Below are 111,310 nucleotides of genomic sequence, written 5' to 3'. Positions count from 1 at the left end.
CTTAGAGGTTTTGCTACAATCAAGTGGTATATGTATTTTGTTAAATAAATAAATAAAATAAACATGCTAACGCCCGGATCAGAGGCAGATGCTTTGGAACCACAAGCAAGATATAAAATTAACAATTTATATACCACTCAATTACAATAGTCTATAAGCAGTGTACAAGAAACTAAGTACACTGCAAAATAGTGTGCTCAGCTCCTGCTTGCAGACTTCCCATCAGCATCTGGTTGGCCACTGTGAGAACGGGATGCTGGACTAGATGGGCCACTGGCCTGATCCGGCAGCCAGGCCCTTTTGATGTCCCCACAGGCAGCATGGAAATGCAGCAGACATTTCTCTCTGACCCTCTGTTGGCAGCACCTGGCAGGCTAGTAAAGTGGCTTTTTTAAAAGGCCGGTAAATCTTTGGAAAGAGCTTATTTACAAGATTCCGTAAACCATGGCTAAGTTAAGTTATTCTAGCTGAACACATTATTCCCTCCAAACAACAGAAAAAGACCTGTGCACACCCTATCCCAAGCGGTCCCAAACTTGGGAGTTAGAACTTGCTTTCACCCACCACAACTCCAACTCGCTCCCCTCCCTTTTTTAAAATGAAAATACTAAACAGGACAGGGGGCGACAGGGAGATACTTCCTCTACCTGCCACTCCACAGCTTGCCTGATAAAACAGGCAAAAAACAGCCCATGTTCAGAACATCTTGTGCAAGAAGGTACATTTTAATAAAATCAAGTAGTCTGAACTGCACAGCAGCCAATATGAGCCCAGAGAAGTGAAATGGAGATTTCATACACATACATGGGGACAAACAAACTTGCCGTCCCATTAGAGTCTGGAAATGGAGCCTCTGCTGCACAACATCTAATTCTGGCCACGTAAGCCCCTCAGGCCCAAACAATCATCTTGGGGCTGGCATGAGGTCATAAGACCTCCCGTGGCAAAACTGTCCTACAGAGCAGCAGAGGGCAGCTCAGAATCACCCTGCGTCTCTTCCCCATTGATTATCCAAGGCCTTTGCTCATGACAAACTCATGTCTGAGTCTAGATCCCGGAGCTTTGGCACCTGCCGCCTCTGTTATCAAAAAGGTACAGGCCATCTCCCTGGCACCCCCCTCCCCAAGGTATCAGGATTCAGCTTTTTTAATCTTCTTATGCTTTTTGAGGGCTTTGTCCTTTCGGGGTGCCTCACTCCCCACGTTGGAGCATGGCTGTGCTTCCGCTTTCCGCTTGGTGGCCACCACTTCCATGGAGGCCCAGATCTCATCTTCATCCTCTTCCTCCTTCACGTCACTCTGGACGTCAGCTGAAGGGTCGAGGCCTTCCTCCTGGAGAAAACAGATCAAGCACGCATTTGGACCTTAATACAGTCTTCCCAATAAACGCTCAACACATGAGTAACATTGCGTTTCATTCTTAGACCACCCCCAGCCTTAAAACTGCAAAATGAAATGGCCTGCCTTCAAGCAGATCCAGACTTATGGCTACCCTATGAACAGGGTCTTCATAGTAAGTGGTATTCAGAGGGGTTTTCCCATAGCCTCCCTCTGAGGCTAGTCGTCCCCAGCTGGCCAGGACCTGCTCAGCTTGCCACAGCTGCACAAGCCAGCCCCTTCCTCATCTGCAAGTGCCAGCTGGGGGCAACCGGGCTCCTTGGGACTATGCAGCTTGCCCACGGCTGCACAGGTGGTAGGGCACGTAACCCCTGAGCCACTCCCTGTGGGGTGATCTTTAGCTGGTCCTTGACACCCAGGAGACACGAACAGGGTTTGAACTCACAGACTCTGGACTCCCAGCCAGGCTCTCCTCCCCACTGTGCTATACCAGCTGTTCTAAAATTGCAAAGGCAAGTTAAAAACAACAAGAAGAAGCATCTCTTCCGCCTTAAATGGCTCAAACTAGGGATGAGGAAACTTTCACCCTGAGGGCCACATTCCTATCTGGGCAGCCTCCCGGGGCCACATGCTGGCGGTGGGGGAGGCCAGAGGCAAAAGTAGGTGGAGCAATGAATATAAATGTTGCCTTTCTACAGCAGGCTAGGGTCTATACACTCCCCTCCTCTCCACCCTCCGTTCAGACAAGCAAGAGGCATTGTCGGCGTTCCAGGATAATTCCAGCCTGGCCAAAACACGCAAGGAGGCTGCAAACGGGGATGGGAGAGTTCTCAGGGCCAGAAAGAGAAGCCTGGAGGGCTCCATTCAGCCCCCTGGCGTGAAGTTTCACACCCTTGGCTGAAACATGCTCCAAAACGCCAAGTTACACACCAGTTCTGGAGAGGGAGCCTCATCGCAACCAGGAATGGTAATGATACCTCCTCTGCAGTCCTTGTTAGTTTTGACTCACCTCCCATTTCTCTCTGCTGGTCAGCAACAGGCAGTTCAATCGAGATTTCAGATACACCTGTAACCAAAGAACATTCTTTTTTCAGTTAAGAAGTAGGGTGGGACAAAATACCTACGTCAGCCTTCTTGATGCCCTCCAAGTGTGTTGCATTTGAGCTTCCATCGGGCCAGCACAGCCAACAGAGTTGAGAGTTGTAGTCCAGTGACATCTGGAGGGCACCCGGTTACAGGAGACTGATCTTTTCAGAACAGGGACTTCTGAAGTTTTTGGCTTAACCCCCCCCCCCTGCAGTTAATGATAAGGTCAATTAACATATGGCCATGTTCTCCCTCCACTGTCTGAGGTCGTCTGCCTCTGCATGACAGTTGCTGGAAATTGCAGGTGCGGAGAGTTGCTGTTGCCCTCAGATCTTTGCTTTTGGGCTTCCCAGAGACATCTGGTTAGCCGCTCAGGACAAGATGCTGGACTAGATGGGCTTTTGGCCTGACCCAGCAGGGTTTTCCTTATGTCATGGCTCTAATTAACAGAATAATTATTCAGTCCTCATGAACCTAAGGGGACGTGATCAGCAGGAAACACCTTGGTACTCCTAGGAGCTGCCCAGTTGGGGATGACCCATGATAGGGCCTTCTCAGTGGTGGTTCCATTCATAGAATGCCCTCCCTGGTGAAGTGCATCTGTCTCCCTCATTACTGAATTTCAGGAGGAATTTAAAAATATTCGTGTTTACCTCCAGGCATTGGATGGCAGAAAGACACTGCTCCTTTCAACCCTGAGATCGCTGGGTGAATGTTTTTAAAATGTTTAAATTGTTTAAAAAAATTTTTTTTAAAAAAAGATTTAGCATTAATGCGTCTGCCAGTGGGCTACTTTAGGAAGAAGGGCAGGATACAAATCATCAACATCACCACCACCACCACCACCCACCAAAAAATCCATCAAGGACTGAACAGGATTGTGCCATGCATTCCAGAGTGTCAATTGGAAAATAAATTTGAAAAACATTGAAGGGGAGGTGGAGAGAGTAAGAGATGCCTGACTTGAGCCCCTTATGGTTCACAACATCCTGGAAGAATTCATGACTGGCTGGCTGGCTGGCTGCCAGGCTGGAACCCTGAACAGGAGCATCCTACAGGGAGGCGAGTATACACTTCAACACAGGGCCCACTTTAGGGGTAGCGAACCTGATGGACTGCAGCTTATTACATTTATATTCCACCCTTCCTCCCAGGAGGAGCCCAGGGCAGCAAACAAACAACAAAACACACAAAAATATTTAAAACATCTTAACAAAACATCTTAAAAAGCAATTCCAACAAAGACGCAGACTGGGGTAAGGTCTCTCCTTAAAAGGCTTGTTGAAAGAGGAAGGTCTTCAGTAAGTGCAGAAAAGATAACAGAGGTGGTGCCGGTCTATTATTTAAGGGGAAGGGAATTCCAGAAGGTCGGTGCCACCACATTAGAGGCCCGATTCCTATGTTGTGTGGAACAGACTTCCTGATGAGAGTGTACCTGCAAGAGGCCCTTCACCTGCAAAGCGCAGCAATTGACTGGGTAGATAAGGGGTGAGATGATTTTGCTACTGACCATTGGCCATTCTGGGGGGGGGGCAGATGGGAGTTGACCAACATCTGGGAGGGGCCACAAGTTCCCCTGCCTTAATCTGTGCGCAGCAACCAACAGCGTCCTGGCTCCTCCTCACCTTATGCTCCAGGCGCTTGTGCTGGAGGCTGTGCACGCGAAGGAAACGGTCCAGCCCGCATGAGGCCACCAGCGGAAGCATAGGGTGGCACTGGATGGCACGCACGCTGCCAGCAAAGCCCTTGAGGCACTGCACCAACCGCCCTGCTACAAGACAACAACAATTGCTGGGTTATGAGAGCAGCCTGAATTCTGCTGTTGCATCGCTGAAGAGCAGGATTTGGGATGCAGATCCCCCAGAAGTCCAGCTTTTAAAATACACACCCACAGACCGAGCAAGTTCCTACAACTGCTTGGTCAAACGCCAGTCTGCTTGCTTGAAGAACCTTCCCCACCTAGCCAACAAGCTGCCTCTCTAGCTACATGTCAAGGCCTTTTTCTGTCCTCCTCCTTTTGCCCACCTTGTTCCCCCAGACACCTCTGCAACTCTCCTTCCAGATTCTCTTCGGAGCGAAAGCCCTCTTCCCACCCACCCCGCTTCCTCCTGACCTTACTTACCTTGCCGAAGATCGATGACTGCCACATCCCCTCGTGAGCTGCCCACGACAACAGCGCTGCAAGTGTGGGGTGGGGAAGGAGGAAATAAGACTTTTTTTTAAGTGTTCCCCATTTTGCAAAGGAACACCATCCCTGCAGGCCGCGCTCTGCTGCCAGCAGCCAAGGACACTCCTGGTTTGGGGATGTATCCTCGAGCAGGAAAGTGGCCCTACATGAGCGTAGGGATCCGTACATATCCACCTTTCCCGCCCGCAAAGAGAGAAGCTTTGGAAGAGAAGGGAGACTCACTTTGCATCCGGAGTCAGCGAGAGGGCAGTGAGTGGGTACTCGCTGAAAGTGGCCTCCAACACAGGGCGCCGCTGCGGGGAGCTGGGATCATAGAGCCGGACCTGGAGGCAGAAGATAGTGAGGGGTGGGAGGCTGCACTGGCAAAAATAAAAACAAACAGTCTCCCAAAAGTTACAATCCTTTTTCAACCTGAGTGCCATATTCCTTTCTGGGCAACGTTCCAGGTGCCATATGCCGGTGGTGGGCAGAACCAGAGGCCAAAGTGCATAGAACAATGGATGCGAATTCTAACTTTGTACAGTAGGCTAGTACCTTCAGACTAATTCAACCCCTCTCTATCCTGCATCCACCCAAGGAGGAGGCATTATTAGACTTCCATTCCAGCCAGCCAAAAACACTGAAGAGTGTGTGTGGGCAGGTTGTGGAAAGTCCCGAGGGCCAGACAGAACGGCCTGGAGAGTTACATTTGATTCCCAGGCCTGAAGTTCCCCATTCCTTCTGTAAGCGGATGAAACAATGAAGTTCAAGTCAGGATAAAGCTTACCCAGCTGAGTTAACTTATTTTGGCTGTACATCCAATGCTTGTCCGAGTCAGAGTACACTCATTATAACTAATGGACATGACTAACTTGGGTCTCTTAATCGCAGTGGGTCTACTCCAAGTAGAACTGAGCTGACTACAATCCACAGTGCTTTGCACAATAGTTTGCTAGAGAACAGAAGGTTCAAAACTAGTGGGAATTTTTATTTATTTAAAAACATGGGTCCCCTTGCTTTCCCATCTGCTGATCAGCAATATAAAAACAGAACATTTAGAAACCTAAGAGAACAGCAACATCCTAAATACAACGAGCAGCAAAACACATCCCAAAGCCAGATAATACACAGGGGAAACTCGAAACTCCCAAATGCACTCTGTAACAACAGACTCTTAACTGGCAGGCCACATACAAATAACAAGAGAGCCTGGAGAGCCTCTCTTGGGGAAGGGGTTCCCACAGAGACAGTTCCTAGAGGGGCCCTTTTCAGCAATGGCTCCTCTGGTTATGCAACTTTCAACCTAGAGAGACTCGCCAGATACCTACGTTAACATCTTTTCAGTACCTGGCCTTTTAACATCATTTTAATTTTTAAAAAACATCTGCCATTGATTTTTAAACATTGATATTGTTATTAGTCTCACTTTTGATAACGGCTGGCTTTTTTAAAGCCCTTACAAAGTTGTTTTAGCTCTCTTTACACACCAACCAAGCAAGTCAGTATTGCTTTTACGCTTTACTCTCCTAGATTTGTATGTAAAAATTGCCTGTATTATTTTTTTATATTTTAATTTTGTTTTAAAATTTAGTTATTGTATGTCACCTAGAGATATTGTGAGGTGACCAACAAATAAATAAAGTTGCACATCTATATTTATACATTTACAATAAATGTAGATGCCAACACTGAGAAGGCTCTGCCTTGTATTACCACTCACCATATATCAGACAGCAGGGAAATACAAAACACACTTGCAGTTCCCAAACCCTTTTTGAAAGCAGCCCCACAAAAAGTGCATCAGAGTTGTCTGGTCTGGATGTTACTATGGTGAAGCAAGGGTGGTCACATACAAACTGCTTCAGAGCAGGGCAGCATAAATGCCATCCTCAGTCACAAACTGACACAGCCTTGTAGCTTATGTTGCTTGGGAACAAAAAAAAAAATCAGTGCAGTCTTGATATCGCTGGTTAAAATTGGTGCAGTTTTGAAATGTTCGGTCTGTCATCTTGATTCCAAATGGTGTCCAATGGTATTCAAACACAGACAAAACATCTGCTCCTTGATCTCAGGGGCCATCATCCAAAATTTGGCTGTGATATCTTAAGAGCTGTCCAAATGAACAGCAAACAAACCACTTTCAAAAAATATATAGTTGATTTCCCCCTGCTTCTACCTGGTGGTGTCCAGTGCAGGTAACAATTTTCTCTGATCCAGGTAAGAACTGCACGTCCCGGACCCAGACAGGCACTCTCAGGTCAAGCCAATCGTTCCGCACCTGTTGACAGGAGAGCAAGGGGTGGTGTGAACACAGTAGGTGCCCTTCTCTCAGAAATTGCACACAAAAGGACAGGTTCTGCATCCTGCAGGATGTGAAAAAAATCTGTCCATCTTGAATTGGAAGATTCGGGACAGACAAGATAAAGTGCTTCTTCACACAGCACATGGTTAAACTGTGGAACTCACTCCCACAACGGTAGTGGTGACCACCAATTTGGCTGGCTTTAGAAGAGGATTAGATAAATGCACAGAGGATGAGGCTATCAATGGCTATTAGCTAGGATGGCTGTGTTATCCCTTCCACTGTCGGAGACAGGATGCCCCTGAATACCACCTACTGGAAACTGCAGGAGGGGAGCATTGCTGTTGCGCTCAGGTCCTGCTTGCAGGCTTCCCAGAGGCATCTGGCTGGCCACTGTGAACACCGGAGGCTGGACTGGATGGGCCGTATGTTCTTACCCATGCATCAATCTAGGAGAAAGGATCCCAAGTGGTTTATGCTAAACTCACATTTTTGGCTCGGAAAATGGGTTCCTGCGGCTGGTGTAGGTCCCACACCTTGAGACAGTTCTCCTTCCCACCTGTGGCCATGCGGTGAGGCTGTTCTGGGTTCTGGCGCATGCGGCACACACCGGAGCCCACCTGGATCTCCACCTGCCATGTGGGAGATAGAGGTGACAGTAGGGGTGTACAAAGCCATAAAAATGCATATGCTGGTGGACAGACTGCCTCCAAGAGTCAGGTTCAACAACCTCAGCTAGGCAAATACATCGGGCCGCAGACTAATCACTCTCATTCTCAGTCCCTCCCCAATATGTAACAATATTAAGAGTGTGTGTGTGTGTGTGTGTGTGTGAGAGAGACGATCCACCTTTTCTGAAGGGATGGCTACAGCAACAATTGTATAAAGCAGGTGGTGGGGAACCTTTGGCCTTCCAAAAGTTGCTGAACGACAACTCCCATCATCCCTGGCCATTGGCCATGCTTGCCAGGGCTGATGGGAGTTGCAGTTCAGCAACATCTGGAGATCCAAAGTTTCCCCACCTGTGATATAAAGCACTGTTGTTTTTTTCAAAAAGGCTGTTTTCATTTTACAGCAGGCCTGTGCTAAAGGTGAAATTCTACAGGACAATAAGAGAGCCATAGAATTTAACTTCCTGAAAAAAAGTCAGCTCTTTTAACAAAGAAACCCCATCAGGTTTCTAGCCCTTAGGACTGTAAAGATATTTTTTAAAAATTGAAATCACGCAAGAAAGAATCTTTTGTCTCTTTAAAAGGCTAACTTTTTGTGGACTGGACCCATTCCTTACACTCCCTATCTCCCAGATTACACACACACACAAACACAGGGCTCACGTTTTCAGAGGAAGCATCCCGCCAGACCTTCAGCAAGCCGGACTGTACACACGTGACAAGGGAGCTGTAGAAATTGGTTGAACCGTGGAGCAGGAAGAGAGGCAAGGGATTGTGGGGCAGGGGAGAGAAAAGGTAGAGAGAAACAAATTTGTCATAAATGCAGAGAAGGCACATAAGCGCCAATGGCAATCCTTTCCAAGTAAGGAAAAAAGCCAACAAAGGCTTACCTGCTAACGCTGAATAATATAGCACATGATATGCATGCAGAAGGTGCTAAGTCAAGGCCAGGGGAAGGGGAGTATGGCTCACCCACAAGCATCAAGGCTACTCACTGTCCAAGGCAGAACACTGGATCTTTGGGCATGATCCAGGAAGGCAATTCTTACATCGCCTCCAACACACTAATCAATGCACACACTTCCGCTGCAAGTCACTGTATTCAGAGACACCATCACACACATGGATCTGTGCATGAGCCCTGGGAATATTAGGGGTCATCGAATTTTTAAAAGGCGTGTCTCTAATTATTGATAGAACATTCTAGGGAGAATGGATAAAGAGAAGCCAAGAAGGCTACAACTTCTAGGATGTTGATTAGGGCTGGAGAACAGAAAGATGCATCATAGTATTGCCCCCAAGGCAAAAAAACACTTTAGGATCACCCCTGTTGAATCCTGAGGGTCACATCAAGGAATGTGGAGATGATATGGTGTCAGTGGCTAAGAAGATGCCTATTCTTTTCTGCTGGGGTAGGTGATGGCTACAGAGGATTTGAAGGAATACAATCTTACTTGTCAAGCACAGCCAAGCCACAAAAGGGCCCCTCGCCTCCTAGACAGTCTCGGGACTCAGTAAACTTGCCCTTCTCAGTGCTGAACAATCTGACCGATCCATCAAGGCATCCCACAAAGATCTGTGAGGAACACGGGGAAAGAGAACGGAAACGATGAAGGAATAATAATTGGCACCTCCCTTGCTGCTCTCTTTTAGGGAAGCGACTGTAGCTGAATGGTAAAGCACATCACTTGCATGCAAAACAGTATTTTAAGGGGGTTAATATAAAGGTATCGAGAAGTATGCAAATCAGCCCTCCTGGAAAAATTAACTCAAGAGTGGTTCATGACGTTTTAAAGAGATATATATTTGCTTCTGTCTGGTGGAGATTGATAGAATTTGTTTATATAATGGTTCATGGCTACACTCCACCAACAGCCCAAGCCTGTCTCTGGATGAATTAATTTTTTTCTTTCTTTCCCCTCTTTTTTGTCTTTTGAATCCATGGTTGTATAGAATATACATGATATTTACTGGAAATTTAAATTATTATTTCAGGGTTTTGAGGCTGGATTTTCGTTTTTGTAATGCTGGCTCTGTATGTCTTTTGACTGCTGTATCTGATGAAAAATGTAATGTCACCAGTGGGGTAAGTTTTGAATGTTTAGGAAGTAATATTATTTGTGGGGAAAACTTAATAGAAAGATTAAAATAAAATAAAAAGTCCCAGGTTCACATCTCTGGCATCTCTAGTTAAAATGCCCTCAAGTAGGGGGCCCAGAAAAGGCCTCTAATGAAGTCTTTGCAGAGCCGCTGCCAGTTGAAAATCATGCTAGGCTCGATGTCCTGCGGGTTTGACTCCGTAAAGCAGAGCTGGGGAACCTTTGGCCCTCCGGATGTTGTTAGACTCCAACTCCCATCAGCCCCAGCCACCATGGCCAACAAATAGGAATGACAGGAACTGTAGGTCAGCAACATCTGGAAGCCCAAAGGTTCCCCAGCCCTGCTGTAAAACCAGCTTTACACATTCAAGTCCTTGTCAATGAACTCAGTGCCTCTGCACATTTTGCCCATAACCTAGGAACTGGTTTCACTTCTTGGGGATGGGCTGTAGGTCACCTCAGTGGCAGAGCAGGTTTGATCTCCAGGGAAAGACCTCGGTCTACAAAAGATCTTGGAGAGCTGTAGACAAAACTGAGCAAGATCGTCTGACCCAGCAGTTTCCTCAATTATATATTATCTTGTCATTGCACATTTTCTTTCCCTAGCATCCAGTCCTCTAAACCCTGCCAGCTCCCTTGGGGGGTGGGGGGTGGTCCCATCACCTCGGACTCATAGGGATCCCCCCAACACATGGAAGTAACAGCTTCATGTCGACTGAGCACCGCATCCCCCGACTTATAGTTTGTGGCCTGTTTCTTCTGTAGGTTGATCCCTAAAAGGAGACAAGGGAAATAAAAGGAATGTTGTTTGGAAAGGGAGGGGGAGAAACAGGCTGATGGTAAACTCTTTCTGTGCAACTCATCCCCAGGAAAAAGGAAGGTGTGGGACTGATGGACCTCGGCTTGCCCCTTACAGCTCACTAATCTAGCTCATTCCTGTCAAGTCTATAATGCAGGCTTGTCAATCGCTCCTGGTGCTGTGGCCTTTAACATGGGCTTGATCTACACCAGGGGTGACAAACCTGTGGCCCTCCAGACGTTGCCCCAGCCAGCATGGTCAATCACCTGGGATGATCTACAACAGGTGTGGGGAACCTTTGCTCCTCCAGATGTTGCTGAACTACAAATCCAGTCATCTCCGGCCATTGGCCACGCTTGGCCAAAACACAATACAAGAAATAAAAGCAGCAATAAGAATATAATTAAAATCATACAATCTCTAGCACAGTGCATTACAATTGGCACAACAGGCAGACCTTCAGCAGTTTTCAAGTGTTCCATAGGGAGCTAATTTTAGGAACCGTTAGACTAAACAGAAACTTATTTCTGTAAATAGCATCATATGAATAATAAAAAGACATTCCCTTTTTCCTCATCTACTCCTATTGCAACGCCCCGCTATTTCCTTCACTCAACATGTGCCTCAAAAACAAAAGTACTCTACACATGCTCAGAAGCCAAAGCAGCAGAATTTCCTTTTAGAAAACGGGCAACCTCACCACCGGCCTGCCGCCAGCAACAGCACTCCCGCTTTCTCCTCAGTCATTCCCCCTACCAACCACGAAATCCTATCCGTTACCCCCAACATCGCTAAACAAAAGTCATACAAGCCCCCGGCAGGACGAGCCCCCCATTACCTTTCAGGATACCCGTCTCAGATCCCACCCACACGTGGTTGCCCCTCGCCGGAGACGCCATTTCTACCCTCGCTCCGCCTCTAACCCTCCCACGCTGACCCAGTCCTGCGGGAGGGAGGAATTAAATTGAGCCGGACGTTTTAGTCAGATACCGGAAGGAGGTTTTTAAAAAGCCCCTCGCGGAAGTAGCAGCCGATTCGCCAGCGCAGCTTCCTCGGTGTTACACTCATATTATTCCCACTAGCATTCCTTTCCCCTTTCCTAGTGGTCCCTTTTATTGCCGGATGGCGGGATTTGAACTTGCAGCTGTTTTAGGGATCTTCCTGCCTAGATACCCCCCCCCGAGCTAATGCCAACTAGAGAAAGAAGGAGAATTTGCAGGCATTTAACCCTGGAGCTGCAAAGGAATCGCAAGCCCACCGCTTTCCAGTTTGCGTGGCAGTGAACACGATGCTGAGCTTGCCTAATAGTGCCATCTTAAGCATGTCTCCTTAGAAAAAGCTTCCATCCAATTCAATGGGATTTACTCTCAGGCAGGCGGCTGTACTTACCTGGAAATGTCCTACTGAGCTCCAGGGGGAGCTGCTTCTGAGGACACTGCTAAATTAGTATTGTTGAATAATATTTCAGTAACCATACCAGTTCCCCCTAATAACAAATAGGAAGCCCTGGAAAGTGGTGTTCTCAGCTGGTGCTTTTCATAACTGATGCTGCTAGCCCGTTAATCTCTGGGCTCTCCAAAAGTATCAGCAGGCAATGAGAAAGCCCTCTCGCTGCCTAAGATCCTAGAGAGATGCCGCCAGGATGAGTAGACACTTGGCTAGACAGAAAAATGGTTTTTACTTTATTTACACAAAATCAAAAGATGAAACTTTTGCCAATAAAGAAATGTGGCGATCAGGAAGGCTACATACAGCAACCATAAGTGAATTCTAGGGTGCCCAGTTCTTGGCTTGTTTTCAGTAACCATAGTTTTAATAAACCACACTTCCCTGAGTTCTGACATCATGAGGAACTGTGGTTAGTTTCAAATTGAAAGTGGAAGCATTTGAACTGCTGGCAGGCATGAAAAAGGAGGGGAAGGGAAAACTTACATGTCTATTAACTGAGCCTTAATGTTTCTGCACATGCATTTTATGCCCCCTTGTCTACAGCCAAGACACATCTGACTCTCACTCAGGGATCTAACATCAAAGGGGAGAAAGCTCGAACATGAATTGTTTTTATCATTATTTATTAGATTTATAACCCGCCTTTCAGTTCAAAAGTTCCCAGGATGGTAAACTACAATCCATTAAAATACATCAATACAATATAAAAATCACAAACCAAGAACGTTATTAAACAAATCCAACAGCAAAAAATACTGCTCTTCACATCAGCCCCTTCCACAGGCCTGAAGAAAAAGATACTTCTTAATCTGACATCTAAAAACATTAAGATGTGGGACAGCCATCTAGAGGGAAGGAACTCCACTTCCGGGGTGCCACATGAGAAGACCTGCTTCACGCTGTCACACCACAGGAACACAGGATGCTGCCTTATACTGAGTTAGATCATTGGTCCATCTAGCTCAATATCATCTACACTGACTGGCAGCAGCTCTCCAGGATTTCAGGCAGGGGACATTCCCAGCCCTACCTAGAGATGCCAGGGCTTGAATCTGGGACCTTCTGCATGCAAAGCAGATGCTTTGCCACTGAGCTACGTGGCCCTTCCCCTAAACTACAGCTGCTGATGGAACTACAGGTTGGCAGAGACAGTCTTTCAAATACATGGATCCCAAGCGGGGTAAGGTAGACACTTATCACTCACCCAGATCTTTGGTGAGACACTCCAGGTTAACCACCTCATCCACAATTCAATTATCAGTGATGGAGGTCTCATTATGGAGTGAACTGACGTTAAGCAACATTATTACCAGGCCAGCAGGTCTGTTGTGTACAGCTGGAAAATGTTAAGAAGCCATCCTCCAAATTTTTGCCCAGAGGCAGAAACTTGAAACAATGATTCACCAGGACAGCTACCCCCAAACTGTGACTTTCCCTGGTAAATAGTTGGTGAATATAGGTCACATCTACACCATACATTTAAAGCTCATTACTTGCCCCAAAGAATCCTGGGAACTGTCATTTGTTAAGGGTGCTGGGGTCTGCATGAGGGGTAAACTACAGCCCCAGAATCCTCTGGGGGAAGCCATGTGCTTTCAGTGTATGGTGTGATGTGGTCTCTGATAGTTTATTATGTAAATATGTAGCTAAGCCTGCCTCTAGGTTTTGGGGGGCCCTGGACAAGCCTCAGTGAGCCCCCCTCCCACACTTCTGCCTCATGCCAGCCTCGCCCTATTAGCATGGTCTAATTATGGGTATAATTTAGGTAAGAGTGTCAGCAAGTTAAGGCATGCCATGTGGGCCAGGAGCTCTGCTTCGGGCCATTGCTAGACCAGTTTGTCCCCCCAATGCTCCACAATGGTAGCTGCAGCCTGGGAGTAGTGGCAGCCTGCACGGATTTACAACCTCTAGGGATACACATACTATGGACGTGTTGTCCCCCCTTCTTGGTTCACACCAATGGTCAGCAACCATTTTAAGCCCATGAACACATTTTTTGGATTTTGGGGTGAATGCCACAGGCACCCCCCCGTCACTTACCCCCCAACAGAAACATAAGAGAGCGCACAGGGACATACTTTGCTTTTCCAAGGTATCTGGGGGAAAGTCAGATCCAGTAGTATTCATCTGAGTTTTGAACAGCACATAGAGTTGACAGAAGTGGGAAAGAGCCTCACTCTTCCAACTTCCTCCTTCAGCTCTTTGTACTTTTCAAGGGAGAAAGAAGGAACCGCGTTCACTGCCTCATGACCAAGGGGGCAGCAAGAGAAGGAGTATGTGGGCTTAGAGGCTTCGTAGGCATCAGGAGAAGACATCACCGGGGTCCAGTGTGTCCACAGGCACCACGTTGGCAACTCTTGGTTTCCTCTTTTAGTCCTTCCTCTTTTGCCTTACTGTACACTACATATATATGTATATATATTAAGATACACTTCTATGGTTTGATGTTAATGTTGACATTACCAAGTAAAAACTATCACTGGAGTAAAGACTGTTATGAGACTCCCTCCGGCGTGCCAATCACAGGACCGGAGCATGTATGTATGTGTAAATCCATGTGCCCTTTGAACCCTTTTCCCCGCAACCCTTGACCCCCAACAGTTGCTAAGCGCCACCTTCTTGTCGTAGAGAGAGCCTCTCCCCCTTTCCGTTGTCTAGCTGTCCGGCCGGGGCAGACTGCGCCACAATGTGGCCAAGAAGGGCGGGCAGCGCAGGCTCAGCCGCAAGGCCCCGCAGCCCCCTTCCTCTGGACAGACCGCCTCGACGCACATCTTGGCCTCCTGGCCTCCCCTGGCACTGCGGAAGGGCTCTGTCACGTCAAAGCGGATGCCGCAGGCTTGCCTACTCAAGAGCCTTGTGCCACGGTTTCCGTGGTGGCCCCGCAAATACTGCCGTGGGGAGGGAGGGGTGGTGGCGGTGGTGGTGAGGAGAAGCCGGTAGGGAGGAGGCTGGCCTCCGTCCGGGGGCTGTTCTAGGTTCAGCAGGACAAAGGCTTTGGTGAGTCTCTCTCCCTTCTCACAGCGGAGGTGGAGCATCCAGCAGAACTCCTGCTCCTTGCCTGCAAGAGGAGAAAGGGAAGCCTCTGTCAGCTGCAACTGAAACCCACCTAGGAAACTCCCTCTCAACATCCACCAGCTGCTCGGCCGAAGGAGAGGCAGCGACAGAGAGGTGCTTCTGGGATCAAGGAGCCTGGCTGCTGGATCAAACCCATGGTCCACCTGGTCCAGGATCCTGTTCTCACAGTGGCTAGCTAGATGTCCCAATGGGAAGCCAGCAAGCGGGACCTGAGTGCAACAGCAATTCTCCCCATTGGTGACTCTGAGCAACTGGGATTCAGAGGCACTCTGATCAACTGACCAACGCTCCTCTCCTCCCAGGCCAGAGTCCATCAGGGCCCCGTCCCCTCAATGGCAGGCAGACGGAGAGACAGGATAGCAGAGCCTTTCTAAGACAGTCCTGCAAAACGCTGTGACCTCAGTGGCTGGGAGTGCCTTTTACCAGCTTTGGCTGGTAAGACAGCTGCGGCTTTTCTGGACTGGGATAGCTTGACTACAGTTGTCCATGCACTTGTAACCTCCAGGTTGGATTACTGTAATGCTTTCCACGTGGGGCTGCCTTTGAGGTTCGGTCTGGAAGCTGCAGCTGGTGCAAAATTATTATTATTATTAAATTAAATTTCTATACTGTCCCATAGCCGAAGCTCTCTGGGTGGTTTACGACATAAAAATCAATATCATCAGCTCCCACTGGTAGTGCATGCACTGGTCACCTCTCGACTGGACTACTGCAATGCGCTCTACGTGGGGCTACCCTTGAAAACGACCCGGAAACTACAGCTGGTACAAAATGCGGCGGCCCGTTTACTTACAAATAGCCGCCGCCGTGATCACATTACGTCGGTGTTAGTTCATCTACACTGGCTTCCAGTTGCTTTCCGGGCCCAATTCAAGGTGTTGGTATTAACCTTTAAAGCCCTATACGGTCTCGGCCCAGTTTACCTGAAGGAGCACCTCCAGTACCACCAACTTAGCCACCTGACTAGATCAGCCACGCAGGGCCTTCTCTCAGTACCACCAACGAAAACAGCTAGGTTGGTGGGAACTAGGGAGAGGGCATTTTTAGTGGCGGCCCCCACTCTCTGGAACTCCCTCCCATTCGATCTTCGACATGCCCCTTCCCTGGATGCATTTCGCCGAGCATTAAAAACTTGGCTTTTTGAGCAGGCCTTCGGGACCTCAGGGGTGGGCTAAGCTTTTATCACTATTACTGAACGCCCGTTGTTTACATACTGTTTTATGCTGTAATTTAATCCTTTATTGTCGACTGTATTGTATTGCTGTGTATTTTAAATTGTATTTTAAATTGTATTTTACTGGAATTTAATTGTGTACGTCGCCTAGAGTGGCCTTGGCCAGATAGGCGACACAAAAATTAAATTATTATTATTATAATATACAATATATAATATACAATTCATATTTGGTATAATTAAAAGGAAAAACAATACATCACAATTTAAATAAACATAACTAAACAATGAATCTCAACAATGTACATAACAGAATAAATAAAACAAAACATACTTATAAAAATATCTAAAAATATTCTCCAATGTCCCTTTGTGCTTCTCCCACCTAACCCCATCTTCTACAACCAATAGCACTATAAACATTTCTTCCTTTGTCAAAATGTGGTGGCACGACTGCTCACTGGGGCAGGGTATCGCCAACGTGTCACCCCACTGCTCAAAGAACTGCACTGGAATCCCCTCCCCTTAAATATTAGAGAGGCGCCATCTCTGCTATCTGTTCAGTGCCTACTGAAGACCTTCCCCTTTTGACAAACCTTTCCAGTAGAGAACTTATCCGTTACAACAGTTTGGGAATTGCTTTTTAAGATGTTTTCAATGATTTTTTACCGAAGATGTTTTATTTTTAAATTCTGTGTAAGATGTTTTGTTTTTGAGATGTTTATGATGTTTTTAGTGTTTTGTTCTTTGTTTGCCGCCCTGGGCTCCTTCTGGGAGGAAGAGGGGAATAGAAGTTTAAATAAACAGTAGACCCACAAACCAAGCATAGTTCACTGGGCATGTAGCGTGGCCTTCGACCTTTGCAGTCCCTCCATTTTTACAATCCAAGGAAGGAAGCACAAGAGCACACAGGAAACCACCTTACATCAGGTCAGACTGTTTACGGGTCAGTTGCCTACTCTGGCTAGCAGCGGCTCCCCAGGGTCTTTAAAAGCTGCTAAGAAACGTTTCTTGTAGTTTTGTTAAGTTTTTCAACATTGAAAAAAGAGACCGTCAATGCAAATACACTACCTTCTCCCCAGGTTGCAGGTTGGAAAGGGGCTGTGGTCGGGACTGAATGGCTTAGGACGTCCCTGCAGTGCAGTTCACGGGAAGGCAGATGGGGATTTAAAAAATTGCACAACAAGAAAACTGACTATAGCAGCATCTTTTAAGAACATTCAAAGCACTCCATCTATCTCTGCAATCCTGTCAGAAAGGCGAATATTATTGTCCTCATATTTCAGCACCAAAAGAAATGCTGTTTTGTACCTCTGGCTAGGCTAAACAGTAACATTTAGCTTGTTAGGTTAGTACACTTCAAGCATTCAAAATGTGCCACATACAGTACTTCTGTTATCCTTACAACAACCCTGTAATATTGGCCGATATTAGCCCCATATTGCACGGAGGGGCAAAGCTTGTCTATGGCCACCTAAAGGGTTGATGGTAGGGTTACATTTGGGTTGACAACCCCTCACCTTCCTGCTTAAGGTGGCCTACTTGACAGAACACAGTTCTGTGTTTTGGAGGAGGCCTCCACTTCAAGGACTGCCTGGATAAAATGGGGTTCAAAGTAAATAATTTTTAAGAAGGACCTTGAAGTTGCTTATCAACATTTAGTACTTGGATAGCAGACTGAGCAGGCACACAGATTGGTCATGATCTTCCGCGCTACAATGAGAATTCTCAATTTGCATTTCTACATATAGATATATTTGCAAATTGTATGCAAATCTGCATTCTCTTTTTTTGGTAATGCGTAAGCGGCCGCCCTTACCTCCCTCCCCCCACTCCCCAGCCCCTAGACGACTCCAGCTGAATGCTGCTTCCTTTAAGGAGCCCTGGGAACTAAGGCCTTCAAAGCTCCTGTGACGCCCAAGCTGCTGCCTCAGAGGCCACACAGGGGCGGAGCCTGTGGTTCCCTCCCTGCTGCCACTCGATTGGCTACCCAGCCAGGATTCCCAGGCAGTGATGAGTTTCACTTCCAGTGACCCTCCACCTCGCTCACCTTCCCTGCCTTCGTTGAGCTTCAAGGAGACCGTGGCCTTGGCACCAACCATTCCGAGCATGGCTTGGGCAGCACATTGCAGCATGCATGTGCTGAATCTGGGCATCATGTGCTGCTCCTCTTCTTGTAGACTTTCTCCCTGTGGGCAGGGTGCAGCAGGGACCTCTGACTCAGGCATGCCGCCTCCTCTGCAGCTGGGAGCAGCGGCTGCCGCTAGAGTAAACACCAGGCCTAGCCATCGGCAACCCATCCCAAGCCCTGGGGATCGATGCTGCTGTGGGTGGGTGCCAGGGGCAAAGTTTCTGCTGCTGAGCGAAGGAGTGAAAGGGAGCAGGGTAATGGGGGTGTGCTGGATCCAGTGGCCACAACACGCCTGGACTTGCTGCCGGAGCCTGTGCGGATTCCTTTGCCCTGCTGAGCTGCTGGGTGGGTGCCCAGAACAACAACTGCAAAGGGATGCTTTTAGTCAAGGAATGCCAGGCCGCAGGGGCGAGGCCTGGACTTGCCGCCGAAGCCTCTGCAGTTTCCTCTGTCCTGCTAAGCTGTTGGGCCGGTGCCCAGAAAAACTACTCAGAAGGGCTGATTATGGAGGAGGCCTTAGAAGCCAAGCACCATAAGAGGGAAATGCTGCAGCAGCTCTGTGGAGCACCATCTGCTGTTGCACGCAGCAGGTCCCAGGTTAAATCCGTGGCATCGCCAGGTAGGGCTGGGAATGTCCCATCTCAAAGCCTGGAGAGGGCCACAGCTCAGTGGTAGAGCGTCTGGTCCCAGGTTGCCTAATCCACCTCCTCCTGTCTCTCTGGGCAAATATTAGGCCCCACCAAAATACTGCAGAATACTGTTTTACAAGCTTTTCAGATCTCCCGAACTCTTCTGTAGTGGTAAACTTAAAGTCCAACCCCCTGCTCAATGCAGGAATCCAAATCAAAGCATTCTCTGTGTGGCAACCTTTCAAGTACCATCATATCTCCCCTCAGTCTTCTCTTCTCTGGGCTAAACATACCCAGTTCTTTCAGTCTCTCCTCACAGGGCTTTGTTTCTAGTCCCCTGATCATCCTTGTTGCCCTCCTCTGAACCTGTTCGTTTGTCTGCATCCTTCTTGAAGTGCGGAGAAATTTAATCCTTCTGCCGGCAGGATCCTAAACTGGAGGAAGAGGAATTTACACCACTCTAAGACGGGGCTTTACTCTCTTAGAGAAAATTCCCTCTTAACCCAGTTTGGTTTCTATTGAATTTTTAAAAATACCTTGCATACCACATAAAATTAGTTTCTAGCTTTGCTAACAAATACTGCCTAGTTTCTCTTGAATTTCTGTTTCCCACCTTCCAGGAATCCTGCCTGTTTTGCTTAAGGGCGGAAGCCTAAATGGGATTTAGTCAGTTCTTTGTCTTTTTAGAGATGGGGGAGGGTGGTTTCAACATTTCCACTACTAGCAGGCCTTGGTGAAACCCGATACCTGCATAGCATCCCAAAGGGCATTTGAATGCATTTCCCCCCCTTCCATCTTAAGACTGATCAGCTGCAGACTTCATAGCTTATAAACATCAGTCAGCAATTCCCCACCCCAAAATGCTCTACTGGGGTAAACCTCACAACTCAAACACGTGGATAGTATTGAGGGGCCAAACAAGAGATGGATTGATTCCATAAAGGAAGCTGCAGACCTGAACTTACAAGATCTGAACAGGGTGGTTCATGACAGATGCTTTTGGAGGTTGCAGATTCAGAGGGTCGCCATAAGTCGTAGTCAACTTGAAGGCACATAACAACCACCTTTATCAAACTACTTCCCAGGATTCTTTGGTGGAAAATCCTGACTATTTAAAGGTGGAATAACAATACTTTTAAATGTATGGTGTAAATGTGGCCGAGGACACCCACATAGGGAGTTTAAATTTCATATGGTTCAGAAGCTAAGCATGGACTTTAGTTGGATCCAGTAATACTCAGAGCATACCAGGGCTGTGGAATCGGTACGCCAGACCTTCGACTCCAACTCCGACTCCTTCATAAATGGCAAATGTGTATTAACTAGTAATAACAAATTTACTGTAGTAAAATGGTAGCACAAGGCATTTCATCACCACCACGTGAATGCAGAGCTTGGAAAAGTTACTTTTTTAAACTACAACTCCCATCAGCCCCAGGGATTGGGCTCTGGATTCATGTGGTGGTGATGAAATGCCTTGTGCTACCATTTTACTACAGTAAATTTGTTATTACTAGTTAATACACATTTGCCATTTATGAAGGAGTTGGAGTTGGTACATTTCTACCGACTCCGACTCCACAGCCCTGGAGCATACCCCTCAAAATTAATGAGCATAAGTTCACCACGTCAATGTTCTTTTTTATTGGGTCTACTCCATGTATGATTACCATAAGACACAACCCATAGTTTAAACCAACTCTTCTCAATCTGAGTCTCCAGATGTTGCTGGACTACATATCCCATCAGCCCCATCCAGCATGGCCAAAGGTCAGCAGTGATGGGAACTGCAGTCCAGCAACATCTGGAGACCCAAGGGATGGGAAAGGCTGATTTAAACCTCTCCACTGGATACAATTAAAGGTAATCTGTACATTGCAAAATGAAAAGACTTCACTGTCAGACAGCAAACACACAAAAAAGTGCTTAAATAGTCCATAATGTATTCCTATGTAATTTTATTCATTTAAACAGAACTTTCCTGGAAAGCAAAGCTGCTTACAAATTCAATCAACTTGTATAAAAAACATACACAATAAAATGTTTTGAACATTTGTAACACACACAGAAATTTCCTTCAAATTAAATCCCCACACAGCCATGAAGCTTCCTGGGTGACCTTGGGCCAGTCACTGCCTCTCAGCCTCAGAGGGAGGCCATGGGAAACCCCCTCTGAATACCACTTACCATGAAAACCCTATTTGTAGGGATGCCGTAAGTTGGAATGGACTTGAAGGCAGTACATCATCATCATCATCATCATCAATAACAATCCAGCATAACTAATTCTGAGCCAGACCACAGCATTGTTTCTACATCTCAAGTAAGCTGTACATAACCTTATGCAATGAATACCCTGCATGCTCGTTACATGTCCATGAAAAGATATGAGGGGGAAAAACACACAGCTCAGCCACAGAGCATCGCTGTGCATGCACAAGGCCCCACTATCAATCCCTGGCATCCCGAGGTAGGCCTGGGAGAGATCCTCATTGGAAATCCTGCAGAGCCACTGCCAGTCAGTGTAGGCAATACTAAGCTAGTTGGACCAATGCACTGATTCAGTATGAGGCAGCTTCGCACGCAGGACATTTATTGCGTGCCCTGCTCATCGCCTTCTTCTTTACTCTGGTCTGGGCTCAAATGGACATTGACTCTCTTTTCCCAGTGCTAAAGCAGTTGAGAATGTTGACCGCATGTTGCAGCGTTTTGAGAATACACTTCAGTGACTGCACACCGGTGAATGGATTTTTTTGGGGGGGAAGAGAAAGAAGAGTCCAAAGATGAGTTGCTCAAGAAAAGTAATGACATGACACCCATCCAGCTGGTCTTCCCAGTCCCATCAGACAGCTCCTTCGGGAGCAGCATTTCATCTTTTCCCTCTGCTGGCTCCAGTGGGTTCAACCTTTGCAGGTTCTGGAGCCAGGGCAGAGAGTAAGACACGGCCATACTTCCTCATCAGGACTCCCTCCACTGCTGTCCCAAAACTAATGCAAGACTCCCCTGCCAAGGAATGGGGAATCAGGTCACATCTTGAGCTGCCCCTAAACCGTGGGACTGATGAGAGTTGGAGTCCAGCAATATCCAGAGGGCCACAGGTTCTCCCGCCCCATCGCATGCACTCTCTTGCGGCAGTGTGCGGGTGTGTTTTAACCCTTTTACCTGCTGGGAGGCAGAAGCAACGCTTTGGTGGTCTGGGCGCAGTACTGATCCCGGTGAAGTGGGCTGGAAGGAATCAGTGCAGCAGCATGGCAGGTTAGCAGCATCTGGAGGTCAGCAGGAGCCCCCCGTTAGCCCATCTGAGCTTTTATGATGGAAAAAAAGAGCACGGGATGTTAAATATAGCAAAGAGAAAGAGCAATTGTGATGTCTCATCCCCAAGCAACCAGCCTCTGGATCCATATCCCACCCTTCCTCCTGAAGGAGCCAGCTGTCAAAAGACATTGAGAAAGCAACTAGAAAAACATCACAGCCGTGCTCCTAGACTCAGAAGGAACCTCTCCGTCCCAGGAATCAGACTGGGGCGGTAACATTCTCATCACTGGAGCAAGATGGGGAAAGGAGCCCTTACCCAGAGATCTAGTCTAACTCACCTCTTTGCAGCTGCTTTGCAGGCAGACGGTCCAATGCCTGGCATCTCCAGGTAACGCTGGCTAGTTTAGGATTCCAGGAGCTTCAGGATGCCATCTGCAAAGAAGGTGGGGTAAGCAAACAAAGAGACACAGTATCACAGCAAATCATCTTTCATAGCCAGGGTCACAGAACTGGGCTTACTCTACCTGGCTTGGTTCTCTGCAGTTTTTCAGCTGTTCAAACATTTTCATGGCTTTACGCACGATCAAAGTGAGCTAGTTAGACTCATCATCAAAACTGCAGGAAACTACCCCCTCTCCCAGCTTCCAGAGGGAGTCTCCCAAGGAAACAGTTCAAGGTACAAGCTACCTCCTTCTGCTACAGATGGGAGGAAACCTTTGGCCCTCCAGACACTGCTGAACTGCGACTCCCACTGGCACCATTAACCATAGCCAATGGCCAGGAGCGATGGGAGTTGTAGTTCAGCAACATCTGGAGGGCCAAAGGTTCCCTACACTTGCTCTATTAAGGGTCCTCTCTGTTGCACATCCTGAGGGCTAACTTCCAAGTAAACACAGGCAAGCTGGGGCTTTAAGCCTCCCACATGCAATCCACGTGCCCTGACACCCCAACCCTCTCCCAAAATCCTTACCTGCTAGTCCCCTTCACGAAGGGAGGTTCTCTAATCTAGGTTCACCATCCTGCAGGAAAGAAGGTTTGACCATTCAGAAAAAAAATACTCAGAACACAATGAAATTGTCAAGCACTACCCTATTCCAAAGGGATCTTGTCAGAGGAGGCCCTTCAAAATTTAAATACAGGCACTTTATATTTATTATTATGTTTATATCCCACCTTTCCTACAAGGAGCTCAAGGTGGCGTACAAATGTGGTTCTCTCCCTCCTGATTTTATCCTCACAACAACCTTGCGAGGTAGGTTAGGCTGAAAGACAGTGACTGGCCAAAGGTCACCCAGGGAGCTTGATGACCAAGCAGGGATTTGAACCCTGGTCTCTCAGGTCCCAATCCAACACTCTAACCACTGCACCACCACTGACTCTCCAAGGATGTTTAGACAATTCCTAAGTTTAGAACATACTCCAGCCTACCCGTTTCATGCACGTTTTTGCGCCCAAGGCAATTTGTAAAGATCTCAACAGGCTTAAAAACTGGAGCAAAGCAGCACACACAAAAACGAAACAAAACTATTAAAGCTGGGACAGTTATTTGGCCAGTATGCGGCACATCAAGGACCACCACCTGCAGTTTAGGTAAGCTCCCAACTGATGCTCAGATTCCATTTCTCAACAGCAACATTCAGCCGAACGAGATTCCAAAAGAGAGATCATCATGTCAGTGGGGAACAAGGGGGAAATTGGAGGTCCGAGCAGATAAATAAACAAGGGCAGTTACATCTCTACGTAAACCGACTTTTCTCCTTTGGAGACAGAAGAACAAGCAGTCCAGTCCCACTCTCTGTATATGTCCTCCATTCTGACGGTGGCCACCTTCAGGAGACCAGATGCTTCACAAACTGGTTGAATGAAAGACCAAAATATAGGCTGGATTACTGCACTGCACTCTACACAGGGCTTCCCTCATGCCTGATCTGGAATGCTGCTGGTAATTCAGAATTTTGCACCAGAGATCTGCACTGGCTACCAATGTGCTACCGGACTAAGTTCAAAGTGTTACTGTTAGTATAAAAAGCCCTTAACAGCTTGAGGCTAGTTTACTTGTGGGATTGCCTCAACCCACATAGACCCACTTGAGCACTTTCATCTGCAAAACCAGTACTTTCACAAGTGCCACGCCGTGTCTGTTCTGCACATGTAAGGAATTGATCTTTTAGTGTGGCAGCACCTACACTTTGGAATTCCCTGCCTATTGACCTTTGCTGTGCTTTCCCCCTCACCTGGTTAAATCATATTTGTTAAACAAGCCTAAACGGTTTTTCATTTATTGCTAATTTTAATTAGTTTTTGAATGTTTTCAAACATGTTTTGTAGCGGTCTTTTATTGACAACTTTACTGCAGTCTTCCCTAACCCTACCTAGAAATGCCAGGGGCTGAATTCAAGACCTTTTGCATGGAGAACATGCACATGCAAACACTGAGCCCTTCCTTATCAGACTTAAGTCCCATCAGACAGTTCCTTCTGGAGCTGAGTCTCCTCCTTTCCCTCTGCCAGCCCCAGTGGGTTCAACCTTTGCAGGTTCTGGCGCTGGGACAGATGGTAAGACGCAACGGGATTTCCTCATGGGGACCAGAAGTGATGCTCTAGGCTTCAGATACCGGACTCTATTTTTCTGCTAATGCAGAGCCATTCCGTTTTGAGCAAAACGTACCAGTTGGAAGCTCAGCCTTTTAAGTCAACTGCTTTGGCCTACTCTCTGAAGCCAAACACTCAGTCCTGAAAAAGAAGAGAAAATGGAAGTCAAGATTGATGATGATGATGATAATAATATCCTGACCTTTCTCATGAAGGAGCCCAGGGCAGCAAAACATAAACTAAACAATTTAACAAGGAAAAGAAAAGAAAAATACTAAAAACAATTTAAAAAACATTCTAAAACACAGCTTAAAGACCTTCTTTCATTAGTGATCTTCAGGTTACAAAGAACAGTTCCCTTCAGCCACCAAATGCCTGGGTAAAAAGGAATGTTTTCAAATTCCTACTGAAAGTTAACAGCCATGGAGACCACCCATCCCCACCCCAAGTCCTGCGGAGCTCTGACGTCTCAGAGGGACCATTCAGTCACAAGAAATCAGACTGGGGCGGTAAAACTCTCATCACTGTAGAGACACAACAGGCATGAGTGGGGTGGGGACCCTGAAAATGCTATAGCACCTCTAGGCAAGCAAAAGCCTCAACACAGCCAACCAGTGATGTTAAACCGGTTAAACTCCTACAGCAAAAGAACTATACTTGTTTTCTTGTTTGGAAAAAGCGTATCAAAATAAATTTCAATTTCAGCAGTACCTCCAACGCCATTTTTGGTTAGGGTCCTTCCACCTGTGTGGGAAATAAGAATTTGATCTGTAAAAGCACATTTGCGACAGGAGAGGCTCGCTACGTGGAGGAACGGCAGTTTGATCAGGGCTTTGGTAACTATTGCCATGAGACTAAGCGTCGTCCAACAACAAAGGTCATCACTTCAAACTAGGCAGCCGAGTATTACGGGTCAGCACTCCCAAGTTATGGGAAGAAAATCCTCCCAACCTCCAAGAGGCTGGCCATTGCACGATGGCCTCACCTCTCCTTCACTCACAGAGGTCCTCAAACTTACCTCTTAAGGGTTTCCCAAAGAATCGCTCCTTGTTCAGGAACAAACACCCTGCAATGAAGAAAATCAGAACAAGAAGTTTTTATTTCTCCGCTCATTCATGCCTCCCTCCCCTTCAAAGAGGAAGGGGTCTTGTGTTCTCAGACAGAAAGCGGACATCACTAGACATCAGATATATGCTTGTCGATTTTGTACATCACTGAACACGAGCAAGCGGTGGAAACACCCCCTTTCCCACTGCCCATCAGCAAACACTAATACTTTTCTGACTTCACAAAAAAAAAAAAATTAACAAAAATTATACAAGCTTGATTGTAGGAAACCTCTAAGCTGTTGACTGGCTTGTTGTTGTTGTGTGCCTTCAAGTCGATTACGATTTATGGCGACCGTATGAATCAGTGACCTCCAAGAGCATCTGTCATGAACCAGCCTGTTCAGATCTTGCAAGAGGAGATCGGCCGCCCAGACATTGTTTCAATGTTGCTGGTTTTAGGTATGTTTGTGACCAACACTTACTTGCAATACAGACCCATCGCCAAGGGCTCTTGCACCTGCATAACGGCACAGAGAAAGATATATATATATATTACCACACTGCTTTCAGCCACTAAGGAGGCCATGCAACCCTCTACATATTGGGGGAGATTTCTCAGCAATCTGACGGTACAGCCTTTGTGCTTCCACTGTGCAAGTCTATTATTTTGTCACGGCACTATGGCAAAAGCGACTTCCATCTCCCGGACTGATGCCAAGGGCTAGTGCTACTCAGAATCTGGTAAAGGTTTTCTCCACTGAAGCCTCAGAAAGAGAGAGTTCATGGATATCATCCCTGTAGCACTTGATATACTAATGGCCAGAAAGAGAACTAAAGAAAGTGTTGCCCTTAACAGCTTGCTTGACATTTCCTGAGCTATAATTTACGACGATGCCTGCACATGACAGACTGAGATTACCTTCTAAACCATGGAATTCAAAACACACCTCAAATGATATTTTAAAGTTATGGGTTTGCAGGTTTGTGCTAACCCTACTTTCCCAAATGTGAATGCAATGGTAAACTGTGGTTAGAGGAAATCAGGAAACAGACCTTCAACTGATGTGCTAGCACACAAAAAGAAGAGAATATGCAAGCCCGTGATATGTTCCTAATCTTCCAAACCACTGCAGGATTATCTCCAATGACCCTATATTTATCAGAGGCAACTTCTGTTAGTTACTGATCTACTATGCTTTTCACAACAGCACAAACCAAGCAGTGGCCACTCTCAGGCTGCAAAAACAGGGAAGGAACTTGCTGCACATTTGAGGGCCAGAGAAATCCTCATTTTCTTGGACAAGAAACTTGCCATTTCAGCAGCCAAAGTAAAGAGCAGTCAGAAGCTTTTTAAACACCTCCTTTCTTTAAGCAGTTTTTACCACCAAGGGAAAGTGATTATACTGTTTTAAGAGGATGGATTTTTTTTTTTAAAAAAGGAGCCTCTAATTCTGTTACATTGACTGTTAAAAATATTTGCTTTGGGCTACCAGACACAACTTGTAATCTTTATGAGATTGTCGTGGAATTTACAACTGAGTTCTTTTTGAGGAGACTTAATAATGAAGCCAAAGCCTGTTTTAAGGTTGTTTATTTAGCTAAGCGCTTAGCCAGAGTAGAGTACAGGACTCAACTCTCTTCCTCAAAATGGTGGTTAGTTACAGACAGTTATATACCTTTACCTCCGTCACAATCATGGCAACAGTTACATTGCTTTACTCTATGTTACAATGCTACAATGATGCTCTGCCCCCTGTTCCATCCGTCCTCCCTTCATTCCTGCAGTATCAGTGTCCTTGGCACATTTTCACTACAACAGCACTATTCTCTATTGTCTATGTGACCCCCTGTCTAGGGAAAATGGCAGTCAGACTTGTTCAGTATTGATCGAAATCCACCTCACTATTTTAACATATGGAAGTTAAAGAAGCACAAAGTTTTTTAAGGTATGTAATGAAATAACAGCTTAGAGACACAGGCCAGATTTCCACCTCACCTGGAATGCAGAACTGTGCAATCTTGCAAATTCAGATCTGGAAGGGGGAAAATAGGCTATAAGTTAACGCAAATTCAAGTTAAATAGCCTTATGCAGCAACAACTACACGAGGCCGGAGTCTGTTCTCAGAAACAAAAGGGCATCCTCACAGAACTTTTCAGAACAGGTCTGTGTAAAGTTTCATCACAGAAAGACTGCATCAAAAATTACAAAAGGCAGAAGCTGGTACTAGCAAGGGCACCCTTAGGGCTAGAGTATTAAAGACAAACTGTACGTATAGGAGAAAGGGTGGCGGGCTTTCCTTACTGAAAGCCTTTAAGGAAAGGTGGAAAAGCCATCTATTAGGGATGCCTTATCTCCAGATTTCATACAAGTCAGGTGTGGCCCTCCAAGTGTAGCTGAACTGCAGCTCCTATCAGCCCCAGCCAGCATGGCCAGAGACAATGGGAGTTATAGTTCAGCAACATCTGGAGGGCCAAAGGTGCCCCACACCTGTTATCAAACAGATATAGTAGCCCAATTCAGACACAAGGGGAAAATGTGGGCTCCTTTTGGTGGGGAAGGGTGGGATATAAATTACATAAACATTAACAAGCTGTGATCTCAGGTCACCATGCTCCACCCTTTCACATCCACAAAGAAGAGATCAGACGCTCTGATTTCTAAACAAACCAGAGTTCCCTGTGAGGTCCTGATTGTGGTCAATGAGACCAGGCCAGGATCAAATTCTAGGACATTGAAGAACCCTATGAGAGCCCATGTGACAAAAACTACTATATAAGTTTAGGGTTGTACCCAACTTACCCCTACTCAGAGGAGACCCCCTGAAATCAATGGACTATACTAAGTCATGCCCATTGATTTCAATGGGTCTGCTCCAGGTGCCATTAACATGGGACACAACTTGTAATCAGGCAGCTCCTGGCTTTTCTCCAACGTTTCTAAGATGTTCAAAGTCAGGCAAGGAGTCAAGCAAACTGCACATTAACAGCATTAAGGAAGAATGCACCTCAAATGCATTTAAGCTACTGATTTCTGGCAACCATCTTCAGTCGCAGAAATCCAAAGTGTATGCTCAAAGTCAGGGAGGAAAACTCCAAGACTAAGCCCATGCATGATTTCTCATAAGTAAATTGCTCCAGTTTCAAGATTTTTTTCTGATTAAGAGTGCACAGGATCCCACCACCGAACGTGTTACTTAAGCTGAACCATCACCCATAACAGTAATTACTATAGCTCACTTCTAAAAAACAGTGCATAGGATCACACCACTGTTGGTGTTTACCCATGCTGCATCATAAGCACATTATTATACTTAACATAGTTACTATTAAAATACACGAAGCTGTAGTAAAACATCAACGTATCTATGCTTTATGGTCTGTCCATTAGGTAATTTTATACAGACAAATTTGGCACCCTGGGAGAGCCTTTCAGGTTGAAGGACGTAATACTACATTATTAAATGCGTTAAAAATCTCTCTATTGGGGATAATAACGCAAAAATGTTTCATGGGCAACAGTATATCCCACAATCCTCTTTTCTACATTTTATTTTTCTTAGGTACCCAGCTTGGCAGGGCTTTTTAAATGCATCCACACACGAAATTTCATTTCAGGCATCTGGAACTTGTGCAAATTATGGGAAGCGATTAATAAACAGAACCAAATAAATAGAATCAAATAAATTTCAGACAAATGTTCGTTTATGGTCAACCAACCATGAAGAATAGAATATGATCAGATTTGGGCTGTTGCAGGCTTGCAGAATCCACAGAACCCCATCGCCCGCATGCAAAGGTCTCGCCATTGCCATTCCGAAAAAGACCGCTTCCTTTCCCAATTGAAGAGCTCAAGAGTCAGCCAATAATCACACGGAAAGGCAAGGGCAACGGTACAGAAGGGCCTCAAGAGGACTTGCAGGGCTGCGAGCCTCCGCACGCCGCGGATGGCACCGGATTGAAGAAAACGCCTTCCACCCCTCCTTACCTCCTCAACTTCAGGATAGAGAAATTTTGGCTCGCTCGCCAAAGGGTTAAATACTGGGTAGCCGCGGAGCATGCCGGGAAGTACTCCCCCTCCCCTTCTCCCTCCCCAATGGCCCCCGCTTTCTCCAGAACTCGCGGGTTTAGCATTCGCGTTGAGGCGTCGCGACGCATGCGCTCACCTTCACAAGCGGTGGAGGTTGAACATAGAGATAGCAAATGGTAAATCCCCTCCATCCCTACGCTAATATGTAATGGAATATACTTTTCATAGCCTTTTCCGGGCAGCCTGCATGTTAGAGTCACACGCAACCGTTGGAGTTGAGAATAGGGGGCTTTCACCGTAGAGATGCCAAGGGAAGGAACGACGTTACTACACCCATTGAAACGGGCGGCCATATTTGTATCCCACTGACAGCGTCATGAACACCGAAGCTTAAAGTGTGTATGTCACTCCATTTTTAAAATGGACCCCTCTTTTAATACCTCTACGACAGATTGTGAATCCATACGTATATTGCGTTTGGAAGAGAATACTGTAGCGCGGGAACAGTGTTGCGCAAGCGCAATAGAATGGCGCCCAAACAAGAGTTAGCAACGGCGCCAAGCGCGCGTAGTAGGAACGACGCAGAAGTTGGGCATGCGCACTGATGTTGGTGGGCGCGCTGTCACATCACTCGAAAATGCTTGGAAGTTGTTTAAAAACACTCTATTAGAAGCTCAACTGGAGTGCATACCGCAGATCAGAAAAGGTACCGCCAGGGCCAAGAAGATGCCAGCATGGTTAACGAGCAAAGTCAAGGAAGCTCTTAGAGGCAAAAAGTCTTCCTTCAGAAAATGGAAGTCTTGTCCGAATGAAGAAAATAAAAAAGAACACAAACTCTGGCAAAAGAAATGCAAGAAGACAATAAGGGATGCTAAAAAAGAATTTGAGGAGCACATTGCTAAGAACATAAAAACCAACAACAAAAAATTCTATAAATACATTCAAAGCAGGAGACCATCTAGGGAGACGATTGGACCCTTGGATGATAAGGGAGTCAAAGGTGTACTAAAGAACGATAAGGAGATTGCAGAGAAGCTAAATGAATTCTTTGCATCTGTCTTCACAGTGGAAGATATAGGGCAGATCCCTGAACCTGAACTAACATTTGCAGGAAGGGATTCTGAGGAACTGAGACAAATAGTGGTAACGAGAGAGGAAGTTCTAAGCTTAATGGACAATATAAAAACTGACAAATCACCGGGCCCGGATGGCATCCACCCGAGAGTTCTCAAAGAACTCAAAGGTGAAATTGCTGATCTGCTAACTAAAATATGTAACTTGTCCCTTGGGTCCTCCTCCGTGCCTGAGGACTGGAAAGTGGCAAATGTAACGCCAATCTTCAAAAAGGGATCCAGAGGGGATCCCGGAAATTACAGGCCAGTTAGCTTAACTTCTGTCCCTGGAAAACTGGTAGAAAGTATTATTAAAGCTAGATTAACTAAGCACATAGAAGAACAAGCCTTGCTGAAGCAGAGCCAGCATGGCTTCTGCAAGGAAAAGTCCTGTCTCAGTAACCTATTAGAATTCTTTGAGAGTGTCAACAACCATATAGATAGAGGTGATCCAGTGGACATAGTGTACTTAGACTTTCAAAAAGCGTTTGACAAGGTACCTCACCAAAGGCTTCTGAGGAAGCTTAGCAGTCATGGAATAAGAGGAGAGGTCCTCTTGTGGATAAGAAATTGGTTAAGAAGCAGAAAGCAGAGAGTAGGAATAAACGGACAGTTCTCCCAATGGAGGGCTGTAGAGTCCCTCAAGGATCGGTATTGGGACCTGTACTTTTCAACTTGTTCATTAATGACCTAGAATTAGGAGTGAGCAGTGAAGTGGCCAAGTTTGCTGATGACACTAAATTGTTCAGGGTTGTTAAAACAAAAAGGGATTGCGAAGAGCTCCAAAAAGACCTCTCCAAACTGAGTGAATGGGCGGAAAAATGGCAAATGCAATTCAATATAAACAAGTGTAAAATTATGCATATTGGAGCAAAAAATCTGAATTTCACATATACGCTCATGGGGTCTGAACTGGCGGTGACCGACCAGGAGAGAGACCTCGGGGTTGTAGTGGACAGCACGATGAAAATGTCGACCCAGTGTGCGGCAGCTGTGAAAAAGGCAAATTCCATGCTAGCGATAATTAGGAAAGGTATTGAAAATAAAACAGCCGATATCATAATGCCATTGTATAAATCTATGGTGCGGCCGCATTTGGAATACTGTGTACAGTTCTGGTCGCCTCATCTCAAAAAGGATATTATAGAGTTGGAAAAGGTTCAGAAGAGGGCAACCAGAATGATCAAGGGGATGGAGCGACTCCCTTACGAGGAAAGGTTGCAGCATTTGGGGCTTTTTAGTTTAGAGAAAAGGCGGGTCAGAGGAGACATGATAGAAGTGTATAAAATTATGCATGGCATTGAGAAAGTGGATAGAGAAAAGTTCTTCTCCCTCTCTCATAATACTAGAACTCGTGGACATTCAAAGAAGCTGAATGTTGGAAGATTCAGGACAGACAAAAGGAAGTACTTCTTTACTCAGCGCATAGTTAAACTATGGAATTTGCTCCCACAAGATGCAGTAATGGCCACCAGCTTAGACGGCTTTAAAAGAAGATTAGACAAATTCATGGAGGACAGGGCTATCAATGGCTACTAGCCATGATGGCTGTGCTGTGCCACCCTAGTCAGAGGCAGCATGCTTCTGAAAACCAGTTGCCGGAAGCCTCAGGAGGGGAGAGTGTTCTTGCACTCGGGTCCTGCTTGCGGGCTTCCCCCAGGCACCTGGTTGGCCACTGTGAGAACAGGATGCTGGACTAGATGGGCCACTGGCCTGATCCAGCAGGCTCTTCTTATGGAAAGACGTGAAAGAATGTAATTTTTTCCTCTTTCAGCCAATTTCAGTGCCGTGGCGGAGGTCGTCATTACAACAGTTGTCCGCCTGTTGTACATAAGTCCTTGCCCTGTTACCAGTGGCCAGGTGTGAACCATGTGTCGTGCTATTAAAAATGGCAGTGCCCCTGACCATGTGCAGAGTTCTCCTGTTCTTCTCTTTGCCCCTCCCCCCGCAGCCGCTCAACACGGGTACAAGAGTTTCCCAAACATACCAAATGTTTATATCAAATACCGCATCTCTTTTCGCTGGACCCGCAGGCGATCCAAAAACAGATTAAAATAACTGGACTCTCCAACAAAGCGTTCCACTCTGGAACTCGTCTTTTTGGAGTCCTACCCATCCAGGTTTTTCTGAAAAACTATTTCTTATTTCTCTTTCCAGTTTTCCAATACACACAAGACTATTCAGTGGTACTGTACTGTTTTGAATGGGGTCCTCTTTGTGGAGACCCTTCCCCACTCCCCAAAGCTTTCTTTGTACTTTTGCAAACCTTGAGGTTCTCCTGAGCCTGCAAAGGTAGCTCAGGATCTACTTAGATAATTGGGTGACTTGCAGGGAGTATATCGGCTGCTGCTACACAGTCCTTCCTCGATAAATATGAAAATGGAGTTTTGGAATTGGGAGATGAAACATTCCATTGCGTGCATCTCACTGGAATTGCAGTACCTCCAGAAACAGCGCCCCTTCCCCTCTGGAGGAAGCACATTTCTGGTTCAAAAAACATAAACAAAAGAGAACATTGTTCTCTTTGGACTTCTGGCAACCTAAATATTGATTGCAGCCACAAGCAAGCACGGCCTGAGCGGAACAGCTACTCTCCCTGCTAGCAACTGGGATTCAGAGGCATATGGCTGCCGCCACCGGCAGACAGCGCACAGCTCGTGCATCAGAGCACACCAGATGCATGCAACCGAGATGGGGTGCCCATCTGCCATAGCCTTGCTTATAACTATATTTAGCACAGTAGTTCCTGAGCACCCGCTTCTTTTATTGTAAGCAATTTAATACATATCAAATAAGATATAAAAATAAAAGGAGCAATTAATATATTCCTTTTTTATTCAAACTGTAATACAAAACAATAAAAGCAGCACATTAAAATGCAATCAAGAACCAACAGCAGTGCTTAATGCAATGAATGTGCTGCCTCCAAGCACCAATCCAGAGACACGCTGTGCTCCAGTGGTGGGCCACAGGCGACCGTTTGGGAACCCCTGACTTAGCAGATTTGCCACTAGCAACACCTCCTCCAGGTTTTCTTTTTTGAGTGACAGGAATCTAACCAACAGGGAGCAAGTCTGAGTGTGAATGAGTGCTATTACTGAGAATCACAAGGCAGCTTTCTTAATAAAAGAGCTCACTGGCAGAAAAGGGACCCTTTTACAACTACCTGTTGCATTTCTATGCTAGATATGGGCCAGGGGAGGGGGGGAAATGACTTACCTCCTCTAGCATCCGTCTTGGATTTTATGCTTGATAGAGCAGAGGGAAGGGACATCCCATCCCTCCTCTGGCAGCCCGAGTCATTCGCCTGCGTGCAATTCCTGCTCGCCTACAGCTACCAGGCTTAAAAAGGATGACATGAGAAAGCGGGGAAGAAGCAATGCACCGATGCAGGGGCAGGGGAAGCATGCGCCCCTTCCATAGTTGCATGAAAGGCAGGAGAGGAATGAATGAAATAAATATAAGGTACGATAAATAATTCTTGCCATCTGCTTTTATATTCTTGTTGGCAGTAAGAAAAATAGAGATATTTACACACAAAAATCTTTAGCTGTCCATTAAAATGTAGCTTGATATCCTCTCCTAGGGGAGGGTTTCCTGTTATGTGTGTGGGGAATCAGGCACTGTTAGCCAGGTGCTGCTCCACCATTCGGGGCAAAAACCCTTGTAGGAAGTGGAAGAACTCTTGGAAGGCAGCCGACGGCTCAGAGGCCGGCGCAAAGCTCAGACTGATGTGTGTATCCTGTTCATCGGAAGCACCGGTGCTGGCAAACTGGGCACAAACTGTGAACTGCAAGAGGGGGCCTGCAGGCCCTGCTTCCCCTTCCTGCTGAGCAATGACATCAGATACTTTAGCTTCCAGCTCCAGAGAGCCGGCTTTTTGCTGTTGCTGGGAGTCAGGCTCTGGCCCATGGAGCTGGCGTCGCACACGGCGCCGGCCCAGCCACACGCGGTGCCATGCAGCACAGTTCCACGTTGTTCTTTCCCCTCCGGGGAGCAAAGCATCAGCTCTCAGTCTCTTAGCAGGTGGAGAAACGGTGTCTTCTTCCTCATTTATGGGATGCTTGGCCCCTGCCACCATGTGTTCAGACTTTGCTTCTAGCCCCTCCTCTTTCTGTTTAGTCCCAGAGGCTTCCTGTTCCTCCCCAAGCCCCTGCCATGTCTCCACACAGCTACATTTGAGCACATCCCTTAAGACAAAGGCTACACCGGTGCAGACCTTCTGGAACCAGAGGTGGGAGAGGTCACCAACCTGGCCCAGCTGCTCATGGAATTTGGGAAGGTAGATGACAAGGCCCTCGGCCATCGGTGCCTCAGCCTCGGAGGCACCTGGCTGGAACAGGCGAACGAGTCCCCAGATCTTGCCCTTACTGGACTTGCGCTGATACTGCAAGCTCCGGCAGTACTTAGCGGCAGCACGGCAGCACCGCTGGAACCGCAGCGCCATCTTCTCATTGACGTTGGCAGCCACATTGTGGCTCTGCTCAAAAGGGTCCTGGAGGTTGAAGGGTCCCAACTTGAGCCGGCCAGCCATGTCGCAGGAGGACAGGAAGCCGGGCAGAGGCAGCTGACGGCCCTCCCGGAGTGAGATTACACAGCCCGCAAAGTTATAGTCCTCGAAGAGGCGGAAGAACTCTGACAGGAGGGAGCCTGGGAATTAAGAGGCAGACAGGCCAACAGCCAGCGAGTCAGTCAGAATCAAGCAGATGCAAAGGAGATGTTGTGCAATTTTGGAACAATCTGTCAATTTAGGTTCTCTCCATTTTTCTGATTTTAAATTTGGTTCTCAACATTTCTGCAGCAATTTGCATTTTTAAAAAAACTCACGAATTTCTCCTAATACATTTTGTATGCCGTTCTGACTAACGTACACATTTTTTGCAAGCAAGTTATCCTAATGTAATGCATTTTGTATGTTATTTTCACCAATATATTAATCTGTGCAGACTTTCCCCAACAGATGCATTTTTTAAAAAACATGGCTAGGCTGGAGAACGGCATCACAAAATTCAGATAAGCGTGAGTTACAAAGGGTGACCGTGTTTTGGTTCCCATACTGTTTTGGAAATGTGAATTTGATAAATTCAACTTTACGTGCGAACTGAATTGAGTTTCTCCACCATTCCTAGTGCCCATACTCGTGAGTGCGTAAAGTACAGCGACCAGCCCTCCAATGCTTCCATCACACAGGAAGCTCCCTTATACTGTCAGACCATTGGTTCATCTTAGCCCAGTATTGTCTAAGCTGAATGGCAGCAGGTCTCCAGGGTTTCAGACAGGAAATCTTCCCCAGGACCTGGAGATGCGGCTGGGGACTGAACATGACACCTTCTGCATGCAAAGCAGATGTTCTCCCACTGAGCTATGGCCCTTTCCCTGGAATGTTATTTTTTTCCCCTTCCCAAATCCAAGACCCAGAGTTTGTGTACGAGAAGTGTAAGGGGTGCCACTTACAGCTGTTTATCCCAAGCTCTGCCCTTAAAAAAAAAAAAGAGAGCGAACATTTCCTTTGTTTTACTCTCAATGCCTACATACTTTCAGGCATAGTTTTGTTGCCTTCAGGGGGCTAGGATTTTTATTTAAAAGAAACAAATAGATTTTCAGAGTGTGTTCTGCACCTGGTACGAAAAACACCGGCATCCATGGCTGCAGAATTATAGAAAAATGGACCCCTGGATTGCTGTTGTCAAGGCTCTCTGCAATTGGGCTATGCCAAGGGGCTGCCAATCTTTTGGGGGCAGTGGGTGCATCTGCAGGCCAGAGAAACTGTAGTGGGCACCACATGTGTGCCGCAATCCTCTCCTCTCCAGCTGTAAGCCCACAGAAATTGCTCCACACTATGATTAGGCTTGAAAAAGAAGCCGCCTACTGGTGAAAAGTGACTCCTTTGAAGCCTAATTTCAGGGGGAAGGGAGGAAGATGGGACTCTGTGGACAAATGTGCCCCCATAGGTGCCACGCTGGGGATCCATGTGCTACCCAGTAGTCTGGATCTTGGGGCCACACCTTCCCAAAACTGGTTTGCTAGAGACTGTCCTACAATCTCATCTGCTTGTTTAAAGAAAAACTGGGAAGTCTGCCCTTTAACCTGGGATTTAGACTCCCGTTAGCAACTCACAAAGGGTCTCCGCATTCCCACTGGGCTCCAGGCAGGCAGGATCCTTGGGCAAGCTGCAGTCCCAGCCGTCCACCACAGTGCGTTCCTCATCCTCTGGAGAGGAGAGGAGAGAAGGGTGAGAACGGTGTTCCCTGGCAGCACGACCAGGAATATCATTTAACAGTTGCACCTCGCTTCTCCTTCCGAAAGGAAGCCCAAAGCACGCTAACAATTGGTAAAACATTAGAAAAATTTGTAAAATAAAAGTATCAGAACGGTAAAATCAGGATCTAGCTGAGCAATTTAAAAAAAAAAGCTGTTCAGCACCCCAGTTTTTTTGTGTGTGTGTGTGGGGGGGTAGGTACCTGACAGCTCCCTCAGGTGGGCGACCGTAGGCAAGATAGGTGGGTTGCGTGTCTGTAGGAAGAAAAGCACCAACAGGGTCAGGGCATAGTTATTGAGGAGGGGACCTCCGCCAAACGGGTTCCCTGTCAGAAAGGAAAGAAAGGGGGCAGCTGTCAGCAAAAATAAATCTCCCAAGCCCACCCTGCACCCCTTCCCTCGCTGTGCCACAGCCTGCAAAATCTAAAGCCTTAGGACAGGGGTCACCAACGTGGCACCAACGGGCCCACCAGTACCTCGTATGGCACTTGCAAAAGATCTTAGAAAAACATCCCCTCAAAAATGGTCAGCGCACCATTTGCTCTTCCTGCTCAGTTTCTGTTTGCCCTAAGCTCAGCCTCCCCAACGCTGAACAGGCCCCTTAAACATGCCCAAGTTTCACTGGATACCAGCACTGGACACCCTCCTTCCCTCCTCACAAAGAACAGAGGAGAGGGTGCAAAGAGTTTCTCTCTGTTGAGTGAGCAAGGTGGTGGCTGACACAGGCTCCTTTCCCCCCCCCAGATTGGGGGAATGCCTACACCATTTTGCACTCTTGTTTCTTTCCAATGTGGCAGCCATTTTGTGTTATGCCACAACCTGCACAGCAGCCATTTTGTGTTATGCCTGTCAAGAATAGCCAACTTTGGTCAAGCTAAAATGGTTCAACCAGAGGGAATTCTGGGAGCCTGTTGATCCCTAGGATACTCTGCTGGAGAAATCTAAGGCTTCAGTGCCAGACAGGCAATTCACAAATGTCAAGGAGATGCGACTGCACCTTATCTGTTACCTCTTATCTGCTTCCTGAGGTCTAAGTCAGGGAGAAGGGGTATTGCAGAGCAGGACCGCTGGGTGGGACGGTCTAGCCCTCCTTATCTTCAAAGAAGGTGATCACAGAAGGGGCACCTAGGATGGCTAATTAACTCCCTCCCTGTTGCCAGCAAAGCTCCATAGAGAGGAAGGGTGACCCTTCAGTTATGTGGGTCCTGTTCTTATTCCAACTATGCGGACCTGCCTGACGATGCTGTTTGGGAACCAAGAGTTCCTGAAGTAAGTGACCTAGCGAGGTTAGGCAGAGGTTTGTTACTTTCTTTACCTTTTTGCATCTCTCACTATTGCTATGCCTAAGTATCTCTTGTAGCCCGGCTGAGGGCAATTAGCCTTTAAGGAAACAGATGCTGTTCTCTTTTTGTATGCACCTTTCATTTATTTTAAATAAACTACCCTTTTATTAATGGTGTGCATTGCTTGGGACTAATGACTCGAAAATTCAGTCCTTGATCGCTGGACACTACTGACTACAGGGTGGATTAATGGTCCAGAGCAGAGGGTGTAACAATGGGTCTGCTCTAGGATCTCTGTTAGCGCTCTGAGGTCCCCTTCCTCAGGGTAGGAAGCTAAGAAAGGGGTGGTGGCAGTTTCTACCATAAACCTAATCCTGAAAGAGGGAGAGTTTGCCTGGGAAACAGCGACCCAAAGGGATTGGGACTGTTCTCAGAAGCAAAGAACCCCTTTGGGGTGCTGAGGTCAAGGGACCCCAGGGGGGCAATCTTTGACAACGCCCACCCACCCCATGGCAGCCATTTTGTGACTGGTGCCCACGGCGCTTTTTAAAAATTCTGGATGTGCCCGCTTGCACAAAAAAAGGTTGGCAACCCCTGCTTCATGAAGTCCCGTAAAGTGAAGGCACTTCATTACATGTGTAACCTGTCTTCCTCCAAGCTCAGGCTTAACGTATGGAGGGTCATCCAGCTTTCTCCCCAGGTTCAATCCACGGCATCCCTAAATAAAAAAGGGTCAGGCAGCATGTGACAGGAAAGACCCTGGAGAATTGCTGCCAGTCAGAGCAGGCAACATTAGTCTGACCTGGTGTTAGACAGCTTCCTTAGTTCCAAATCAGGTGTGGAAAACCTTTGGCCCTCCAGCTGTTGCTGAACTACAGATTCACCCAGCAAAGCGAAGGCCAAAGGCTCCCCACACCTGCTCTAAATTACTGAAGTGATCTCACCGAGCTCCGTTCTTTCCAATGGGGCCCAGCGCACCATGTTCACTATTGTGCACAAACAGAACAACATTTGGATTTTCTGTGAGAAATCTAGAGTTAAGATCACTGGCCCATGTAGCTCAGTACTGCCTACACTGACCGGCAGCAGCTCTCCAGGTTTTCAAGCAGAGAGTCTCTCCCAGCCCTCCCTGGAGATGCCGTCGATTGAGCTTGGAGCCTTCTGCATGCAAAGCAGATGCTCTCCCCACTGAGCTACATGGCCCTTCCCTTCTGTCCCAAGCTTTGTTGAGCCAGCCCTGCCGCCCCCCGCTGGTTCTCTGCTGTACCTGCCAGCGCCTGCTGTTTCGCCCAGTGGCGCACGACATAGACCAAGGGCCGCACCCGCTCATCCACCTCGGTGCAAAGCTGCAGGAAGCGTGTATTGCAGATGGCCAGCCTGCCGAGGGAACAAAGCCAGAGAAGAGGATGGCAAGTCAGAACACTACCCACAAGGTTGCAGCTACTTCCTTACACCCCCCCCAATAAATCTGAAAGACAAAGACAGAAAACTCTCATTTGCAACACCGTCCTCATCATAAAGCTATCAAGCACCAAAGAGAGAGAACGAACCCCTCAGAAACCATTCCTTAAGACGACGTACTCTAGGAGAACGGGCTGTGTGTACACTGGTAGAGGCCGGACCATCTAGCCCAGGATTGACTACTCTGACTGGCAGCAGTTCTGCAGAGACTCAGGCAGAGCTGCAAAGTCCTTGGTTCAAATCTCACCAGAGCTATGAACTCAACTGGCATTTTAGGCAGGTCACTGTTCTTTCAAGTCTCAGCGTGCCACACACAATGCATATATAGTACAGGACTTACAGGACTGTTATGATGAAAGCATGAAGCACTTTGAGCACTTTAAAAGCTCTAGGCCAGAGGTGGGGATTTCCAGCCCTCCAGATGTTACTGGACTCTATTCCCATCATGCCTGCCCCTTGGCGTGCCTGAGGCAGACAGGAGCTGGAGTCCAACCACGTCTGGAGGGCCACAGCTTCCCCTCCCCAGCAAAAGAAAAACAGACAGTACCAATCTCATTCCAGAACAAAAGCCCAAGAGGGTGAACCTCAAATGTTGCTGAAGGCAATTACATTCTTTTTATGCACCCCAATTTCTTAATATGCATAATGTTCTTTGAGATTAGCACAGACTTCTTCAAAGGCAGGAATTATCCCTTGTTTCTTGTATGAGGAGTGGATTCTTTGCTCTCCCAGAGGCGTTCCGTTTCCATACAGCCACACACAAATTACAGAAACACTGAACACTTAGAAAGCCCAATGAATAATAACAGGCCCCATTTTAACAGTGGATGGAATGTGGGCTGATCTCTGCAGCAAGCACAGTATCCCAAAAGATAGAGAAACTCTTTCTGATTAAGATGAATGTTCTGCTGCTTATTGCAAACAGTTTTCTGCGGCTACAGCTTTGCTGGGTCTGCTTATGGGTCACTGCGACGGTTTTATTGTAACAAATTTGTTTTGTTTTTCCCCGCAATGACTTTGGCTCTTAATTTTTATTTTTTGCCTCTTAAATTTTTGTAAGTCGCTTAGAGGTTCTTTTGTAGTGAGTGATCAATAAGACAAAATAACAGTACTTCATTCAGGCTGACCAAAATCGTATTACAACTGAAAGCTGTTACACACATTAAGAATCGAGTGCAGTTTTCTTCAGTACGTTTTTTGAGATTTTTCTCGTTGTTTCATTTTTGGGATGGGAGAGCAGTCCCTTATCCATCCCATGTAGAAAAAGCAAAGTGTTAAGTCTTCTTCCTTTAAGGCAGGTACAGGGAACATCGGTGGCCCTCCAGGTGCTGTAGGCCTCCAACTCCCATCAGCCCTGACCACAGACCACGCTGGCTGTGGCTGATGGGAATTGGAGTCCCGGAACATCTGGGAGGCCACACAGGTGCCCCACTCCTGCTCTAAAGTAACCGTGTGTCCTTTCACTACATGGATCCATGCATGCATACAAAACACGCATGCACAGAGCGCCTCCCATACCTGTTGTTTATGGAGATGTCGCCACGCAGGCCGGACTCCTTGTGACAAAACTTGACAACTGGCCGGCGGGCGTTCAGCACAGCTTGGACGTTGTGGACTCCCGGGACACACTTCTGCAGCACGGTGGCGACCAACTCAAGCACTTCGGGCACAGTGGCAGAAGCCAGGTCAATATCGCTCAGGATCGAGTCTTCCGAACGCGAGTCCAGTTCAGGACTGGCTCCTTCCTGAGCCTGAGGGGGAAAGGGAAGAGACCTTTGGAACAAGCTGCATTTACACAGAATCAGAGCATTTCTCCCTTTGGCCCAGTGCGGCCTACTCTGACTGGCAGCAGCTCTCCAGGATTCCAGATCTTTCCCAGCGCCACTTGGAGATTTCAGGGACTGAAAGAGGTGTTCCACCACTAAGCTCCAGTCCTTCCCTTTTAATAGGAAGCTGCCTTATACCACGTTAGAATAACGGTCCATCTAGCTCTGCCTTGTCCAAGCCTGCAGACACCAGGGACTGAACCTGGGACCTTCTGCAAGCAAAGCAGGTGTGCTGCCACTGAGCTATGAGCCCTCCCAAATGGGAAGAATTCATACGAAGCTGCTTAGTTCATCCTTTGTTCTATTCCGACCAGCAGCAACGTGGGGAGATCTCTTCCCAAAACTTACTACCTACTTTTCCACTGGACATGAGGAGAGCCAATCCTTCTGCACGCAAAGCATGTGCTGTACAACTGAGCTATGGCGCTGCATACTTCATTCCAAGGGTTACCACTATGGGAATTAGGGGTGCTTTGTATCAGTTTAAAACTGATGGGAGTAAAGCACAAATGCATATTACAAATGACCTGAACCAGTGGAGGGCAGTAGAAAGGCAATCTATTCTTCCTTCTGCTGATTACTCCTCTAAAGCTTTTTGTTGTTTTTGCAGGCTTTGCTCCTCCCCTTCCCTACTTCTCTTCTCATCTTTGTTCTCAGTTAGTTACTAATGGCTCCTTGAGTGGAAGCTGCACGGCTGCTTCAGCATGTATGACGTTACCTCTTTGTAGTAATAAACCTTACATTTCTTTATTCTTTCAACTACCAGTCCAAACAGACCAGTTATTTCTGCTCTACAGTGCCCCCCCCCACAAAACAACAACAACCAACCTCTAACAAGAATGGGTGGGTTATCCCAGGCCCAGGGCAGGGAGGAGAAGAGAAGAGCACGCCTCCAAGCATCTGGTATCTGGCCAGAGGTCCACACCCTTGAGTGCTTTTGACTGGCTGGAATGTGTCCCTGTGTCCCTCTGACTTTTGCATGGCTAGAAGCATAGCCCAGTGTACAACAGTAAGAGAGTCACATCCTTTACTCCAACCACTTTTGCATGTGGGCCCTGGAACCATTGGAAGCTGGTGCTCATTAGGAATTGGTAGGGCGGAAGGCAGGGAAGCCCTCAGAAGGCAGAGCCATAGCCAATGACAGGCAGAGCCAACTAAATCTAGTTTCATCTCCATCTTCATCCCTATTGAGTTCTGTAAATCACACAATGAGACTAAAGGGGAGGAAGCGGACAGCCAGTGCGACCCCCTGGACTGGCTGTAGGCAGACCGAGGTTGAGGGGGCCCTTATTGGCCTGAGTGGACCAACCTCCACTGCCTGGAAAGGCACCTATGAGGGATTGCGGCCACCAGGCTAAAAACTTTGTGCACTCTAAGTCTAAAAGGAGAGCCAATGATTGGCTGAAGGAGACCTTCGATAACGCCTCCCCCTGTTAATGTCCTCCGCCCCAGCCTCACCTGCGGTTCATTAGGCCCCTTGGCAGATGCCTGGAAGCTTTTCGTCTTCTCAAGGTCTAGGAACAAATCCAAATCGCAGCCGGAGACATCGAAGCCGTTCACCGAGGAGCCAAAGGGAAGAATGGCAGAACCTGGACGCAGAAAGAGGAAAAAGGTCATATGCATTTTAAACATATACAAATAAATGCGTAGAGGGAAGCAAGTACAAAAACAGAGGGGGGAAAACACCCAGTCTTCCTCGGTAGCAGATTTCTTGAAATACCTGCCCCCCAAAAGGCCTGCACCCTCCCGCAGATCCACCACATGTGGAGGTATGTGCCCACTGAAGATAAAGGTCAGAGCAGCGACTGCCTGAAGAGACTGAGTGCAACAACATACCAGGGAAAAACTCCAGGAACACTTCTTGGAAGAGAGTGACCAGCAAATCCCGCAGGCGCCGTTCGCTCTCTGAGAACTCAAAGAGCTGCACCATCAAAGGCATCTGGGCATCCACCTGGAAACAGAGGATCAAAGGAAGCTGCCTTGTACAGAGTCAGACCATTGGTCCATCGGGCTTGGTTTTGTTGACACTGACTGGCAGCAGCTCTCCAGGATTTCTCCAGCCCTATTTGGAGATGCTGGGGATTGAACCTGGGACCTTCTGCATGCAAGGCAGATGCTCTAACCACTGAGCTAGATGGCCACTGCATATCTACCAATTTCACCATGGTGAGTTGTTCAGAGGTGCTGTACCACTGAGCTATGGTCCTTCCCCTAAACATAAAGAAAGATTCGTGTCCCTCATTGTTTTAAATGAAGAGCTAATTTAAATAGGAGCATAGGCAGCTGCCTCATCCCGAAACAGACCACTGGGTCCATCTAGATCAGTATTGTCCATAACAGGTGCAAGGAACCTTTGGCTGTTGCTGAACTGCAACTCCCACCATCTCTGGCCACTGGCTATGGTTGCTGGGACTGATGGGAGTTGTAGTTCAACAACATCTGGAGGGCCAAAAGGTCCCCACACCTGAGTCTATATTGATCAGCAGCATCTTTCCAGGATTTCAGACAAGAGCCTTTCTCAGCTCTACTTAGAGATACCGTGGATTGAACTTCGGACCTCCTGCATGCAAGGCAAGGTGCTCTACCACTGAGCTACGGCCCTTTCCCCACCGATAAGGAGGGGACTAACAACAAGGCTTCAGATTAAATACTTTTAAGCTGTTGACAGCCCTATCGACCAACCACATCTATGTAGCACCTCCAGCATGGACATCAGGAATACATTGGCGGCGGGAGGGGGGGACACAACAAACCAGACTTCACCCACATCGTCAGCTTCGCACAACTTTTGTGCCAACTTCTCGGGGTTCAGCTGCCCTTGCCTGGCTGACCCCTGCTTTCTGGGGGGTGTATATTTGAAGTCCTTCTTCTCCCGTGGCTTGACTCGCAGCTTCTGACCGCCCAGGCTATGCTGGGGCTGCGCCAATACTTTCTCCAGCACCTCCTCATTCTGCAGCTCCACAATTGCATAGACTCCCTAGCAGCAGACAATACAAAAAGTGAAAAGACTATCGTTTTCTGGATTGAGTCATCTCCCCATCTTCCTGCCCTGCCCATCATGAGACGGACTGTCTCCCCGAGTCTTCAGCACCCTGTAAACGCGGAATATTTGCTAAGCCCTAATAGGATTAATGTCTTAAAAATAGAACAAACAGATCAAAAGAAACATCTTCCTTTTTGACCAACCAGCACTTAAAATGCACTATGAAAGCTTTTTGGGTTACACAGGTGACCTGACATGTGAATGAAATTCTGGCATGGAGAAAGTGGACGGAGTTTTTCTCACTCTCTCAGAACACTAGAACTCGGGGACATCCAACGAAGCTGAATGTTGGAAGATTCAGGACAGAGAAAAGAAAGTCCTTCTTCACATAGCGCATCGTTAAACTATGACATTTGCTTCCACAAGATGTTGGAGTCTAGAAGATTGTGGAGACTCCAGGGGTCCATAACGAGGGTCTCTGGGGAACTCTGGTTTGACAGGAGTGGAGTAGTAAAACTCACCACCTCAGTAAGATTTGTAAGAGATTGCCATTGTCTAAACTGTCACAAAATCACTGTGGCTCACCACAAGAATAAGGAACTTGCCCTGGTTCCCATGGAATCATCCGGTTTTGTTCCTAGTAAATAAGGAAGTAAGACGGAGTAAAATTGCCCATCTTTAAAAAGGTTGGCCAGTCCAGCCTAAGGCACAACTGGTGGGGACCCAAGACAGGGACCCTGACAACCCTCAACTGTAAGTAGGGATACCCTTGGGGGCAAGCGAACCCCATGTGATATATAGGGAATAAAACACTAAGCTAGTTCCTGATGTTTATTACTTTATAATAAGGAAAGGCATGCAAACAACAGAACTGGAATGCCCAGAACTCCAGACTTCAGTTAGGAGTGAAAATGGGAATAGAAACGAAAGATCTGGCTCTTTAGGAGCCGAGCAACTGTTGGAATCCACTGCACCTCCACTGGAGATCAAAAAGGGACCAAGGAGACGGCGCACGCCTTTGGCGAAACTAAGTGATGCGGGCTAAAATGTGGAAATAGCTGGAAGATCTGGGTACCGAATCAAACCAGATGAGTGGTCAGTCAACTTCAGGGGTAATGGAGAAATTGCTAAAGGAGCAAACATCTAAAATTAGACATTCAATTGAACTTAATGATCAGCTGAGGATGCCAAATGAGATCATACACAGCCAGCTAGCTCAATTAATTCAAGATGTCAATGAGTTAGAGGAGATAGTGACAGATGCCTTGAAGGTAATAGGGCAAATGAGCAAACTCAGAATATAGGAGAGTTGAAACCTAAACTGATGGTCATGACAACTGACAAACAGGGTCATAAGAAAAGAGTTCGAAGCCTGAAACAAATCTACAAGTTTAAAAACACATTTTTTAAAAGCAATTTAAAAACACATGCTAAAATGCCTGGGAGAAGAGGAAAGTCTTGACCTGGCACCAAACAGATAACAGTGTTGGCGCCAGGCGCACCTCGTCAAAAAGATCATTCCATAATGATATCAGAATGGTATACACAAATTTGGTCTTTTAAATTATCAACTAGTTCCTTCCTTCTGTTGGCATTTGCCAATCTTGCTGCTGCTAATAAAAAAATTAAGAGATCTTTGGCAAGACATCCTGCAGCCCTATTCTCTGTTCAATTATTTTGAGGAAGGAGACAGACACATTTTGATATAAATCTCTATTTCTCATCCTTCATGGCAAACACCTACAAAGGCATTAATGATCCAACTGGGTTCTAAAAATATTTACTTTAGCACCCTTTAGCACCCAATTTCCTTTTATTTTGTGGCAGCCCTGCTGCCAACAGCTTTACCTTATCCTTGTCCATCACCACGTTGACCACCTCCCCATAGGCCTGGAAATATTCACTCAGCTCAGAGGCAGGCGTCCCTTTGTGGAAGCCACTGACAAAAACACTGCGAAGCTCTTGAGCCTGCCGGACGTTGCGGAGATTTTCCAGGCGCTGGTGTTTTTTCCCACGTAGGTGGTCATCCAGGCTGGGCTCTGCAGCATAAAGCCCCCCAAAGTTTTTATTTACTTATTTAACATGTCTGTATACCACCCTTTGGGGAAAGGAGGTAGTTCAGGGATAGATAATTTGCTTTGCATCCAGAAGGTTCCAGAAGTATTTATGCATGACCATCTCATGTAAAGATCAAAATGTAAATGTACTGCCTCCAAGTCAATTCTGACTTATGGCGACCCTATGAAGAGGGTTTTCATGGTAAGCGGAATTCAGAGGGGGTTTACCATTGCCTTCCTCTGAGGCTGAGAGGCAGTGACCGGTCCAAGGTCACCCAGTGAGCTTCATGGCTGTGTGGGGATTTGAACCCTGGTCTCACAGGTCGTAGTCCAACACCTTAACCTCTACACCACACTGGCTCTCAGCATATGATAAGTCAATGTTGCAAGTTTGATCAAGGCAGTGCAAATACAATAAAACAGGAAATGCAATAAAAACAATACAAAATCATCATTTAAGAATATTGGCTAAACTTTAAGAACACTTAAACTGAATAGGCCTGTCGGCATAAAAGGGCCTTCACGAGATACCTGAAGTCAAACAGGAAGGATTGCCTGCCAAATCACTGCTGGAACAGTGCTCCACAGTATGGAACAAGCAACACTAAATGCTTGTCTTCTAGTGGAGGCCAGTTGGGCCTCTGTGATACAGGGGGGCAATTAACGGTGCTCCTGCGGATGATTTCAGTGATTGTGCTGATATACAAGAGCTCAGGTGATCCTTAAGGTATCCTGGCCCTTTAAGTATGTCACCTCTATCAAACAAATCTCACTGTAAAAAATAAACAAATACAATCAGCTAACATCTGTCTGAAGCCACTGGGTGAGGTCCTCAGGGAATTTGGAGTTGGCCACCACCAACATACAGACGACACCCAGCTCTGTTTCTCCTTCTTATCAGAATCAAGTGAAGCCATGCAGGTTTATCCTCAAACAACATGCCTTTAGGAATAAAGGACGCAGCCTTATACAAGTCAGACCATTGGTTCATCTAGCTCTGTACTGTCTACACTGACTGGCAGGGAGTCCAGCCCTGCCTGGAGATGCTGGGGACCAAACCTGGGGCTTTCTGGGTGAAAGCCAGATGTTCATCCACTGAGCTGCAGCCCTTCCTTTGTCGGTCTCCAGTTCTCACTGGCCTTGGCCACAATGGCCAACGGCCAGGGATGATGGGAGTTGGAATCCAACAACATTTGGAGGGCCACAGATTCTCCAACTCTGCCTCACTGAGATGACAAGGCAGAACTAAAAAAACCCAAAAACTTTAAAGGTTGAGCTTTGGCTCAATTTGATTAATACAGAGGCTCTGCCCGTGTGCAGAGTGAATCCACATTAAATTGGATTCACTTGCTGCACACACCCCTCTACATTTAAAGCACACGAGTTTCCCTAAATAATTCTGGGAACTGTAGTCTCTGAAGGGTGTAAGGAATTGTACCTGTGAGAAGTAAGCTACAGTTCCCAGGATTCTTAGGGGGAAAATAACGCACTTTAAATGTACGGTGTGCGCACACAGTCTTAGTCACAGACTGGCTTCCCAGTCAGTTTCAGACCAAGAACTTCTCTTTTTACAAAAAAATAACATAAAATTGGCTACTGTATACCTGCAACACAGACCCCACCTCCCGACCTTTAACCTCACTCACTATTGGCCACCGTCACATGACAAAGTCGACACCGAAACCCCCCGCGGGGCAGAGACTCCACATCTCCCAGCCCCGAATCCGCCATTCTGACGCTCTCCACTCGCATAGCCGGCAGTAGGTTCGTCCTCTAAATACTTCCCCCACAGTTCCCATGCTTGGCACCGGACGTTTCTTCTGAAGAGTTTGGGTGCGACGCGTTCTATGGTCCCCGGCGGTAGAGACTTAAAACTCTTTTCCTCTTCACGGCGCGTTCGTAAAAGTCAAATTGCGGAATCACCTTCCGGCTGTCATTCGACCGCCGCCATATGCGTGGTAGAAGCCTCAAATCTGCTTGTTTTCACGCCCAGGTGTAGTAGCATAGTGGCAAATTCAAAAGTGCAGGGTCCCTTCATGTTAGTCACAGCCTCTCCCCTCTCCCTTTGTTTTGCTGTGAATGAAATCCTTGTTAACACCTTCTCCCACAACAGCAGACACCCCTGGGAGCCAAAAAGCATGAAAGAGGAGAGTGCTAGCTGCTGAGAAGAGTCTTCTCAGTGGCTGACTTACCTCCTTTCACATTGATTGGCTCCAATCAGCAGGAAAGGACAAGGAAGCATGCAAGAGGACTCATCTCAGTGGCTAACACACTCCCTTTTCATGCTGATTGTCTGGTAGAATGCTGGAGACATAGGGATCCTGCTCCCCAAAAAGGGGTCTAAGACCCCCTGAGACCCTGGACGACTACACCCCTGTCCAGGTACAGCCTATGGAACTATTATTCCATTTCTATAGAGACAGAAAGATCCTCCGTGGCCCAGAGAGGTAAGCGGTGGTAACGCAGCCGAAGCTCTGCTCACGGCCGGAGTTTGATTCCAACGGAAGGAGGAAGTCGAATCTCCGGTAAAAGGGGTCGAGGTCCACTCAGCCTTCCATCCATCCATGGTCGGTAAAATGAGTACCCGGCATACGCTGGGGGGTAAAGAAAGGCCGGGGAAGGAACTGGCAATCCCACCCCATATATAAGGTCTGCCTAGTAAACGTCGCAAGGTAAGATGTCACCCTAAGAGTCGGAAACGACTCGCACTATAAGTGTGGGGACACCTTTACCTTATAGAGACAGAAAAAGGCTTGTGGGCTGCATTAAACACTTTCGGTTTAAAACTGAACAGGGGCTCTCACTCTTTAAACTTCCGATGCAAACACATCCGATAATATCTAAGTGCAAAAGAGTGGAACCACTCAGGGCCCACTGCCAGTTCCATCATTCATTCACTGGCAATCACTCGTGGCCGAGTAAGACATGCTCTGTAACTTATCATTTGTCAGACATTTTAAAACGCTACAGGACAGTGTTCTCCTGCACGCGCACACACACACCCTTTATACCATCACTAGCTGCCCTGGCTCCTGCTATTCTCAGCAAACCTTTCTTTTGTTAAATCCGAGCAAGGAAAATAGCAAAAAGCAATAATGGACGACATCAGAGCACCATCTTTCTGAGCAGAAATCCTCCACTGCCTTCCTAGGGCTTGAATTTCCTGTTTACAACACCAGCAGCAGGTACCAGAGTTGAGTCTCAACTTGTCCAGGAAAGAAAAACCCCTCATGGTCCCGAGGTAAATTACAGAGCCTTTGGCTCTCTGCTAAGCTCCCTTACTGGCGTGGGTGAGTATACAGCTGGGGCCTGCCATTTTGCTCCAGGCCTCCTTGAGCGCCCAGAATTGCTACCAAAGAGCCCATTCCCCCATGAAATCTGGGCCTTCATGAGGGTTGTAAGAGAAGGAATCTGCTATCCACCCCCCAACAAGTAAGCAGTTCGAGTCCTGCTAATGCCAGCTACAGCCTAGTTTCCAATTGGTTAATGCCCTCCCATTGCCCCAAGCTGTTTTAGTCTCTCCACATCTTTCTGGGGCTTTTCACCCGTTGGTGAAAAACAGAGAAAGCTATTGTGAATGCACTTCTCTCTCTCTCTCTCACACACACACACACACACACACACACACACACAGGATGGGAAGCATAGGCCCAGGGGCCGCTCTATCTGGCCCCTGGGATTCTCCCCAGGCCACACCCCTTCACTAGCCCTGCTTTACACCCTCCTGGAATGTTTTTTGTCTGGAAGGAACTTGTCCTTGAACTCCAGTAACGCCTCTTACTTGCCTGGGTGCAGGATAGAGAGGGGGGTGCAAGTGCGTGCGGAAGCTAGCCCACTGTGCAGAAATAAACCCAAAATGCATTGCACCTCCCACTTTTGTCTCTGGCCCTGCTGGCCACCGGCATGTGGCCCCCTGGAATGTTGCCCCACAGTAACCTTCAACCCGCTCGGCTTTCCCAGAACTAAATCTTGCACTTAATCCTCAGACCTCCCGCTGCCCTGGAAGGCCGGGTTCAGCATGAGAGGAGGGAGAAAGAGTTGCCCACAGCAACAAGCGGCTCCCTTCAGGTTCATAAAGTGCAATAGCAAGGGGTGAGGGAGAGGGGAAGCCCTGGTACATTGCAAGCTGTAAAATCAGATTTTGTGCGAGTGAGTGCCCATGATTTTCCTGGGGGCAGCTGCACCCAAGAGGATCCCCCATTTGGCTCACTTCAGAGACAAGACCTCTGAATGTTTATAGCCACCCTGTGTGATATGTGAGCATCAGGCCATACAACGTTTCAAACTTTTGTTGCTCCTGCTCCGGGTGCTCAAGCTGCCCTGGGATTTGGCTATTTTTAAGTCGCTAAGTAAAGAAATAACAGCTGGAACACTTCCAGGCATTTAGCAGCACCTAATTGTCCAGCAAAAATGAATAAAACAGATACCAGTTCTTCCGTGGTCCACGCCCCTGGCGTTTGCCCTCCATATAAAAAGCAAACTATTGAGGTAGTGCTGGAAGCTGGAGCTCAGGAACCTCCCTTCTCCTTGTAGCTTCTGTTTCTCTCTCGGCTATGAAGCTTCTCTGGCCTTGAGGAGAGAAATGCCTCCCTGCTCCCAATTCTGCATCACAGACACAGTGATCAAAGCAACTGGAGACGCTACTGGGTTAATTAGCAGGCCACATATTGAGAAATGCATGGGGTGCTTTGATGTGTAGACACAGACATAGGCTCGCTTATGCTGAGAGCTGTAGGTCTGCGAGGGGTAAACTATACTTCCCAGGATTCTTTGGGAAAGCCATGTGCTTTAAACATACGGTGTGCACATAGCCTGTGTCATCAACCACAGTGCCCCCACTGCTACCATCAATCATTCTGAAATGCTCTAATACTCTAGAGACTATTACAGTTACAAGTAGGAAATACATGAGCTATTTTCGCTGAGCGAGTCGGGGCGGGAGCGGCATCAACCCCTCGCTCTACATGGCTTCCTCTCACACTAGCCCCATGCCACGTCTCCTGGTTTCCTGAAGGTCTCTCTCTACCCCACCCCTTTCATCACTACATCCTATCTTCAACGGAAAAAAGTTTCCAGTTTTAGCCAAAAAGCTGCTGTGCATTTAATGACACAGAACCAGGAAGGACATTAGTCTACATGCATTACTGTCATCTGAATAGTTTAACCCAGGTGAAGACTGATAGGAGAGATTAGCATAGAACTGTAGATTCTGTCAGAGAAGGGGTTTGCCTTACAGCACTGTCCAAGGCAAATATGAAAGCGTATTACCATTTCCCCCTGACATGACTGGAGAAAAAATTGGCTGGGAGGCAAACTGGTACAGTGAGGACTTATTTTTATTTCTTAAAAAAAAAGTGAAATTAGGCCTCATAGCCTGTTGTTTATCCATTGTTGAAGTTTCTATCCTGTCCTGAACAAACAACAGCGGATAATTCAAAGTCCAAAAGCAAAATTTTAGTGGACAAACCAAGGACCAACATTTCTGGTCTCCCTCTTACTATATATTTATTTTAATAAAAAGACTACGAAGTGGCCTCTGCGTGTCTTAAGCTATCTAAGATGTGAGCAACATTCTCTTCCTGCATTTGTAGGATCCAGAAAGGACCATTCCAGGATTTCCTGCCTACTCAGCCTAGAGGGAGAGAGATGGGCAGGTAGTGGTGGAATAACCTCTGTAGGTCTAGACTATCCACTCTCACAACTGAAACAGTAGCCCGCATCCCTGTAAGGAACCACCACCACACAAGAGGTTTACCCAAACCAGTCAAGATCCCCAAGCAATGCTCACTCACACACACGCACAGGAGAGAAAGGTGTGAAGAAAACAGCATTTATTTTGTTGCTATAAGAACCAGTTAGAGGTTGACTTAAAAAAAACCTGACTCTTTTTCCTCTCCAAACCATGTACAAAAAATGGGCTCATCAAAGGCTGGGGGTGGGATGGGGAGAGGGGTAGCCATGTTGAGAGACAGCTGGGTCAGCCCCTTTCCCAGATACATATGGGCACACGGGAACAGAGGGCAACTAAAGAAAAAGAGGGGTGGGAGACAAAGGAAAAAAAGGAAGGAAGGAAAATTAGCTGCAGGGGTGGAATGGGAGGAATTGTGAAAGGGGGTCCCCTCCATGGTCTCTCCACCCCATCCCACCCCCAAACACACAGACACACACACAGACACACACAGACAGACACACACAGACAGACAGACAGAGGGCACAACTTGCATTTACAGTGTTGCCCAGGAGCAGGGGGTGGGAGAAGAGGCCAGCTTTGTACGCAAGTCTGAACTGTCAAGGCAGGGGGAGGGTAAAAAAAGGTAAAATGTGGAAATTAAAAAATACATATATATAAAAAGGAGAATTAAGGGTGTCCAGTATCCACTTTTGAGGAGGGAGAGGGGAGAAGAGCTGCCCCCTCGTGCCTGCTCCAATCCCAGCGAATGCTCAGCAAGTGGAGCTTTGACGTTCCCTTGGCCAGACAGGCCTTGGGGCGGGAAAGGGGTCTTGGTGTCGGGTGAGGTGGCTACAAGGACCCTAGAGGGGGTGCCAGAGAAGCAAGAGCACTCAGTCTTCCAGGATGATGGGTTCGCTGGTGCTGGCAGGATGAGCGGGGGGTACAGGCACCAGGGGGGCCACCACAGGCCGGATGGGCAGCACTGACTTCACCTTGAGTGGCAGGTTGGGACGGCGGGCAGCACGGCGCATCTCCAAGTGGCTCAGGGCCTTGCGGAGCGCCCTGCAGAAAAGGAAAAAAAGGGGGGGCAGAACATCAGGAGGGCGATGCCACAAAGATGAAGGGCCATGTGGCACACACCGCTCCTCGGCAAGAGGCAGCTCGGCAGGGCAGTGTCAGAAGGAACCCTAAGATCAGGCCCAGTTTCTGTGGGCTCCATAAAAAAATCTTTTAACCCCCCCCCACCTACTGCCACTTGCTTCCTTCAAACCACCCTCTCCCCCTTCAACTGCAGCTCTGGCCTGAGATTGGGATCACAGCAGGGCCCCACTTTTCAGCGTTCCGCTAATACGGCGGCTTTTAGTTAGAGTAAGGCCCCATTCATACGGCGCTTGTTCTGCTTTTACGGCATTTTGGGGGGGGGGTCGGGCGCCATTTTATTGACAGGGTTTCGCTTTTCGGCGGGGGTCTGGAACGTAACCCGCTGTATGAGTGGGGCTCTACTGTATTTCAAAGCATGGTACAGAAGCAGCCAGAGTTTATAAAGCCTTGCTGCTGCTGCCGCCCCCAAAGGCACACAAAGCTTCTAGCATTGGAAGTGTTGGGGGAGGGGGACAGGAGAGACAGGAAAGGATGGGAGGAAATAAAGGGAAGACGGTGGCTTGGGCAAAAAGGACGCCGCCCGCGGCAGAGGTTGCTGCTTCTGGGAAGAAACTGTATGGAGGCCGAGGGTTGCCTCCGTACACCGTTTCATGTTAATCATACTCAGAGTAGACCCATTTATTTATTTTTATTTAACAAAACGTATATACTACTCAATCGTAAAAAACAAACCTCTAAGCACCCAAGAAACATTAGAAGTATCCATAAAAACAAGTAATTAAAAACATTTAAAAACTACTAAAACCAAAGAAAACTAAGTAGGAGATTAAAATATATCAACATCTGTGTGTCTGCGTAAGGTTTGCCTAAACAGAATTTTTTTAAGCAGGCGCCAAAAAGCACACAACAAGGAAATGACTAAATGAGGACCATTTATTTACATGGGTCTACTCTGAGTAGAACTTAACTGGATACAACCATAGGACTACATACTTTTCACACGCCTGGATTTCTGAGCATCTATTTTAAAAGGCAGAACAACTTTCTAGACCTCATTGCGCAATGGGGATCCACAGATGCTTACACAAGGGCGCTATGCACATTCCTTTCTTATCTTTTGGCACCCCACATTCTTGCCAGAAATATCAGGAATTTGACGGAGACCCAAAATTACGCACCAAACATTAAATGAAGTAAAATCTACTCCGTTTTTGCACCTCAATCGCACCCAATTTGCGGCAGAAAGGTGGAGGAGAGTGAGAATCCGTTCTTGTGCAACAACCTGACTAAACATTTCCCAGGTGAATTATAGGCCCTGGATTGTTCAGAAGAAGAGAGCATCCCCCTCATCTCAGAGCTCTTAAAGAAACTGGGGGGAGGGGGAGGGGAGAGGATAGAAAGTCTCGAGGTCAGTGCGTCGCACACAGCAATAGCCTTCCAGGACTGGATGGGAGATTCGATCTTTTATTCCCATGCTCTCGATATGGAGACTCCATATCTGAGGCAGGAGGTCCGAACTGAAGAGGCCAGTACCAACCCTGTGCCAGAGAAGGGATAAGCTAAGCGCCCTGCGCCCCCCACCCGCCCCGCCCTTTCCATCGCCTTCCTGCTTGCCCCGAGGGCATTGTTGTGTTTTGTTTTCAAAAAGCATCCCTTCCCCAGTACCTGGTGTCCTTGGTAGCCACAAAAACGACAGGGTTGGGGGCGTCGGCCGGGTTCAGCTTCTGGCGCTTGACGGCAGGCTGAGTGCTCGACCTCATTCCGGAAGTCATGGGCCGCCCGTTGGCCGAGAAGGGGAGCCCGCCCCCTGCCACCTGCACCCGGTCGCACACAGAGCTATCAGCGAGAGGAAACCCCAAAAGCAGCGTCCACCTCTTGCTGGCTCCCACCCTCCCCCTCCATCCCGAGTCAGCCTCGCTCGGCCCTGAAGTGGAGAGGGAGCCTCACGTGGCCTGGCCGTGGGGAAACTGGCTACCCCCCCCCCCAGCTGCAGCAGAGGAACTGGCACAGAGAGAGAGAGAGAGAGAGAGAGAGAGGCGAAACATCTGACCTCCTCCCCAGGTAGAAAAAGGGAAATACAGGATTGTAAGAACTGAAGCAGCATCATACCATACTAATCGGCCACAGTCGACACCAATACGTTTGTGGGTTTTTAACAACAAAATCTTCACTGTTTCCACCCCTTTTAGGGTTTCATCATGTGTGGGCCTCCCCTTTTCCCCAACACACAAAACACACTTTCAGGAAATCGCCTCTATGCGCCATGTTTGCTCCTACACCCTTTCTCCCTGCCCAGGGTTGGGACAGGCTTCCAAGCGTCACCCCGACCCCTGCTGCCCTTATGCCCACCTTCCACAGCCCAGCCGCACTCACACTCTCGTACGCTCGCTTGCCCACAATGCCAGCCAAGCCTCGGTTCTGGGTCAGCTGGTTCCTGTTGATGGGCGTCTTGGTGCCTCGAGGAGTTTTTGGTTTCAGGGGGGCCTGCGCAGCTGGAAGAACAAGAGTACAGTCTTGGGGGGACGGACGACACATGCGTTTTCCCCAGGAGTCTTGCTTCAAAACTTTCTGTCTCCCCTACTCCAGGCAGCAGACTGGCACCATCGCCAAATGTGTCGCGCACTTTGCTGTAGTTTTTTTTTTTTGGGGGGGGGGAGGACGCAATACTTTCCTCTTTTACATGAGTTACCATGACTAGAATGCCTGATTTGGAACTTATGGCAAACCAGGATTGCCTGCAAGCCATGGTTTGGAGGCAATCCCAGTTAAGACAAACTATAGTTTTGCCCAATTTGAACGTCGCAGCAAATCTGTAAAAGGAAGAAGTGGATTCATGTACGAGAAGGAAGAGCACAAGCTTGTGGCATGAATTGTGGTTTGGAGATCAGGCCAATGTTAAAAGTTGTGAACACAAGAAGAGCCTGGCTGGTGGATCAAGGCAAAGGCCCGTCTAGTCCCACATCCTGTTCTCACAGCTTCCAACCAGATGCTAGCAGGAAGCAGGCAAGCATAACCTGAGCACAACAGCGCTTTTCCCACTTGCAAATCCTAACCATTGGTATTCAGAAGCATACTGCCTCCCAGCCATGGAAATGTAAATTAACCTAAGCGAGTTCTGCCTGCATCTTCTTACCTAGCTCCTTGACAATGGTAGCCAGGGGAAGCCGCACCAGAGGGTGGATCTTGAGGGGTGTTTTTGCAGCCTTGGGAAGCCGGATGGAACCTGGAGGAGAGAAGAAAGTAGCAGGCATGAGATCCATCAGCCCCTCCTGCCCTACCCCACCCCACAGATAAAGGAGGTTCTTCAAGCCCACTCACGTACACTCTGCCTTGATGGCATTGGCATTGATGGGTGCATATGGACGCCGGGCGGCACGGCGCGGCTGCAGGATATCCCGGCACATGCGGCGTGCGATGCGGGTCAGCTTAGTGGTCTGCAGGAGGAAGGTCTGGCGGTTCTTTGCTAGAAGCTTGGCCCGGTTGGCACTGGTTGTGTAAGGTGAGAGGCTCTGGGCTTCTGGCCGAGACATGTGGCCCCGGGAGTGTGGCTCCTGTAAAACAAGAGGAGGAGGGGGAGTTGTGGCGAGATTCCCCTGCCCAGCTTACAATGTGGATGACAAATTTGCAGGGGGGCGGGGGGGAGAGAGAGAGAAAAAGAGGAGAGAGGAAAAAACTAGGCCATGCCAAGATGCCACTTGCCTCAATTGAAATTTTACTTTTTTAAAAAGGCCAACATAATACTGCTTGCTAATGTGGCATCAAAAGTTAAAAAAGCCAACCAGGCAAAACTGCTTCCATGTGATCAAAGAAGCCAAGCAGGAAAACCCTCTCAGAAATGTCCCCTTCACTGTTAAATTTGCTGGTGATTCCTGCACTACGAGCCGTTCCCAGTAAAGCCCAGAAGAACACGGCGTATCCAGAGCTGTCAGTGAAGACCGCAAAGGGCCCACTTCAGCTTTGAAAGAGGGACCTCTCTGGAAACTAGCAGCACTAAAGCAGGCTTTACCGTGACACTGCGGGCTGCTCCCTCCAGCTGTGTCGGGGTTTTCAGGCCACCGTACTTCTTCCAGTAGATCCAACAGGAGGCACAAAGACGGCACTGCATGTTGGGGGGACCCCAGGCGTACCACTGTGCTGACTGGGTGGCTGTAGGGCAAAAAAGCGAGGCACGGGGGGTGTCAGGTGAAATTCTAGATCTGTTCCCCCTGCCCCCCCCATCCCAAGCTTTGGGAGGATACAGCTCAGGTGAGGTGCCCAACAAAGAGCAAAATGTTGTTATCAGAGTCACAGCTGAAAAGCAGAAACCCTTGTGCACTGTGCAATGGACGAACCATCCTCAGAGACACAACCCGGCCCCTGCAGCCCCACGGCCGGTAACTCACTGTGACAGCTTTCGCAGGTCAACCCCTTCTGGAAGCCAGCTCCATTCATGCCAGGCTTGGAGCCCACCGAGATGATTTGGTTTGGATTGGGTTTTGTGCTGAGTGGCGAGGGAGGATGGAGAAGAAGATGAGACACCGTTAGAAGAAGGCCTGGCTGCATCCTGGGCACATTCTCCCCTGCCGGTCCCCAGGGGGGAGGAGGGATACTCACTAGGTGGGGATGTACACCTGCTTCAGCTTGCTGTCAGCTTCCGCTGCTTTCAGCCTTTTCTGCATGGAAAGGAAAAAGCAGTCAAGTCAAGACGTGCCACATTTTGTGGGATCTCCGCCTGAGCCGAGTCCCGCATGATCAAAGCCACTGGATAAGCGGGTCCAGAGGCAGGTGCAGTCTCTGGGCAAGGAACATGGCTCCCTGCAGCCCCCAGACACAGCGTGGCCTCTTCCCATCTCACTCCCGCATCCCAAGACACCTCAGAAATCAGTTCACCCACTTGCTGGATGTATCGGTCTGTGGTTTTCCACATGTAGTAGAACTGCACGATGCTGGCGAGGGACTTCCACGGGAGCTGCAAAGGACACAGGCTTCAAGGGGAGCACCAGGGGAAGGGGAGTCCAGAGAGTGTGCCATCACCACCTGTTCCCAGATCCTCACCACAGCCCTTGGTTTGAGGAGGACTGTGGTGGGCTTTTGACCCTGGACAGCGCCCACCCTCCAACTGGTGATAAGAGGGCCAGAAGACAGGGACTCTATGCATAATGCCCATTAAAACACTCCAAGGATACATCCCGGCTCAGATTAGAAACTGTGGTCTGTCTGCATGTCAAAAGGAGAATGCATGATGCCTCTCACTTTTCCAAGGTGTAGGGGAGAAGTCCCCCTCCCCACTTTCGGGAAGGAAATGGAAAGGGGGGGGGGAAAGGTAGAGCCACAGGGGACTCTGGCCACTCGGTCCCACCCAACTCACGACCCCGACTCACAAAGTCCTGCCGGATGTCGTTGAAATCTTTGCCATACTTCTCCAGGGCCTCCTCAAAGAGCATGGCTTCAGAAGCCGACCACTCCTCCATCTCATCCCTGCACAGCACGGGGCCTCCCTGAGGCACCAGCGTGGACATCGCCTTGGCCAGGTCATAGCCGTTCCGCTGCAACGTGTCCATTGCGTGGAACTGCCAGGGCAGACAGGCAGACGGGGCTTGTCAGAAGAGCAGAGGGGGGACTGGGCCAGCCATGCAACTTGGGCTTGTGCAGTCCGCAGGCAAGCTGCTGAATGTGGCACTGGGTGCAGAATTCAGCTTCCCCAGAATCTCAGACCTCACATCAAGCCACGGTTCAAGGAAGCCTAACTGTCATGATTTGGTGTGATGTCTGAATTGAGAAATCACCATTTGCGATTGGCTAGCAAACCAGAACTATGGACCATGGTTTGTACACCAGTTTGGGCTAACCATGGTTTGGTGCCATATGCGAATCAGCAAACCTCCATTACAACCAGAAGTGCTGAGCAGACTGGAGGCATGGGGAAGCAGAGAAGCTGCCTTGAACCATAGTTCACCTCTTCTGCGTTTGAAGCTCAAAATTTAATTTGGTTCTAGTCCTAAACGACGGATAACACCTGCTTTTATGAGGTGCCTGAATTGAGCCTTTGGATATATTTTAAGCACAGAAGTTTCTAGACACGCAGGCTTGAAAGCAGTGAGAGGAGTGACTGGAAAGGGATCCAAAGGTCAGTAGAAGAGCTCCTTGTCCCTCCCTCCTTGTCTAGCAGAATAAATTTATTAGTAGTAAAAAAAAAAGACGGTTATGCAAAAATAAACCAATTTGCATGAATTTAATGAGCTTGGTGCAATACCAGTTGCAGATCTCAGCTCTTCTTGTCCCAGGGCGTGGGTGTATATAGCAGGGATGGGGAACATGTAGCCTCCAGATGTTGCTGAACTACAACTCCCATCATCCCCAGCAAGCACGCCCAACGGCTAGGGATAGTGAGCGTTGTAGTTCAGCAACAAGTGGAGGGCCATGGCTCCTCCTCACACCCGCTGTAATGTATGCACAGCCCATCCCATCCTGCCCCACCCATGGCAGTCCTTCCCTCCCCCCTGCACCCCCGCTCACCAGCGTGATGTCACGCGAGGCAGCAGCTGCGCTCATGTGCAGACTAGGCTGCCGGATGGAACTGCTGCAGTCCAGGGCCCGAGCGAAGGTGCCAACGGCCCTGGCGCAGAAGAGAGACGAGAGAGGGTTAATGGCCCACAGGGGCTGGAGCTGGCCCGGCCACCGCAGCCACAACACCCCCCAGCCGGATCTCACCGAGCCACCACAAGGAACTGGTCGATCTGCCGGTCAGTAAGGGGGTTGTCCGGGTCCCACACCTTCATCTCCATCTTCTGCTGGTTCCGGTTGTCGGATTCTCCTGGAGGAGGATCAGGGAGGGGCTGTCACTACAGATGGCCCACCAAGCACCCTGCCAAGCGAGGGAAAGGCTTTTCCTGCTCTGCCCAGTGACTCTGTGTGTGTGTGTGTGTCTGCTCACCTTCCGCCAGCCGCTCGGGGATCTCCGCCTGGTACTTGCAGCCGACCCGGATCTCTCCTTGGTCAGCTAGGAGAGTCTTCTGAACAGGGTCGAAGACCAGCGAGTAGAAAAAACAATCCTGGGAGGAAAAAAAAGGGACAAGGAGAGTTCAAAGAAGGCACCTCTGAACCTTCACTCTCTGTAGCTTCCATCCCGCCCAGAACAGAAGAGAAGCTGGGGACTGTTCCTATTAATGGGGCTGAGGGACGATGGTCTCTGTCCCCGCCTGGCTCTGCAGGCAGCTCCGGAAGCTCCTTGCGCCACAACCTGTCTCACCTCTTTATCCAGGTACTGGCTGAGGATGTCTGTCTCGTTCAGCAACGTAACGCTACATTTCCCCCTGCAAGGGCAAGCAGAACCTGCGTCAGAGGTTTGAAGGGCCTACCCCACTCCCCACAGTTGCTCTCTCACCTGCGCACAACAAACCTGCCGTTGGCACATTTGATTTATCACCTCCCCTTCGCCCCACGGTCCCAGGGCAGGTCACAACAATTTGTAACATATTAAAAACCAGCTGGCCCTAGCAAAGCAGCCCCCCTCCTTCCCTCTGCACCCCAAGAGGACAAGCACTACCAGGAGACCTGCCCCTCACCGTATGTGGGTGGCAGGCAGAGACTCAAACTGGCGAGAGAGGAAGAGCTCCCGGTGCTTCAGCTGATGCCGCTGCTGCTCAGACACTGAAGGCTGCTTAGACTCTTCTTCAAATTCTCCTGTAGGGAGGGGAGAGGCAGAAGGTAAAGGCCACTAGCTGCCCACGTCCAAGAAACGCCATCTCCTCCGGAGCCTGCAAGATCGGGCTGCTTTAACTCAGCCAGAAACCATCCCCTGCCCCAGTCCAACCTATTTGGGCAACAACAACGATGATGGTGATGATGATGATAAGAATAAAAATAAAATTAATTAATACTTAACCACCCCTGGTAGGTCTCAGGGTGGGCCCAACAATATGAAGCATATTACTCAAAGGAGAGACTAAATCAGGGTTTTCTAGCTCCTAAGAACTGGATTGCTGGATCACGCCAAAGGCCCACCCAGATCAACATTCTGTTTCCAACAGCAGCCAGCCAGTCACATCTGGAAATCCACAAGTTATGGAGAGAGGCAATGGTCCATCTCCTGATTCTCCCTAGTATCTGAAAGCCAGGGTGCCAACAGTTAAAAGTGGAGGACCTGAGTTTGAATCCTCAATTTTCACAAGGTTCATTAGGTGGCCAGAATTTCTCTCTCTCTCACACACATACATGCATACACAGCCTAAGATCACAGCACTGTTGTGAATTTAAAAATGGGGTGAACCTTGAGGTATGTCACACTGAACTCCCTGGAGGCAAGCTGTGACATAATTGTGAGAAATACAATTCGAACAGGTATACTGCTTTTGAACATGGAGGTTCCATTTTCACTATCATGGTTTAATAGCCATTTATATCCTCCTATGAGTCCATCAGGCTGCAGAGCAAAGGGAAAACAGAGAAACAGGGCTATTCTGTCAAGGGATCAGCTGACTTTGGCCCTCCCTCCACTGTCATCTAGCAATGGCCATTCCATCAGGCTACCTTTCCATCCCAGATGGTCACCATAAGAACCACACGTTTAAAGACTGGTGCCTCAGTTTGCTTTTTTCCTTCTCCATCCTCATCCCTTTTCCCTTGTGTGTTGCGTCTAGCACATTGTTAGCCTGAGGGAAAGGACCGTCTTACAACCAGTTGGATATAAGCCACCCAGGGAGCCTTTTTTGGCTGAAGAGCAAAGTAAAACAAAACAAAAACCTTTAAATAAATGAGTTTGTCTAATCCTCTTTTAACGGCTGTGTAGGCCAACATCCTATTGCGGTGATTTCCATAATTTAATTAATTACGTATTGTGTGAAACACCTTTGCTCCTGTCTATCCTAAACGTATTGCCACTCAGTTTCACGGGGTGCTCTTGAATTCTAGTACCGTAGTACTAGAATTGGAACTGCTAGAATTAGTGTTGGAATTGCTTTTTAAAAAATATGTTTTTAAAGATGTTTTAATATATTTTAAAGTCTGTTTGTAAGATATCTTAAAGTGCTTTTAGTGTTTTGGTTTGCCGCCCTGAGCTCCTAACGGGAGGAAGGGCAGGATATAAACAAACAAAGAAAGAGAAATATCTCTCCCCTCCATTTGTACATACTTCTGTCATTACCCCCTCAATAATAGTAATTTATTTGTAACTAAAGTGCCCCAAACACTTTAGCCTTTTCTCAGAAGGGAAACTACTTCAACGCCTTGATTGTTTTAAGGTATAATCCTAACTGTGGGTCTGCTGAATGCAATGAGGTTCACTCTGCAGGTTGAGCAGAATTAGGACTGCAGCCGTAAAGTTCCCTTTTCACCCCCCCCCCGAGAAAACACCCCCCCCCCAGAACCCAACTCCAACTGGAAGTTGCTGTTGTCAAAGGGCCGTCATTTCCACTTCCCTCTCTAGCAACTAAGTATGTGCCTGCATGTCTGTTTCTCTCTCCATGTGCGCACGCACGCACGCACGCACATGGCCACACTCCTTGAAGCAGCCAAGCTGCAGCAGTGTCCACCAAGAGGTGCATTGTTCTCCCAACCCCCTCCTGCTTCTAGAATTTGGCAGCGTCCCAGGGAGTGGGGGGAGGGACGACAAGAGGAACTTGAGAGATGCTGACTCCTCCCCACCCCTGCTTTTTGGCTCGGGAAACCCTCTGCATCCAAAAGGTGGGCCTGTGGATTAGAGAGGCAGCCTTGATCCAGCCCTCCTCCTCCTCCTCCTCCTCCTGGCTTGGTCTGATTGGGCAGAGTCAAGGTCACAGCCCCTGCTCCAAGAGGCCAGGAAGCCCTAAGCAGAGTCAGGCAGGCTCCTCCTCCCCCTCCCCACCACCCTCCAGTCCTTGAATCCTATGCTGTGCCAGGATTCAGAGAAGGCGAGGCTTTGTAACAGCCAGAGGCAGATGCTGTCTCCCAGCCTTCACCTCCCCAATTCTTCAAGTGCCCCTCTCCGATGGCAAAAAAAGAGAGTTCCAAACTTAAATATACCAATGCACACAATCCAATCCCTGCCAAAGTTTTTACGGAGTTGATGCATGATGCAAAGATCAAGCAACTGCCCTGTCTATTTTGCTTTCGGTTTGTGAGCAAGCATGTGCAAGAGAAAGACATGAAGACCACCACCACCAGGCACATGCAGAGACGGAGTAGAAAGATCCCTCCCAGGGCTCTCAGATGCAAGTACTCTGGGGAGAGGGTGGGCCGGCCTTTCACCTACTCCTTTCCTCTGCTCTCTCTTCCTGGGTGGATTCCCTCCTCCCATCACTCCAGCCTGAGGGCAACAGCTCCTTTCCACCCCTTTCCATGTACTCTTCCCCCCCTCCCTTGGCCTCCTCTGTACAACTGGTGTCACCAGACAGGCTATTAGCTCTGAAGTACACCCAAAGCATGCCAGGATGGCTCACTACTCACGGGCATTGCTGTCGGCCAGGCTGTTGAGGCTACTGGAGATGTCACGCCGTCGAAACAGACAGACCACCTTGGCCTCCACGTTGCCGTTGGCCGTCTGGGGTGGGGAAGCGGAGGGAAAAATGCTGTTCATGGGCAACCAAACTCACCAGTGGGTAGCAACTGCAGCCTCAGGATATTATTTTTACAGTAGGGCCCTACTCATACAGAGGGTTACTTTTAAAGAACTTTTAAAGATACAAAAGACCTCTTGGTTGCCAGGCCCAGCCTCCAAGAGGTCTTCTGCATCTTTAAAAGTTGTGCAGGGGGAAGGGAGAATTCCACCGTGTGGTTTTTCCCATTACAGGGTTGCAAGAAGACCTGCACTTGGCTGACTTTCTCTTCTCCTGAAGATACAGGATCCGTCTCAGGCCCTGAGCCTGGCAACCGTAGACACAGCTGACCGTGCTTGGTCCCTGAAGCTCCCTGAACTACAGCTGATCACCCCGCTGGTGCCGTATTAGCAGAATGCCGAAAAGCGGGGCCCTACTGTATTTATTTAAGGCATTCATACATTTCTTAATCACTTGCCTTTCTAGGCAGTGTACATAAAAATAAACCATATAAAGAAGAATTTTAAAAAATCATCATGAAACTGAACATAAGCCCAACGATTGCCTTAAAATGCCTGCAGGAACAAGGAAGGCTTTTGTCATGAGCCTGAAGTTCAGCAAGGAGGATGCCTGTCTAATCTTAGGGAGTTCCACAGGCTTGAGCTGACAACACTGAACGCACAATTTCTAGCTGTTAAGAGGTGGGCTGTGAAGCTGAGCTCTGTTTCGAGGGCCCCACCACACTCAACTGTTTCCCACTTAAGCCCCATCACACTCCAGCTCCCACATATCCCGGCTTCAGTGAGGCCAGCAGCCCCAATGGGAGATAGCATTGCTCCTTCCCCACATCTCTCTCCCCTCACAAGCAGCGCTGCCATTACCTTGTTGAGCTCCTCAATACGGCGGACAAGGTAGGGGTTACTAGAGGAATTCTCAAAGTAGACGTAATCTGTAAGAGGGATAAAATGAAAGGCAATAAGGGAGCAGGGGGGGAAAGAAGCTAGGAAACAGTAACTGCAAGCGTGTGTTTTAACATTTTCCTCCTCAGGCGCTCTAAATCAGGGATGGGCAAACCTGGGGCCCTCCAAATGTTGTTGGACTCCAGTTCCCATCAGCCCCAGCCAGCATGGCCAATGGTGAAGGATGGTGGGAGCTGTAGTCAGCTTTTCCTCATCTCAGCTTTAAATGCTTCATGGATGTTGTCTAATCCAGGGTGGGCAGATTTCAGAACTTTTTTTTACTAGACCCCTAAGGTCAACCAATCAGAGCCCGATGCGGAGGATAAACTGGTTGTACAGGGTGCTCTGAGCAAGGCTGGCACCAAAAGGTGACCAGGTCGGGCCTTTGTCGAGGGCCTCTGTGGCCCAGAGGGGCCCCTAAAGGCCCCCTCGTTAGGGTGGGAGAGTAGCGCTCCCCTGCCGTGGATCGCAGGGAGGGAGCTTCCAGGCTGCCCACCCATTCACTCGCTCCACCTATCTGTCTCCTGTCTTCAGCTGCTGCACGCACTGCACCCACATGGCTGCCATCAACCAAGATGGTGGCGGAGGCTTCTCTAAGGGGCTGATGCCCCACCACTATCTTGGTTGATGGCAGACATGTGCGCGCACATAGCATACTGCACATGCATGCCATCAACCAAGATGGTGGCAGGTGCATCAGCCCCTTAGAGAAGCCTCCACCACCATCTTGGTTGATGGCAACCCTGCGTGCACAGCGCATGCAGCAGCAGCAGATAGGAGAGAGGCACGTGGAACAGGCAGGAGCCACTCACCCAAGGCAGGCTGGTGCCCACGGGCCCAGTCATGCCTGGCGCCAGCCCTGACTCCGAGCACATGTTCCTCCCAGGAATTTGTTCCAATATAAGAAATGACCTCTCCGGAGTCACTTCACATGAAAACCCACTCCTGATTTCTCCCCAGGCTTTGTGCATTTCAAAAACCTATTTAAGGGGAGCTTTTTCGCTACTGGTTTTGTCAAACAACCAACAACCACAAACCCTTACTGATCTACTGCAAATGATCCAGAAATGATCTTATCAGCAGGTCTCAGTCACCTGATCCTCACAGCAACCCTGTAAAGTAAGCCAGTATTATCATGACCTCTGTTATGTACAGATGAGGGTCTGAGTCTGGAAGAACTTGGCTTGTCTAATGCTATCTGGCAAGTCCATGGCTGACGTGAGATTTGAACCAGAGACTTCCCTATTTAGAGTCAATGCTCTTAACATCGACAATAGTTTACATAAATACAGCCCAGGAACGTAAGAAAATCCTTATTGGATCACACAACAAAGGCCCCTCTAGTGAAGAATCCCATTTCCCACAGCCACCAACAAGATGCTTTGGGGAAATCTCTAAGCAAGTCATGCAGACAACAGCCTTTCCCTGCTCACTGCCTTGGAATATGGAGGCTCTTGTCAGTCCTCATAGCCAGTAGCCACTGCTCAACTACCTGACAGTGTGCATGAATGCTATATCCACCAAACCCATCAAAGTGCTACAGGAAAAAGAAGAAAACTTCTCTAATCTGGGTCAGCCCACCCCACCCCACCCCACTTTTATCCAGGAAAAAAGACTATTCACCTTTTCTCCCCTCAAGACTTGCCACCCTGCACTTCAGCCTCACCCTCCAACAGTGCCTTCTGTCCATTCCACCGAAAGTCCCAACTCACAGCTGGGAAACATCCCACTTCTCTGCAATTACACTGTGTGAACCCCACAAGATGTGACAGCAGGGCACAGAATTCAATAACACGAGCATCTTTCATTTTTCATTTTTTAAAAAAAGGCGGATTTGAACCTTTAAAAAGGAGACCCTGAAAGCACTTGGGGTGAGGGAATGTCTAGTGAAGTCTTAAAACGAAGGATTTTATAACGGTTAGGGCAGGAATAGGGAACCTGTGGCCCTCCAAGGATGTTGCTGGCCATTGGGGATGCTGGGAGTTGTAGTCCAGCAACGTCTGGAGGCTGCAGATTCCCAATCCTTGGTTAAGGGATGAGGCTTCACTGTCCTGCATAACTCTCTGCTACTCCCCACCATTAGCAGAAGCAATATATGCAAATTTCCTACCCGTCACGCAAGACAGGTTTCCTCCACACATATATATGGTTAAGTGCAAAGCACACTTATCTGTGGCTAAGCTAGAGAACAACTGGAAATCTTTCTAACTCAAGCGCTTCACATCCATACTTAATTTTTTATAACAAACATGTAAAAGAAGCCAGTATGATCACCACAATGGGAATTTTGAAGTTAAGAGGTGGCAGCGGGCTGAAAGCCATCCTGCAAAGCCCTGGCTGTATGGCAGGTGTGGGGAATCTTTGGCCCTCCAGATGTTGAACTACAACTCCCATCAGCCTCAGCCAGCATGACCAATGGCCTGGGATGATGGGAGTTGTAGTTCAGCAAGAGCTGGAGGGCCGAAGGTTCCCCAAACCTGATGTATAGATTTGGAACTGGGGACTTCTCATAGTTCCTGATCTCCACTGAAGTTCTTGAGTAGACAAGCCCCAGTCCTCTAATGGTCACCAGCCATTTGTCTGACATGCAGGAAAGTGTTGGGCTTACTTCTGGTGCCTCCCCACAGCCTATTTCCAGTATTACCAATAAGTTCTGTATTTTCCTACCAATACTAAGCACTCCACACAACAAAGTGACTCAGATTCAGCCCACGTTAAAAAGAAGATGATGGAGAAATTAAGAAACAGCAACCAAAAAAAAAAAATAAGTCAGGGCTAAAGAGAGAGTCAGGTTATAACAGGAGAGCAAGTAAAGGGTGGACAGCAGAGGTTTGGAAGAAGCAGTTAAGTCTTCAGAGGAGGGGCCTAGAAGAAAGAGGAATTATCAGCAGGGAGGGGGAGGATATTCCAGGCCAAGGGAGCCACAGGGTGGTTTAGGAGACAGATAAGAGTGGGAGGAGGTGACTAAGGGGTCTAGCAGCTTGTGAACAGGAGAGTAGGAGGGAATGCAGGAAGCAAGTTTTAAACATAAGAATGAGAAGCTTGAAGGTGATGGGAAATAAAAGACAAGGAGACGGCTGAATATATGCCACTTTGGGGGGCAGTATGCTTCTGAATACCAGTTGCTGGAGAACACAGGAGCGGAGGGTGCCGTTGGACTCAGGTCCTCCTTAGGGACTTCCTCTTGGGGTGTCTGGCCTGCCACTGCAGGAACAGGATGCTGGACTAGATGCGTCACTAGCCTGATCCAGCAGAGCCTTACGTGCTTTTGCACACCTAGCCCCATATTATCTATTCTGGCTGAAAGTGGCTCTCCACTGTTTCGTTGGTCTTTGTGGGTCTTTCCTAGTCCTGCCACCGGATCCTTTGTGCAAAAGGTGCCAGGGTCCTTCTAAAAGCAAGGCACGCTTCCTATCCTTGATATGCCCCTGTGATACACAGACATCTGCAGGGAAATGGCCTGATTATGGCAACAGAAAAAGATAAAAAGAGGAGATATAGATGTATATTGGCAGAGGTGTTCTGAACTGACCAAAAATGAAGAACATACAAACTGCCTTGCTGAACCAGACCAAAGTCCTAGTCCAGCATCCTTTTCCCAGCAGTAGCCAACCACAAGCCTCCAGGAGGCCCATAGGCAAGCTCTCCCTTGGGCTTTCTCCTTGTCATCTGACCCTCAGGTGTATTGCTTCAGACCATGGAGGTTCCATCACCTCACAAGAAGAAGTCTCCTCTTAAAATCAGCTCTCCACCACCCTGTTCCGAACTCTGTGGGCAGGCCACTCTTCCCCAGGCTGACAGAATGTCTAGCTAAAATCCAACAAGTTCCTTTGCTCAACTTCTTAGGTGTACGTCCTGCAAGTCTAGCATACTCTCCACATCTGTTTCTTAGCTCGCACCCTCCCCCAAGAACCAACCACATCCTCCTCACACCTCCCTACACATCCAACCAGACCATGATGTTTCTGCCTATAACCTCCCTAGATACTCCCCCCCACTTTTCCATCCGTCTGCTCTTACTGTCACCCATCCAACCCAATATTTTGGACCACAGTTCCACATCACCACATCCAAGACTGAAAACAACTCACTCTCTTCTCAACTTCTGGAGCCAACAGTTTAGGATTGGGGAGTAATCGATCATACGTCCCACCTTTCCTTATTTTAGCCTACCCCTTGCAAACCATTTCACCCCAAATTCCAACCTCAAAAAAAGAGAGCCAATCTTTGAAACCTGCCCCCGCTCCCCAAATTAACCTCTTTCCTAAGGCTTTGGATCCCCTAGCCTGCCTCAGCCTTAATACCCCCAAGCCCACACCCGATTGGCACACTTCTTCAACCAATTCCTTCATGCCCCCCAACTTCCCAGCTCAGCCCTCTGATGTAACCCTGGGTGACCCCAACCTATTCCTTCACTCTGCCCTCCAAGATGATCCTGCACACGCACCCTCATCTGTACAAATTCACAGAAAAACCCAGCGTTTCTGATCTCTGTGCCACCAGCTCAGACTAGACCATCCCCATTCCTCCCTACAACTCTTTAATATCCCAATTCCCACTCATCGGGTTTGACCAGCCCACTCCACCTACGCTTTAAGACCCCCCCAGCCGCACCACCCGTGGGGGCCTGTCTGTTACTTCGTAATACTCCCTGACCGCTTCCAGTATAAACCACCACCTCCTCCACCCATTTCTCTGAAAATAAAAAGTATTCCCAATCTTCACTTGGAATTAACCCCCTGAGGGTCCCCCAGCCTGTCCCCAGGCCCCTCCGTGTGACCTCAAACCACCCCCAAACTATTTCATTCAGCACCTCTCCCCTCCTACCCGTGAGCAACACCCAGCCCCCCATTTAAAGTCAGTGCCCACCAACCCCCTTTCACTTTACAGACCCACCCCCCTGCAAGCCTTCACCCCTCTGCTTGGCACTTACCCCCCGTACCCCCATTCTGTTTTCACCCCCCCAATACCCCTCCACCAGGTCTTTACTCCTCCCTTCCCCCATCCCTCGAAACCCTTGTGCCCCACAAACTATTTAACTCGAGCAGCCTCCCTGCTGCTCTTTAACAATCCCGACCCACAACCGAGCCCCCCCAACTTAACACACACACAACACCCCTGCCGCTCACGGTGTCTTAAAGCCCCCCCCATTACAAATAAACTTAGCGCACTTCCTGGATCCAGCCCCCCCGACCCTCGCTCCCCTCTCCGCCAGCGGCTCCCCTCCCCCCCCGCCTCCCCTCCCCCCAACTCCTCACGGCCGCCCCCCTCCCCCCCCCTCCCCCACCCGCCCCCCTCTGCCTTGACCCCCCGAGCTAGCCCCTCTTAGCCCCCTCCCCTAGTGACACCCCCTTCCCCTTCCTGCCTCCCCCTCCCGCTCCGGCAGCCAGCTGCCCCCTCCCCCCCTCGTGTCTCGCCCCTCCCCCCATTTTTTCCATAGGCAAAAAACATACCCCTCCTCCCCGCCCCCCCTCCTTACCGCCCACCCGGTACATGTTGGCCGCCATGACGCCTTTGGGGCGCTTCGGCTCCTCCTGGCCCGGCCCGGCCCGGCCCGGCCCCCTCAGGAACTCCCGGCTCGGCCACTCTTCATCGCCTCCCGCCGCCGTTGTCGTCTCCCTCTCACGCAGCAAGCGCCGGCGCCGGCCAAACCTCAAGCCCTTCGGGAATCTCCGGAAGGCCCCTCTCGGGAATCTTCGGAAAGCCTCGGGTTTTTCCGGTTAAAGCTCGTAGAAAGAGCACGCCTTTCCTTACTTAGAGCATCTCGGGCTTTTCCGGAAAAGTTGTCGGAAAGAGACGGGGATTTCCAGGTTTTTTCTTTTTAGTACTGTACTGTCAATGGCATGAATGAGGTCGGCTTCTACCTACCTTAGCCGGAAATTTACGAGGGCGAGTCGTGTTTTCCCGGACAGCTTCGGGCCGTTCCGTAAAACAAATCTTCCCGATAAGAACTGAAGAAGGCAAGGCGGGGGAGACCTCGGCTGCTTGTTAGCGGCTATAGTTCAGAACGCTCCTTGGCGTCTTGACGTCAATATTCGCAAATTAGGGGCAAGACCATGACTCTCGGCTATCTTCGCCCAACACCGGTTTTTTCCGGCGCCAGAGTTTAACTCTTTCCTCATACCCACCTGGCTCCTATGCAGGCTTTTCTTGTTACACAGAATGGCTAAGGCACGATTGATTGCATGCAGAACTGTTCTGATTAACTCGAAAGCGTGCATACTTGCTTTTCCATTTTATTTTTTGTCAGTCCCTAACATTTTTTAAAAAATACCTCCATAACCATACATGGAGATCTACTACGTTTTGGAAACTTGTTCATATGCTATGCGTTTGGATACCTCTTAAGATATTGCAACCAAATTTTGCATGATGGTTCTTGACATCAAGGAGCAGGTTTTCATGTATGTTTGGATACCCTTGGACACCATTTTGAATCAAGATGGCAGACTGAACCTTTCAAAACAAATCTGCGGATTTTTTAGTTTCTTAGAATTCCCAAGCAATGCTGGGTACAAGGCGGGTAGTATTTTATACAATGTGGTAATCTTCCACCAACTTTGTCTTCTCCCTGCATAATTTTGGATGGATTATACAACTTTATTGACTCAATAGTGCATATTAGTTTGCTGTAGTTGACATTACCTTCAAATTGTGTGACTCTTTTTTGTCATAGAGCCTCCTTGGCCCCGGCAATCCTTCCTTTCTTTTTGCTTTCGCCATACCTTTATTAGGTGAAGGAAACCTCTGCTATCTTTTTGGCGCCTACTGAAGACCTTCCTCTTTCAACAAGCCTTTTAAGTTGAGACCTTACCCAGTCTGCATCTGTGTTGGAATGGTTTTTTAATATGTTTTTAAACCTTTTTTAAAAACAATATTTTTCTTTTTTTTAATGTCTTCAAGGCTCTTTTTAAAAAAGTGTTTTTGGAGTTGTTTTGTTTCAATGTAAATGCTATGTACATTGATTGTACAGGGCTAACCAACACAAACTTTGTGTTTGTTGGAGATGTTCAGCAGTGTAACAACTGCTTCGGCAAGCGGTGGCTTTCCCATCAATTTTTTTTAAGCAGAGACTGAATCTATCAGGGATGCTGTAGTAGTAGATTTCTTGCACTAGCAAAGGGCAGGACTAGAAGACCTTTGAGGTCCTTTCCAACTCTGTGTTTCTATGCAAGATTATGCAAAAAAAAATTATTAGGCCACATCTGCACTCTACATTTAAAGCAGTACGTATTATTTTACTTTAAGAGTCATGGCTTCCCCCAAAGCATCCTGGGAACAATTCCCAGAGTGGTTCAACAAGCAGTCCTTTTTCCCAGGGAACTGGAAAGCTTAGCTCTGTGAGGGGGAATAAGGGTCTCCTAAGACCAATCAGCACCCTTAACAAGCTACACTTCTCATGATGCTTTGTGGGAAGCCATGCATGTTTTTAAAGTGGTAGGATACTGCTTTAAAGGTATGGTGTGGATGTGGCCTTTGTATTTGAAGGCGCTACTGTACAAGACTTTCTTGCCAAAAGCGCTTTTGTCTTTTAATAAGCAATATCGTAATCTTCAAAGGTTGTTTCTGAAACCACATACACAACAGGAAACACTTCTTGCCCCACTCTGAGTTGGGTCTACTCTAGGCATTCATCTTCTCCTATTTGTTTAGCCGCTTATGGGGCATATGCTTGTTCTTTGACTACATGTACGTTTCAAAATCGACCGCCGAGGCTGCAATTCTAAAACAATTGTTTTCTCTCATTCCCCCCCCCATTAAAAATGAGCCCCAACACACACTGGTGTCCCTGGGAGCAGAAGTATTATGTTGCAGGTTACCCTGGGTTGTTGGGTAACCATAGTTACCAGCTAGGCCACAAAATCCGGCTGCAGTCCTTGCCCTATCCACCCACAAATGCAAGTCCAGGGGAAAAAAAAAGAGACATGGAACATAAAAACTCTGGTTGCAAAGGTTTATTTCTCTGCATCTCTCACAGTGTTAAGGCCTTTCTTGGTGCTTGCTATTTACTATCATGTCCAGCCTCTGCCAGAATCACTAGGAATGTAAACGAAGTACTGAAGGGTTGCAGGAAGGGAGGGGTGTGTGGATGCAAAGAGACCCATTCAGCCATCTTTTCTGGACTTATCCAGAATCCAGCATCTTTAAGGCTCATAGGGGAGAAGGCCGTCGACATTGGTGAAGTTAAGAGGAAACATCCCCCAAATTGGACATTCCCCAATTCTATGGCCCCACTTCACCACCACTCAAAGCAGTCCTTGCCTCCAAAATCTTCCATTTCAGAGAGGCAACGAACAAAAGTCTTCACCTTCTTTCACATACAATAGCTGAGACATTTTCCTTCACAATGCCTGTTATCCTGAGCCTAGGATTGCTTGTTATCCTGGCTGATCTCACCCTTATGCTAATAAAGCAAATCACATTGTTAGCCAAAGGAAATTAAGTTGGCCTTCCAGCGGATCCGTCCACCTGAGCGCTCAGTCCACAAGAATGAGTCACGGGGAAGGAAGGTCATCCCTCACCCTCCTCTCTCACAAAGGCTTTGTCGTCATGTCGGGTTTGGATTTCTTCAGGTGCTGACCCTGGCATCCTGCGAGGAGACTGAGGCAGAAGAGAGAGAACGGCTGCAGGGAAGGCTGCCGCCTACCACTCGCCACTGGAAGATGCTGGTGTCCTTGCCCCCCATAGAGATGAGGTGGCCGTCGTTGCACATGAAGCGCACGTTGGTGACGTGGCTCCCGTGGCCCCCGTAGACATGACTTGGTGCCTGTGAAAAAAGTGTCAACGTGGAGAAAGGATGCTGTCGTCAAAGGAACCTTTAAGGGGGAACCAACGTAATGCTTTCCAGATGATGTTGGACTACAACTCCCATCAGCCCCAGCCAGCAGGGAGGATGGGAGTTGAAGTCCAATGAGAGTGGCTGTCTGTGCTAGACACCTTTGGGCCCAGAAATGTCCTTAACCCTGGCTAGTGGAGGCTGGTAGCTCCAATGTCAGTGAGGCAGTGAATCCCCTCCAGATTTTAGGCCGAACTTTCAAAGAGCTGTCCAAGATGCTTCAAAGTTTGGACTGCACCCTTGAACGGATTCACTGCCCCACTGACATCAGAGCCACCAGCCTCCACTGACCCTGAGTAAAGGGAGGTGAGTGGCCCAGTAGCAGGAATATGAATGTAGCCCTGCTTGTGCTCCATAAACCACTAGACTGGGTTGCGAGGGCCCCGATTCAACAAGATTCAGTCTTCAGACTGGGCGGAGCAGCACCAAATGTAACATTTTGTGTTGGGCACCAAAAATGCCTGGCATACTCTCTTTGCAACTGTGGCACACAGTGCAGAATTTACAACAGGGCTTCCTGGAATCTCAGCTTTCTCTCTGTCCTGTTCCAAGTTTCTAGCTCGCATGACCATTAGCAACATGCACATCACACAGCTCTGGACTAACGTTTGAAAGTGTTGGGTGCTGCCCTCTGAAGATAAGGAAATAAATCAAGGTCTGGAACGGTGATCAGAAGACAGGGCTTCTGTCCTCGCCCCCACGCCCCTGCCCAGCTAAGATCTGAATGCATTTTTGTCTGTGACCACCCTCTTGCCATTGATACCACTTCACCCCACTCCTTGCTACCTTGGGCTTGGCGCAAGGGTACTGGAAGAGGTGCACCTTGCAGAAATCGTCCGCGACAGCCACCACCCGCTCGTTGTGGGAGCGGCAAAGAGCGTTGATGTCGGTGCCATCTGACCCATCAGGCCAGACCCCTGTGGACGATGGAAAGAGAGAGGGGGTTATGGAAGGAGTAATGAGGAGAACAAAATGAGATTAAAGCCAGAATTCTAAGTGGAGGGGTCATGATGCAGTGACAGGGCACGGGCTGTGCATGCAGAAGGTTCCTGGTTCAGTCCCAAGCATCTCGAGGCAGGGCTGGGAACGTTCCCTGCCTGACACCCTGAACAGCTGCTGCCAGTCAGTGTAGGCAGTACTGAGCAAGATGGACCAATGAGCTGACTCAGTATAAGGCAGCTTCCGTGCTCCTCCTCATCTCCTAGGTTTGCCCTTTTGCTGGAGCCAGGCGGGTTAGCTTCCCAGTAAAACCAGTGGAGGGAGTCTGTATCTCCGATCTTGCCTCCAAACTCACCAAAAACATGAAAGCCCAGCACGCAGGTGTACGAGGCCCATTCCCGGTCCCTGTTCTCAAAGCGATTCCTCAGCAGCTTGCAACCCCCGGCCACATCCCCTGATTATGACACACACGAAAGCAAATGTTAACTTTGCAGAGGGTATCAGACTGTTGCCAAGAGAGAGGCTGAGGCTATTCTTTTCAAGTGGGATTCAGTCGCATACTGACAAACTCAGGTTGTACAATTAAAGTTGACTTGCTGTCACCCGTCCATCCAGCGGACTTTTTTGCAATAAGGGAAGTGACAAGAAATGCAATGGAAAGTGTGCGATAACACTTGCTTTGTGTCATCTATGCTTTCCACAAACAAGTCAAACTGAATGCTCAATAAAGAGGCCAGGTGCAAGGGACCAGAAACCAAACCGCCCTGTGGGAGCAACTAACATTTCTCAGGATTAAGCGAAAGGTTAGGACCGTCCATTTCTCTCTTCCCAGTTTCCTGTTTCCTTAACCCGTGTTCCTAACAGCAGAAATGAAGCAAGAGCTCCATACGCTGGTAGCTAAAGGAATGACCACACAATGCACTTCAGGGCAGAAGATCTGGGGTGGGTTTGCAATGCAGAAGGCTTTTCGCCTTAAGCGCATATGCAACCCCCTTTCCCCTCCTGCTCGCGCACAGAACTTACAGTATAGGATTTCATAGTCCCCTGAATTGGACATGATGAATTTCCCATCCTTGGACCAGTCCAGATGTGTGATGAAACTGGAATGTCCCTGTAGTGCAGGGAGAGAAAGTATGCAGATTAGGATGCATCTAGTCTGGTTCTGCCTTACTTTATTTATTTCAGGGGCTTATTAGCTGCTCTGTGACTGAAGATCTCAAAGCAGCTGACAGAGCAAAGCAAGGAAACAAACGGCAGGTGCGGACAGCAATTTGGGCTTCTTTGGGATCACTGAGTAGTGGAGGCTTTAACCTCCTGCCCACATGCGCGCACACCAGTGATTCTGATGCAGCTATGACTAGCTGTCCCTGCGCTGCTAAATGTCCAAACCAGGAGACTGTGGTTTAACAGCTGGCTATGTATAATCCAAGGATTAAACCAAGGTTTGCAATCTTAGCTCTTTGGTGCAGATGTCACAAGGAAGTGGGATACCATGAGGATCTCCTCTCAAGCCATGTTCCTTGAGAGAAAGGGTGGGGGAAAGAGGGGGACGCTTGAGCTCGTGGCTCTTTCTGGCTCTAGCAAACTATGGTTTCATAGAAATGGTTAACAAACAAATGGTATGCTCACTGTGCAGCGGCCAAAGCGGGTATATTTATGCTCACTCTCCTCTACGCTGTATATATAAATAAAGTTGTCATGAGAGCCAATGGCCAAGAACTCCCCATCTGGTAAAGAAGAAAAGATCAGAGTCAGAGCGGGAAGGAGGGCAGAAAAACAAACCATCCAGCAGGAAAGGGGGAAGAAGCCATAGCTCAGAGCATCTGCTTGGTATGCAGAAGGTCCCTGGTTCAATCCCCAATGGCATCTCCAGGTAGGGCTGGGAACCTCCCCGGTCTGAAACCCCGGAGAGCCTCTGCCAGACAATACTCAGCAAGATGGACCAATGGTCTGATTTGGTATAAGGCAGCTTCCTATGTGGAAACTTCGCAACCTCTGAAAAAGCAAGGAATGGCCTAACCTGGCGAATAGCGCACCACAGAGAGCTGCTCGTTCCCATCCGTGTAGCCCGACAACACTTGCTGCGTCTCCGTGTCCAGCACGACCCACCTGTTAGAGGAAAAACACCCTCAGAGACTAGTGACCACGCAAAAGAACACCCTTCTTTTCTGGCCTTTAGCAGCCACACAAGGAGCTGGAGTTTAACCAGATGAATTTTCCCCACCACCACCTGCATGCTAGGAATTGGGAAGGGGGGGGAGTTTCACCTGTTGAATTTCTGTTTCACATTCATAAACTCAACAGGTGAAGCTCCCCCCCCCTCCGGTCCCAATTCTCAAGGCCAGAAAAGAAATCGGCATCCCTTACTTATACTGGGTTGCCTTTCCAATGGTGCAAGATCTGGGGAAGGGGGAGCGAAGTAGTTACCGTCCAGTGCTGAGCCCCACTGTGACCACTTTCCCACTGGGATGGAAGTCAGCACAGAGCCCTGTCTCCTAGGGAACAGAGAAAAAGAGGGACCACATTAGCTCTCTGATGATTGATACTAAACTGGATGCCAAACTGGACATGGTGCTATTCTGTGTGAACAAAGCAGGGAATTTTAAGTTCATCTTAATCCTGTGTCGCATTTGACACACATTGCAGTATTGACAACCAGTTTTGGCAGGTAACTGGTACTGAGATCTGAAAAAAATCATAAAATTTCAGAGTGGGTCTAACAGTATTTTTTTTTGACTGTTGATTCCACCCCCTGGCCTCAAGAAACAGCCTTTGGAAGCCTACACCTGTGTTGAAGGGGAGGAGTCTACACCTCTGCTGACAAAGACTGTGCCTCTGCTGAGACCTTGTCTGGTAAGGAGTTCTCTGCAGAAGCTCTGCCAGCCTGGGAGACCACCTGCCCTGCCTCTTCTGTGACTTTGGAAGCCTACACACTTTGGAGTCCACACCTCTGCTTACAAAGAGACTGTGCCGATACAAAACAAGCCTCCACTCTGAATAATGAAGTCTTGTAGGAGATATAGTAAATGGTTTTCTTTAGGGGCTTGGGGTGTTAATGGTTACTTCTTTGTTTTTAAAGATTGTTTTATTATGTTCATAATGTTGAAAAGTTGTTTTTGCTTATTATATTTGTTATGTCACTGTTTTATTATTTTTTGTTATTAGGAAATTGTTTTTGCAATTGTTTTTGAGATGTATTTTTGTTCACCTTGCTGTAAGCCGCCTTGAGCACAATTTTATGTGGAAAGGCGGCATACAAATAAAATGATGAAATGAAATGATGATGAAATGAAATGATGATGAAATGAAACTGCTCACATCATGTGGAAAGAGGAGAGAGGTTTTAAAAGAGGCTCAGACAAATTTGTGGAGGATAAGGCTATCACTGGCCACTAGCCATGAGGGCTATGTTCTTCTTCCTCTCTGGGAGGCAGCTTGCCTCCGAATGCCAGTTGCTAGGATTCGCAAGTGGGGAGTTGCTGTTTGCTCCGGTCCTGCTTGTGGGCTTCCCATTGGGGGCATCTGGTTGGCCACCGTGAGAACAGGTTGCTGGACTAGATGGGCCACCGGTCTGATCCAGCAACAGGGTTCTTAGTTTCTTATGTTGCACAGAACAGTACCACGTATCCCACTATACCTATTATCTCTGTCCATAGGCCAAGGGTTCCCAAACTGTGAGCCACGGACTACCAGTGGTCCATGAGTTTCCTTCAGGTGGCCCACGGCATGTCGGCGGATTTGCAACTGAAGATGGGAGACTGCACATCTATTGCACGGCTAATATTGAGTTTTATTGGTATTGCTTCTGCTGTTTCTTATGTTGTGTTATGAACTGAACTGAAACTGAACTGAACCAAGCTGATGTTGTGTAAGTTCTTTGGAGTGCAAGTCGTGATAACAATAAAAAAATCTATAAGAAATAAAGGAAATATAATTAAAAAACATAATGTACCTAACACAACACTTGGCAATTGCTAGAACAAGCAGAAAAAAATAATTGGGTTGTCCACCAAGACCCTCAGCAATTTCTCTCTCTCTCTCTCTCTCTCTCTCTCTCTCTCTCTGTGTGAAGTACTGCCTTGGCCATGCTGCACATTCCTCCCCCCACCCTGTCCCCGCTCTGAGCACAGTTACCTCCAGCATGACACTCCAAGCCAGCGTGTGCTCCCCACCATCCCACATGCAGAGCTGCCTGTCGTAGCCGCAGGTGACAAAAAGGTCCCGCGAAGGGTGAGTGCCCAGCCCCCACAGTTCGTCCGTGTGCCCCTGCAAAGGAAGAGAGCTGAGCAGCGGCTGAAGGAGGAAGGGGCAGCTACAGAGGAGGCCCTGCAAACAGGCAAGCCCCTCTTTACCTGGATGATGGGTCTGAAGCCATCTGCCAAGCTCCCCCGGAGCAGGGCATTGCGCGTGGTCCCTACCAGCAGCTCCCCACCATCGCCCTCGGCAATGGTGCGCACGGCACCAAATTGCTCCGGAATCTGAACAGAGGAAAAAGCAGATGTTGTAAAGCTTGGCTGCATCGCGTTTAACCGATTCATCAACCCATGGGCCACATTCCTTTCTGGGCAACATTCTGAGGGCCACAAGCCCATGGTGGGTGGAGCTTCAGGATCATTAAAAAAAAATCTGCAGAAATGAATTGACTAGAATTATTTTCATTTTATTGTTTTATTTATTTTATCTACATATATCATTTTTCTCCCATCAGAGATGGCCTCAGAGCAGCTTGCAAAAATAAAGTCAGATAAACACATCGGATCAGTTTTTTTAAAAAATCATAAGATTAACTTTGCAAGTTCCAGGGCTAAACCCCTGGCTTTTGGGATCGCAGGCTCAAGTTAGCCCCAGATCAATGGCTGCACACACACTGTGCATTTAAAGCTTGTGGCTTCCCCCAAAGAATCCTGGGAACTGTAGTTTACCCCTCACAGAGCTGCAATCCCCAGCACCTTTAACAAACTACCATTCCCAGGATTCTTTGGGGGAAGCCGTGTGCTTCAAAATGTAGGGTGTATACCCAGGCAAAGCCTTCCCAGCCCTGCTAAAGCCGCTTTAAGTAGAGTGGCGGAAAGGCAGGACCTACAGCAAGTGATCGCTTAACAGTTTCTGCCCTGATTTGGTTGCCTCCCTTACCTCCACCTCCTGCAGCAGGGAGAGGCTGCGACTCCACTGGACCAGGCGCCGGTCTTTGCCACCCCCACTGAGCACCGAGTCATCACGGCACAGGCAGAGGGAAAAGATGCTGCCTTCATGGGCCCGCGTCTGCTTGCTGATCTGGTACGTCTCTGCAAGGGGAGATAAAGAGGGCACTTTGGGATCCCTCCATCACATCTCTGTCCAGTTTTTATCCCTTTTAATGGCAGGGCATGGGGACCGGTGCCAGATTCCCTGACAGAGGCCTCTTCATAGGAGTGCAGGAAAAGCTGCCTCGTACCAAGTCAGATCCATTGGTCCATCTAGCTCAGTACTGTCTGCGCTGACTGGCAGGAGTGGCTCTCCAGAGCTTCCAGACAGGGGCCTCTCCCAGTCCTACCGGGAGATGCCTTTGGGGACTGAGCCTTCTGCATGCAAAGGAGCTGCTCCACCACCACCGAGCTGAGCGGCTGCTGCATTGTTAAATTTCAAAGGGGCTGCCTCTTAAAATGGACATGAACATATGACATTGCCTTATATTGTGTCAGATTGCTGGTCCATCAAGCCCAGTGTTACCTACCCATATTGGCAGCAGCTCTCCAAGGCCGTGGGCAGAAAGAGCTCTTTGCTGCCTGAAATCCTTTTTCTTTTTAATGGAGATACTGGATTGAATCAGGAACCTTCTGCAGGCAAGGCCTGTGCTCTGCCGCTGAGCTATGCAAGTCACCTCCTTAATGCTGCGCATATGAATGTAGGAAACTGCCTTATATTGGCTCAGGCCAGTGCTCCATCTAGCCCACTGTTGCCTACTCTGACTGGTAGCACCTCTCTGTATCTCATGTGGAGGTCTTTCCCGGGTCTGCTAAAGGGAGATGGTAGGCTTCTTTCTGTATGCAAAGAATGTACTCGTCCCTGAGTTATGGCCCTCAGCTTAAATTCCCTTCCCTAAGAGCTGGGCATGGGTGGGGGTAAATCCTTAATGGGCCAACATCCTGCTCTTCCAAACAGACCCTATGATGGCCATTCGGCCTACTTCACAGAGGACAGGCCTCTATATGAAGGAATCAGTAGCAGTTGGCCTGACAGCAGCACTTAGCTAACCTCCCATCACCACCATCGCTGCAGATGACTGGAACGGGGAGAGGCAAGGTGGCAGTGAGGTTGCAGCAGTGCAAATGCCTTTGCACCATACTGACCTTGCCACCTCGCCCTATCTAGTAAGCTGTAGCGATGCCAGGTATAAAAGGTCAGGTAAATGCCACCGCTCTGTCCTGCCGACCGCTGCTGGAAGGAGTTCTCTACTTGAAGGTCTGTCTAGTCCAAGTCTGGTTTAAAAATAAAGAACCCTAAGAAGGGGGAGCAGGAAAGGCCTTGAAGTTGCCCATCGATAGTGAGCACCTGGACAGCAAACTGAGCAGGCACACTTGGTCACCGTCTTAGGCTGCACACACATCGTACATTTAAAGCACATGGTTTTCCCCAAAGAATCCTGGGAAATTTAGTTTATTTAGCATTAGCGTGCTGTCAAAGCTGTCTGTAGCTATTAAGGGGGGGTGGCTGTTTAATTATTTTGTTTTATGGTATGATGTATTAATGTTGCTATGTTTGTTTTTGGTTTTTAACAGTGTTGTACGTTGCTTGGAGACCTTCGGGTAAGAAGTGACTATTAAATCTAATAAATAACAAGAACAGCAACAAGGATTTACCCCTTACAGAGCCACAGTTCCCAGCACCCTTAACCAACAAGTTCCCAGGATTCTTTGGGAGAAGCCATGTGCTTTAAATGTATGGTGTGTACGTAGTCGTTAATTTTCCTCTGTATCATATTTCTATTTAAATTACAGTAATTGTTTCTAAATTTGCATCTGCACATATAGATTAGCACATGTAAATTTTATGTAAATCGGCATCCTCTTTCGTGGCGACACGCAAGCAGCCAACCTCCCAGACCTTGGTCTGCTACAGAATCATAGAATAGTAGAGTTGGAAGGGGCCTCTAAGGCCATCGAGTCCAACCCCCTGCTCAATGCAGGAATCCACCTTAAAGCATACCCAACAGGTGGCTGTCCAGCTGCCTCTTGAATGCTGTCCAGCCCACCACCTCCTGAGGTATCATTCACCTTTGCATACCTTTAGCCCCCTTGCCCAGTGTACGGATGTCAGCAGGCACCCTGGCCCAAGTGATGATGTTGCCTTCTGAGTCTCCGGTAAGCACATTGCCGTTGGTGTCAAACACAAAGCAGTGGATGAACTTGGGTTTCTTGTATTTCTGGAAAGATCCGGAAGGGGAGATGTTGGTACAACAATGGCTGGGGCAGAAGCAGGTTCAGTCTCACAGCTCAAAGTTGCAGGAAGCAGTATTTAAATTCTACCCAGGGTAAAATGCTGAAGTCAGCTCATGCTACTATAGCTATCAACAAACCTTTTAAGCAGAGATCTTTCCTGGTCTGCATCTCTATTGGAACTGTTTTTAGATATTTTGATTGGAAGGCCAGCATATAAATTTAATGAGAAGGGTTTTAGCATGTGCACTAGGAGTTGCACAGGGAGAAGGAAACAGAAGGATTATCTTGGCAAAACAGCTAACCATCTAAAGACAGGCAGGGCATGCAAACAGTGAGAAACTTTTGACTATCGATGATGGACTGGGATAAAAGAACAGCAGAGAAATTGCTACCAATGAAGAAAAATTTTGCTGACCTCCCCCCAAAATATACACTTGCTGTTGGGACTGTCTGCAGGTAGCTAAAAAGGGTGCCTCTGAGCATGTGCCAGGTGTTTTCTGACACCACATTTAATGCCCATGTTTCCACACGCAGGCAGAGGAAGGTATTGGGGTTGACCATACTGCCTCTCTATGGCCTAGCTTTCAGGGCCTTCCCCACCCCCTTTCTTCCTCACTGTCCTCTTCTCCTTCAGACCCCCAAGGACCCTCCCCACTACAGCACCACCTCACCCCAAAGATTCCCTGTTTCTTCGTTAGGCTGTTTCCACTCCAGGTCCAGAAATAGACATGAGACTTCCCAGTGGTGATTATGTTGCTGCTGTCTTGAGGGTTGAACTCCACTGTCAGGACAGATTCATTGGTGCTCTGTAAGGTGCAGAAGGAGGACAACATAGATGCAAAGAAGGCCAGAGGTACCCAGGTGATGTGGCCCCTCTGGACCTCTTGGCACCTCCCAAGACTCCCACAAGAATGATGCCATTCATTGTAAGTCTCCCATGTGCTTTTTAACCATGGGTGCATGTGGGAGGGAGAACACCTCTGGGGACAAGCAGATATCACCTCCTTTTTTGCTGCACCCCTGATGATTTGAAGAAAAGACACTTTTCACTTTGCTGTGTTGTGTTTTAATGGGATTGTTTCACTGCATATTTTAATTATGGATCATAGAGTCATAGAACGGTAGAGTTGGAAGGGGCCTCTAAGGAAGGCCATCAAGTCCAACCCGCTGCTCAGTGCAGGAATCCACCTTAGAGCATCCCCGACAGGTGGCTGTAATGCCTCCAATGTTGGAGAGTCCACTGCCTCCCTAGGTCATTGGTTCCACTGCCATACAGCTCTAACAGTTAGGAAGGTTTTCCTGAGGTATAGCCAAAATCTGGCTTCCTGTAACTTGACCCCGTTTTTCTGTGTCCTGCATGGTTTACATTTTTTGGCATAAATTAATAATAATAATTCATCAAAACCATAAATAGGAGTAGGAGCGCTCACCTTGATTTCAGCCTGCTTGATACCACGGGCACAATCCCAGACAGACAGCATGTGTTCGTTCGATTCGTCTATCACACATAGGTATGTCCCCTCATTCTGGAGGAACACAGGAAGCTGCCTTATACCGACTCAGACCATTGGTCCATCTAGCTGTCACACTGACTGGTATTATTTATTTATTTATATATTTGTTGTTGTTGTTGTTGTTGTTATTATTATTATTTATTAGACTTTTATACCGCCCGACTAGCTATAGCTCTCTGGGCGATGAACAGAAGATACAATAAAATCACACAATATAATACAGCAAAAACATATAAAAATAAGAACAATCTGAAATCAATTACAACAACATTTAAAAATTAAGTTAACTTGTTACATGTATATCCCGCCCTTCCTCCCGGCTGGAGCCCAGGGCAGCAAACAAAAACACTAAAAACACTCTAAAATCATAAAAACAGACTCTAAAATATCTTAAAAACTTTAAAGATGCTTTGTTTTTAACATGTTAAAACAAAACATCTTTTTTAAAAAAATCTTTAAAAAACCTTAAAAAGCAGTTCCAACACAGACGCAGACTGGGATAAGGTCTCTACTTAAAAGGCTTGTTGAAAGAGGAAGGTCTTCAGTAGGCGCCGAAAAGATAACAGAAGTGGCGCCTGTCTAATATTTAAGGGTAGGGAGTTCCAAAGGGTAGGTGCCACTACACTAAAAGTCCACTTCTGATGTTGTGTGGAACAGACCTCCTGATAAGATGGTATCTGCAGGAGGCCCTCACCCACGGAGCGCAGTGATCAACTGGGTATACTGTACAGTAGGGCCCCACTCATATGGCAGGTTACGTTCCAGACCCCCGCCAAAACGTGAAAACCGCTGAAAAGTGGAACTCATTGAAAAGAATGGCCCGCGAAGCCTGAAAATTGCCGTAAAAACGGAACAAGCGCTGTATGAGTGGGGCTTTAGTCTAATTGTGTCTAATTGAGACCGCCACATTAGCGAAGTGCCATAAAGCAAAGCACCGTAAAGTGAGGGCCTGCTGTATAAGGGGTAGCGTCTCTCCAAGGTGTCAGGCCTGCCTGGGGAGGCCGGGGATTGAACCTGGGGCCTTCTGCACGCAAAGAGGATGCTCCATCACTGAGCCATGACTCTTTCAAGAGAGACAACAAATACTATGGCAGGTGCTAGCTGGAGTTAATGGTATTCTACAAGCCAATGCAAATGCAGAGAGAACAAGGAATGATGGGCCACACTTGCAGCTTGGTGGCGCACTACGGAGGATCCCATGTGTTGTTTTAACATATAATATAAAACAGGGATAGGGAGGCTCAGGCCCACTCAGCTGTGAAGCTCAGTGGGTGACTCTGGCCAGTCACTGTCTCTCGGCCAAAGCTACCTCACAGGGTTGGTTTTAGCAGAAAATGGAGAGGGAGAGAACTATGCTGGAACATGGGAAGCTGCCTTCTACTGAGTCAGACCATTGTTCCATTAACTCAGTATTGTCTACACTGACTGGCAGCAGCTCTCCAGGATTTCTGGCAAGAAGCCTCTCCTAGCCCTAACTGGAGACGCCATTGGGGACTGAACTTGGCTTGAGCTCCTTGAGCTACCTGGAGGAAAGGTGGGAGATAGATGTGAGGATCAGCACTCAGAATAAGTATATAGGATGGAGACATTATGACACTCACAGCTGTGGAGAAGGCGACAGAGCCGACCCCTCTCTCAAAGCTGCCCAGACCAATTTGTTGCAGGGTGAGAAGAGTGGATGAGTCCCAAATGTGAACAAAGGGTTGCAGTGGCTGCAAGAGAGGACAGCGGGGAAGACAGGTCAAAAAGGTCAGCAGCGCTATATATAGGTCAAAACCGGCCAGTATGCAGAAAACACACTGCTAGTAGCAAAAATTAATTCAAATGGGCTATCTGAACTATCACAAAGTAAATTATTTTGAAATGTTCCTTCTAATAATGGAAATGTGCTCCTTCCCAGGACCACTTTACACCTGTGTAGTGGCTGATCTGCACCCCCAGACATTATTAACGGAGCACACTTGTCATTTGCTCCTCACTGAGAGACAATGGAAAAGGCTGGAAAAAAATAGCAACGGGTGTGGGGGCCAGCATGGGCCAGACTGTCACCGTGCTGGACCAACCGAAGACTTTGTCATCTGCCTGAGGTAAGTAAATTCTGTTTTGACAGAAGGGTATTGAACCCCATCTTTAAAGTCTGCATAACCCGGCAGTAGCAGTCAGGTAATTTTAGATTCTGAACTTCATGGTCTTATGGGGGTGGTGGGAGCTGTGTTCTTCAGCACTGAGCCCCCCAGATGTTAGACTACAACTCCCATCATCCCTGACCATTGGCCATGCTTGCTGGGGATTATGGAAGTTGTAGTTCAACAACTTCTGGGGACCCAAGGGTTGAAGACCAGTGTTTTAGATGGTACTTTGTATTACTTCGCTTACTTCAAAATGTGGTAAGCCGCCAGCTCTGGAGTGTTCCTGCTTATTCTGTTGAGCGGGACCCTGGATTTATGTCCCAAAGTCCTATCCTCTTGGCTGCACCACCACAGCCAATTAAACTTGCCTCTGGACATCAAGGGTGCTATCCAATGCTAGTCCTATTCAAGGTGGGCCTACTGAAGTTAACAGACATGACTAACCTATTCATTTCAATGGGTCAATTACTCATTCATTTCAATGGGTCTACTCTGAGTAAGACTTGATGGACTACAACCCATTGTTTTTAACTCATAAATCTGAAAGGGGGAAAACCAGGGCCTGGGAACTTTCCCAGACCTGGAGCTTACCTTGCCATCCTTGTCCACGCCAGCCATCTGCCCTGAAGCAACCCGGACTTTGTCAGGATGCACTGCCAGGCTGGAGGAAACACGGTCATGAGAGTGAGGAGCCCAATCTATCATCTGCTCCCATTCCCAAATCCCCTGCTGGATCAGGCCAGTGGCCCATCTAGTCCAGCATCCTGTTCTCATAGTGGCCAACCAGATGCCCATGGGAAGCCCACAAGCAAGGCCTGAGCGCAACAGCATCTCTCCTCACCTGTGATTCCCAGCAGCTGGTGTCCGACGGTGGAGTCAGAGCTTCACCATCATGACTAGTAGCCACTGGCAGCCCAGTGTAGAGGGACAAGAGGTGGGAGATGGCTCTAGCAACTCACCATCGCACACAGTCGGTGTGACGCATGTAGTGGCGCTGTGTGCGCCGTTGCACGTGATACAGCACAACCACACAGGCGATGAAGTAGACCAGCTCTCCTGATGTCAATACATAGAGGTTGGAGCGGCAGTCACGGCCCCGGTACCCATAGCTAGGACGCATGTCAAGGAGCAAAGGACTGGCCAAGTGCAAAGCCGGGAGAACGAGGGAGCCAGACCTGCCAACTAAGGCCACACTTGCACCATACATTTAAAGCACTATTGTATCACTTTGTCATGGCTTCATCCTGCAAAGAATCCTGGGAACTGTAGTTTACGAAGGATGCTGAGAGTTGTTAAGAGACCCCTATTCCCCCCCACAGAGGTACAATTCCCAGAGTTCCCTAGGAAAAGGGATGAATTGTTAAGCCACCCTGGGAATTGTAACTTTGTGAGGGGAAGAGAGCTCCTAACAACTCTCAGTGCCTTTCACAAGTGACAGTTCCCAGGCTGCTTTGGGGGAAGCCATGACTGTTTAAAGTGGAAAAATAGTGCTTTAAATATATGGTGCAGATGTGGCCAATGTCACTGGGAAGTAAAACAGTAGCTCTGCCATCTTTGGCAGTAACACCCCTGTGAGGTAGGCCACTATTATAGCCAGCGTGGCATAAGGCCTCATGTGATGGGCCTTGAACCAGGGAGACCCAGCTTCTCATCCCTGTTCAATTGCAAAGCTTAATTGGTGACCTTGTGGCAGTTCGCTTATCTCTCAGCCCAACCTACCTCATAGGGCTGTTCTGAGGATAAAAGTGTGTGTGTGTAGGAGTAACCCATGTATGCCACCATGAGCTTCTTGGAAGAAGAGTGGGTAATATTCCTGTGTTATATTTTATTTATTTCATTTCAACAATTTACATACTGATTAATTACTGATTAATCTAAGCAGTGTACAGGACACTCAATAACAATGAAACTAAAAATGAATTAAAACTATAGAATCAGAATTCAACTAAAAGTCTGCTTGGAAAAAAAAGTCTTCAGCAAGAATAGGAAACTCAATGGGGGGGACCTGCAAGCTACAGGGATAGCCAACCTGGTGCCCTCCAGGGATGGAAAGTTCTGTCAGTTCTGGTTCTCTCAGTTTCTCTGTCTTAAATTCATTTCTCCACATGATTTTTTTTCTAAATCCTCATGAAAATTCTCCAGCATTTTAGTGGTAATTTCTCCTAATAAATACGTTTTTATAGACAGTCTTGGCTAATGTGCACATCATATAATGCATTTTGTATGCTGTTTTCATACATTCATTTTCATGCTCACTTTCTGCGAATGTATGTATTTTGGTAAACACTGTTTGGGCGGCAAACAGCACTGCGTAATTCGAATAACTGAATTTCCAAAGACGGCTGAGTTTCGGTTCTCATATCATTTCGGAAAGCGCAAATTTGATCGATTCGGCTTGAAATGCGAACTGACTCAAATGTGTCGCCCACCCTTGGTGCCCTCTAGATATTGCTACACTGCAGCTCCCCTCATCCCCTGACCAGGCTGGGTGGGAGATGATGGGATGTGGAATCCAACAACGTCCTGAGGCCACCAGGCTGGCTCCCCCTGCTGTCATGGGTTCAACTGGCAGTGCTTGAATCCGTGATGGTCCAGGAAGGGGAAAGAAAGAACGAGTCCCTCCTTCCACAAAGGATACACCCAGTCCAACTGCAGCTTCTCAGCAGGCAGATCCATGCGCAGCTCCTCGTAGTTCAGGAAATCAGAAGGGATGTACATGGTGATGGGCCGGCCCCGCAGAAACATCTTAGTGGAAAGTCCTTCTAAAGAGATGGAGAAAGAAAGGAGTAAAGCAGAGGGTGGGAGCATCAACAGCTGCGGGGACAAATGGGAGGTGTTTGTGTGTTTTGTCTAAATTGCCCCCCAGCCTTGTCTCTCAGGCTGAGTACGCACCATTCCTTTAAAGCACATTCCAACCCCCCAAAGAATCCCGAGAACTGTAGTTTGCCCATCAAAGAGCTAAATTTCCTAGCACCCTTAACAAACTATAGTTCCCAAGATTCTTTGGGAGGGCGGATGTGTTTTTAAACGTTTGGTGTGTCCACAGGCTCAGTCTGTATATACAAGGCTCAAAAAGCTGATCTACTTGTCTCCTGGTATGGAATTTCTGCCCCTCAAAAGACCAAGCATAGCCTTCTTTTCAGGACCGTGGATATAAATGGATGAGTCAAGCGATAAAACGTTTCCTGGAAACTTATCACAGGGATGGGGGAACCTCAGGCCTGGGGGCCAAATGGGGCCCTCCAGGCTTCTCTGTCTGGCCCTCGGAACTCTCATCAGGCCACACACCCCTCACTGGCCTTGCTTTGCACCCCAAACGTTTTTCCATGGCTAGGATGGGTCCTTGAACTCTGATCATGCCTCCTGCTTGTCTAGATAGAGGATCGAGAGGGTGTGCAGAAACCCATCTACTGTACAAAGGTAAAATTCACATGTGTTGCCCCACCCACTTTTGCCTCTAGCCCTGCCCACTGCTGTCATGTGGCCCCTGGAAGGCTGCCCAGAAGGGAACTGTGGCCCTCGGACTGAAAGACGCTCTCTACCTTGAGATGTATGTTTTCAGGTCCCACCCTATTCTTGTGATTGTAAGTTTGTTTTTAATGGTGTATTTTAAATTGTTGTGAAGGGTGGGTAATAAATCAAACTAATATAATTTATTAAATTTATATGCTGCCATTCCTCCCAGTAGGGATAACAACAACATCAACCCTTCTCTATCATTTCTGGCACATGTGGGTATTGTAGATATCGTTGCGCGCACCCTAATATCTGAGTGGTGTGATACTTCTAGAGGTTCCCTGCGCTTACCCAGGTTTTGGTTTCCTTGGAATGAAGATCAGCAAAGACTGTGGTGTCTTAATGATATATGGTTCATTTACACACATATATACAACCTGAGCATAAGATGGAGGGGTTCACAGTATTAACAGATCTTGCTTCCCCATCAGCCTTCCAGGGAGGCACCTGAAAGCTATGGCTTGAGATTCAGACACAGAGAGGCAGCAAACCTCTCTGTCCTTTTTCAGCTTCCCAGCTTCTTACCTAGACTAACCCAGACCGCTTCCTGGTTCAACCAGGGGAGGAAGGGTGGAGGGCTTTTCCCCTGAAAGTGTTCCTATAGCAATGGGATCTCTCTGCACCACATCTTTACATATTCAGATTAGACCATCCAGGGAACAAAGAGACTGCCCAGGCCAGAGTGATTAACTTATCAAAGGAACGTGTCTAACCAATGGAGCAGGTTTCTTTGCTACAACTCTATCTTTTACAGGCACAGGACGATAGGATTGGGGGGGGGCACTCAGACATCATCCAACCAACTCCCAATCCTATAGCACTATGAATGCAGGCAAAGTGGATGGTGGTGGGGGTTGAAATACCTACATGCACCCTAGTTGTGAGGAAAATTCCCTACACATAGAAAAACAGTATGTTAAGAGGCCAAGCTGAACTTGCTATTTTTCTATGTGCAGAAAGGTATAATCTCCACCCCTTCATCCCAAAGATTGTTTTTGCGACTTTGGTCTGATCTCCCAGCTTCTGCTCTCTGTGAGGGATGCCTCTCATCTTCAAGAATCTGTTTCAAGGTAGAGTAAGATGACTGGTGACTTAGGAATCGGATAGGGGAGGCCCCTGATGGGGGCCAGCGGAACCCTTAAATGCTTACCACCAGCCCTGAGATCCCCACCCCACCACTTGCTGGGTCTTCCCATAACATCCTAGTGTGCAGCAGCTGTGAAAAAGCCAAATTCCATGCTATGGGTCATTAGGAAAGGTACTAAAAATAAAAATGGCAATATCATAATGCTGTTGTACAAGTCTATGATGCGGCCACATTTGGAATACTCTACTGCGTAGAGTTCTGGTTGCCCCAACTCAAAAAGGATATTGTAGAGTTGGAAAGGTTCAAAAAAAAGGCAACCAAGATGATCAAGGGGATGGAGCAGCTCCCCTATGCAGAAAGATTGCAACATTTGAGGCTTTTTAGTTTAGAGAAAAGGGGAGTCAGAGGTGACACGATAGACATTTATAAAATTATGCATGGCATGGAGAGAGTGGATAGAGATACTGTTTTTCAATATTCACTGGATATTCCTGAGTTCTAGTGTTATGAGAGAGGGAGGAAAATTTCCTCTGTCCACTTTCTCCCAAGCATTCAAACACTCTTGTTTCTAGAGCCTCACCTAGATTGTAATTCAGCCGCCGAGTGTTCCATGGCCCTGCAGGGAGGGAAAGAGGAGGGATGCGTTAGGGATTTTGTAGGTGGAACGGAGGAGTCTGCAACTGTTGTAGCCCACCAATCTTTGCCTGGAGCAGCCTTCGCCAAGTCTGGAGGCTCATGGGAGTTGCAGTCAAAAAATATCTGGAGGGCACCAGGTTGGAGAATGCTGGGGAAAATCACCCACAGGGCCATGGCTCAGTGGGAGAGCGTCTGCCTTGGATGCAGAAGGCACCAGGTTCAATCCTTGGCGTCTCCAGGTAGGGCTGGGGGAGACTCCCTGTCTGAAACCCCGGAGACCCATTGCTGCCAGCCAGTGTAGACAATACTGAGCTAGATGGACCAAGGTTCTGACTCAGTATAAGGCAGTTTCCTGGGTTCTTATCATCTATGAGAAGTGGCCCAGGGAGCCACATCAGTCCCTTCCTCCCCTATAACCACGCCACGATATATCTGCCAGGAGCCGTTTTTCTAACCTAGCAGGCACTGAGAAACGAAGGGCGGCCTCGGATCTCTCGCCCTCGGAAGGGGTGAATGCCAGTGGCTTTAGAGCTGGCCACAGCTGCTCCCTGCACTGGCTACCAATACGCTTCCGGGCCAGATTCAAAGTGTTGGTATTAACCTATAAAGCCTTATATGGCGCGGGACCACGATACCTGCAGGAACGCCTCTCCGGATACGAACCGGCCCATACACTACGGTCTACTACGAAGGCCCTCCTCCGGGTCCCGACTCACAGGGAGGCCCGGAGGGTGGCGACAAGATCTAGGGCCTTCTCAGTGGTGGCCCCCGAACTGTGGAATAGTCTCCCTGAGGAGGTGCGCTTGGCGCCGACACTGTTATCCTTTCGGCGCCAAGTTAAAACCTTCCTCTTTTCCGAGGCATTTTAATTGAAGTTAACGTAATATTTAAAATTTGTGTAACTGATTTTAGATGGTTCTATTTTTATATGTTCTGTTGTATTATACTGTGTGATTTTATTGTATTTCTTGTGTTCACCGCCCAGAGAGCTGTTGCTAGTCGGGCGGAATACAAGTCTAATAAATAAATAAATGAATTTGTGATCCAGCTCTACCCCCAGGCCCTCTAGAGCAGCCTTGTTGTCCCCTCCACCATCACGGCCTTCAAGAGCTCACCTGGACTCAGGGAGAGATCCTTTGTTCGGCTGCAAGGAGAAAAGGAAATGTTAAAGGGGCATCTCAGGCTATGTGTGTGTGTCAGGTAGCTTTTAGGGGAACGGTCAGTAGTGCAGAGGCAAATTCAGAAGCGCAGGGTCCCTCCATGATAGTCGCGGCACACCCCATCACAGCCACGCCCCCTTTCCCCCTTTCTCTCCTCTCCCCTGCTCTTCCCTGTCATCTCGCTGGTCCACATTCCACTACAACAGACGTCCCTAGGAGACAATCAGCATCTCAGTGGCTGACTCACCTCCTTTCACTCTGATTTGTTCCAATCAGCATGAAATGACGAGGACTCTTCTCAGTGGCTAACATGCTTCCTTTTCATGCTTACTGGCTCATACAACAACCCCCTGCGACCCTGGTCATTTACACCCCTGGGAAAGATCAGAGTTCAACCTTGGGATAACAGTACCTCCGAGAATGCACAAAGTGCCTTATCCCTCCCCACAGAGCAAACCTAACCAAAGCCCACATGGATCTATATATAGCAGAGGAAATGGTGCAATGCCTTGTGCGTATATGTTTGTTTGGATTTTTGTGTGTGTATGTTGTAGGAGGGGTAGCCAATGTGGTGTCTTCCAGATATTGTAGGGATTACAGTGCCCATCATCTCTGATTAAGGGCCATGCAGGCCAGGGCTGATGGGAGTTGGAGTCCAAAACACCTTGAAGGCACCAGGATGGCTACACTTGGCTTGCAGGGTGCAGTCAGGACTCATCAGAGGTCATCCTCAGAGGTGCCCCTGCCGTCTGAAGTCATATGGATAGCAATCACAGAGAGGAAGAGGTCACATCCACACCTTACATTTAAAATGCATGGCTTCCCCCAAAGAATCCTGTGAACTGCAGTTTACCCCTCACAGAGCTACAATTCCCAGCAGCGTTAACAAACTATAGTTCCCAAGATTCTCTGGGGGAAGCCACGTGCTTTAAATGTAAGGTGTGGATGTGACCAGAGAGAGCCTTCTCCGTGGTGGTGCCTAGTTGTGGAATTCCCTCCCAAGTGAGGCCTGCCTGGCACCAGTGTTGTTATCTTTTTGGCACCAGGCAAAGATTTGTATTCTCTCAGGCTTTTCAATGTATTTTCTCTCTCTGCATGTCAGCATTACATTTTATTAGTATATTTCATATTGGTTTTTCTAAACTGTCCCTGGGAAACTCCAAGGGTTTTCTCGAACAAAGTTCTACTCAGACTAGACCTGTTGAAATTAATAAAGTTAGTCATATCCATTCATTTTAATGGGCCTACTACTCTGAGTAGTGCTAAGAGCGAATAAAACCTCAAATGAACAAAGTGCAGCCTAGGAGTGACATGGTGTTTCTGAGCATGCACAGAGCGCCTTCCATCCCCTCACAGGGCAAATGCAATCAAATGCCACACATCTCCCTATAACGGAAGAAACGAGGTGATGTATTTTGTGAGTGTGTGTGTCTTACTTCTCTAGGCTAGTGGAGTGGTTGAAGAGGTTCGCCGAGGATGCTGCCTTCTTGGACAGGCGCTGCTTGGTTTTGGAGGGCTTGTCAGAGGAGCTGTTTCTCCGCAGCCTGAGAGAGAAAGAAAGAAAGAAAGAAAGAAAGAAAGAAAGAAAGAAAGAAAGAAAGAAAGAAAGAAAGAAAGAAAGAAAGAAAGAAAGAAAGAAAGAAAGAAAGAAAGAAAGGTTACAGAGAAGGCACTGCACAATAGGTATGCTCCTATTCAGACTAGGCCCCTTGATATTAACGGACGTGGCCTAACTGTAGGTCCATTAATTTCAAAGGGTGTGCTGTCACTTAGTTGTTCTATCTCCGCTGCCTCCCAATACCATGGTGGCTTCACGGAGGACAAGGCTACCAATGGCTACTAGCCACAATGGCTACGTCTTCCCTCCACCATCACAGGCAGCGTGCCTCTGAGGGCCCAGTTGCTGGGAATCCCAAGTGGAGAGAGTTGCTGTTGCGCTTCAGCCCTGCTTGTGGGTTCCCCACTTGGGGGCATCTGGTTGGCTGCCGTGAGAACAGGTTGCCGGCCTAGACTGGCCACTGGCCTGGTCCGACCATGGTAATAATGGAGATGAACATCCTACAAGGATCCTTTGCTTGCAATGAAGGGAGTCATTTCTCTTTGTTAGAGGTCTTTTTTTTACCCACAGATACCAGCTGATTTGCTCTCCCCCAGGGCGCATGAGGCCAAGGAGATGGAGAGACTCCAGCCATCCCCTCCTCACAAAGGTGCCGCAGCAGCCAAGCTCATTCCTCTGAGGAAGGGCCCTTCACAGCACTCAGAAGAAGCATGCAGCGCGGGGGCTGCGCTCTGCCCACAGCTGCAAATAGAGACTGGTTTTTACCAAACCCTCAATTCATCCAAGAACGGGGCGGGCTGCTCCAAGCAAGCAGGAAGAAAGCGGAGACAGTCTCGTGGGGGGTGGGGGCGTTAGGGATGGATCACAGGACAAAGAGTGGCCTGGTCACAGGGCTGCCCCAAGACGTTTTGCTGCCTGAGAATGCCCATCGCTTTATCCAAGCGCACAGTACCCAAGTAGTGGAGGCTGGTCCATCGGGGCGAAGGGGGCCCCGCCCCACCAGCCTCTGCCTGCCCTCAGCCAGCCCCCACCTGCCTGGCTTCCCTCACAGGGTGTCCCTGCCTGTCAGTTTCCTCCTCCTCCGTCTCAGTGTTGCCCCTCCTGGAACTCAGCAGGGAGGAGGAAGGAGATGGGGACAAAGCAGACTGAGCTAGTCCTGCCTGTCATGGGCTCCACTTAGGGTTGGGCGCCCTGCTCTCCGCCCCACCAGTCCCAGTGGCCAACAGCCACCACTGCACCCAAGGATGGCCAAGCTACTTTCACACCCGAGGCAGAAAATCTCACAAGCGCCTCTCCTCCTCGCTGACAGTGAAAATATGACAATGATAAAAATAATTGGCTGCCAATTTGTTTCCCCTTTTCATGACTTCTCAAAAACCAGCTGTCTGAGGCGGCTGCCTAATGGTAGAACCAACCCTAGTGACAGCCATTTTCCTGAAATCAGGTGTGGGGAACCTCCGGCCTACGGGCCAGATTTGGCCTGCCAGGTCTCCCCTTTTGGCTGTTGAGCAGTTTTCCCCAAACCACTCCCACCAGGTGTGGGGCAGGTAAAGACACACCTAGAAAGCAGGTCAGAACTCCCTGCACATCAGCTGATGGAGTTCAATCCTGCTGAACTACAACTCCCATCCTCCCTGATCATTCCCTGGCCATCTTTGCATGGGCTAATGGGAGGAGATGTTCAGCTACACCAGGAGGGCCAAAGGTTCCCCACACCTAACTTAAACAACCATTTTTCTCTTGGAGCCAGGAAGATGGCTCTGGAGGTTCTGGTAGGAATTTTTTTTTAAAAAAAGCCGACATTAAACCCGGCACTTCCAGAGCAATGAACAGTTTCTGCAACGCCTCCTTCCTCCTTTCTCTTTCTTCCTGCACAGAATCCAGGAGTCCCACCCTGACCACCTCCACTTTCAAACTCACAGCTCTTTCTTGCTGGCTATCAAACTCTGCACAGCTGGAACTGGGGAGGCAGGGGTGCTGCTGCTGCTGCTGCTCCCCACTTCCGATGGAGGCTCCGGGGATGCCGTCTCCTGTCCCGGCGGCTGAGTCGAGGGCCGGGACTGCCCCGGGCTGGGGGCTTTGTCTCTGTTGTCTTCAGGGGGAGGTTCCCCAACGTCTTGAGCTTCGTGGGGACAAGTGCTAGGAAGGTGGCAACCAATGCCTCCAGTCCGGGGGTCCTCCTGAACATTTCGTATCTCGGAGGCAAATCCTGCGTCTCCTCCATCGGCCTGCAATCTGAAGGAGTTATTACATGGCTCCAGGGGGGTCCCGCTGGCTGAGCTCTGGGTGCAGCCTGGCTCCCCTGTGCCAGAAATGGCTTGGTCTGGCTGTCCTTGAGCCACCGAGCTCCCAGTCTGCTTAAGGTGCCCATTGCTACAGCACTGGCCCTCCTTTGCCACCAGCACAGCCAACTCCTCTGTCTGCGTCCCAGTGCTGACCCTTGATGAGCCCTGTGTCCTTTCAGGGCAAGGCACCACTGGCTTCTTGCAGCCTCCTGGCTGCTGCGTGGCAGGTGAACTACAAAGCAAAACTCAGTATCAGTTGGGAAACACCAGCTTGTACGAATTGTCCTTGCAAACACCCTACACCGGTGGAGGCTGGCCTGTTAGGGCGAATAGGACTCTGCCTCACCGACCTCAGCCTGCCCTCAGCCAGCCTGCCTTCTTACTTACAACCAATCTGCTCTGCCTGCCATTGGCTCTGGCTCCACCTACTGTTGGGCTCCCTGTCTTCCGCCCTACCAGTCCCAATGGGCACCAGCTGCCACTGCACCCTACTGAACATCCCCCTCCTATCAAACAGTCAAGTTGCCAGATGTGTTTCAGAAAGCTGAAAGACGGCCCAGAGAGGCCAACAGTAGGCAGAGTCAGAACCAATGACCGGCTGAGCCGACTAATTCTAGTTCTGTCCCCATCCTCCTCCTGCCTGGTGAGTTCTAGAAGGGGCAATGCTGAGACTGAAGGAGGTGGGAGCTGACAGGCAGTGCCACCCCCTCAATGGGTTATAAATAAGAAGGGCGGCAGGCGAAGGCTGGCTGAGGTTGATGGGCAGTGCCCCATTTGCTCAAATGGACTGAACTCCACTGGTTGGGAGTGGGCGACAGGTGGCCCTCAAAAGTGCCGTTGTTGCCGGTGCCTAGATTTGTCCATCCCAATGATCCTTCAAGATAAGTACCTGGAAGAATCGTTGGAGAAAGCAGGAGGCAGGATCCAGAGGGCACCGTTGCCTTGCGGAAGGACTGCAGGGTCTTTGGCATCTGATAGACTGGAATTTGCTGCAGGGAAACAGGAATGTGAATTAACACAATCATTCTCACTAGGCAATTTCTAGGCTTTAAGCAACCTGCTCCCACCCACGTATCGTGTCAGGATGGGGTCACATTTTAACATTAGAAGGGGTGGATTATAACCAATTATTTAATTTATTTATTTGTTAGATTCATATCCCGCCCTTCCTCCCAGTAGGAGCCCAGAGTGGCAATAACCACTGCCTCTTTTATTTCTTATCTATTGTATTTTATGGTATTACAATTCGAATTCCATAGATTTGTATGGAATTGTAATACAACCTAAGATTTTTTTTAAAGCAATGAAAATACAATTAAAAATCGATATGAATATGTAACTCTGTCTTCAATCACAAATCCACAGAGAAGCTGAGAACCACCTGAATGAAGCTGGTGGTCCATGGACTGCAATTTGGGAACCTCCGATTCAAACGATCCCCTCATATTGTCCCTGGAGTCTTGGCTCCTTCCCCCTGCCCCCCCAGGACCACCTACATATGTTTTCAAATGGACACGCTGTATGGTAACGCAGAACCAATCCGCAATGAGCTTTTACTTTCGGATTCAAACCACATTCTCAAAAAGCGCTGTTCAGGAGCAAAATAATATGCAAGAGATTTAGACCGTGCATGGACTAGATAAGCCCCCTCCCAAGTACTCACTCCTGTGGATTCTAGAATAAAATGCCGTGTGTACACAGCTTAAGTCTGGTTTTGTCCCTGTTCTCCTCCCTGCTGAGTGATTCCACAGGGGGCAACACTGAGACTAAGCAAGAGAAGGACGCAGCTGACAGCCAAGGCCACCCCCTGGACTGGATGGAAGTAAGAAGAGAGGTGGGTAGGGGCTGGCCAAGGGCAGACTTCGATGTGTGGGGCACTGACCCATTTGTCTTCCCACCCACAGCTGATTTGCTAAAGGTGTCCATCGGCCGGGATTCTTGACAGCCTCACCTTCCAGCAACTGCTGCCGGAGCAGAGGGATCTGCTGGTCGTAGGAGCTGAGTCTCCGCAGCGCATCTGCCAATGCCGACTTCACCAGGGTCAGCTCCTCTTCCTGGGTCCGCAGCCGGGAATCGAGGTCAGCGAGCCAGTCTGGATGGCGCAGGATGCTGTTGCTACCCAAGAGGTTCTCACCTAAAAAGGACAGAATCACCCGGGCTATGGTTAGACCTAGAATCGTAAGCAGTGCTTTTAAAAAGCAGTAGGTTTTGGCCCCACTGACCTAACTGAGGATGGCGCCGTGCAGGGTTTATTCTAATTTCTTCCCACGACTGCACAAGCAGCCAGCATGCTGCCTGCCCCCAAACTAGTCAAGCAATCTGTCCCATAATATGCTAGGAGCAGGGCTTTTTTGGGGTGACAGTTTAAAGCAGAATAACACCCACCCAGCCCTAATGAAACGAAAGTAGGTGCAACTTCATTACTTCAGCACTGGACATTCTCCTTCTGTTCTGCCAAGCAATGAGTTTTGTGTAGCTCCAAACCCTGCTGTTCCTACGCCAGAAAGAGCTGCTCCTTATTTACTGCACTTAAACACACACAGACGTTTTGCCAGAACCCATAATGGTCACAACGGTCTATAATTAACACGGCAGGGAGAGATGGTTACGGTTTCCCGAACAAGGCTTGTCTTGGAGTGCCACAGTTCACAGAGGGAGGGAGAGAAGAGGAAAAGGGCCTGTTGGTTCAAGCCAGGGCCTCTGGCCCCCATTTTGCAGGCACCGAGCCCAGATCTTGCCTCATGCGCAGCCAGCCTTGTTTGTGCTGGCAGGGAAGGCCAGTGGCCGTTGGGAGGAAACAACTCCAGCCTTAGACATTCCTGATGCCACCGTCGGCCGCAGAACACGGGTCCCTGAATAACCCGGCGGTAAGGCCCGTTGCCCCCTGGGTGCTCTACGAATGTGCAGGGGAGGCAGAAGGCAGGAGACACGCATACTCAAGATCACTTAACCCAGATCAGCCACCCCTTACTACCCTTTTCCATAATCAGTAGGAATATAAGAGCCGTGTTGGGTCAGGCCAAAGGGGGCTGATCTAGTCCAGCATCCTGTTAGGAGGCCCCTCTTCCCCTCACAGAATGACAGTTGCCAGAGTGATTTAACAAACAATCGCTCTTCCCCAGGATCTCTGGGAATTGTAGCTCTATGAGCAAAACAGGGTTCTCCCAACAACTCTTGGCACCCCTTGACAAACTACAGTTCCCAGGATTCTTTGGGGGATGCCATGGCTGTTCAAGCGCTATCATACTGCTTTAAATGTACTGAGCAGGAGACGGGGCTTAGTATTATTAAATTCAATTAAAGTGGAATACTGGTGCAATAAATGTATGGCGAGAATGTAGCCTAGACTGAGAAGTGGGTGGTAAAGAAGGCCTCCGTCCAAGAAACAGAGGATGTGGGGGCTTAAGAGAGGCCTGGATCTGAGGAGCTGGTACAAAAAAATGGAGACTGTTATTTGGGGGGAAGGGGCCGAAATCCTTGGTCTTTGGGCTGAGAAACAGAGAAATCAGATGGGCTTTAAGTACTCCAAACAGGCCCTGCTTTGTCCAGTTCCCCCTCCTCCATACACACTTATCCCCCAAAAAACCCGAACAAAAAAGCACTTTTCCCCTGTGACCTTTTCTATTCACATCTCTCCACCCAGCCCCGCAAGTATTGCCAACTCAAAAGGGGAGGGGAGAGGGCAGGGGGGCCTTTCCGGACTGCTGAAATTCAGACTGGACCCTGAGTGGGAGGCTTTGGGTCCTAGTTCAAATCCTCACTCAGCCGTGCATTTACCCAAACGGGACCATCGGGAGCTGCCCGACACTGAGTCAGGCCCTTGGGCCATCAAGCTCCGTACTGACTGGCAGCGGCCGTCCAAGGCTTCAGACAGGCGTCTCTCCCGCCCAGCCCTGCCTGGAGATGCAAAGGACTGACCCTGGGACCTTCTGCACTGCAAAGCTGACCTACACCCCGTGCCTAAATGGTCCCCTCAATACCCACACCAAGGACAGGGAAGCTTTTTCAGCACAAGGGCTGCATCTCCTTCTAGGTAACCTTCTGAGGGCACACGCCTGTGGTGAGCAGCGTCAGAGGCAAAAGTGGGCAGGGCTGTGGATGTGACTGTTACCTTTGTACAGGAAACTAATTTCCACACTCACACATACCCGTCTGTATCCTCCGTCTGGGCAAGCAAGACGAAGTGGCAGAGTTCAAGGGCACATTCCAGTCAGGCAAAAACTCTCAGGGTGCCAAGCAGGGCCACGGAGATGTTTTCTGCTGAGAGGGAGCATGGCCAGGGGGCAGTTCCAAGGGCCAGACAGAGAGGCCTGGAGGGCCGCATTCAGGCCTCAGGCCTGAGATTCTTCATCTCCAGGATAAGATGGAAAATCCTCAGTCCAAATTTCAACTTCCTGTTCTCCACTTCTGACAGGGCATGAAGATTGCCACACCTCACATCCCTGCTTTACACCCAGAAACTTAGATATGGAATGTGGGATTTGACGATTCGTATAGCCTTGCCCAGGCGCTTTGTGTGCATGGCATCCAGAGATCTTGGGCCTGCAGTTTCCAATGGAAATATCACCCCACACTCACACACGCCCTCCCCCCTCCCTACGAAACACGTTGGGTGACATTTTTGGGCAAGGTGCTCATCTCAGGAATGAAACCTTCAGGGACAGGCACCTCCCAGGCCTCTCCCTGGCTCCAGAGGGAGTGCAGAAGAGAGCCAGGTCATTTTGAAATAGGGCCACCAATTGCTGTATCTTTCCACAGCCATTTTGTGGGAGGGGGGCACTTCTAGTCTCCCAAATGTCACAGCACCTTAGAATGCAGTGACCTGACGAGTCAAGCAACATAACTGAGTGTCACCAAATATATATATATAAAGTCTTCTCATTTTGAAAGTCTTATGTGGCCAACGTAGCCTTCATATGTGTTAAAAACCCTGACACTTTGCATGACAAGTGACATAACTGTTTTTTCATGAACCACGGATAAAAAAAGGTGCCTAATTTTAAAAATTTGTGTCGCAAACATTGCCTACGTATGTATTAAACCCTGACACTTCATATGCCAACTTATAACTAGGTGTGCCTTTTTTTTCAATCACCTCCGATACCAAAAGACAGTCTCCTCATTTTGAAATTCTTAGGTGGCAAACGCAGCCTTCATAAAACTTGCTTTGCCCATGCTAGGGGTTTTCCCAGTTACTCATGACTGGTGCAGTTGCTTCCGGTTGCTGGGCTATACAAATGGGGAGAAGAGAGAGGCAAACACATCCACAGTTTCCCTCAGCGCCCACGTAGCACAGTTGGGGAGTGGCGTATGTGTGTCTGTGGAGGATAAGGTCACATTTCACAGCATACATTTACAGCACGTAGCTTACCCAAAAGGATCTTGTCATCCCTCACAAAGCTACAATTCACAGCACCCTTAACAAACTACAGTTCCCAGGATTCTTTTAGGGGAAGCCATGTGCTTTAAATGTATGGTGTGGATGTGACTTAAATGTGTGTCTGTCCTGGGTGAGGGGGACAAGAACCACAAACCTTTTCTTTCCATTTTAACTTCAAAGAAGAGGGTGTTAAACTGACAGCAAGATGGGGTGAGCTAAACTCAGGCCCCAAAAGAGAACACCGGCTATAATTCTCTTGAGGAAAAGGCCAGAGAGATAAACAGGGGAAGAGCCTTAGGTCAGTGGCAGAGTATCCACTCTGCATGCAGAGGGTCCCAGGTCCAATCCCCAGCGTCCCCAGGTAGGGCTGGCAGAGAACTCTCCTCTAAAACACTGGACAGCTGCTGCCAGTCAGTGTAGACAACAGTAGTGTAGTGGCAAATTCAGAAGTGCAGGGCTCCTTCATGTTAGTCACAGCCATGCCCCCCCCTTTTTGCTGCTGGGTTGAGAATGAGATCCTTGTTAATGCCTTCTCCCACAACATCCCTAGGAGCCAATAAGCATGAAAGGGGAGAGTGTAAGCTGCTGAGAAGAGTCTTCTCAATGGCTGAATCACCTCGTTTCACTCTGATTGGCTCCAATCAGCAGGAAAAAACAAGGAAGCATGTTAGAAGACTCTTTTCAGTGGCTAACACTCTCCCCTTTCATGCTGATTGTCTCATAGGATGCTGAAGGCATAGGGACCCTGCTCCCAAAAACGTAAACGGTAGAAAAAACCCTGAGACCCTAGACGACTACACCCCTGGTAGACAATAAGTTGGATGGATCAACGGTCTAACTGAGGTCACATCCACACCATACATTTAAAGCATATTTAAAGCGCGTGGCTGCCTTCAGAGAATGCTGGGAACTGTAATTTACCCCTCACAGAGCTACAATTCCCAGCACTCTTAACAAGCTACAGTACCCAGGATACTTTGGGAAAAACTCTGTGCTTTAAATATATGGTATGGATGTACATATATTTTTTTGGGGAGGAATCTTAATCAGTTAGTTAAAGAATGTGATTCCCCCCAGTTCGTTCCTTTGAAGTACATTTACACGCTCAGAGACAATCTGAATTCTGGCAAGGAACCGGGAGGAAGGAACCCATGAAGTGATTTTGGATCACTCGCTCCAAAAGAAATAATTTAATTTAATAACATTTAATTTCCCTCAGAGAATCCTGGGAACTGACGTTTGTTAAAGGTGCTGGTGTGAAAGGTAAACTACAGTTCCCAGGGTTCTTTGGGGGAAATTAAATGTTATTAAATTAAATTATTAACACAGCCTTGCTTCATGTTTGGCAGAGTAGGCCAAAAAAGAAATAGTAGGCTAAAGGCTGAAGGACGAGATGCTATCAGGAGACTAAACCGCTCTGGATTTCACAACCCTGGCTGCAAGACACCCACGGGATTGTTAGGCCCTAGTCAACTGTCCCTAATCCTTTGGATTTTTCCTCCATCTTCTTCCCTTCAGATACCGCTCAGGTGTTTCCCAGCTCAGGCGAGGAAAAAGCAAAGAATTCAAGATATGCAGCATGTCTTTTGAAGGTTGCAAAAGGATTAGGTGACACCTTAAGCTTTTGTACACAATGTGGTGCTATTTTATTTAACATACACTAAATAGCATGGAACGGAATCAGATTTGGAGCCAGTCATTCAAAAAATTTGGCTAAGAAACTGAGGAGATAGGAGCTTATATACATTGGGGGGATGGGAACCTTTTTCAGCTCGAAGGCTGCATTCTCTTCTAGACAACCTTCCAGGGGCCACATGCCAGTGGTGTGCAGGATCAGAGGCAAAAGTGAGTGGAAAAATAAATGTTACCTTTATACTTAGGCTAGTTTCTACATACACTCACACACCTCTCTAAACACTCAGGAGGCGTGAGGGCTGTGGTCTAGAGAGTGCGTGTGCGGCCTGGGGATTGTTCCCAGGGCCAGACAGAAAGGCCGTTGTTATATAGTGCATTTCAAGTGTCCAAAGCCCTTCGTTTCTGTTGACTTAGAAATATCTTGCAAGCGACAGCCTTGGAAGGTAGACTTTTGTTATCCCTGCGCCGCAGACAGAGAAGGCAATTTGCCTAATATGCCTAAGTGAGATAGCATCTGAGGCAAGATTTGAATGAGGGACTTTCCAGGTCATAATTTTAGCTACTGTGGTACACCAGGCAGAACATTACTGCTTCTAACTAAGCCCATTCACCCACCATTATTTCTTTAAGCTTTTCACCTTTACGGAGCCTTTTTTACACTAACATGTTGGCCACAGAATGATAGGCAAGCTGCAAAGGATTCTGGAATATGTTCTAGGTGGACTGCTCAGTTTACATAGGACACTGGCCTTGACAGTTGAATCTTATCACTGTTGCTTCTTCTGAACGTATAATGAACCATAAAATGTGTGCTTCTCTGTCGATGCACATTTGATGGGTAGCAATGATAGATAAGCTGTTAGCCAGGAAATCTTGTGCACCATGACTAATCTTCTCAATGATAAGCCTCTGAGCAAACCCCAGTGAAAAAAACGGCTGCTCCAATCTAAAGCCACACATTAAGATCTCTTATTATAAATTAAGCACCTGTTTACCCATACCTGAGATGTATATTTTTAGGATCCAACCTATTTTTTCTAATTGTAAGTTGTGTTTAAATTGTTTTTAGGAATGTATTTTAAATTGTGACCTGGCCTCCGACTTCAGGGTGAAGGGCAGGTAATTAATTTAATTTAATTTAATAATACTAAGCCCCATCTACACTATACATTTAAAGCAGTTATACTACTTGAACAGGTGTTGTTATGTGCCTTCAAGTTGTTTACGACTTATGGCGACCCTATGAATCAGCGACCTCCAAGACCATCTGTCACGAACCACCCTGTTCAGATCGTGTACGTTCAGGTCTGGGGCTTCCTTTATGGAGTCAATCCATCTCTTGTTTGGTCTTCCTCTTTTTCTACTCCCTTCTGTTTTTCCAAGCATTATTGTCTTTTCTAGTGAATCATGACTTCTCATTATGTGTCCAAAGTATGATAACCTCAGTTTCATAATTTTAGCTTCTAGCGATAGTTCTGGTTTAATTTGTTCTAACACCCAATTATTCGTCTTTTTTGCAGTCCATGGTATATGCAAAGCTCTCCTCCAACACCACATGTCAAATGAGTTGATTTTTCTCTTATCCACTTTTTTCACTGTCCAACTTTCACATCCATACATAGAGATCGGGAATACCATGGTCTGAATGATCCTGACTTTAGTGTTCAGCGATACATCTTGGCATTTGAGGACCTTTTCTAGGCATGGCTTCCTCCAAAGAATCCTGGAAACTGTAGTCTGTTAAGGATGCTGAGAGTTATTAGGAGACCCCTATACCCTGCATAAAGCTACAATTCCCATAGTTCCCTGGGATCGAGACTGATGGTTAAACCACTCTAGGCACAGTAGCTTGTGAGGGGAATAAGGGATTCCTAGCAACTCAGCATATTTAACACACTACAGTTCCCAATATTCTTTGAGGGAAGCCATGGCTGTTTAAAGTGTTATGATGCTACTTTATAGTGGCAGATGGGGCCTAGGTTACCTCTACCCTTTGCTGTGCACATCTCACAGTCTGGTTTGTCAAAGGGTAGTAAACAAAACATCTTGAAATTCTTGCTTAACTCTGAAGCAAACTGGGTGGCCTTGGTCAAGTCGTTTTCTCTCGGCCTACCCTACAGTTCTTTGTAGGACAGGTGAGATATGAATAGGCTAAAACAAATAATACCCCCCCATCTGTAAAACAGGAGTAAAAGCTAGCCGTACTTCACAGGGTTGTTGTGAGAATAGAAAATCAACAGAAAGAGTTGCCCACTCCTGGTCCTACAGGCATAGTGAGCTTTTACATCTCACACAACAAATAAACAGGGCACAGACAGAACTTAGACACGGAATTAACTGAATTGGTGGGTCACGATTTCACAAAGTTTAGAAGCTCTGCCCACATTCACACTAGTCATACCCTGTTCTATTGACTTTGGCTGCAGATGTTGCAACATGTGGCTTCCTCTAAGCTCCAGGACTGATGGGAAGTGTGTCAGGGTGTGAGCAAGTCTGTTTACATGCAAAACCTATCCCAGACGGGGAATGAATCCCTGTAGCTTCTTTGCCCAGAAACAGACAGAAAGAAAAACCGCTGCAGATTTGCAGGGAGGTAGATTCTATTACGTATGGACATGGGGAAAATCTTGCGGGCTGCCACAGCTGTAAAAACACACACACACCATACATTGAAAGCACACTGTTTCCCCCAAAGAATCCTGGGAACTGTAGTTTGTTAAGGGTGTTGAGAAGTGTAGCTCTGTTGGAGGGTAAACTACAGCTCCCAGGATTCTTTGGGGGAAATGATGTGCTTCCAATGCGCTTTAAATGTATGGTGTGTAGCAGCTAAGTAATTCTAGCAAAGGGACACGGATAGATAGATAGATAGATAGATAGATAGATAGATAGATAGATAGATAGCTGCCTGATGAAAAGTAAAACACTGAGAGAAGTAGAAGGGGTGTGTGTGTGTTTGTGAGATCAAAGGGTAGGGAACCTGCTGCCCCTGAGACATTGCTGGACTCCAACTCCCATCAGCCCAGCCCAGCATGGCCAATTGTCAGGGTTGATAGGAGCTGGAGTCCAGAAACATATGCAGGAGCACAGGTGACCCACCCCACAAAACACACTTATGGCATGTAGTAGACCAGTGAAAACCGTACTCACAAGACCTTTGAATATGCTTCTCAGCTAAAAAACAGTGTGTGTGCAATCGATGCTCTTGCCCACAGGTTGCACATTCCTTCCTGCATAGAAACTCTGAGATTCCACCGAATCACACAGGCACCCCTATCGACACCAGTAGTAGAGTGGCAAATTCAGAAGTGCAGGGTCCCTTCAAGATAGTCATGCCACACCCCCACACAGCCACACCCCCTCAGTCGCTTGCTTGCTTGCCATCGTCATCTCCACACTCCTCAGTCCTTCTCACATATGCTTTCTCCCACAACAACATACATCCCTATGAGCCAATCAGCATGAAAGGGGAGAGTGTTAGCTACTGAGAAGAATCTTCTCAGCAACTGACTCACCTCTTTTCACTCTGATTGGCTCCAATCAATAGGAACAGACAAGGAAGCATGTTAGAAGTCTCTTCTCAGTGGCTAACACACTCCCCTTTCATGCTAATTGGCTTGCAGGACACTGGTGACAATAGGACCCTGCTGGGACCCTGCTCCCAAAAGAGGAAGGGGTCTAACACTCTCTGAGACCCCGGACGACTACACTCCTGATCAACAGCACACTCTCCTCCTGTGTTGACATAGTGTGTTGACAAGAGCACACAAGAGTCACCCAAGGCATACTTCCCCAAATGGCCAGCCCACATTTCCCTGTGACCATACACTGCATATAAATACGCACAAGACACCTACCTGACGCAGGAGCTCTTTAACCACAGCCACAGAATCTGTCCGACTCAACTGCCGCCCCCTAAACCCCTGCAAACCGACACGCCACCTACTAGTGCTTTTAAAATCAACACCCACAAGATGCTGAGGATCAGACTGTAAAGCGTACAGACAAATGTCAGCTGGGAAAGGTTTGTTTACTTGACAGAAGCGACTGCAATGCAGGCTTGTGGAAATACAAGACCCGCTGGCTTGTATTCAGCTAAGTCCTACTCAGAGTAGTAGACCCACTGACACGAATGAACCCCCGTTAGCCATCCTGGCTACTCACTTCAATGGGGCTACTCTGACTAGACCCTGAACGCCACCCACTGTGCTCACTGAACCTTTACTCTTGAGTAAGTATGCCTAAAGTTTATCAGCTGGGCAGCTCGACTCAAGTGTAACCCCCAAGGACAGGAGTGGGGCAGGGAGCACTTGCCCCCCCACGGAGTAATTCTACATATGGGTTGCCAATGAGCTGCAGTGACAAATAATATACCTTGCCGGTTCCCCCTACAAAAAACGTTTCTGAGACACTCTTCCTCTCTTTACTCAGACGTAAATCTTGCTGCGTGCCACCGGGGCTGTCCCTTTTACATTCTCCTCCAGGAAGGATTCAGAGGTAGTTGAAAGGCGGGTTGCACCTTGACCCACGAGTTTGTTTGTTTTTTAACCCCACGTATCTCAGCCGGGGGCGGGGGAAAGTGCGTGTGAGACGATCTACTCTGCTGCTCCCCAAGCCCAGCTTCAGCCGGGAGGGGGAAAGGCTGAGAGAAAAGAGCGAAGGGCCCAGGTTGGTTACCCTACTTGAACCTCGCTTCGCAGCCTCGCCACGCTTAGGTGGCCTCCCCCCGCCTCTCTCCGGCGCCCCCTTGCGCGAGGCAAGTCCACCCGGCGCTCCGTCTCCGGAGCCACGGCGGGAAATGGGAGATACAAATCGTCGCAAAAATAACAATCGATAACACCGAATCCAGCTCAAGCGCACGCTCACCGTCGGGGCTGCGGCTGCGCTCCGGGTAGCCGTCCATGGTGGCTGAGCGACGGCGCGTCTCGCTTCCATGCGCCCTTCACGCGCTCTCCAGCTGCCTCCTCCGAGGCTAATGGGCAGGAGATGAAGAAGCCAGGACGGCCCCGGGGATTTGCGGAAGGAGGCGGCGGCAGCGGCGGCAGCGGCAGCGGCGGCAGCAGCAGCAGCGCCCGCCCCGTCCCGACCTCGCTGCTGCCGCCGCACTCCCCCCCCCCAGGAAGCAGGAGGGCGGTATGTCATTTCCCTTGCAGGGAGGAAAACAATAATAAAAGCGGTGCATCGCGCGGCGTTCGCTCTCGGTCTCCCCTCCTCGTCTGGGTCCTCTCTTTCTCTTTCGGATTGTTTGTTTCTCAGCCGCCGGGCCCAGAGTCCCAAACTGGAAAGCGGGGGGGGGAGAGCTCTCTGCCTGCTGGACCAAATTAGAAAGTTTGGAGTGGGGGGGCGACGGAGGAGAAGGGCGATGTCTGCCGGAGGGTCTCCAACGGGAAGGAAGAGTTGGGAGAGCGTGTCGTGTTGAGAAGGGCTCTCTAGATGTGGTGCAGGAATGCGGGGCCTGTGCCATTCTTCTGTCTCCCCCAGCCCGGGGTGTAGTCGTCCAGGGTCTCAGGTCTTACGACTCCTTACTTTTTTAGGCACAGGGTCCCAGCTAGGTCCCTATGTCTCCAGCATCCTATGAGCCAATCAGCATGAAAGGGGAGAGTATTAGCCACTGAGCAGAGTCTTCTAACATGCGTCCTTGTCCATTTCTGCTGATTGGAGCCAATCAGAGTGAAAGGAAGTGAGTTAGCTACTGACAAGATGTTTCTCAGTAGCTAACACACTCCTCTTTCATGCTCATTAGCTCGTAGGGTCACCTGTTGTGGCAGGTGAAGGCATTAGGGGGTTGGACTTGATGGCCTTATAAGACCCTTCCAACTCTACTATTCTATGATTTACAAGGATCTCATTCTCAACCCATCAGCAAAAAAGGAGGGGAGAGGAGGGGACATGGCTGTGACTATCATGAAGGGACCCTGCACTTCTGAATTTGCCACTACACGACTGCCCCCAGAATCCAAGATATTGAGAGCCTGGGGTGGTTTATGCCTAGGCTGAGCTTGGAGGTTCCCTCTTCCTTATTTCTGTGTTGTCTCTCACCATCACAGCTTCTGAGCCGTTATTTTGTACCCAGCTCCGGTTGGTGGATCTTGGGTTCTAGTCATAACTGCTGCCCATTGGGACTGGTAGGGCAGAAGGCAGAGAGCCCCACAGAAGGTGGAGCCAGAGCCAATGACGGACAGACCCAACTAATTCTAGTTTTGTCCCAATCCTCCTCCTCCTCCCTGCTGAGTTCTACAAGGGCAACACTGAGACTACAGGCAGGGCCACCTCCTGGGACTGCATGTAAACAAGAAGGTCAGCTGGCTGTGGGAGGAAGACCAACATGGTGGGGCAGTGCCCCACTTGCCCTAACAGGCCAGCCTCCATTAGTTCTGTTAAAAAACAAATCTGGGTCCTGCAATCCTCAAGGCTGTCCATGCCAAGAATGTATAGGCCTCAGGAAATAATCAACTCCCCACCCCCATAACGCAGAATTTGCCCTCAGCCACCTCTACCCGCGCATTAACCCCAGGAAACAGACTGCCAGGCATGCCCCTGCCATAGTTTGCCCAACCCCTGGAACACCAAGAGCAAAGATGGGGGGAAATTCCTGTCCTCCGTTTCTTTCTTCACCCACACTAAAGCTGGACGCTTGTTCTCGGATGGGGAACACAAGGACTTTTGAGCACTGTTGGTCCCCGAGCAAGCAGCAGAGGAGGAAGTCTGCTGGAAACTTTATATACAGATAAGCGGCTTCTGTCCCTGGTTGGCAGTTGTGATTTTGCAGTGCAGGAACTCAGAAGCCCTCACAGGATCGGCGTCTCCCAATGGGACCGGGTGCATGGGCTTTCAATTCCCACCTTGTCACTCCAGATCTTTTTTTTCCCGGGGGGGGGTGTGAACAAAGTGGTCTTAGTGGGGGCCAGCACCCAGCTCACAAAAGAACTTGCTGCTCAATGTCCCTGGGCCCAATCTGCTCCATCACTTCCTCTTGTGAGGCTCAACACACAAAGACCCTGGCTGCTGGATCAGGCCAGTGGCCCATCGTAGTCCAGCCTCCTCTTCTCACAGTGGCCCGCCAGGTGCCTCTTAGGGGAAGCCCACAAGCAGGACCGGAGCACAGGATTCTCCCTGCTTGTAATGCCCAGAACGTACTCTCTCTCCGACAGTGGAGACGCTGTCATTGCCATTGTGGCTAGCAGCCAGTGGTAGACTTGTCCTCCATGAATTTGTCTGATCTTTTAATTCTCTTTTAAAGCCATCCACGTTGGTGGCCATCGCTACCTATTCTTGGAGGGTATTCCATAGTTTAACTGTGCGGTGTGAAGAAGTCCTCCCTTTGGACTTCCGGGAAGGGTGACTTAGCCTGTGCCTGCTTTTGAGACGGGCTCCTGCCTCAAAAGAAGCTTATTCAGATATATCAGTCAGATTTTTTTTTTTTTGACTGATTAAACTTCTCCCGGGTAGGGAGAAACGAAGAGATTAACCTCAAAGCCTATTTTTGTTGGGACGACCAGATCTCATTAATTTATGGGACGAGGTCCAGCCGACGAAGGTGGGACGGATTTTCAACAACAAGCTCTATCTGATAAAGCGAACGTTCATCTTATCTTCTAAGAGAGAACGCACTAACAGGCAAGCACCCTTCTTTCTATATTTTTCTTTTACTTGACTTAAATTGTTGCTGTTTAAAAGAGATTTGCCAGATTGATCGGTTTTTGACATCTCACTGGGGAGCCATAACTTCTCTCTGCTACTCACTAATTAATAGCTTATCTCTGTTTTTGTTGCAAAAAGCTGTCCTGGATTTGCATTCTAAAGATATACACAGAAGAGGGATTTCTATTCCAGATTTTTATTTTGAAGAATATTATATTGTCTGAGACTACTCTCTTTTTGGTCTATTTTATTTTGACGAATCTGTTTCCTGACGACCGCCATTAATTGTTTCGATCCTGGGAACTGCATTTTGTTTACTTAAGCATGGAGAGATAAGGCTGTCTGCTCTGTTTATACTGTGATGTCACCAAGTTTGGAGTATTAACCCAATTGTTGCTGAAATAAGAAGTGGTTTTCCTATATTTTTCTTTTAAAATGGCAATTAAGAAAGTGGCTGAGAATCTGGAAATAACTATGTTTCAGAAAATAATGGATGAGATTGAGATAACGAAACAAAACCTGCGACAGGGTTGTAA

At 48.3% G+C, this 111,310-nt stretch overlaps 5 protein-coding genes and 7 non-coding genes across 19 annotated transcripts; all 12 read right to left on the bottom strand.

Annotated features, from left to right (window-relative positions):
- Positions 1 to 704: 704 nt before the first annotated feature.
- WDR74 (WD repeat domain 74) lies at positions 705 to 11,465 on the bottom strand. Its single transcript, XM_061606481.1, has 11 exons — positions 11,300 to 11,465; positions 10,326 to 10,435; positions 9,018 to 9,139; positions 8,227 to 8,290; positions 7,381 to 7,524; positions 6,767 to 6,868; positions 4,834 to 4,934; positions 4,546 to 4,601; positions 4,049 to 4,194; positions 2,347 to 2,403; positions 705 to 1,331 (listed from the first exon to the last, which is right to left on the bottom strand). Exons 1-11 carry the CDS (start codon positions 11,358 to 11,360, stop codon positions 1,131 to 1,133), a joined length of 1,164 nt encoding a protein of 387 aa, XP_061462465.1. The 5' UTR covers positions 11,361 to 11,465; the 3' UTR covers positions 705 to 1,130.
- Positions 11,466 to 12,110: 645 nt separating this feature from the next.
- Positions 12,111 to 29,827, bottom strand: LOC133374590 (uncharacterized). Of its 3 annotated transcripts, none has more exons than XM_061605634.1 (11): positions 29,801 to 29,827; positions 27,811 to 27,847; positions 26,297 to 26,331; positions 25,784 to 25,831; positions 25,477 to 25,509; positions 24,842 to 24,906; positions 23,145 to 24,027; positions 22,513 to 22,606; positions 22,082 to 22,223; positions 18,210 to 19,353; positions 12,111 to 14,968 (listed from the first exon to the last, which is right to left on the bottom strand). In XM_061605634.1, the coding sequence occupies exons 10-11, from the start codon at positions 18,457 to 18,459 to the stop codon at positions 14,565 to 14,567; spliced, it is 654 nt and encodes a 217-aa protein (XP_061461618.1). In that variant the 5' UTR covers positions 18,460 to 19,353; positions 22,082 to 22,223; positions 22,513 to 22,606; positions 23,145 to 24,027; positions 24,842 to 24,906; positions 25,477 to 25,509; positions 25,784 to 25,831; positions 26,297 to 26,331; positions 27,811 to 27,847; positions 29,801 to 29,827; the 3' UTR covers positions 12,111 to 14,564. The 3 variants fall into 3 exon arrangements, with proteins under 3 accessions (XP_061461618.1, XP_061461617.1, XP_061461619.1); XM_061605633.1 differs by lacking the exon at positions 29,801 to 29,827 and adding an exon at positions 29,533 to 29,793; XM_061605635.1 differs by lacking the exons at positions 26,297 to 26,331; positions 27,811 to 27,847; positions 29,801 to 29,827 and adding an exon at positions 26,104 to 26,290.
- On the bottom strand, positions 21,757 to 21,883 carry LOC133375268 (small nucleolar RNA SNORD22). The gene has a single exon (XR_009760123.1). It is a non-coding gene; the product is annotated as a small nucleolar RNA SNORD22 (small nucleolar RNA).
- LOC133375266 (small nucleolar RNA SNORD31) lies at positions 22,400 to 22,470 on the bottom strand. Its single transcript, XR_009760121.1, has one exon. It is a non-coding gene; the product is annotated as a small nucleolar RNA SNORD31 (small nucleolar RNA).
- On the bottom strand, positions 22,717 to 22,789 carry LOC133375262 (small nucleolar RNA SNORD29). Its single transcript, XR_009760117.1, has one exon. It is a non-coding gene; the product is annotated as a small nucleolar RNA SNORD29 (small nucleolar RNA).
- On the bottom strand, positions 23,779 to 23,849 carry LOC133375264 (small nucleolar RNA SNORD30). The gene has a single exon (XR_009760119.1). It is a non-coding gene; the product is annotated as a small nucleolar RNA SNORD30 (small nucleolar RNA).
- LOC133375267 (small nucleolar RNA SNORD22) lies at positions 24,632 to 24,759 on the bottom strand. Its single transcript, XR_009760122.1, has one exon. It is a non-coding gene; the product is annotated as a small nucleolar RNA SNORD22 (small nucleolar RNA).
- On the bottom strand, positions 25,229 to 25,297 carry LOC133375265 (small nucleolar RNA SNORD31). Its single transcript, XR_009760120.1, has one exon. It is a non-coding gene; the product is annotated as a small nucleolar RNA SNORD31 (small nucleolar RNA).
- Positions 26,541 to 26,615, bottom strand: LOC133375263 (small nucleolar RNA SNORD26). The gene has a single exon (XR_009760118.1). It is a non-coding gene; the product is annotated as a small nucleolar RNA SNORD26 (small nucleolar RNA).
- A 4,605-nt stretch (positions 29,828 to 34,432) lies between the features above and the next one.
- On the bottom strand, positions 34,433 to 48,989 carry TUT1 (terminal uridylyl transferase 1, U6 snRNA-specific). The gene is made up of 10 exons (XM_061605632.1): positions 48,469 to 48,989; positions 46,614 to 46,804; positions 44,550 to 44,759; positions 43,619 to 43,733; positions 43,241 to 43,371; positions 41,475 to 41,707; positions 39,763 to 39,872; positions 37,416 to 37,538; positions 37,072 to 37,164; positions 34,433 to 35,604 (listed from the first exon to the last, which is right to left on the bottom strand). The coding sequence occupies exons 1-10, from the start codon at positions 48,572 to 48,574 to the stop codon at positions 34,571 to 34,573; spliced, it is 2,346 nt and encodes a 781-aa protein (XP_061461616.1). The 5' UTR covers positions 48,575 to 48,989; the 3' UTR covers positions 34,433 to 34,570.
- Positions 48,990 to 52,139: 3,150 nt separating this feature from the next.
- MTA2 (metastasis associated 1 family member 2) lies at positions 52,140 to 71,074 on the bottom strand. Of its 4 annotated transcripts, none has more exons than XM_061605969.1 (18): positions 70,523 to 71,074; positions 64,966 to 65,033; positions 63,996 to 64,089; positions 61,139 to 61,256; positions 60,823 to 60,886; positions 60,508 to 60,625; positions 60,285 to 60,387; positions 60,090 to 60,189; positions 58,955 to 59,143; positions 58,468 to 58,542; positions 58,188 to 58,246; positions 57,977 to 58,074; positions 57,601 to 57,740; positions 56,917 to 57,145; positions 56,728 to 56,817; positions 55,944 to 56,086; positions 55,260 to 55,408; positions 52,140 to 53,555 (listed from the first exon to the last, which is right to left on the bottom strand). In XM_061605969.1, the coding sequence occupies exons 1-18, from the start codon at positions 70,548 to 70,550 to the stop codon at positions 53,384 to 53,386; spliced, it is 2,037 nt and encodes a 678-aa protein (XP_061461953.1). In that variant the 5' UTR covers positions 70,551 to 71,074; the 3' UTR covers positions 52,140 to 53,383. The 4 variants fall into 4 exon arrangements, with proteins under 4 accessions (XP_061461953.1, XP_061461955.1, XP_061461956.1 ...); XM_061605971.1 differs by having other exon boundaries at positions 55,968 to 56,086; positions 70,523 to 71,072; XM_061605972.1 differs by lacking the exon at positions 55,260 to 55,408 and having other exon boundaries at positions 70,523 to 71,073.
- Positions 71,075 to 72,983: 1,909 nt separating this feature from the next.
- Positions 72,984 to 108,452, bottom strand: EML3 (EMAP like 3). 3 transcript variants are annotated; one of them, XM_061605668.1, is made up of 24 exons: positions 108,000 to 108,451; positions 98,073 to 98,255; positions 97,011 to 97,110; positions 95,757 to 96,353; positions 93,715 to 93,822; positions 92,234 to 92,262; positions 91,063 to 91,098; positions 88,518 to 88,638; positions 86,839 to 86,988; positions 86,471 to 86,540; positions 85,352 to 85,462; positions 83,667 to 83,762; positions 82,908 to 83,042; positions 82,082 to 82,220; positions 79,952 to 80,103; positions 79,171 to 79,296; positions 78,953 to 79,084; positions 77,246 to 77,313; positions 76,839 to 76,927; positions 76,448 to 76,545; positions 75,842 to 75,929; positions 75,174 to 75,272; positions 74,666 to 74,796; positions 72,984 to 73,810 (listed from the first exon to the last, which is right to left on the bottom strand). In XM_061605668.1, exons 1-24 carry the CDS (start codon positions 108,034 to 108,036, stop codon positions 73,613 to 73,615), a joined length of 3,093 nt encoding a protein of 1,030 aa, XP_061461652.1. In that variant the 5' UTR covers positions 108,037 to 108,451; the 3' UTR covers positions 72,984 to 73,612. The 3 variants fall into 3 exon arrangements, with proteins under 3 accessions (XP_061461652.1, XP_061461651.1, XP_061461653.1); XM_061605667.1 differs by having other exon boundaries at positions 88,518 to 88,641; positions 108,000 to 108,450; XM_061605669.1 differs by lacking the exon at positions 78,953 to 79,084 and having other exon boundaries at positions 88,518 to 88,641; positions 108,000 to 108,452.
- Between the last annotated feature and the right edge of the window lie 2,858 nt (positions 108,453 to 111,310).

Source organism: Rhineura floridana, chromosome 22, assembly GCF_030035675.1.
Source record: "Rhineura floridana isolate rRhiFlo1 chromosome 22, rRhiFlo1.hap2, whole genome shotgun sequence".
Lineage (NCBI taxonomy): Eukaryota > Metazoa > Chordata > Lepidosauria > Squamata > Rhineuridae > Rhineura > Rhineura floridana.
The sequence above is the reverse complement of the archived record's forward strand: the minus strand, read 5'-3'. Positions and strand labels throughout refer to the sequence as shown.

Excerpts from the sequence above, each read along its gene's own strand:
- WDR74 (XM_061606481.1), bottom strand. The coding sequence starts at position 11,360 with ATGGCGTCTCCGGCGAGGGGCAACCACGTGTGGGTGGGATCTGAGACG. Across the intron at positions 8,291-9,017 it reads GGCTTGGCTGTGCTTGACAA|CTCCCTTGTCACGTGTGTAC; the intron begins GTAAGATTGTAT and ends CAATTTCTACAG. Across the intron at positions 7,525-8,226 it reads GGGATGCTTCCTCTGAAAAC|GTGGAGATCCAGGTGGGCTC; the intron begins GTGAGCCCTGTG and ends CCCACATGGCAG.
- LOC133374590 (XM_061605634.1), bottom strand. The coding sequence starts at position 18,459 with ATGGGTTGCCGATGGCTAGGCCTGGTGTTTACTCTAGCGGCAGCCGCT. Across the intron at positions 14,969-18,209 it reads GCTCAACGAAGGCAGGGAAG|GCAAGGAGCAGGAGTTCTGC; the intron begins GTGAGCGAGGTG and ends CTCCTCTTGCAG.
- TUT1 (XM_061605632.1), bottom strand. The coding sequence starts at position 48,574 with ATGCGAGTGGAGAGCGTCAGAATGGCGGATTCGGGGCTGGGAGATGTG. Across the intron at positions 44,760-46,613 it reads TGGTGATGGACAAGGATAAG|GGAGTCTATGCAATTGTGGA; the intron begins GTAAAGCTGTTG and ends GTCTGCTGCTAG. Across the intron at positions 43,372-43,618 it reads GTTCCTGGAGTTTTTCCCTG|GTTCTGCCATTCTTCCCTTT; the intron begins GTATGTTGTTGC and ends TTCTGCGTCCAG.
- MTA2 (XM_061605969.1), bottom strand. The coding sequence starts at position 70,550 with ATGGCGGCCAACATGTACCGGGTGGGCG. Across the intron at positions 65,034-70,522 it reads CAACATGTACCGGGTGGGCG|ATTACGTCTACTTTGAGAAT; the intron begins GTAAGGAGGGGG and ends TCCCTCTTACAG. Across the intron at positions 57,146-57,600 it reads GAGCAGCCCGCAGTGTCACG|GAGCCACACTCCCGGGGCCA; the intron begins GTAAAGCCTGCT and ends CTTGTTTTACAG.
- EML3 (XM_061605667.1), bottom strand. The coding sequence starts at position 108,036 with ATGGACGGCTACCCGGAGCGCAGCCGCAGCCCCGACG. Across the intron at positions 85,463-86,470 it reads GCGTGGACAAGGATGGCAAG|CCACTGCAACCCTTTGTTCA; the intron begins GTAAGCTCCAGG and ends CCTCTCTTGCAG. Across the intron at positions 83,043-83,666 it reads TCAAGCAGGCTGAAATCAAG|AGCACCAATGAATCTGTCCT; the intron begins GTGAGCGCTCCT and ends TGCACCTTACAG.